The 144,179-nt window shown below is 41.6% G+C and overlaps 4 protein-coding genes across 13 annotated transcripts; 3 read left to right on the top strand and 1 right to left on the bottom strand.

The window, feature by feature from the left end:
- On the top strand, nt 4,751-8,706 carry LOC109717063 (crooked neck-like protein 1). 2 transcript variants are annotated; one of them, XM_020242727.1, is made up of 7 exons: nt 4,751-5,965; nt 6,093-6,237; nt 6,331-6,552; nt 7,629-7,851; nt 7,944-8,142; nt 8,235-8,344; nt 8,411-8,706. In XM_020242727.1, exons 1-7 carry the CDS (start codon nt 4,812-4,814, stop codon nt 8,419-8,421), a joined length of 2,064 nt encoding a protein of 687 aa, XP_020098316.1. In that variant the 5' UTR covers nt 4,751-4,811; the 3' UTR covers nt 8,422-8,706. The 2 variants fall into 2 exon arrangements, with proteins under 2 accessions (XP_020098316.1, XP_020098315.1); XM_020242726.1 differs by having other exon boundaries at nt 8,235-8,706.
- Nucleotides 32,704-65,915, bottom strand: LOC109717711 (trithorax group protein osa-like). 2 transcript variants are annotated; one of them, XM_020243589.1, is made up of 8 exons: nt 65,244-65,915; nt 44,312-44,374; nt 44,161-44,232; nt 37,271-37,333; nt 37,087-37,179; nt 36,051-36,137; nt 35,774-35,952; nt 32,704-33,118 (listed from the first exon to the last, which is right to left on the bottom strand). In XM_020243589.1, exons 1-7 carry the CDS (start codon nt 65,840-65,842, stop codon nt 35,811-35,813), a joined length of 1,119 nt encoding a protein of 372 aa, XP_020099178.1. In that variant the 5' UTR covers nt 65,843-65,915; the 3' UTR covers nt 32,704-33,118; nt 35,774-35,810. The 2 variants fall into 2 exon arrangements, with proteins under 2 accessions (XP_020099178.1, XP_020099179.1); XM_020243590.1 differs by having other exon boundaries at nt 35,781-35,952.
- LOC109717248 lies at nt 66,583-71,628 on the top strand. Of its 3 annotated transcripts, none has more exons than XR_002218133.1 (6): nt 66,583-66,698; nt 67,179-67,619; nt 67,696-67,821; nt 67,900-70,085; nt 70,189-70,275; nt 70,361-70,451. XR_002218133.1 is itself a non-coding variant. In XM_020242919.1 (6 exons), exons 1-6 carry the CDS (start codon nt 66,607-66,609, stop codon nt 71,552-71,554), a joined length of 2,874 nt encoding a protein of 957 aa, XP_020098508.1. In that variant the 5' UTR covers nt 66,583-66,606; the 3' UTR covers nt 71,555-71,628. The 3 variants fall into 3 exon arrangements, 1 of the variants encoding a protein (XP_020098508.1); XM_020242919.1 differs by lacking the exons at nt 70,189-70,275; nt 70,361-70,451 and adding exons at nt 71,289-71,379; nt 71,461-71,628 and having other exon boundaries at nt 67,900-69,929; XR_002218134.1 differs by lacking the exon at nt 67,179-67,619.
- On the top strand, nt 94,106-120,659 carry LOC109717545. Of its 6 annotated transcripts, XR_002218207.1 has the most exons (10): nt 94,106-94,256; nt 95,614-95,671; nt 95,770-95,906; nt 96,001-96,112; nt 97,357-97,439; nt 98,408-98,471; nt 98,568-98,685; nt 112,204-112,358; nt 119,920-120,058; nt 120,209-120,276. XR_002218207.1 is itself a non-coding variant. In XM_020243391.1 (9 exons), exons 3-9 carry the CDS (start codon nt 95,797-95,799, stop codon nt 119,935-119,937), a joined length of 660 nt encoding a protein of 219 aa, XP_020098980.1. In that variant the 5' UTR covers nt 94,106-94,256; nt 95,614-95,671; nt 95,770-95,796; the 3' UTR covers nt 119,938-120,659. The 6 variants fall into 6 exon arrangements, 5 of the variants coding, with proteins under 5 accessions (XP_020098980.1, XP_020098981.1, XP_020098978.1 ...); XM_020243391.1 differs by having other exon boundaries at nt 119,920-120,659; XM_020243389.1 differs by lacking the exon at nt 119,920-120,058 and having other exon boundaries at nt 94,107-94,256; nt 120,209-120,646.

Raw genomic sequence — 144,179 nt, 5'->3', positions numbered from 1 at the left:
GCTGCAGGCTATCCGAGGGCTGGACCAAAAATTCCAATTTTGGGATCTGGTGCCAAGACTCAAACCAACACCCTTCGGGTGGTGCGTGCCAGGGGTCGGAAAACTATCAAGACCCTCCAAAAACTGTGGAAAGGCTCCACACACAGATCAAACACTCGAATCTTGCAATTTGCTAAGATCCAGTGTATTAACAAACTCCGCTGAAAACACATCCGGGTACTCACACGCTACTCGAATATCCCCCAACTCTGGGTACTCCTTCGAGCATCTCACCATGTTTGCCAAATAGGCCTTACACCCTCCTTTGATCATTTTTCTTCGCCCCTCACAGACGATATAGTCGCCCGCGAAGCGCCTACTTTTGCACGCTTGGTAGACCAACTCTTCTTGGTTAGGCTCACGAAAAGTTGATCACCTTGCTTTCACAAGCTATCACCACATAGTACTTGGAGAGCCAGTGGTCCCCAATATAACGTCGAATCCCCACATCTGATCTAGCCACCAGCAGATCAATTGGCATAATCCAATCGCCTATTTGCACTGGACACGCCAAAACATTCATTATGGACACTGAGACGAATGTTCTGGGCGCGTTCACCCACCAATAATCCTCATTGTTATCCATCTCTATGGCCATGTCGTCTTGCAAATGATTGCTAATGAATGAATGAGATGCGCCCTGTATCAAAACACTGCTCTAGCTCTAGCTGGCCTTAATCACAATTAACCTGCCACGACGTCGTCGGGTGCTGCCCAGGTCTGCCTCCTCCACCTGAGCGGCAAAAGACTTCAGCGCCTAGGCGCGCTCTCGGATCCCCTCCGGGCTCGGATGTGAGGGCGTGGACAACCCGGAGGGTAGCGCGAAGATTCATAGGAGGTTAAGAGAGGTTGAGTCCGTGGAGTCGGTAATCACCTTGTAATCTTTTCGCTTAGTGGATTGTTTTTTCACGTGTTGGTCCCGTGGGTTTTTCTCCAAGTTGGAGTTTTCCTACGTAAATCTCGGTGTGCTTTTTATTTTCCGCATTTATTTTTATTGCATCGAAATTTGTGGTTTTTGACCGTTCACCTATTCACCCCCCCTCTAGGTGATAGATACAATCTAGATAGATCCTTGGGCTCCTCAAAACTTTCAGCATAATCATGTTAGATATATTTATTATGAATTTTAGAATGCTTAACATGCATATGTTATATATAGTAAATTTTTGGACCTCCATGTGGTAGGGTGCATTCATGTGGGATATAGCATTCTAGTTGAGACTTGGAATTATGATTCCTATTATAAAAATGAACATTACTTTCATGCATTTAATCTTCATGCCCAATTGTGACACTAGGGACTTTGGAAGCCTAGAGAGGCTTGGGGACTTAGACTATTTGAGAAATTGGGCCAATGTCATAAAGAGGCATTACGTCCGGGCTATAGTGAACATTGGCATTAATGTCTTAATTGGAACATAGAATATGATTTAGGCTTGATTAGTTGTAGTTCTTTCCTTTTGCTATTTTTCTTGCTTTTACTTCTGCTCTATTCTAGACGCCTTATATGTGTAGACATATGGCGGGTCTGGGCGCGCTACCGGGAGGGCCTCCGCCGGTCCCGAGGCGTGACAATGATGACTACCTCTTGAATGCCATAAGAATCACTGCTTCGATACATTGTTATTTTACTAATATTACTTGGTTTCGTTTATTCCTTGCTGTTTCTTTCTAATTTTCTTGCTCTTCTTTAAGGGTATGATGATAAGTAGAGGGAATTGTCGAAAATATTGCCTTCGAACGAGCGGAGTTTTGAACGGAGTGGAAGTTTGGGTCGCCTACTCATAGGCAACCGCTTCCTACGGTTGTTGCTCTTAGTGATTGCACACGTTTCCCTTCAATGGTAATCTACTACTCAGCAACCATTTCCTACCATTCTTACCCTTTGTTGTTGTGCGCTTTGCCTTTCTATAGTACCCTGCTGTTCCTACTGCTGCCCTGTGCTTATGAGCAGTGTTGCCCGCCCTCCTTAACTGAGTCTTATGCTTTTTGCCATTGTTTTAAAGATTGTTTGAATTGTTCTCTTCTTTCCCCAACCCCTCTTACCTCATTTTTCATGAATCATTATATTATAATTTATACTATTGTTTGGTATGATTCTTGCTTATTGACTCTTTAAATAAAAAATCCCTTTAACGAAGTAGCCGATGGACGGATTTACTTGGTTGTGCTTAAGTTTACTATTCCTATCTTTGTTTCAGTTTAAGAGTGGTACCTTTTTGATGGTCTCCACTGCTTCGATACATTGTTATTTTACTAATATTACTTGGTTTCATTTACTCCTTGTCGTTTCTTTCGAATTTTCTTGCTCTTATTTAAGGCTATGATGATAAGTAGAGGCAAGTGTGGAAAATACTGTCTTCGAACGAGTGGAAGTTTGGACGGCCTACTCATAGGCAACCGCTTCCTACTACCGTTATTCTTAGTGATTGCGCACATTTCGCTCCAATGATAATCTACTGCTCAGCAACCATTTCCTACCGTTCTTATCCTTTGTCATTGCGCACTTTTTCTTTCCACGGTGATCTGTTTGTTCTGTTTTCTATTTGTTCTTTGTTGAATTCAAATTGAAGCCGAATTTCGTATAAATTGGAGCTACATTTTGCGTGCTTTTGCCGAAACTTCTGGGTCGTATTAGCATGTTTCTGGATGCCGCCAGCAGCAACAAGGGTTGCTGCAAACAACAGCAAAGGCCGCTGCAATGACAGCGTGCAGTACGAGGGGCTGCTGCCGCTGCAACAAGCGGCAGCAGGGGCTGCTGTTACTACTGCTGCTATTGCGACCAGCAGCAGCAGAGGCTGCTGCTGCTATTGCGGCCAACAACAGCAGAGTCTGCTGCTGGGGCTGCTGCCTCAGATAGTGACAGCAGCAGGCGCCGCAGCAACAGGAGTGGGCATATTGTTCGACGAGTGGTTCTGCTGAAATCACAGCAGTAGTGGCTCAAATTTGGGCTCCAATCGCGCCCAAATTCACCTCATTTTCAAATAGAAGTTGATCCAAGAATGAGGATGACAATGAGCTTCAAGTTGCACTTTGTTCCAGTTGAAATTAAGATGAATTGGTAGGCAAGTGAGCTAATTATTGAAGAGAGTCGAAAATTCAAATTTTGATGGATATTTTCTAACGATGAATTGGTAGGCAAGAGAGTTAACTATTGAAGAAAGTGTGAAATTCAGATTTTGATGGATATTTTCTAACGTCTTCATCTATTTTTTTCCTAATTGAGTTGTAGGCATAAAATTGATTTCATGTTGGTGCTCAACTGAGGAAGAGAAGCCTGTGGACTGTTTGCAGCTGCATTGGTTCTATTTTTTTGTATCAAAATCTTTCGAATGCGTATATTATCACTGCTGATTTATAAATTTGTTTGCTTTTTCCTAGCAGTTTTTTTTTTGGTGTGAGTACCTCAAAAAGGTGCAGGTTTATCTATGCTTTTATGCAATTTTCATCTTCAGGTTTCTGATCTTTTCTTATTTTGTCATGTTTCTATGAGATAAAGTAAGACCCATTTTTAAATCCAACTTTCTACCTAATCTTACATGTCGTGCTACGATTGGTAAACGATGTATTATAAAAAGACCTTGAATTTATTTCCTGTAGTGTTAAGTTTGATCCTATTTCCTGCACCAGTTTCTTTTTTGCATGTCTTATTGAGTTTTGTATGTGTTTTTTATGAATTCTTAATTTGTTTCCCTTATTTTTTTTCCTCTCTTAATCTTTTTCCTGAGGTTTTGATTAATTTAGTCCAGTTGGGGATTTGGGTGCTCTACTCATTACTTGCTTTGGTTCAGCATGTACCAATGGAGGGTAAAAAACATGTGTTTTCAGCTGGATTGGTCTTTTTTTTGTGTAGTTGAATCTTCCGAACATGCAGATTATTTATAGATTTGTTTTCCTTTTTAAATGCACATTTTCTTGATGTAAGTACCTAAAAAATTTGCAGGCTTATATACACTTTTATATACACTTTTGTTCAATTTTTATTTCCAGGTTTCTGCATTTTCTTATTTTGCTATGTCTCTATGAGATGAACTGAAACTCATTTTGGAATCCAACTTTCCTCCTAGCCTTACATGCTGTTCTAGGATTAGTAATGTATTAAAGAAAGGACTTGAATTTTACTAATATTACTTGGTTTTATTTGTTCCTTGCTGTTTTCCTCGATTTTCCTGTTCTTCTTTAGGGCTATGATGATCAAAAGCACATGAGGATTTTAAATTTTCCTATTCTACTATATAATTTTAAGTGTGCACATGTGGTGCCTTCCTGCTGATTCAGAATTTGCCAGCATGTTTCTTTGTACATTCTTTATTTTCATGAGGTATGGATTGTGGGATTTGATCGCTTGATATTTAATTGGTGGCCAAATATGACCCTCGAGCATTTTATTTCTGTTGAGTGTTTGGTTGTATTGAAGTTTTACTTTTCAAAATTCAAACAAAAGGAGATGGAAATTTAAATTTTAAATAAATTATATAAATTTTCTACTGCGAAGCGCGGGCCTACACTAGTTATAGATTATTTGCTAGTATTTGTATAAAGTTGGTTCATATTAATCTTAATCTTAACCAAATACTAATTCAACTCTAATTGATTTAAATAATTTAATTTCAAGATAAATCCGAATGTGATTCCCAATTCCAACAAATGTACCGCGATTAGTATTCGATTAGAATTAGAATTCTAGTACTACTCGGATTCCTAGCAAATGCGCGCCCGAAGATAAATATGGTGATTGCCCCTTCCTCGCTCCGTCGCCTTCCCTCGTTGCGATGGCGAGACGCGTGAAGAACAAGGCGTCCGCCCAGATCCAGATTACGGCGGAGCAAATACTTCGCGAGTCCCGCGAGCGTCAGGACCCAGATATCCGGCGTCCCAAGCAGAAGATCGTCGACCCCGACGAGCTCTCTGAGCACCGCCTCCGCAAGCGCAAGGAGTTCGAGGACCTCATCCGCCGCGCCCGCCGGAACCCCTCCGCCTGGGTCAGATACGCCCTCTGGGAGGAGTCCCAGGGCGACTTCAACCGCGCCCGCTCCGTCTGGGAGCGCGCCCTCGACGTCGACTACCGTAACCACGCCCTCTGGCTCAAGTACGCCGAGTTCGAGATGCGTAATCGTTTCGTCGACCACGCCCGCAACGTCTGGGACCGCGCCGTCTCCCTCCTCCCCCGCGTCGACCAGCTCTGGTGGAAATACATTCACATGGAGGAGATCCTCCGGAACGTCGCCGCCGCCCGCCAGGTGTTCGAGCGCTGGATGCAGTGGCAGCCCGACGTCCAGGGCTGGCTTTCCTACATCAAGTTCGAGCTCCGCTACAGCGAGACCGATCGCGCCCGCGCTGTCTACGAGCGCTTCGTCGCGTGCCACCCGAGGCCCGACGCGTTCATCCGATACGCCGAGTTCGAGATCAAGTGCGGCAACGTCGCCCGCACTCGCGCCATCTACGAGGGCGCCGCCGACCTCCTCTCCGAGGACGACGAGGAAGCCGAGAAGCTCTTCGTCGCGTTCGCCGAGTTCGAGGAGCGGTGCAAGGAGGTCGAGCGCGCGAGATGCATCTACAAATACGGTCTGGACCGCATACCAACGGGAAGGGCTGAGGACCTGTACAGCAAGTTTGTTTCCTTCGAGAACCGGCACGGCAATCATGGGGAGATTGAGGATGCAATTGTCCGGAAGCGGAGGTGTCAGTATGTGGAGGAGGTGCGGAAGAACCCCTTGAATTACGATTTGTGGTTCGATTACATTAGATTGGAGGAGAGCGTCGGGAACAAGGACGTGATCAGGAAGCTCTATGAGCGCGCAATCGGTAACGTGCCTCCCGCTGAGGAGAAGCGGTATTGGCGGCGATACATTTATCTTTGGATCAACTACCTGCTGTACGAAGAGCTTGATGCTCAGGACATGGCCCGGACGAAAGAGATTTACAGGTAAGCACTTTGATTTCCTTCTTTATCAAGAAAAAAGTTCTCTTCTTACAGGTTTATCTCTTATTTCTCTTGTTTAATTCTGATTCATGCTTATACACTGATCTAATATATCTTTTTCTTGATACAGAAAATGTCTAAAGTTGATTTCTTGTAAGAAGGTTTCGTTTGCAAAAATTTGGCTCATGGCAGCGCAATTTGAGATAAGGCAAATGAATCTTAAGGCTGCAAGACAGATTTTAGGAAATGCAATTGGAATGGCTTCAAAGGATAAAGTAAGAATTTAAGATTTTTGCTCATTTTTAGGGAAAAATTACTTATGAGGTTATATGAGTTTGTTTCTCTTATACCATTCTTATTAATGGCAGATTTTCAAGAAATACATTGAGATTGAACTTCAGCTAGGCAATATCGATCGCTGTAGAATTCTCTACGAGAAGTATTTTGAGTGGGCCCCTGCGAATTGCTATGCCTGGATCAAGTATGCCGAGTTGGAGAAAAAATCTCTTTTCGAAACAGAGCGTGCTCGAGCAGTATTTGAACTTGCAATTGCTCAACCTACCCTAGACATGCCGGAATTGCTTTGGAAGGTATTCTGTTTTTCCCGTTATACTTTGTCTTGCTTGTTTGTTATGCATATTATTCAGGTTTATTCAAATAGATTCTGGGGAGAGACTTAGAATAGCTATGCATTACTAGCTTCGAAGTCTTTTACGTCTCAAATTGTCTAAGAGTTCTTCCTCTTCAGCAGATATTTAAGCCCTAAGAATTTAAGCTATAAAAACCTAATTGTAGGTCATTTCTTTTTGATGTGTCATTAATGTTGTTCCTGATATCTTATATTTATATTAGAAACTGACATCTGTTTTTGTCGCTTTTACCCCTTTCTTTATTTCTATAAATAATAGCAATACTTGAGTTGGGTTTTGTGCTGCCCTGTAAATTCATGCAAATTAGATACTATATTTTCATATGCATTTTCTGGCAAATATTGTTTTTATACTAATAATATGTCAAACGTTTGCTCATTATTGTTTTTTTTGCTCATTAATCAAAAGCATTTATGTATGCTATGCTATGTATCCTTTTAGCATCAATCTTGCTATTGCAAGACATGATGGAAAATTGATATTGAATCCATTTGATGATTTAGACTCGTTAAAGTGACAAAAGTTTAAAAAAACCTTAGTAGTTTACCTAACCTACCACTCGCTAAAAATTTCTATAGGTCAATTCAACTGTTTGAACATATGCTATGATTTGCTGGATGATTTTGAAGCACCCAAAATAGGTGGACTTCATTTCACATGCAAATTTAGAGTCACACTTCAAGCTTTTGTACTTCAAAAAAACAAGTGATCGCTTTGGAGATGAGACATGTTTCCTTACTAATTTTGACATAGCTAACTACGAGCTCTATGTGCAACATCTTTTTTTTTTTTTGCCTAATTATGCATGGTTAAGAGCCCCCAGAGAACTAGAACTAAATACCATGGAGTAAGATCAGTGGAAAACTACCTAGGGCTTGCGGCTGAAATGGTAAATACCGAGTAGTTAGCTAAATAGCTATATTGATAGAGAAATCTTTTTTTCTTCTGAATTTGTTATATTTTCTTATATATGGCATGAACATAGCTTACCGTTACTTATTCATGTCCTACCTCAGGCATACATCGACTTTGAGATATCAGAGCGTGAATATGAGAGAACGAGGCAACTCTATGAAAGGCTACTTGATCGGACTAGGCACCTCAAAGTATGGGTAAGCTATGCAAAGTTTGAAGCTTCATTTGGTTTGGAGGTTGAAGAGGCAGACAGCAAGGAAAAGTCCGAGAACAACAACGACTCTTCTCATGGGCAGCAAATGGAACGCATTCAGCGATGTCGAGGTAATTTAAGCAAACTCTTATCTTCCTTTTTGCTTTGTTGTTATTATTGAGAAGTAAAGATACAAATCCTAACCCTGCTTTCTTGTTATCAGCTATTTTTGAAAGGGCATCTGATTATTTTAGAGCCAATGCGCCTGAACTGAAGGAGGAAAGAGCGATGTTATTGGAGGAGTGGCTCAATATGGAGAGCAGTTTCGGTAGTCTTGGCCGTGTTGATACGGTGCAGAAGAAGTTACCAAGAAAAATTAAGAGGAAGAGGGCTATAACGACAGAAGATGGCATTCCTGTTGGGTATTCCCTCTCTCCCTCTCTCTTTATCTCTTTCTCTCTCTTCCTCTCGAAATTACGAACTCTTTTTCTGACATATTGTTGGTTTGATGTAGCTTCGAGGAATACTATGACTACATATTCCCCGACGAAGTTGCCATGATACCAAATTTGAAGATTTTGGAAGCAGCCTACAAGTGGAAGAGGCAGAAGTTGGACAATGATGGTGACCCAAATTTGAAGATTTTGGAAGCAGCCTACAAGTGGAAGAGGCAGAAGTTGGACAATGATGGTGACCGATAGCAAAGAAACTGTCTGATTCCATCTTTATTAATTATAGTTAGCTATTAAATGTCAGTTTCTTCGGGCGGAATGGTTTGCGTGTCTATATATGTTAGCTTTTCCCAAGCGGTCGTCCCTGTGGAAGAGACGGTTTGTCTTTCACTTGGGTTTTAACGGTTCATCAGGAACAACATCAGCAGGATAAAAAGTTTTTATATACATATACTAATCTCTTTCTTTCTCTTCTGGTTTTTTGCTGATAGTGTTAGCTAACCACTTTACTATCATTCAATTTTTCTTATACATTAATTGTACTAGTTCTTTCTGTGTGAGCAAGCCTCATAGTTTTATCTTGTAGCAAGTCATAATTTTACAGTCTCTCACTCGAACTTCTTCAAGAGATCTATTGCTTATGTTTATTGTGCTTTGTTATCTACTCATACCTAATTGATTATCTTTAAATTATTAAGTGATGAGAGTCAATAGAATGATGACTTTGAGTTAATTGAACGATAGGTTTTTTAAAAGTTATTTTATTTTATTTTTTTATAAATTTATTTGTATGCCCCTAACTCAAGAAATCTCGTGTCTATTCTTATTGAAGGCTAATCAATTCCAAACAGTGTGCTTTTGCCTGCCTTCCCAGTGTGTGATCTGCGGTGGTCCTTATTATCCGCCGTAGTGTCCACAGCGGGCGGGCAGGTGCTTCCAGTGTGGCCAGGAGGGCCACTGTCACGCCCCAATCCCCGCCAATTTGGTCGGGTTCGGGTCACGTCAACAGACGCCGAACGAACAGAGCCTCCCCTGTCCGCCCCAAGCTCTAATACATGTATAGTAAAGCAATTAAACAATGAGATTAGCATTTATACAAGGCTTGCGCGAGGGCAAGCAACAACGGAAGCGAAAGCTCTGTATTACCATATCCAACATACATAATATTTGATTTCATTTGAACCAAATAAAAGTAAACTACAACTATTACATTCCTTTTCCATTAAACATAATTCTTTACATTTTAGTCATCCACCAAAAATATATGATTGTTTACAACTTTACATCTCTAAATCAACAAAAGAAGTTGATACATGTAAATAAAGGAATGACTACAAAATGCATATGTCCCGGTGGCCACTAGCTATGGCGCTAAACCCTTGCCTCGGTCCTCCGCCGCCCCGCCCGTGTTAGGACCTGTGGGGTTAGTGGTGTGAGAACTATAACGAAGTTCCCAGTGGGTTCGGCAACCGACCTCGCCGACTTACCCACTAGGTCTATTTCAGGCATAAGTATTTTAATGGAAAGGAAATAGTAGCCAAACTAATGCTAATACTATGCCTGCAAGAAAGATGTCAACGAATATAGAGATGAAAGCAATAAATATGCATGCATGCTTAATCGATACTTTTCTTTGGCTTTTACCCAATCTTACCGGTTAACTTTGTTAACCCCAATGACTCACAACCCAAAATTCCTTTTTGATCGAGGAGGCTTCGAGCACTTCCACTCGAGGGACCGTCCTTCGGGGCCACTATCCCCGTGGTGACCTACTCCGTAGCGCACCGCTTGAGGGGGAGCTACCGCCCTCAAGCCAAGACTTATCGTGAGTATTGATCCGATTCCTAACTTGGGAATGTATAGCCACTAGTCACAATGCCACTATCTTAATAGGTTTTCTACCTATTTATTTATGCCACTTTTGATTAAACTATGTTTAACAATCACTATCTCAATGCCAATCTTGTCTCTATAGTCAATGTCATCCTTGTTTACTAAGATCAAGGTTCAAGTCTCCTATTCATACATCTCTAGGGTTCTAGCATACATGTCCATTATGGTTCTGTCATTCTTTATGTCCAACTACATTGTAAGTACATAAATAAAGTTACACCAAAGTTCACATGTAAGCAACCCTAATAGGCATGAACGACTATATACAATATGCTCAAATGAAAAGTGACATAGATATAGAAGGGAATCCAATGATTCCGGAATGCACCCCCCACCTCGCGTGGTCGTGTAGGTGTAGAATGTGACGACTCCCGAACTTTACGAAAGCCGATTTTGCGCCCTATAACCAAAATAGTGCCAAATTAGGCCCCTTTATATATGAACTATTCTTAAATATTTTCGTAATGTTAAACGGAGTTGTCCAACGCGTCGAGGGCACCCCCAATTAGGTTTCTACGAGGTCAATTCGTCCCCGAAAAATCCTAGGGCAAAAGCCCCAAATTTGAGCCCTAACAATGCCCTAATGAGATAGCTCCTAGATTGATCTCATCCCTAAGCAAATAATAGCTTAGAATCATCTAAGAGGCACTCTACTAAGGTTTCTAGGCCCTTGGAACCATCCCTAGGGCATCTACCATGAGCCCTAGTGATCCACCATGAGAGCTCCTCAAGAAAACCATGGTTTTCATGGTTTCATGGTCAATAGAGGGTTTCTAGGTTAATTAGAGGATTAAAACTCTAAATCCCAAGGTTTAAAACCAAACCCTAAAGTTCTACATGCTAGAAACTCACCTTAGCCCAAGTTCCACCAAGCTCCTCCTTGTTGGAGAGCTCCAAGACCCTTCAAAGCCACCAACAATCCCTCCTCAAGCTTCTTCTTCTTCTTCTCCAAGCTCTAGAGCTAGGGTTCTAGAGAAAGAGGGAAATGAGAAGAGGGTGAAAAAGGCTGTGGGAGAGAGAGCTAGGGCCATATAAGGTGTTGCAATATTTGCACTTAGGCCCCTCCACTTCAAAATTCTGTTTCAGCCCTTACTGGCAATTTTCGCAGTCGGATACCGGTCTCCCCGACCAGGGACCGGTTCCCGAACGTTGGGTTTGCAGGACATAGCCATGGGATACCACAAATTAAAGATCAAACCCGAGGATGTAACGAAGACGGCTTTCAGAACACGGTATGGACACTATGAGTTCACAGTTATGCCATTCGGGCTTACTAATATCCCGGCAGCTTTTATGGATCAATGAACCATATTTTTAAGCCTTATCTAGATAGGTTCGTCGTAGTATTTATCGACGACGTTTTGGTTTATTCCCAAAGTGATGCAGATCACGAGGAACATTTGAGGCTTGTACTTCAAATACTTCGGGAAAAGGAGCTTTATGCCAAGCTGAAAAAGTGTGAATTTTGGCTTCGATAGGTAGCTTTCCTTGGACATTTGATTTCGAGATCGGGTATAGCCGTGGACCCTAAGAAGATTGAAGCAATCAAGGATTGGCCAAGATCGACGAGCGTCACGGAGATATGGAGCTTCCTTGGATTGGCCGGTTACTACCGGAGATTTGTCGAGGGGTTTGCTAAGCTGTCTACTCCCCTCACGAGGCTCACGCATAAAGGTGTCAAGTTTATTTGGAATGATGCGTGCGAGAGAAGCTTCCAAGAGTTGAAGCAAAGATTGACGACCGCCCCGATCCTAACTCTGCCTGTGGCTGGATGTAACACACTGGACCGTTACAAATTGCGAGGTTCGAGTGTTTGATCTGTGTGACGAGCTTTTTCAGACTTTCTGGAAGGTCGTTGACAGTGTTCCGACCTATGGTTCGAGTCCCGAGAATTGTGGTTTAAAGCTGGCACCAAAAGCCCAAAAGGATGGGACCTTAGTCAGCTCTCGGGTAGCTTGCAGCAGAGCTTGTACCGGAACAAGGTTGGTCTTGTACTGGTACAAGGTTGATGGTTGTTCGGTACAGCCATCGGGCTTGTACCGGTACAGAGCCGCAGACCCCGCAACCCGAGCCTTGGGTTTGCATTTTCGTGGGCCTTGTACCGGTACAAGGGCCCGTGTACCGGTACAAGGAGGCAGTTTTCGTGCAGAATGAAACTGCAGGAGGTTTTTCGCGTTTGTAGCCTTCTATTAGTAACCCCACGCCCCTAGGGCATCCCCTGAGCTTGGAACCTGCAGGGAGAAAGGTGAGGAAGCCCTCCACACCTTCCTTTGTGATTTCTTTGATTTTGGTTGGAGTTTTAAGAGATTAAACTCTCTTTTTGCTTGGCTAGAGACTTCTCCCCCATTGTTGGAGCTAGGAGCTTGGGTTTGAGGCTTGATTGAGGAGAGCTCTTTGGACTTAGAGCATTTAGAGCTTGGTTTGAAGCTTCTAAGAGGTAAGCATCTTGTTATCTCCCTCTAGATTAGATTTTTGTTGGCTTCTTTGTGTTGAAACCCTAGAATGAGGTTTTTAGGGTTTAATTTGGGCATTTTGAATCCAGTGCTTTTGGAGCTAGATTGAGTGGATTAGAACCTTCCTTTGGCTTGGATTGGAAGGATTCTAGCTCTCTTTTGGAACTTTAGAGGAGATCTTTGCTTTGGAGGTGAGTTTTCCTCACCTATGCTTGAATAGCTTATTGATTGATCTTAGCGTCGTTCGTTTCGACTAGGTGACACATATTTTCATACCTTTAGGGTACTAGGAGTGTGGTGGACACCCTCGTTGGAGCAAACGAAGAGTTTCGTTGTCATCGGTGGGTTTGACTTGATGAAAATGGGGCAAAATGGCCCCTATGCCTTCTAAACTTTTCGTAAAGTATTTTTGAATGCAAATTCATGCTAAATATGAATTATGTGAATTTTAGAACACTTAACATGCATGCCTCATATATCGTAAAATTTGTACTCCATATAGTAGAGTCATATGTGTAGATTGCATGCATTGTGGATAGTGCTTGGTTTTGCAAGTTGAGAACATGTCTCCATGCTAGAATTGAATAAATTATGCATCATGAACATATTAATGCCATGCTTGAAACTCGTTGAACAAAAGTGTCATAAAGGGGCACTTGGAATTAGTAAACTATGAAAATGCAACTTAGAGACATGATGATAGGCCATTGTACATCTGCTATATCCCATGTTAGAGATATGATGACATAGAGATAGGCCATTGAGATACTTGGTATATTCCATGTTTTTAGACATGAGGACTTGGTACTTCAGCCGGATCATTGCTTGCTTGCCATTGTGCTTATTCACACATGCTTGTGAGGGTCGCTCCCTACAAGCCGGCACTCCGGAGATAGCCATCGCGACATATGCTCGCCCGTGCGGGATTGGGCGCCGAAGTGGATTGCCGTGGGGGAGGCTCATTCCTAGAGTGGGGATGTTGACTACCACGGGGCCATTAGGCACAGCGCAGGCCAGACAGCCTTCGGGTGGGTCTTATATGTTAAGGATTTTATAGGTTGGCGAATTTCGTAAAGTTGTTTGGAGTCTTGAAGAGTTGATCACAGAAGTTTTGGAGAAGAGATTCAAATTGGAGGACGAAAACTCATTCGGAAAGCTCGACACCTAAGGTATAAATAAAAGATCATTTGTGGTGATAATACCTAATTAGAATAAGTTCAGAAGGCTTGGATTGTTTTAAAACAACTTTTCTGAACTTTCATGTGTTCTGGGACCGGTCCTTGAGATGGAGAGACCGGTTCCCCTAAGGTTCTCACTGCGTAAACCGTGATGCAACCGGTCCCCTGTGATGAGAGACCGGTTCCCGAACCATGGTGCTTCTGTCGCGCAGCGAGGGACCGGTCTCAAGTTTGAGAGACCGGTTCCCGAACGTTGGGTTTTTGGTCACGCAGAGAGGGACCGGTTCCTCACTTGAGAGATCGGTCTCTCACAGACCGGTCTCCTCGAGAGGACCGGTCTCTGAGGACGACACAGTTTTTTAAAAAAGACTTTTTGCAATCCTAGTCTACTTCTAAGTCTTCTAAACATATAAATAAGCTATGTGGGTCATCTAAAATTAAGGCTTTGAATATTTTACCAATTCCAAACCCTAGAAACTTGTTTTCTTCCCGTTTCAATGCTTCGATTTACATGATGAGTTTCTAGCAATCAACATCGGCTTGATTCTTCGTTTTTACTCGATACTTCTTACGAGAATCAAGTAGATGATTGATTAAAGGTGAACCCTCATAGCTTATGGTTTTCAAAAGTTAAAATCACCACAAATCTTCAATACTACAAGCTCCGGAAGGAGGTTCGGCGCGTGGATCTCGCGTGAAGCCGAGGATTCGGTGGACGCTTCGAGGAGTTGAGGCGTTGACGCTGCGAGGAGTTGCAGCAAGGTCGATTGGTGGATTCCTATCGATCGAGGACCGGCAAAGATCACCGTCAACGAGAAATCGGTAAATTGAGTCGTGTGTTTTTGTCGAAATCACTTGTACTCAAGTTTTCTTAGTGGATTTTCTTTGCGTGATCGGTCCCGTGGGATTTTCACTCCGAATTGGAGTTTTCCCACGTTAAATTCTCAGTGTGCTGTTTTAATTTCCGCTATTTTGTTTTGTTTGCATCGAGATTTTTCGAGTTTGCCGGATTTACACCTATTCACCCCCCTCTAGGTGTTACTTACCTTTTAGATCTTCGGGATCCATATCTCACATTATATGATTGGGACTTAGTGACAGAACGTGCTATGTGAACTTTAAAACTATTAAAGTGGACTTGGACTAGAATAGTAAACAATGACACATTTGCTATTTCTGCATTGAGGACATCAGATTGGTTGCATCTCTATGCTTATGCATGTCATATACATCCATGTACATTCATGATATTGTTGCTTTAGTACATATGCAAATCATGCTAAGTAGAGACTGTATGTTATAGTAAGTTACATGTTACTTACTTTTCGCTTTACTTATTGTTTGTCACTGACATCTTTTGTAGCTTTTGGGCCTTGTGGCGCAGTTTACTGAAGTCAGTAATTGCCCACTGGGAACTATTTTTTAATAGTTCTCACGCCCCTGTTTTCTAGTTTCCTTTCAGAGCCTTCTGCACCGGCGGAGGCACGGGATCGTGGCAGGGGATCGCATAGCTAGCTAGCGAGGAGCGGTTCTTTGCCTAGGTGGTTTACTCTTTCTTTTTGTATTTGAGAGAGAGTGAGTGATTTTGTATCCATGTATAGAGACCACCTATGTACCTACTTTTAGCACTTGTATTTGGAATTTCCTTTGTATTGCTTTATGCTTTTATTAGTGGATTCCAGCTTTATGTTTCTTGCCCTATCGTAAATCTTAGATTTATATCATGCTCTGATACTCCTAGATGTCCTTTATTATTGCTTTAATTATCGTTGTTTTAGACGCCTTATATGTTTTAGACGTATGACGGGTCTGGCCACTTGCCGGGCGGGCTTCCGCGGGGTCCCGGGGCGTGACACTGGAGCAGGGTATGTAGTTTACAGTGATGCTTTACTTAACGGATTAGATTGTGTGTTGAAGCAGGATGGCAAGGTGATGGCGTATGTATCACGCCCCGAGCCCGCCTATTTGGTCGGTTTCGGGCATGCCAACAGACCGCCGAATAGACAGGGTTTTTCCTATATCGCAGACAGAGTCTCCCCTTGTACGTCCAAGGCGTCGCAATCAATACAATGTACGAAGTTCCAATCAGGAACACATTTCAACCAAAGATTGCATAAGAAAGTATCAAAAACATAATCTACTTGTTATTATAAGCATTCACAATTACATATTACATTTAACTTCCAAATGCAATCATGCTTTTAATTACAAATTATTGCAATCTTATTCCTTTCATATTCTTACATCCCTAAGTAGCCGACTCAGGGTATCGCTATCTCTGGTCTCGGTGGTAGGGCGCTAACTACAGAGCTACGCCCTCGCCTCGCGCCGCAGCGCCTTTCACGTGTGAACCTGTAACACCCCAAAACAACGTGGGGTGAGAACCAACTCCATGATTCCCAGTGGGTACGGCCACCCAAGGGAAAAGCTCAACCAATAGGTCTAATGAGGCACTGCAACAGGTTAGTCTAATAACATATAACAGATATTTATACATTTATTAGATATAGAACTACATGTCATGACTCGCGATATGCAATATGAAACCATGCAACTATACAAGTAAAATAAATAATTTTACTTTCTATCATGCTATCCATAGCTTTTCCATAATTTATATGTCTTGTCACTTTACATCATTGGTTATTTGCTCCTAAGATTAAGCCTTCTAGTCTATCTTCACTTCCTTCTAGAGAAGTGTTACCGTTAACCCAATCACTCGCTTTCGCGTAAACCAAGTTCACGTTAAACGTTTTCCTAAGTCCCTATGGTCTCCAACCCTATGGTTCCTAGGTCAGTCCTAGACTTTTGCTTTCCACTTCGCTCTGATACCATTATATCTGTCACACCCCAATCCCCGCCAATTTGGTCGGGTTCGGGTCACGTCAACAGACGCTGAACAGGCAGAAACTTCCCTACCCGCCCAAGGCTCTAAAGCATGTATAATAAGGCAATCAAACAATGAGATTAGCATTTATACAAGGCTTGCGCGAGGGCAAGCAACAACAGAAGCGAAAGCTCTATACTGCCATATCCAACATGCATAATACTTGATTGCATTTGAATCAAATAAAAGTAAATTGCAACTATTAAACTCTTTTTGCATTAGACATAATTCTTTACAATTTAGTCATTCACCAAATTACATAATTGTTATCAACTTTACAATTTCTAAATCAACAAAAGAAGTTGATGCATGTAAACCAAAAGGGAAATGACTACAAAATGTAAAATAACCCCGATGGCCGCTACCTACGGCGCTAAACCCTTGCCTCGGTCCTCCGCTGCCCCGCTCGTGCTAGGACCTGTAGGGTTAGTGGTGTGAGAACTACAACGAATTTCCCAGTGGGCTCGGCAACCGACCTCGCCGACTTACCCACTAGGTCTATCCAGGTATAAGTATTTCAACGGAAAGAAGGTAACCAATACTAATGTATCTAATACTATGCCTGCAGGAAAACCGTCAGTGGATACATATAATCAATTAATGAATGCTCATGCATGCATGTTCGTTTCGTATCTTTACTTTGGCATTTTACCCAATCTCCTCGGTTAACCTTGTTAACCCCAACAATTCACGACTCGAAATCCCATAACAACGGGGGACTCGAACCACACTAGGGACCGTCCTCTGGGGGGACTTTACCACGCCCAGTGGTGACCAACTCCGGAGCGCACCGCTCGAGGGGCAGCGACCTCCCTCAAGCCAAGACTCATCGTGAGTATCGATCCAACCCTCAACTTGGGGTTCATAGCCACTAGCCATAATGCCATTGTCTTAATAGGTTGCTACCTATTTGTTCATGCTACTTTCCAAGTCATACTAGTTACAATGTCAATATGGTTAAACCATGTTTAACAACCAAATTCTCGAGGCCAAACATGTCTCTATTGTCGATGTCACCTTTATTTACTATTGTCCAAGTCCAAATCTCACATTCATACATCTTTAAGGTTCTACCAACATGTCCATTATGGTTCTCGTTCAATCACTATGTTCATCTACGTTAGAAGCATAATATTGAAATTCTAACCAAGGCTCACATGTAATTTAACCCTACCATGTATGAATGACTATATAACCATATGCTCAATAAAAGGAGAAATAGACATAAAGGGGAATCCAACGATTCCGGCGTGGACCCCCCACTTTGTGAGGTAGTAGAAGACGAACGCGATAATCTCCCGAACCTTACGAACGACGATCTGCGTCCTACAACCCAAAATGGTGCCAAATTAGGCCCTTTGTACATGAACTACTCTCAAACATTTTCGTAATGTTAAACGGAGTTGTCCCACGCGTCTGGGGCACCCCCAATTTGGTTTCTACGGGGTCAATTTGTCTCCGAAAAATCCTAGAGCAAAAGCCCCAAATTTGAGCCCTAACAATGTCATTTTGGCACTTCTCCTAGATTGATCTCAACCCTAAGCAATTACTAGCTTAGAATCACCTAGGAAGCATTCTAATAAAGTTCCCAAGCCTTTGGGACCAACCCTAGGGCTTCTATGGTGAACCCTAACCATCCACCATGAGAGCACTTGAGTTCTCATGGGTTCCATGGAGTTCAAGTCCTATAGAAGGCTTTCAAGGCTAAAAACAACCCAAAACTTCAAATCTTAGGGATCAAAACCAAACCCTAGACTCATTTATACCAAAAACTCACCTTAGCCCAAAGCTCCTCCAAGTCCTTCTTGTAGGAGAGCTCCTAGACCCACCAAAGCCTCCAAATCCACCTTCTCCTTGCTTCTTCTTCTTCTTCTCCAAGCCCTAGAGCTAGGGTTCTAGAGAGAGAAAGAGAGGGAAATGAGAAAGAGGTGAGAAATGGCTGTGGGAGAGAGGGGATGGGTCATATAAGGTGTTGTGACAATTGCACTTAGGCCCCTCCACTTCCTATGTTGTGCACAGCCCAGACTGGGCAATTTTCGCAGTCGGGGGCCGGTCTCCCCGACCAGGGGCCGGTTCCCGAACGTTAGGTTTCCAGGACTTAGCCAAATTTCCAGGTTTTTGGCTGGCTGCGCAGCAAGGGACCGGTCTCTCCTTCAGGGATCGGTCTCCCGAGGACCAGTCTCATTGCCAGGGACCGGTTGCCTCAGGATTCCTGGCAGGCTACGCGTACGGGGACCGGTCTCTCCTTCAGGGACCGGTCCCCGAGAGCACAAAATCTGGGACTTAGCCAGATTTTGGGAATTTCACTCTTTCGGGTCCCTTTGCACTATATATAGGCTCCTATGCACTTAGGGCCTATACCCACTCGTTCCACTCCGCGCTCCGCTCGTTTCGACGGAACTCGGCACGATTTACGAGGGATGTGGTATGTTACATAGGAACTGTGACCAACTGCCCTGAAAATCAATCACACAGGCCCGCAACATATCTTCAAGGGTCTAAATGGTACGCTCGGACTGCCCGTCACTCTTGGGATGGAAAGCAGTACTAAAATCCAATCGGGTACCCAGAGCCTCCTGTAAACTCCTCTAAAAATGTGATACGAATCGGGAGTCGCGATCTGACACGATAGAAGCAGGTACTCCGTGTAATCGCACAATTTCATCAAGGTACAATTGTGCGAGTCTCTCTCCTGACCAAGTTGTATGAATTGGAATTAAGTGGGCAGATTTAGTCAAATTGTCCACAATGACCCAAATCGCGTCATGACCCGCTTCTGAGCGAGGTAATCCAACAATGAAATCTATAGTAATCCTCTCCCACTTCCACACGAGTATGGGTAAATTCTGAAACTTTCCTGTAGGGAGCCGATGTTCAGCTTTAACCTGCTGATAGGTTAAACATTTAGCTACAAAATTGGCAACTTCCTTTTTCATTCCAGGCCACCAATAAGTCGACTTCAAGTCTTTATACATTTTCGTACTTCCAGGATGTAAAGTATATGGTGCCCGGTGTGCTTCTTTTAAAATTTTCTCTGTAATATCTTAGTCGGCTGGCACACAAAATCTATCACAGAATTTTAACAACTCCTGGTCATCCACTCGAAAATCACCAACATGATCAACAGTGATCTTTGCTCGAATCCTTTGCAAAAATTCATCTTGAACTTGTTTTTCCTTAATTTGATCGATCAGGATAGGTTGCACAACCAATGACATTAGTCGCCAAGGCGTGCTAGGAGCTACAACTTCCAAATTCAACTGCTCCATTTCCTTTACCAATAGTGGCTGCATGGTTATCGACATCGCCAAGTTTTCCGTCGATTTTCGACTTAAAGCATCTGCTACAACATTAGCCTTTCCTGGGTGATAAAGGATAGTCAAATCATAATCCTTGAGCAACTCCGGCCATCTACGTTGTTTCAAGTTTAATTCCTTTTGAGTAAACAGATACTTTAAGCTTTTATGATCTGTGTAAACCTCACAATGCTCGCCTTAGAGGTAGTAACGCCAAAGCTTTAAGGCAAAGACAACAGCAGCCAGCTCTAGATCGTGGGTAGGGTAGTTCTTTTCATAATCCTTTAATTGGCGAGATGCATAAACAATCACTCTGCCATTCTGCATTAGAACACACCCCAATCCATTCAGCGACGCATCGCTGTAAATCACATAATCCACCCCAGGAACAGGTAGTGCTAAAATCAGGGCGGTGGTCAGTCGTTCTTTCAGCTCTTGAAAGCTTCTTTCATAGGCTTCATTCCACTGAAATTTAGCTCCTTTATGTGTGAGTCGGGTGAGAGGAGTCGACATCTTTGCAAACCCTTCAACAAATCTTCGGTAGTATCCCGCAAAACCAAGGAAACTCCGAATCTCTGTAACATTGGTCGGCCGGGGCCAATCTTTAATCGCTTCAATCTTCTTTGGATCCACGGCTATCCCAGCCTTTGAAAATACATGTCCTAGAAATGTCACTTCTCGAAGCCAAAATTCACATTTCTTTAACTTTGCAAATAGTTTCTTTTCTCGAAGTACCTGCAACACCAATCTTAAATGGTTTTCGTGCTCCTCATTGCTTCGAGAATAGATCAAGATATCATCGATGAACACGACCACGAACCTTTCCAAATAGGGCTTGAAGACACGGTTCATTAAATCCATAAAGACTGCCGGGGCATTTGTCAGTCCAAATGGCATAACTATAAATTCATAATGCCCATATCGTGTCCTGAAAGCAGTCTTTGAAACATCTTCAGGCTTGATCTTAAGCTGGTGATAACCTGATTGTAAATCAATCTTGGAATACACTTTCGATCCTTGCAACTTATCGAATAAATCATCGATTCTGGGTAACGGGTATTTATTCTTGATTGTGACTTTGTTGATTTCTCAGTAATCCACACACAATCGCAGAGATCCATCTTTCTTTTTAACAAACAATAACGGTGCTCCCCAGGGTGAAACACTCGCTCGTATAAAGCCTTTATCCAAAAGATCTTGCAATTGTGCCTTCAGCTCTTTCAACTCAGCAGGTGCCATCCTGTAGGGTGCTTTTGAGATTGGGGTAGTCTCAGGGACAAGATCTATCACAAACTCAACTTCCTTATCAGGCGGCATACCCGGCAACTCAGCTAGAAACACATCCCCGAACTCCCGCACCACTGGGATGTCATCGATCTTGGGAAGTTCTCTACTTTCCACAGAGACACTAGTTAAGAAAGCGACACAACCTCTTCGTATCAACTGTCGCGCTCGCGAAGAGCTAATTGTTATTGCGAACAATGAACTCTGACACCCCTTGTAAACAAATTCCGGCTGCCCTGGTTCACGAAAGGTCACCGTTCTGTTGGGGCAATCAATAGTGGCGTAATACTGTGTCAACCAGTCCATACCCAACACTACATCGAACTCACCTAATTTGTGTAGTGCGAACAAATCCACTGGCATAATCCAGTCGCCTACCCTAACTGGGCAGCGAGGGCAAAACTCACGGATATCTAGGGTATGGTCGGGCACGATCACTCGTCCCGGATGCAAGGTAGGTACTAACTGAATGCTATACAACTCGGCAAACTGCCGATCAATAGAAGAATGTGAAGCACCAGTATCAAATAATGCACGGACACGAACATTATAAATCGTAATAATACCTACTACAACCTCCTCTGCTGCTGCGGCCTCCTCAGTCTAGGCGGCATAAATACGCCCACTCGAACCCTGCCTAGAACTCACAGACTATCACTGTCCCAGTGGTCGTCTGTACGAGTACGGTGCTGACGGGGTCCCCTGACTCGGAGCTGAAGATGCAGGTGCATATGCTGATGCCGACGACGGTGCAGGCGGGGGACCTCTCGGGCACTCAGAATGAAAATGGCCATCCTGACCGCAGATAAAACACCTGCCCCCACGTTGTGGACACCATGGTGGAAAGTGAGGCACACCATAGATGATACAACGCGGCTGTCGACGACGCTCAGGCGCTCCACGGGGTACTGAAGAACCTTGACCCCTCGACTGGCTCAACTGGCCTCTCGGATACTTCGGCGGTCTCCTGAAGGATTGCTGACCACTGCTCTCAGCCGTTGGTCTCTTTCCTTTACTTCGATCCATAATTTCTCTTTCCTTCATAATTTCTGCCCCTTTCTCCACAATTAATGCCCGATTCACCGCCTCCCTATAAGTAGAAAGGTTTGACACCTTGACCAATCTGAAGATCGCGGATCGCAACCCTGTCTCAAAAATACGGGCCCTATCCTCATCATCTCGAACTACAAATGGAATATAGTTGAGTAGTCGGGAGAACTCTCGCTCATACTCAGCCACTGTCCTATCCCCCTGCCTCAAATTACGTAGATCCCTTTCTATTTGCCTATTCACATTCTGCGGAAAATATGTTGTCAGCAATAATTCCTTGAACCTCTTCCACGTGATTGCTCACAAATCCACACCAGGGTCTTCACGAATATCCAACCACCACTTGTAAGCCTCGCCATCCAAATGGTGTGTCGCAAACCAAACCCGGTATCATAGAATAACTTCTCCATGTGCATTAGCCATTTCTCGACCACCCAATGATCTACTTTTTCACCGTCAAAGGTACGAGGGTTGCAATGACGAAATTCATTGAACCTTTCCATCATCCGCTCTCTCTCCTCAACCCCCACCACCTCTGGCAATACTGTGCCTGTCGCAGCCTCGTGTACTGGTGGTGGTGTCACTGCCTCCTGTCGGGGCTCTACCCTCGGAGCTACTGGAGGGGTGTGTGGTACAGGTGACGGTGCTCTCACAGTCGTGTCCCTCTCTGGTACTAGCGGCGTAGGATCTGGAATCTCTCTATCAGTCCTCTGCTGGAGTAATAAATCCTCTAACCGCTTCATCCTTTCTTCCTGTCGGCGCGCAGCATCCATCTGTTGTCGCGCTGCCGATGCCTGCTGGGTCACGAGCTCAGTCAACACTGTGAGCTGTTCTTGCAACTCCCTGACCTCACTGGATCCGGAGGTAACGGAGGTCTCCACTTCCTCCGCATCAGCCGCCTCAGCTGCCCCGGCAATCCTAGAACGAGTCGCAGGCATCTTAAGCTGCAACAAAGATAAACATGGATTAATAAAACTTACACTATGGGACCTCCACTTCTTATATAAACCACCTGATCAAGCGAAAGTAATGAAATGTAACACGTACTAACTTCCGATGTCACGTTGTCGGCCGCCAACGTGAACCTCTACAAAGTTAGTAGTTATACATTTCAATCAACCCCAACCATTTGGAGTTTAGAAGACACCCAATCAAAATACTTTCGCTAAAACTTAACTAGACTTCGTCTCTCACGAGCCTATCCTTATAGTCCAACCAACCTAAGGTTTGCTAGGTCCACTAGACTCAACCCTAAGCTCTGATACCACTATAATCTATCACGCCGGGGTACCAGCGGAAGCATAACCGGTACGTGCACAGACCCGCCATATACCTGCAGTATATAAGGCATCTACAAAGAACACATGTCGAGGGAAGGAAAAGTATAGACGAGTCCTAACCAGATATCAGAGCAAAGTATAAGCCAACAATACTATGATCAGAAAACAGTGAGTATAAGTCCAAAATCTCATCATCGCAAGAAATATCAAAACTAGAATCCCCAAATCAAACCACTTATATACATCACAGGGTTACTCAAAATAATTCAAAATACATGTATAGTGGTAGTCTCTCTATATACACAGGGACATCACCCTCGGCCGTGGCACGAGTAACAAGGTGATCAACTAACAAAACCATCAAGCTAAGTCTAGCTAGACGCGACTCTTTTGCCGCAATCCCTAGCCTCTCCTGTAGGTGGCCCTGTAAAAACAATAATAAAAAGGGCATGAGAACTATTAGACAATAGTTCCCAGTGGGTAAGCCGCCAGCCTCGGCGAATACACCACTAGGTTCATGATGTACTATATGAAAAATAGAAATAGTGATTGCATGATATATTTCTACAACGTTAACAGGCAATGAACAAGTAAATAACTATAGATGTATCAACTGAATGAAACAAGCATAGCAATTACTATAAGCATGAATATCAGCATGAATTACTATAAGCATGAATATCGACATGAATGTGTAAGTAGGTACTGTATATTATAACTGGTAATCATTTTTTTTTTGTCATCTGTTATCTGAACTTTACTTTCATTCATAACGACCTACCCAAGGTAGTCCAGCTTGCGCCGCGCCTAATGGCCCCGTGGTAGTGTACACTCCCTACGGCAATCCACTTCGGCACTCAATCCCGCACAGGCGAGCAACTGTCGTGTAGGCCAACTCCGGAGTGCCGGCTTGTAGGGAGCGACCCTCACAAGCATGTGCGAATGAGCACAATGGCAAGCAAGCATAATCATAGTCCAGCCTGTCTCAATCGTCATGTTTTAACTTGCAATATTCTCGCTCTCGATCTTTTGATAGGAATTTCAATATAATGAATAATGACAATAGCAGTAAAGACAATAGCAAGTGTCCACAAAATTAGTAAGCACATGAAAGTAATGCTAATTTACATATGGCATTAGAAACTTTCCACTATCAAAGTACTATCAAAATAGTCACAACGATTGTCATTGTTCTCTACTTTATAGGAGCATAACAGATTGTCCATTAGTTATTCAACTGAACTAAACATAAACATAAATACTTTTATGCATAAGTTTTCTCTACTTCATAGATATTTCATTTCAATTGTGTATCAAACATTGTAGTGACATGTTCCAAGTCCTTAAGTAATCACATAATCATGAAAGTGCACCTATATACCAATTCTATAGTAACATTAGAACATATGAGAGCTTCACTTGCTCTGGTTAGGTCAAACCCACCAATCGCTATGCTCAACCCAACCCAAAGAAGTCATGAAACTCAGCTTAACTGGTTCGCAAACCTGTCGAAAACTAGATATCAAAATCGCATCGAAACGATTACTTAAAAGTCCAATTCCGGCAAAATTCTCACTTAATACACATAGTAACTTAAATCCCTGTTTTGGCTCAGTTTAATACCTCAAGTTAAGCCTCCAAAAGCTCTCACAGATCAGCTGAAAATGATCCAAGGGTCGATCGCAACCTTGCTGCGAACAAACACTAAACGGCGTCAAAACGCTCGTATACTAGTTAATATAGCCGAAACCTTGCGAATTCAGTTTTCTAACTGAAATTTCAGCTTACCTCTGGTTGAAACACATTTTAAAGCAGCCCCCAAGGTCACTAATTTAACGTAAAATGAATCGAAAACCTGCTGCGAAGAAATAATTTCAAACTGCATCAAGTCGCTTGATTAAACTGCGTATAGTTCCGAAATAGCTTCATAAATAACCGATTACCTTTATCAAGCTTCAAAGCAGCTTGTCTTAGGTCTAAAGTGGATAAATCACAGCTAATTAACTCATACTTAGCTGCTGGAATCCTCCTCCAACTCAGCTGGGAGCAACGAAATCAAAACGACTCAGAATCCGACACTATTACACAAACTAGGAAGAAATTAAGTTAAATACCTTTCTAAAGCTGAGATTCAGCTTTTCCTGGTGATAAAATCACAGAAAACTCAGTAAAAGTCCTCCTCCCCACATTCCAAAAGCTTCCCTTGAGTCTTCAAACCAGCGACTACCAAACGAAGTGCGAAATCGGCTTGAATCGGCGATTTTCACTCCTAGAGAGAGAAACCCTAGAGAGAGAAAGTAGAGAAGGTGAAAAAACCTTTCTCTGAACTCTAGCAACCTCCACCAAGCTCCAGGAGTCGTGCTCGGATCAAGTAGATAAGGACAAGAGGTGAAATTACCAAATTAGCCTTGCTGCCACGTTTCTGCCACTGTGTACCGGTACACGGTGATGGCTGTATCGGTACACAATGCAGAAAATGCTGATTTTTGTCAAATCAATGCACTTTCTTGCTTTTAGCTTTTCAATCACCTTCTAACTTGCCCAAAAACTTGTCTAAACTCTTTAGGATATGTAGGGTAGTTCCAAATATCTTTCCCCACTCTCAAACTTCGCTATTTGCTAAAGTGCAGTGTATTACAAACCGGGTTAATTACACCAGTAGCCCCTAACCTTTCAACCAATTTTCACTTGCATCCCCAACCTTTTTTTTTGCAATTGAGTCCCTAATCTCTTGATTTCATTTCAATTAAGTCCCAGCCGTTAAATAGGTGTTAAAATTGAAGGAAAATACCACATGTCAGCACCATGTCAGCGCCACAGGAGCGCCATGTCAACGCCACGGTGGCGTTGTGTCGGCGGATTGCAAAAAAAAGGTTGGTGACCCCACGGTGGCGTCATGTCAGCGCCGTTCAATTTGGTCCCCAACTTTTTTTTTTTTTTGCAATCCGCTAAAATAACGCCATCGTGGCGCTGACATGGCGCCTCCATGGCGTTGACACGGCGCCTCCATGGCGCTGACATGTGGTATTTTTCGTCAATTTTAACACTTATTTAACAGCTGGGACTTAATTGAAATGAAATCAAAAGGTTAGGGGCTCAATTGCAAAAAAAAAAGATTGGAGACCTAAGTGAAAATTGGTGAAAAGGTTAGGGGCTACTAGTGTAATTAACCCATTACAAACCATTATCGAGCGGTTCGAGTGGACAGTCAAGTCCTAGGCGACACCCGAAGTCGTCCTCTACTCAATCCTCCCCAGGTTGTGTGATTTATGGTGGTTGCCACCAGGTGCGGCGATGTGCGCTGCGTGATGAAAGATGTATTCATTATGGACAGCCATGCCATATGCGGGATGAGTGTCCGCAAAGTGATAGCTGGGCCTTGACATTGGCGACAGCCTTTTCCTCTCTGGGGCAGCCCACGGTGTGCCACCTGCGGCACAGTCGAGAGAGCGAGTGATGACGGTGATGCAACCGAGGGGTTCGCGGTGGGCACCAAGTGGCCTTGGACACGCGACCCAGATTGAGGAACCTGCTGCTGACGATGTCGTGGCAGGTAAGATTTAATTGATGCAAGCATGTGTTATTGCATGATATAAAACTGGTATATTGCATGCAATTATCATATGGTCAATTACTACTGTGTATGCATTAACATAGTAGGAACCAAGTGGACGAGTAAGTGTAAATACCCGGGCATGATTGCGTTGTGAAGGCGGAGCACCTGCTGGAGCAGGTAGAGGCTAGATGGCACTAGCGAGTGGCTAGTGGTGACCTATGGGCAAAGTCCATACGATATTCCAATAATGTTGGAAGGGTTAAATTTGAGTTCCGAAAGCGTTAGAAGGGTTTCAGCATTGCTCGCCACGAAGTGGAGTCGAAGCACTGCTAAACTGTAGCCTGGGGCACTGCCTACCGGTGACACCCCTGGTGCGTACCGGTACCAGGCAGCAACTCGAGAACAAGTTGCTCTCGGGTTTGGTCTCTGCACAACGGCGTAGCGATGACACCCCTGATGCCTACCGGTACCCAGTGCTGCGAACAGCAGAGTTGGTCTGCTGCAAGTAAAAGAAATTGTGCAAGTAAAAGAAATTGGAGCGCTATAGAGGCGTGTGACACTCTAGTATAGTTACTCGTGGAGTGCGGATTTAGTTCCGCTGAGTGAGTGTTGGCAGTAGCACTTGAGCATTGCTAGGTGTGAAGCGTGCCTGGATCACTCGTTGGGCTGGTGACACGCACTAGGTGCATAGGAGCCGGTAGTGATACGTGTGCTCGATAGAGCATGTCGTGCGATCGGTAGTATACCGAGAGTTCGGTTGTAAACCAACCCGAGGATTTGTAACAGTTTGGCATTTGATTGCTTCTAGTTGGAGTGTGTACGAATTTCTAAGAGAGAATTTCGCCCAGTGATGATTGGGTAGCATTTGCGAGCGAGAGATGCTGTGCGTATGTGGGAATTTCTGTAGAAAACGAGGTTGGTATTTTAGTAGAAAATTTACAGTATGAGAAAATGATGAAAACTGGAGAATATGTCAGAATTATTTTTATAAGGCTAGATTTAGAGTTTCATGCCATTCTGACACCCAAAAAGTGAAAAATAAAATTCGACTGCTATCTGCTAGAGATTTAAGTTCGATAGAGCTTTCGGTGACCAAAAATGGTCCAAACTGAAAAGTTAAGATATATTTCTTTCTATTAAGTAAAATCGAGGCTGACTGTCGAATTTGAGCGCATGACGAACATTCAGAATGGCTCCGAAAAAAAGTATCAGATTCTGAGCTGCTAAATTGAATGTAAATTGTATTATGTTGGGGCGGCTATATGTGTAACAAATGGTTTCTTCCGCATTCATGCACTTCAACTCGAGAGCAAGATAGAGGAAGCAAGTCTCTCTCTTTCTCTCTTGTTCCTAGCTCACACCTCACATCTCTCTCTCCCCTAGCTCTCTCTCTTTCTCTAGCAAGATCTCCATTAAAGAGAAGATGTTTTAGGATATGATGTTGATGAAGCTTGATGGTGAAGCAAGCTCTCTAATGGTGGATTTAGCTTGAAAAGCTATGTAGTCAAGGTGAGATTTCATGTTTTGAGCTAAGGTTTGTGTTAAATCCTTCATGAATAGCATTCTAATGATCCCTAGGCTATTAAATACATGTTTTTTCATTTAATTTTGGGCTGTTTGGAGAATAAGCTCATGCTAGGGCTTGGAATGGGGGTTTGGGTTTGTTGGGGTTTTGATCTATTTTAACCCCATATTTCTCTAATTGGAGGACCCATGGTGACTCTAAGTTGAGGATCGACAAGTGTTCGATGATCGTTTGCGCGTATGAGCCGAACCGTATCGCGTGTGCTGCGGGAGCCCAATTGCAAGTGACTACAAGCAATCGGAGAGCGCTATTAGGTGGGTTGTGCTCTACGAAAGCGATTAGGTCGATTCCATGCCAAAGTGAAGTGTGTTTCATTTTGATGCATGAAGTAGTAGTAAAATTGCCAAGTGAATGATGTATGCTAAATGAATGCATGAGTTAAATGCTAAATGAATGCATGAGCTAGATGCTAATTGTAAATACATCACTATGCTAAGTGGATGAAGGAGCTAGATGCTAAAGAATGCATGTGATAGGTGCTAAAGAATGCATGTGAGAGATGTTAAAGAATGCACGTGATATATGAGTTAGATTCTAATATTAAATGCATAAGATATATGCTAAGTGATTGAATAAGGTAGATACTAATTGTAAATGTATAGGATGTATACTAATTGAATGTTAAAGATGCATGTTAGTAATGAATGCATATGATAGATGTAAATGAATGCATAGAGTATATGCTAAGTGAATGCATGAATTAAATGCTAGATGCATGTATAAGATGTATGCCAAAAAAATACATAAGCTAGATGAACGAATTAGATGTTATGTAAATGCATGATTTAGATATGAATGCATGATTGAGATGCTAATAACGAACGCATAAGAGCTAAATGCTAAATAAGTGTATAAGATTAAGACATTAATTATGAATGCATAGGCACGTGCATGAAATACTAAAGAATATATGCATGATTCATATTGCAAGATTATGCTAGAATGGTATGAAGGTTGAACTTCAGTCAATGAACTCTATGTATAGTAAAGAACTCAACAAGTGTGGCATGTCAAGTATGATTCCTAGGTATGGACAACTAGGAAAACAAGAATACGAGTGGCATTAAACCTAGTGTCATGGAACCTAATGTTAATGAACCTAGGCTATGAACATAGTGACATTGAACCTAGTGTATTAACTTAGGTTGAGTAAAGGCTTGGACCTAGATAGGTCGATAATATAGGGTGAGACCAACCCTAGAGTTATGAAAGTGGATTCCGGAGTCCCGGCTGCGAGTGCAGCGGCTGCTAGTACAGCATATGAGCTCGATAGTTCTTGGCCGCGGGTGCATGTGGCATGTTCCTCTCCCACCAGAAGAACTTCGAGGATTGTGATTGAGCAAGATTCTTGGCCACAGGTGCATGTGGCATATTCCTCTCCCACCGGAAGAATCTTGAGCGCTAGGGTGTATATGGTATGTTCCTCTCCTTATCAGGGATCTTGGCTGCCGGTGTATACAGCATGTTCCTCTCCCACCAGGAGATCCCTGACCACGGGTGTACGCAGCTCTAGGCGACCCGTTGGGCGATGTGGTTTGTGGATTGAAGGCTGAGGTGCATGTGAGAGTTCCTTCACCTCGAGCCGGATAGAGTGCGGATTATTCGCAGATGATTGACTCAAGACCGAGTTAAGTGGCATAGTTGGCTAAGGTAAAGTAACCTTAGGAAAGTATGATAAAGAATAAAGAACAGCTAATGCTAAAGAACTGTAGGTAATAAAGAATGGCTAAGAGTCAAAAATGTTAAGGATAAAGAATGGCTAGCGTTAAAGAACAGTTAGTGTTAAAGAATGGCTAATAACAATGAATGGTATAGAGAGTAGAGTCATTTAATCTACTTGCATAGTTACATGATTTGTATAGTTGCATATTATGAGGCATGAATATGATAATTGTTAGTTGCATAAATTATATAACTGTGGATATTTTGTTGGACTAACATGTTGCAGTGCCTCTTTTGGACCTGATAGGTTGAGCTTTTTTCTTGGGTGGCCGTACTTTTTGAAAACTATGGACAATAGTTTTCACCCCCGTGTTGTTTTTGAGGGTACAGGTTCACACGTGAGTGGCGCAGCGGCGCGAGGAAAGGGCGTAGCTCCGTAGTTAGCACCCTACCACCGAGACCAGAGATAGCAGTACCCTGAGTCTGCTACTTAGGGATGTGAAAAATGAAAAGAACCAAGTTGTAATAAAATTGTAAGAATTGGATTGTATTTGGAAGTAAGAATCTAGTTAATGTAAATGTAATATGTGATGTAAAGGTTGAATGCTTGTAATAGCATAGTGATTATGTTTTTGATATCTTCCTTATGCAATCTTTGTTTGTATGCTGTTCCCGGTTGGAACCTCGCGCATTGTATGGATTGTGACGTCTTGGACGTATAGAGGAGACTCTGTCCGTGGTACACGAGAAACCCTATCCGTTCGGCGATTTGTTGGCGTGCTCGAAACCAACCAAATAAGCGGGCTCGAGGCGTGACAGTAATACCGGTGTACCCACATGCCATTGTAGGCCCACCATGGTTTGTTCATTTCGTGTTTTTAATTGCCCAATTCGGGCAATATTTTCGTTTGAAGCCGTGATCGCAGCTAAAATTGCATCTAATCGAGCGATTCTCCTGTGACTATTTTGGTCTAAGACTTGTAAGACTCGTGTCATCTGTTCGAATGACTGAGCCAGACTTGGCTCTTCCTGGTCTAATTGACCGCTAGTCTCCCCCTCGACTAGTAAGACTGCATGACGCTCGTTCGCATTCTCGGTATTACTGGCTTGGTCGTTCCCGAAATTTCGTGGAACGACTCTATTGCGAAGATTCGTGGCATTATAATCAGTCATAGTTTGTAAGAAATGAAATACAAATTTACCTAAATAGGCGTCCCACTGGGAGTGCCAAAAATTGCTGCGAGCCGAATTCCGTAATCTTTGACCCGGTCAAAGATCTTCCCAGAGAAGCGCGTAGGGATGCGAAACGGCTACGCGTAGTAACCCTCGAAGTTTGCACCCTTCGATAGATCAAGCAATTCGGCTGATGAAGGATCCGATCAGCCCAGTTCGTACCTTCTATTACAAAATTAGTTCGGCCGAATTTTGGGTCGGCTGAAAAGCCGAATGCTTTTATATATTAACTTGAAACTTGAAACACGCACAAAAGAATGCCAGTATGGCTTACAGAAAACCTTACTTAAAACTACTCCTAAGAAAGATAGTAAATAGGGGAAAGATATAAAAGATTACAAGTAAACTGCTCCTAGAAAGCGAGGAAAATGCGTAGAACTGAAAATGGTCTTCTGTTCACAGGGAAAAGACCTCTCTTCCGGACGTTATCTATTATATACATACATATACATGATCGGCCACTTCCCTAATTTCGTGGGCCACTACAAGCCGATCTCAACCGCATGAAATAGCCTGCGATTTGTTACAAATCATCCTTTGCTCTCGATGCACCAAATGTCATTTATCTCTAGCTTGGCTGTAATGTGCACCGATTCACCACATGGTGCTACATTGTTGGCACCAACAAGTATAATATTTTTTAATTTTAATAAAAATTTAAAAAAAAAAAAACATGCTTTGCCAGTTTCTTTTTTTTATTAATTTTCTAAAATTTTGTTAAGCGAGAGCGCGGGAGTTCACGACCATGCCACCGCAAAGGTGGCGGGCATTGGAAGGTATGGGTGACGCGGGGACGCTCCGCGGCATATAGGGTAAAGAAGCAAGGAGTGTACAAAGAGGATACGGCCATTATTGGGGTGGTGGAGGTAGGGTTTGAGGAGGGTGAGGACGGATGCAGCGTAGCAACAATGGTCAACGGAAGGAGATGACGGGGCTGTCATGCCCCGAGCTTCCTTTTTGATTAAAAAACCCAGCAGAAGCTCACCTTAAAACCATAAGGTGCGATCCGAGGCGGAAGTAGACCTGCCACACAAACAAAGTCTCTCTCGTTCGCGCACGGTGTCGGAAGACAAACGAATACAGTGATCATGATAAACGAATGGAAATCTACTGCAATAAATCCAAAGTCAAACACATTTTAGCATTTTCCTCAATATGAAATCATATTCCACAAAGGCAATCAATTAAAAAACCCAATGAGCATTCAGAATCCACTCGCTATCTAACTAAACCAAAAACACAAAAAATATACCACAAGAAAATCTGATATGAAAACCAATATGACGTATACAAAACATCTAACTATCCATCGTCCATAACCGCCAAATATCAGGAACTGCAAAAAAAAAATCAACGACATGCTACCCAAAAGCTACACCAGTCTCCAACTACAAAATTAGCTAAACTCCTCACTACAAAATTAGCTGAACTCCCCATTTAACGTGATCACAACAAAGGAAAGGTGAAATGTAATAGCAGGTGTTCCGAATTTCATTCATCTAATCATCATTTAATTGTCCAAGATCTGTGCTGGTTTTCCATCTAATGCGAGCCTCACAATGCGCCCCGAACCTGATCGCCCATCTAACCTGAAAAACAAGGGGTTAGAAACACATAATATGTTTTCCAGTTGCCAGTACAGCAAGCCGCAACTGTTGGTCAACAAAATAAGTAAAGAACAAACAGTAGTGTAGAAGCAGAAATATAGTACTCAAGAACGAAAGATCTCAATCAAGAAACGAATCCAGCAAGAAAGTACTCAAGTACGCAAACAATGATCTTAGTCATAGATAATGAGGGAACCGAGTTACTCAACGGGTAAGAAACATCAAGATTGTTGAGGGTAGCGATCCCTCCCCAAACTGTGCATGCAAGTAATAACAATATTGATGTCTGAATTGTAACATCCATCTATAACCGGTTAATACGAGTCCTCAACTTGTTCGAAGTCCATGACATGATCCTCTAGGTGTCACCTGGACCTGAGAATACATGGGTCAAGATCAGTCCCTACGAGGCAACAACGCAAACCGACACATCTTGAACCACATCAGAACGCACTACGACGCAATTGGAACATCTATTTTGTAAACTGACTACCGAAACTCAACCGACCACGTATCAACCCAAATTGCTTCACCACGACCTGCCCATTGTCCAAAATGCACCATTTTAGGTGCTGGGACAGCCGCACATCAAGTGCTTGGCTGTGACAAGTGCAGTTACCAAACTAGTCCGTAACGGGCTCCAAAATCGCACCGTTTTTGGTGCTAGAACCAATTGCATGTTCCACACTCATTCGCTAACTAGTTTTGACCTACAAAGACCCTCTGGGGCTCTCATCCCACGAGTTTTGAAAACCAAATTCACAATCAGTGCACCACGAGAACCGAATTCGGCCACAAAAGTTCCAGAAACTGCATTTTTTTGTTTTTGGGATAGCTACATGTATCACGTTCGGGCCCAAGGTCTATTTTTTCATGAAGGCCCAAACAGCAACAAGCATGGCTACTAGTTCCCAACTACTCGTCTTGGCCAAACAGCCTCGCTTACAGAGTTTCGGGCAACATTTCAGCATCGGGACCGTTCACACTTGTTGCGCACAACCCAATCATGTGCCACGACACTACTTAGTGCATCCAAAGCGCTAAAGATGGCTAAGAATACATAACTACTAGCTTTGACTCAACCAGGTCGCTCCACGAGAAGCTACGAGTCTTTCAGAACGTCAATTCTGCTAAGAAACTACTAAATCGACTCCGAGCTAGCTCGATGCTTCGAATGTCACTTCAGCCCCTAAACACTCCCCATAAATAGTCCCAGAACACACTGTTTTCGGTATCGGGACAGTGGCATGTAAGGTGCCTCATAACAAGGGTCATCACCACAAAATTTGGCCTCAAACGGGTTCCGAAAATACTTATTTCAGTATCAGAACTACCGATACATGTCGCAAACAATTACTACCGATTTCAAATGGCAACAAGCTTCTAGATCTCAACGTTAACGACGTTGGAGACAATCCCCTATCACCTCAGTCCCACAATTTCCAGTAAAAAACGTTCCAGACCACCAATTTTGGTGTAGGAACTGCGCACGAGCATTGCCCGTGTTCAGACATCACGGGCTCAGCCAGAAAAAGGGGACTTCCGAAGCATTTTTGGCGTTAGAACCAAAATTATGCAAATCATGCACGATCTCCCAATAAGCTTGGCCAAAAAGAGTGATAGCAGGGGAGATCGGAACCAGCCGGCTAGCTCTGACAGAATTGACCCAAGTTCAACATTCCAATGAGCAACAAGACATGACAACACAATCAAAACGGACCCTCTCAATCTCACATACGATGATAACCATAAACGAAGGGTTAGAGATCATTTACCGAGCTTCTCTCTGATTCCTGCCGAGGAAACACAAGGAAAGCACTAGGAGAAGATTCAGCCCCACGCTCCTGTTGGGCACTGACCAGTAGCTGCAGGCTATGGGGGAGGGAGGAGGTGGCCAAAAAGGGCGAGAGAGTTGAGCTCGGCTCAGGGTTGGAGTTCGGTCCACGGGAATTAAGGTCGACTCCACTAACAACTCTTAGAAAACATTGTAAAATGCTCCAAACAGTGCTCACGACAGACAAAAGGGAAAAAATAAAAAAAGCCTAGTATAAGTTACCCATCAAAAAAAATTTGGCACGACCCCGTGCCATGGCATTTAAATCCTTGGTCAAAACTTCCCAAAAACAGTACTCATCAAAAATTCCCAAGAAACAGTGCTCACGACAGACAAAAGGGGAAAAATAAAAAAGAAAAAAATGGGAGTACTTGATATTACTCCTAATCAATCGAGGCTAGCAAGCAAGGTTACAAAGAGACCATTGTTTGCATTCCTACAAGTTTAAATTACTAATAAAGATCCAAAAAGATCCTGTTAGACAAAGGAATAGAGATACAACTCTAATTTGCTTCACTCAATAACTCATTCCTCCATTTTCAAACATAAAAAGGAAAAGAAATACTAATTATACCACTAGTCAGGTTGAAAAAAAGGGAGCAAGAAAACCAATGTGCTCACATAGCACAAATAGCAGCCTCTACAGGAATACATGAGAGAGAGGGGCAGAGGGTAGGCACCACAACAACCTCCACAGGAATAAGCACAAAGTTGAACAGCATATAATAGAAATTGCATACAACAAAACAACATAATCATAGAAAAACATTTCTTGTTAACAGCATTAAGATTCAAAAACTTACTGCTTACTTAGTCCTTCCATGAACAAAAGGATGGAGGCTAACCCCTTGGTGAAGGTGGTGGCGAAGCTGGCGACGGCGAAGCTGGCGATGGGGAAGCAGGTGACGGCGAAGGCGAATGTGAAGGTGAATTCAGTGGCCGAAGCATAGGCAAAGGATTGCGGCTCAATAAGTATCCCACTCTATTCAACAAAAAAAATAGTAAGTATAACCTCTATTTTGACTAAAAAAAATTGCTAGTTCAATCCAAGTATTAGGTAATTCTGACGCAAACACATACGGATGCCGAGGTCGCGAAGGTTGCGGAGGAAGGCCATCTGGATGTCTTGGAGGAGGAAGGGAAAGGGAAAACGATGGCCTGGATGGCCTATGCTCGCACCGAGCGGCATGAAAGAGATAGCATGAATTTTAATTAGTAGAATATTTCATAAAGAATTCTTTAAGTAACAAAACCAAGATCTGCAATCTAAATATTTCAGGATAATTGCCTATATGCCCCTCGAAACTTCGAAAATATCTCATTTACCTCTACTTTTTTTTTTCTTTTCAATATGCCTCTCATATGTTCCTCCGTTATTCAAAAATACTCCTATAGTTACCACCCGTTAAGTTAACTTGAGTTAAACATAAGTTAAATATCTAGAAGAGTTAAAAATAAAATAAAATGCCTCTTTTGCCCTTAAAGGCAAATAAAAAATGTTGGTGATGGTAGAAAGGTATAGTTGAAAAGAACAAAAGTTAAAATACTTCTTGTGCCCCTAACTTAACGGCAAATAAGAAAACTCGGTGATGGCAGAAGGTATATTTGAAAGGGCAAAATAGTAATTTCATAGAGAAAACCACAATTGCTAATAGTTCATTAACAGAATTTAACTCTAGGGATATATTTGAAATAGGTTGGAACGTAAAAAATGTATTTTAATATTAGCCTTCTAAGGAGGGTAAATCAAAAAGTAAGAAACTTTTCAGAGTTATATAAGAAATTGCCCCTTAAATTTAACCATTAAATTACTTAGTTTTATGAGGTTGTTTAATTTTGACCATTTTTATGGCTACTTGTAAGAAGGGCAATAGAGCATACCCTAGTGAGTTGTATTGATGCAAATATATAATACAAGACATATGTCAAATATAGCAACAAAGCCTAGTATAATAAGAATACAAACGAGATTAGATATCATATAATCCTACTCTGTATATAATAGTAATATACAGTTTCCTAATATAGAGAATAACGCTAAATATGTCGTAACACCACTTGATGAAAAAAGAACATGATTTCAAAAAGAATGAAGGTTGTTTACTATCAAGGATACCTCAAAGGTGGACGGCGAGATGATAGCATGGGTAGTCCCCCGTCATGCAAGCGGAACGAAGAACTTGGGCTAGATTCCCGTCCCAAAAGGATGCTATTGTCCAATATATTTAGAACAAAATTGAAATCAATTGAAATTGCAAATATAAGGAACCAAAATTTAATCAATATGAGATAATACATACATCTCAGTAAAGCACGACTGGAATTGAGGAGGCGGTAATCTGCTGAACATCCCCTGGAGGTCACTGCAATTTAGTAAGCACATCAATATCAATGTATGTGTTTTCTCATTTGACGGCATAAAACAATCATAATTAGCTTTTTCATTTAGAATTTTTTAACCATCAAAATCAAGATCAATAAACTGACATTAAGTTTAAGAATTCTACCCTTTAATTTTAAATGGTTCATTTTGTAGCTACTTGAATTTCAGAATAATTTTCCGAAGTTACGAATTTGGATTCTAGCAAGGATTACCTATGCCAACCAACAGATGCACTGCATCAAGTCCTTGTTTTGCTTAGTCGTCGAGTCGTCATTTTGGCTTTTATCTGTGCTTATTTATGGTTGTTTGATTCAATCCATGCATAGTTTGTTAGACGAAGGTTGGATAGGTTGACCAAATCCTAATCTAACCCAATAGACTTACATCTGAATCTAGGATCCAATAAAACCAGCCCATAACAAACCCAAATAGACCCAAGCCCCAATCTAACTCAAATATTCTTTAATCTGAACCCCGTGAAACAATGATCTCTAGTAATGTTCTCCACTGGAAAAACTGGTGCCAACGAAGTCTGGTGTGATGCAGCGCCATGGACGTGTGTTACTACCCTGGCAGTTTGATCATAAGCACCATACATGACGGGAAGGGGAACGCCCACATAGCCATTAAGGATAACACAAAGGTTAGGGTGTTACGCCTATATAGCCATTAAGGACAACGAAAAGGTTTGGGTGTTACACTAAACAATACATCCACGCTGAAACGGAAGTCAGATTTTTCCCTGTTGGCAGTCGGTAAAACCGAATTGGCTGCGCTCATGATCGAGCACGATCCGACATTTATTATGCTGTCTAGTTTGACTAGATTTGATCTCGCTTTTAATTTCGAAAACTAATTAGAGATATCTTCTAGTCATATTAGGATAACAATCACAAACCGATTCGGCCTAATCATCTACTTATCTTTAAGGGTGTTTTTAATCCTTAAAAATAAATGGGTGATTCTCTCATAATTATATGAACAAGAAATGTAGAGAAAAATACCCAAAAAATCGTGACAAATTCGTGTGCCATCTTGTGAGAGAGAAAAACCACATCCTCCATTAAGCTATTCCTTTTAGAGGGTCTTGAACAGTGGATCATAGATCTAGCTCATGCACGGTCTACCACAGTTTTGGATCACTAGAAGACCTTCATGGACAATCTGAGGACACGTAGATCAACCTCTTCAACCCGGTGGGTTTTGCCATAAAGTTTGGAAAACCCTAGGTTAAAAAAGGGGTTTCTTGGTGGAGGGTTTTAAAAATATTTTAACCCTTTGGAACCCTAATTGAGGGTTAGAAAATCATGTGTGGTCACTTGATTTCAAAAGCAAAGATTGTTTAGTGGTTCGAAAATGGTACCGAAGGGTTTCTTGTATAGGGTAAGAAATGCTTGGGAAAAAGCTTGGAAGTCCAAGTAGTTGGCCCGATTGCAAGTGACTACAAGCAATCAGAGAGCGTTGCGAGGTGGGTTGTGCTTCACCGAAGTGATTAGATCACTTCCAAGCCAAAGTGAAGTGGTTTGTCATTGACGCATATAGTGGTAGTTAATTACATAAATGAATGCATAGGTGGATGCCATGTAATTGCATGAAATGTTATGTATTGACTACCTTGAATGACAAGTATATGTATGTTGACATTATGAGAATATGCTAGATAGTATATGAATGTTGACATTGTGAGGATATACTAGATGAAATGTACATATTGACATTATGAAGAATATGCAAGTTGACATAGCATAGCAGTCATGCATTTTAGAGTAGTTGTTGGTTATTTCAAATCTTGCATTCTCTTATGGTATATGTGGAAGCATGAAAAGATACCTAGTGGCTAAAAGTATGAGAATTCGGTTGTGAACAAGGAAACTCTATATTGACATGAAATGGAAACTTGTGACATTGTGTCATTAGTTAGAAACATTGTGACATTGTGGCATTAGCTAGAGACATTGTGGCATTGTGGCATTAGCTAGGGACAATGTGATTACTCAGTATATGAGGATTGGGATTGGTGTTTATCCTGGCTTTATTACTACTAGTTGGTAGGATATCCTCAGGTTAGAGGATTGGATCATGCTCACATACGTCTGTTTCGCTTGGCGGTGGTCGCTCCACCGAAGCAGTGGTCTTCGGAGTACTTCACGGCAGGGACTAACGTAGCTGTCCCGCAGACGATCTAGGGTGAGTGTAGTCGATGCTCCTCACGTTGCGAGATTGGCTTGTGAGTCAGGGCTCAACCTTCAGGCTAGCCGGAATGATTGGGTTACAAAAAGGTAAATGATTGGGCTGTGGATGCAACAGAGTGCGCGGTATTCCGCATAGGATTGACTCGAGGCCGAGTCGGGTGGTTAGCTTGGTTATGGTAGAAAAAACCTTAAGAGCAAGTGATAAATGACATGAATCAAGGTAGAGGAAACCTTAGAAGTTAGTTGGACATGAGTTTGATAGCGAGATACAAAGTAGTATTGGATGATCTACTTAGTTGGTTGCATGAGTTGCATAATTTGCATGTTGCATATTGTGAGGCATACACATGTATTTAATATTTGCAAAAAATATATCTGTAGATATCTGTTGGGCTAACATGTTTGCAGTGTCTCCTTTGGACCTGGTGGGTTGAGCTTCTCCCTTGGGTGGCCATACCCACTGGGAACTATGGATATAGTAATCACCCCACGTTGTTTTGGGGGATTTCAAGTTCACACGCGAGCGGCGCGGCGGCGCGAGGAAAGATCGTAGCTCCGTAGATAGCGCCCTACCACCGAGACTAGAGATAGTGGTACCCCAAGTCGGTTTCAATAGGGGTATAGAAAAGAAAGATCAAAGTTATAATAATTTGTAATAACATGATTGTATTTGGAAGTTAAAATGTGAATCAAGATGTAAAATGTAATCTAAGTTTGAGATGAATGCATGTAATAGCTTAGTTGTGTTTACGTTTTTGATACTGCCTTATGCAATCTATGCTTGAATACTGTTCCTGGTTGGAACCTCGTGTATTGTATTGATCGCGACGCCTTGAACGTACAGGGGAGACTCTGTCAGTTCGGCGGTCTGTTCGCGCGCCCAAATCGGACCAAATAAGCGGAGCTCGGGGCGTGACACTAGAATCCAATAAAACCAGCCCATAACAAACCCAAATAGACCCAAGCCCCAATCTAACTCAAATATTCTTTAATCTGAACCTCGTGAAACAATGATTTCTAGTAATGTACTCCACTGGAAAAACTTGTACCAACGAAGTCTGGTGTGATGCAGCGCCATAGACGTGTGTTACTACCCTGGCAGTTTGATCATAAGCACCATACATGACGGGAAGGAGAACGCCCACATAGCCATTGAGGATAACACAAAGGTTAGGGTGTTACGCCTATATAGCCATTAAGGACAACGAAAAGGTTTGGGTGTTACGCCTATATAGCCATTAAGGACAACGAAAAGGTTTGGGTGTTCCACTAAACAATACATCCACGCTGAAACCGTAAGTTAGATTTTTCCCTGTTGGCAGTCGGTTAAACCGAATCGACTACGCTCATGATCGAGCTCGATCAGACATTTATTATGCTGTCTAGTTTGACTAGATTTGATCTCGCTTTTAATTTCGAAAACTAATTAGAGATATCTTCTAGTCATATTAGGATAACAATCGCAAACCGATTCGGCCTAATCTTCTACTTATCTTTTAGGGTGTTTTAATCAAGGATTTAAGTGTCGTGGCACGGGGTCGTGCCGGAAACTTGCTGGCACGGTACAGCACGGTGCGTGCCAAGCCGTACCGATGCGTGCCGGTCAAAAAAATTCTTGTATGCCGACACATAATAGCATGAAATATTAATTTTCATTAGCAACAAAATATTCTAACTATTTATCATGTCTTTTTATCACATCTTTGGAACTTTATTGAGGAAATTATTTACTAATTTAAAGAATAGAGGGTTTTGAGTTGTGCCATCGGTACGGGATCTGTATCGTGCCGGTATTTTGTTGGCACGGTACGGCACGGTTTATACGGCCCGTGCCGACGGGCACTTAAAACCTTGGTTTTAATCCTTATAAATAAATGGGCGATTCTCTCATAATTATATGAACAAGAAATGTAGAGAAAAATACCCAAAAATCGTGACAAATTCGTGTTCCATCTTGTGAGAGAGAAAAACGACATCCTCCATTAAGCTATTCCTTTTAGAGGGTCTTGAACAATGGATCATAGATCTAGCTCATGCACGGTCTACCACAATTTTGGATCACTAGAAGACCTTCATGGACAATCCGAGGACACGTAGATCAACCTCTACGACCCGGCGGGGATTGCGCTCAAAGTTAATGTAGCGCAAATTGCTTCCGCAAAAAGGACAATCGGTTACTTCCGCAGCATTCTACATCGGTATCGGAGCCTTATTAAGTTGATTTCCTGCCCTAGATGTGTCTTATAACCTGTTACATGCATAAGTCTAAAGTTGCCTTTGTTTTGAACTTTTCTTGCATGCTTTTTGGGTGTTAATGGCTGATTTTTCTACGGTGGATAAAATTGCATGATATTTGCACATCTTATGGCCCTTAGGTGGTAGATTAAATCTGCAAAGTTTGACTTGATTTGGCTTTGTTGCTGGCTTTGTTGCTCGTAAGATAAATGAAATCCTAAACTGAAAGTTTGTGGGTTGTTTGCTTGGTCTGTAGTGCATATCCCATTATAAAGCTTTAGATGATTTGCAAGAGCTCCTCACAAATTTTCAATTGATATATTACATGCTTGAACTGACACCTGGATCAAAAGATATAAATATTCCGACTTTCTAAGTTTTTTCTCGTTAAAAAAAATTTTGGTCATCGAGAGGCTTATCCAACGTGGCGGGGCTGACATTGGCAGCATGCGCGTCAGGCTGCACGGTTTCTGCCCATGCGAGGAACACGCGCAAGGCCTGTGACGCAAAGTACGTATAATAAAAGAAAATTGGAAAATTTTGGATAAATTTTTAGGGACCATATTTTGTAATCAAATAAGCGTAATCAAGTACACCTTAGTGATATGTGCTGCATGCATTTAAATATTTTGATGATATTTATTATGCCTTTATGATGTCTCGATGGTATTTTTAGCATAGTATAAATTTTATGCATGCTTAGTCCATTAGGAGCTTGTTCTATGGTAGAGTAAATTGTATATATTTTACTCCCTAAGCCTATAATTTTGCACGACTTAATTAAATAACAGATTATAGACATAAGGTGTGTACTATGATTATGAGCACAATGAAATTTTCCTTTATACACCTTTGATCTAATTCCTCAATTTGTTTAATTAAAGCTATGAAAATATTTAATATATGTATAGTGCGCGAATTTTAAAATATCTTCTTCTGCACACTACGTGAACCTAGAAAATATGGATTGAAAACAAGTTGTTGATGTAATCAAGGGCCAAAATTGGACGGTGACAATTATAATATTTAGTATCGTAAAATTTAATATATTCTCAATGAGGAAGAGGTTCTGGAAAACTTGAGTCATAGAATGTACCAACTCACAAAGAGCAATAGTGCTCAAGCTCGCCCAAAGATCGAAGCCCCTAATAATTGGCTTACAAAGGATCGCATTACTTACATCATGTTGCTGAGCAGTATGTAGAATAATCTATTGTGCGAATATTATTATCCAACTGCTTATGACATGTGGGAGGCTCTCAAAACTAAGTTTGGTGCGACTTCGGTCGTAAGGTGAGGCAATGTTGAGGAAGTTGTTACAATCACATCGATCCCATCATGTGCGAGTAAGAGACGTTGGCTTTAGTTAAACCGAGTCAGGTGCGCCTATAATCTGACTTGATCCAACCATTTATTATGATACCTAGTTGGACTAGATTTTATCTTGCTTTTAATTTGAAAAGCTAATTAGAGATATCTAGTCATATGAGGATAATAATCACAAACTGATTCAACCTACTCTTCTACTTACATTTTTGAGTGTTGGAAATCCTTATAAATATATGGGCAATTCTCCTATAATTATAGAACAAGAAATATAGAGAAAAATGCCCAAAAATTCGTGACAATTCATGTAGCAGCATGTGAGAGAGAAAAATCACATCCTCTAGTAACCTATTGCTTCTAGAAAGTCTTGAATAGTGGATCATAAATCTAGCTCGTTCGTAGCTTGGTCTACCGTGAGTTTGGAGACAAAGTTTAAAAGTATCGCCTTGTGCTGCGTGCCAAGACCCCACTTAAGGGGCACGATACGAGGGCTCTCTCTTGGTCCCCTGTGCTGCGATACCCCTTAGGTATCATGCTATCTCGCACGATACACTTTGGGTATCACAGTATAGTGTCGCTACATGCCTATAACGGCAGGCAACATTTTAAATTTTAACCCTTTTTTTGCTTTGGGCCTACTTCTTAATTTTTTGTGCCCCCCCCCCCCTCAACAACATTCTTGTGACTCTAACTTAAGTTCAAATAAGAAGGATATATTTGAAAAGAAGAAAAATTAAAATACTTCTTGTGCCCCTAACTTAAGGGCAAGTAAGAAAACTCGGTGATTGTAGAAGGTATATTTGAAGGGACAAAATAGCAATTTCATAGAAAAACAGCTATTGCTAACAGTTCAATAACAGAATTTAACTCTAGGGTATATTTGAAATAGGTTGGAACGTAAAAAGGGTATTTTTAATATTAGCCTTCGAAGAGTGGTAAATCAAAAAGTCAAAAACTTTTCAGGGGTACATAAGCAATTGCCCCTTAAATTTAACCATTAAATTACTTAGTTTTCAGAGGTTGTTTAATTCTGACCATTAGTTTATGGCCATACCCGTCATGCAGGCGGAATGAAGAACTTGAGCCAGATCCCCGTCCCAAAAGGTTGCATCGCACCCTGTCCAATCTATTTAGAACAAAATTGAAATCAATTGAAATTGCAAATAGAAGGAACCAAAATTTAATCAATATGAGATAATACATACGTCTCAGTAGAGTACGACCGGAATTGAGGAGGTGGCAACCTGCTGAACATCTGCTGGAGGTCACTGCAATTTAGTAAGCACATCAATATCAATGTAAGTGTTTTCTCACTTGACGGCATAAAACAATCATAATTAGCTTTTTCATTTAGAATTTTTCAGCCATCAAAATCAAGATCAATAAACTGATACTAAATTTAAGAATTCTACCCTTTAATTTTAACTGGTTCCTTTTGTAGCTACTTGAATTTCAGAATAATTTTCCGAAGTTGCGAATTTGGATTCTAGCAAGGATTACCTATGCCAACCAACAGATGCATTGCATCGAGTCCTTGTTTTGCTTAGTCGTCGAGTCGTCATTTTGGCTTTTATCTGTGCTTATTTATGGTTGTTTGATTCAATCCATGCATAGTTTGTTAGACGAAGGTTGGATAAGTTGACCAAATCCTAATATAACCAAATAGACTTACATCTGAATCTAGAATCCAATAAAACCAGCCCATAAAAAACCCAAATAGACCCAAGCCCCAATCTAACTCAAATATGCTTTAATCTGAACCCCGTGACACAATGATCTCTAGTAATGTTCTCCACTAGAAAAACATGTACCAACGAAGTCTGGTGTGATGCAGCGCCATGGATGTGTGTTACTACCTTGGCAGTTTGATCATAAGCACTATACATGACGGAAAGGAGAACGCCCAAATAGCCATTAAGGATAACACAAAGGTTAGAGTGTTACGCCTATATAGCCATTAAGGACAACGAAAAGGCTTGGGTGTTCCACTAAACAATACATCCACGCTGAAACCGAAGTCAGATTTTTCCCTGTTAGCAGTCGGTTAAACCGGATCGGCTGCGCTCATGATCGAGCTCGATCCGACATTTATTATGCTGCCTAGTTTGACTAGATTTGATCTCGCTTTTAATTTCGAAAACTAATTAGAGATATCTTCTAGTCATATTAGGATAACAATCACAAACCGATTCGGCCTAATCTTCTACTTATCTTTTAGGGTGTTTTTAATCCTTATAAATAAATGGGCGATTCTCTCATAATTATATGAATAAGAAATGTAGAGAAAAATATCCAAAAAATCGTGACAAATTTGTGTGCCATCTTGTGACAGAGAAAAACGACATCCTCCATTAAGCTATTCCTTTTAGAGGGTCATGAACAGTGGATCATAGATCTAGCTCATGCACGGTCTACCATAGTTTTGGATCACTAGAAAACCTTCATGGACAATCCGAGGGCACGTAGATCAACCTCTAAGACCCGGCGCGGATTGCGTTCGAAGTAAATATAGCGCAAATTGCTTCCACAAGAAGGGACAATCGATTACTTCCACAACGTTCTACATTGGTATCTGAGCCCTATTAAGTTGATTTCCTGCCCTAGATATGTCTTTTAACCAGTTACATGCATAAGTCTAAAGTTGCCATGTTTTGAACTTTTCTTGCATGTTTTTTGGGCGTTAACGGCAGATTTTTCTACGGTGGATAAAATTGCATGATATTTGCACATCTTATGGCCCTTGGGTGGTAGATTAAATCTGCAAAGTTTGACTTGATTAGGCTTTGTTGTTCGCAAGATAAACGAAATCCTAAATTGAAACTCTGTGGGGTAGTGCATATCCCATTATAAAGCTTGGATGATTTGCAAGAGCTCCTCACAAACTTTCAATTGATATATTACATGCTTGAACGGACGCTTGGATCAAAAGATATAAATGTTCCAACTTTCTTTTTTCGTTAAAAAAAATTTTGGAGATCGAGAGGCTTATCCAACGTGGCTGGGCTGACATTGGCTGCATGCGCGTCGGGCTGCACAGTTTCTGCCATTGCGAGGCACGCGCACAAGGCTCGTGACGCAAAGTAAATATAATAAAAGAAAATTGGAAAATTTTGGATTAATTTGTAGAGACCATATTTTGTAATCAAATATGCGCAATCAAATACGCCTTAGTGATATATGCTGCACGCATTTAAATATTTTGATGATATTTATTATGCCTTTATGATCTATCGACGGTATTTGATTGCGCAATCAAAACCGATTTTAACCAGATCGAGATCGGACTATTGGAAGGCAGTCAAAAGGATACTTTGCGACCATTAGAGGAACTTTGAATTATGTGTTATGATATCAAGGTTCTGATTTACATATCGTCTGTTATAGAGATGCGAATTGGATAGGTGACCTTGACAAGCGTCTTGTTTAATAATGCGCCATATCTTGGAGTAAGAAGAAGCAATCCTATGTGGTTCTATGTACACTAGAGGCAGAGTTCACGGCCTGCTCTGTAGCAGCTCAGGAGGCTATTTGGTTGGAAGGTTCCTTTAAGATCTTGGAGTTCTCACTTGTGCTTCAAATCTTGTGATGATCCATTGCGACGGTATGGCAAACATTGCATACTCAAACGACCCCAAATATTAGCAACACTAAGCATATTGACTTGATGTATCAATTTTTCATGAGGCAGTGGCGCAGAAAGAAATAATCCTAGAACATTTCTACAAGTTGCATGGTTGTTGATCCTCTGACTAAGCCCATCATTAGAGACTTATTTTTGGTTCATGTTAGAGCTGTTGAACTCCTTAGGATTTGACCGTGTAGACAGTTGATTATTTTACTAAGTCATTTTATAATATTCTGTGGTTATTTAACTTCAAATTAATCTTTTGGCATAATATTCATTAAGATTAGCACACATCCATATATATATAAGTGATAGTAGGGTTATTTATTATTATTATATATATATAATATATATTATATATATATTATATATGTGATTGTTGTGTGTGTGTGTGTGGTGTGTGTGGTATTGTGTGTGTGTGGTGTGGTGTGTCTATATGTGTATATATATATATGTGTATATATATCACACACACATATATATATTGTGTGTGTGTGTATAAATATATATATATGAGTTCGGCTACTATACTATCGATAGTACCGAGCCCTTGGTACTATTGAGTTTTCTACCGTTAGATCTACCTTTGATCATTTCCATCCGTTAGATCATACTATTAAACAACCACCACTCAATCCTAGGGGATCACTATCATCCTAACCGCCACATCCTTCCATCCAACCGAGGAAACTCAATATAACTATTGATAGTAGCATAATTCTATATATATATATATATATTAAATATATATAGAGCAGAGGCTGCTGTGCTCTCAGGAGCACGGAGGCCTCCGTGCTCCTGAGCCATTTTCGATGATGGAGTTTCCGAATCGACGATCGGCTCCGTTAAACTTGATCTAGCGTATTTGAAGTTTCTAGAAAATAATTTTTGCTATTTTTCGATATCATTTACCTAGCTGGCCAAAATTCGAAAGGATTCAAAATCAATAATTTTTAACGGCTGAAAATAAAAATCCTATAAAAAGTGGTGATATAGCACTAAAATTTTCGATCAGAAATATTGATCTTGTTGTAGATAGTATAAAGAATTTTGTATCAAAAATTCATCTGATTTGAATACTTCTACACCGTTAAACTTGAAAACGGCAGATATCAACCATTAAAATTTATGAATTTTGAATCCTTTCGATCACTAGGTAAATGATATCAAAAAATCGCAAAAATTATTTTCTAGAAACTTCAAATGCGCTAGATCAAGTCTAACGGAGCCAATCGTCGATTCGAAAATTCCATCATCGAAAACGGCTCAGGAGCACGGAGGCTTCCGTGCTCCTGAGAGCACAGCAGCCCTGCTCTATATATATATATATATATGCCCTGCTCTATATATATATATATCCTATCTTGTTGAAAAAAAGATTGATAGTATGTCGTAGGCTGATTGGCCCACACACACGGGCAATCATTAGTTTCAGCGTTGTAGAGAGCGAGCAAAACATGAGGCATCAAAGAACCGCCTTGGTTGGTATCATTATGAGGTCATAATCGAGACTACATATGGATAGTACCATGGCCTGTATATTTAAAGCTAGATGCCTAGCGCTTGAGATAGCGAGCAAATGGCAAACACAGGTTAGACACTCGGAGTTACTGAACTAAGATCCATATGGCATTGAGAAAGACAAGCAAATTGAAATTTCCTGTCATAGCATATATTTCATACTACATTTACTTGGGCAACCACATGAAAGAGATGCGTGAATTGATTCTTGCTTCCTCATTGTGTATGTCCTTATGGACTTTTTTTTTGAGGTTATGTTCTATACTTCTATATATGTTCGATGCCCTTAGTAATTTTTGACTACTTCGTAAAGTGAAAGAATTGATAGTGCTACTTCGGCATGTCTCTTACAACTATGTGTGAATGCCGCTTTACTAGGCATTGGTGGAAAAGTAGTTAGTTCTCAATTTTGTGGCATGAGAGCTAAAGGAAGACTATTTGATTATATTGAGACAATTTAACTCATTGTCGACAAATTGTGTCGCTTTAGAATAGTGTTACAATATATTTAGTATGCTAGGATATATTTAGTGTTGTATATTGCTACGAAATATAGTGTAGGTCTATATGATATTTCTGGTTGTATTATAACTATAATAGTTTGGCATGTATACATATCCTGTGCTATATATTCCATCAATACAACCCTAGAGGGTCGAACTCTTTTGCCTATCTTTCATGGAATCAAAGCAGGAACCCTAATTAGGGAATATTGATCCATAGCCACTAGTTACCAAATCCTCTCCTTTTTCCCTAAGTGATCTCTTCTCTAGTATCGCACGAATTTCTTTGCTGACCTGTGCTCTCTATGATCTCTCTTTTCTCTCGTTTTGCACAACCACAGTTTCCTTGGTGCCGCTTAGCTCGCTCGGTACCAAAATCAGCCTCTACTATTGCTGCCTAGACTCTGTGGTGCTGCTCGTGGCACAGCTTGTGCCCTCTGTTATCTCTCATTGCTTGTCTAGTGTCCTTGGCCTATTTTGTTGCCGCTGGTCTTCTATGTTGTGCCGCTCGTGCTACTGGTGTTCTTTGAGTGTTGCTTGGTTGTTCTGGTAGTGCTTGGTCCTTCTCTCTCTCATAAGGAACTCTCAGTTGGTAATCTCCAATCCTTTTTTTCCTTCTCCTTTTGTGGTGGAATCTTTTTCTCGGTGGCGAACATGTCTTCTCTATCTCGATTTTACTAATTATTAACATCAAAACTCTCTTACCATTAGAACTCATTGAAACCACATATCTAGTGTGGAAACAAGTTTTTCTCAATAATTTAGAGAGTTTTGGTGTTACTTCGCATGTGAATAGAACTGATATTATTCCTCTTCAGATCATTGATACTACTAATAAGAAGATAATTGTCAATGTGAGGATTTAAATTGGAAAAAGGAAGACATCACCCTACTTCCTTAGATTAATGCCACTCTGTCTCTTAGAATACTACAGATGGTTATATCTAGTTCACACAACACAGCCATCATCCATGGAAAATCATTGAGGCATACTTTCTTGAAAGAACTGCTTCTACTAGTTCTCTAAAGTTTGAATTACGAAGTATTAAGAAAGGATCAATGCGCATGAGTGAATACATGCAAAGATTAATTAGATCGACGATGCTCTTCAGGCCATTGGTGAAACCGAGTCACGTCATAATTTGCTCATGACTAGTCTTCTGGAGCTACCAAAAAAATATGGAGGTTTTGTCAATGCTCTAAGCATTCAGGAGAAAACCTAATTTCGAACAACTTCATCCACTTTTAATACAAGAAGAAATAAAAGTTCAACATCGTGCTAGCTTGATGACACCACCTGCTGCTCCCACTATTGAAGAAGCACTTTATGCAAACCCTGGACGAGGTACTCATGGAGGCCATAGGGGTAGATATCGTAGAGGCAAAGGATAGCTCGGTAGACACAATTCATACCCTAGTTGTGAATCTCATGGAACCTACCTGCATCCTTAACCGAGTAATATTCAACCTAACCAACAATCTTATATTCGACGGTCTGACACACTATCAGATTTGTGAAAAATTTAAATATTTTGTTCTTTAGTGTAGGCAACACTTTAATCATACCTTTATTGCAATGACATTCCTCAGACTTTTGCTACTATGAGCCTTCACGATCCTGGTAAGGAAGTGTAATATACAGATACTGGAGCATAATCATATGACCGCTAATTCTGGCATTCTCTCATCTTCTAAACATTATACTGGGCAAGAAAATATTCTTGTTGGTAATGAAATTTATTTAATATTACTCAGATGAAACATAATTGAATATGTCCTGCAACTCCTTCACTCTAAAAAATATTTTTATTGTTTCTATTAAAATAAATTTTTCTATTCGTCAATTCTGCCATGATAATAATTATTTTTTCGAACTTTACTCATTCTGGTTTTTCCGTGAAGGACAAGAAAAGAGTGACGGAGTGTGACATCCCAACTTCCCAGGGGGTCACACATCCTAGGACTAAGCATTTTGGGTGGTGGCAAGGCCCAAGAGGTTAAAAGAGTTAAGCGTACTAGGACGGGAGGGTTAAGCATTTTAGGTGGTGGCAAGGCCCAAGAGGTTAAAAGAGTTAAGCGTACTAGGACGGGAGTAGTCCTAGGATGGGTGACCCCCTGGGAAGTTGGGGGGTCACAGATGGTATCAGAGCCAATTACCAGCTGGAAGTTTGAGATGAGTCTCGGCTGAGCCAGGGTCTGGATAACAGGCTAGCGAGATGAGTCTCACATCGCCTGGTACTTGTGAGTCTGAGCCTGACGAGGACGTCAGGGCTTAACAGAAGGGAGATTGTGAGACCCCAGATAGTCCTATATATTAGATATAATAGGGTTAAACTCTTAACCCGGCTTAAGCATTTTGGATGGTGGCAAGACCCAAGAGGTTAAGAGAGTTAAGCGTACTAGGACGGGAGTAGTCCTAGGATGGGTGACCCCCTGGGAAGTTGGGGCGTCACAGTTAGGTCATACTACTGTATCCTTGAGTGAAAAGGAGACAAGCAACAAAGTCTGGTTGATAAAACATGACCTCAGAGCCAGAGCGTGATTGAAGGCTGAGATTTCATCATGACTCTCCTGCTGTAGAGGATCGTTTCTGGCCGGCGTGAGCCGGTTGGGTTGGCTCTGAGGTTGTCTGACAGACCCAATCCAATATTTTTATCTGTGACGCCCCAACTTCCCAGGGGGTCACCCATCCGAGGACTACTCCCGTCCTAGCACGCTTAACTCTCTTAACCTCTTGGGCCTTGCCACCACCCAAAATGCTTAAACCGGGTTAAGAGTTTAGCCCTATTATATCTCATATATAGGACTATCTGGGGTCTCACACGGAGCTTCTCAGATACTGTACTTTGGGAAAATCACTCTATTTCTAAAGTTGCAACTATAGGGAATAAACAATAGTTAGCCTTGTTGCATCTAAATTTAATGGAGATATTTGCAGTAGATGGTTAGGTCATCCTAGTTTTCTTGTTCTTTCTTAATATATTAAAGATGATAAAATTGCTTCGGATAATAATTTCGCTATAAAATTATCTGTCTATAATGCTTGTAGAATAGGCAAACATGTTAAACTTTCTTTTCATAATTCAGAATCTCAGTCTACTTTTTTTTTTCTCAAATTCTGATGTATGGCAATCACTGTTCATTCGGTTTCTGGCTATAAATATTACGTAATTTCATCGATGATTTCTCTAGATATTCTTAGCTTTGATCTTTTAAAATTTAAGCATGAGATTTTTTAGAACTTTCTACTACAATAGTTGAAAACATGTTTCCTAGCACAATTAAAATAATCTAACAATGGTACGGAGTATATAAATGAAAATTTTCCTGCTCTTTGTACACAAAATGGGATTATTCACAAATTTTCTTGTCCACACACACAACAACAAAAAAGCATAGCTGAGAGGAAGCATAGGAATGTTGTTAGAAGTATGCATTTTCAAGCTTGCCTTCTCATTTCTGAGCTTATGCCATTCAAACTATTGTTTCCTCTTGTAAATCATACTCTTACTGTTTGGAAGGAAAAATCGCCATACGATGTTTTACATGGTTGTCCCTTCTGACTTGCAACTTGTCAAAGTTTTTGGGATGTTTGTGCTGTCCCAATCTAAAGATATTGCCGATCATAAGCTTTCTCCGCGATCATTTCCTTGCATTTTCTTGGAACTCTTGGATAAGCATAAAGAGTTTCTTTGCCTCTATCCAAGCACAAGTAAATTTTTCATTTCAAGCCATGTTACCTTCGTTGAAACGGTCTTTCCCTATTCCTGTCTTTCAAAATTTTTTTACCTCTTCCGTACCTATCTCTAGTATTTCAAAAATCTACATGTTTCAAATCTTTTTCTAATTCTCGTTTATTAGGTGAGAGTCCTTCTACCATTGATGCAATCTCTGGTTTCTATTTCACACGCCACTCTACTGCTGCTAACTCTAGTACTTCCTCTACCAATGTACATACTCGGTCTGTTTCACTGTCTAAGCCATTATCTCAATTTTCGACCACCATGAATCATGATGCCACACAAGTTAAAAGAGATAAGAATGATACCTCTACTGCTGGTCAACTAGAAATCCGGGTCTATACGAAGCAAACACTTTCAGGACTATTGCACCCACTCTTCTAACTGATCCGGCAACTCCACCATCCAACCCTCTACCTTCCACTCAACCTGTCGCAGCCCTACCAATAGCATCCTCTGCTTTGCCTACTTTACCTATTGAACCTCTTTACCTTTCCATACACTATGATCACCCGATCCATGACACGATTTGCCTGAGTCCACCACCTTCCTAACTTCAAAGAGTTCTATTCTTTCTAGCGAGTTTAACTCTTTCGCTGAGGCTTTTCAGGATGCAGGTTGGCATGTAGCCACAACTAAAGAATTTGATGCCTTACTGGCTACTCTACTTGCGACCTTGTTCATCCATCATCTATCAATCTCATTGGTTGTAAGTGCGTATACACGGTCAAACAGGCAGATGATTCTCTTAAGCGTCTCAAAGCTCAGTTTGTGGCTCAAGACTACAAACAGCAACAGGATATTGACTTTGATGAGACATTTTATCCGGTCGTCAAGCTGACTACTACTTGTATTGTTCTTTATGCTGCATTCTCATATGGTGGCCACTTCGGCAATTGATGTAATGAACGCATATCTTCATGACGCTCTCTCTGAGAAGGTTTATAAGACACCACGACCTAGCTTTGTGCACCATTCTCTTCCATATCATGTTTGTCATCTACTCAAAGCAATCAATAGACTCAAGCAGGTGCCTCGGGCTTGGTTTCAACATTTTACTTTGTTTCTTTTTGAAATTGGTTCCATTGGAAGCACCGATGATCTCTCAATGGTCATTTGTCATTCTTTTTCTAGCAATCTTGTTCTTTTTTCTACGTCGATGATATTATTGTCATCAGAAGCTCCTTCTCTTTAGAGACTGTTATAGGCACTTTACAATGGGAATTTGCGAAAGAAGGACATGGCCGCTACATTACATTTTGGGTATTGAAGTTAATTGCTCACTCTCTGGTCTTTGTCTGGCTCAACAAAAATATATGCATTAACTACTTGAGCGCCATGGCTTTCTTGGTAGTTAGCCTATTTCCACTCCTCTCTATCCGACACTCATCTCTCGTCTTATGAGGAGCGTCTCCTTGAGAACCCCTACACATATCGTCAAATGGTTGGTGCTCTGCAATACCTTACATTCAAACAGTCACATATCTCGTATACTTTCAATTTTGTTGCTCAATATATGCACCTCGTGAGCCACATATGCAAGCAGTTAAACATCTTCTCTACTATATTCGAGGGACGATCCCATGGCATTCCTATCTTCCACTGCGTCAATCCTTCATTCGTGGCTATTTCAAATGCTGATTGGGCCGGTTGCCCAGATACACGCCGGTCTTCTTCGGGACATTGCATTTTTTTGGCCTAATATTATTTCATGGGTGGCTAAGATACAATCTACTATTTCTTCTTCTAGTTTTGAAGCAGAGTATTGCTCTGTGGCTTCCACGCTTGCCGAGACAGTTTGGACCCGTTGTTTGCTTCGTAACCTTGGTGATTTCTTATGGCAGTCTATTTGCATTTATTGTGATAATCTTAGCACAACATATCTTGCTGCTAATCCTATGCTACATACTAGTGCGAAGCATATTGAACTTGATCATCATTTTTTGCGGAGAAAAGTCCAATTCAGTGACTTGGACTTTAGTCCATATCTCTTATGATAAGCAACTTGCTGACATCTTCACCAAACGCTTGTCCACTTCTTGATTCCCCGTGTTGCGGACCAATCTTCACATCCGTCCAATGAAGGCTTAGCATACAAGGGGATATTACGATATAGTATGTTAGAATATCTAGTATTATATATTGCTGCTACATATGGTGTAGGTCTATATGGTATTTCTGACTATATTATTATTATAATAGATTGGCCTGTATACATATCTTGTACTGTATATTTTCATTAATACAACCCTAAAGGGTCAAGCTCTTTTGCTATCTTTTAGGTAGCAACATAGTCACGAGCATAATGTTATGATGTGTAAAACAGAGGCTAGCATGGCTATTTTGAGGCATTGGAGATGGTGAACCTAATATAATCTAACAGTCTAGACCATCACGAGCCTTAAATTTTTGAGGATTGATGTCTCTATGCGGTTTCTAGTGTAGAGCCCCAAAATGCCAGTTGACTCAATGGTCACACTATTCATTTTTCTATATAAATGGAATCAATGGTGAGGTAATGTTGAGGAAGTTGTTACAATCACATCGATCCCATCATGTGCGAGTAAGAGACGTTGGCTTTAGTTAAACCGAATCAAGTGCGCCTATGATCTGACTCAATCCAACAATTATTATGATATCTTGTTGGACTAGATTTTATCTTGCTTTTAATTTGAAAAGCAAATTAGAGATATATTCTAGTCATATTAGGATAACAATCACAAACTGATTCAACCTACTCTTCTACTTACCTTTTAGAGTGTTGGAAATCCTTATAAATATATGGGCAATTCTCTTATAATTATATGAACAAGAAATATAGAGAAAAATGCCCAAAAATTCGTGACAATTCATGTACCAACTTGTGAGAGAGAACAATCACATCCTCTAGTAACCAATTGCTTCTAGAAAGTCTTGAATAGTGGATCATAAATCTAGCTCGTTCGTAGCTTGGTCTACCGTGAGTTTGGAGCCAACGTTTAAAGTATCGCCTTGTGCTGCGTACCAAGCCCCCACTTAAGGGGCACGATATGAGAGCTCTCTCTTGGTTCTCCATGCTGTGATACCCTTTAGGTATCATGCTATCTCACGCGATACACTTTGGGTATCACGGTATCGCGTTGCTACATGCCTATAACGACAAGCAACATTTTAAAATTTAACCCTTTTTTTTGCTTTGGGCCTACTTTTCGATTTTTTGTGCCCCACACACATTCTTCTCTTGTTCTTTGTTTACCTTTTCCTCCCTTAACTCACTCTTTCAGTCTTTCCTTTTCTTCTCACTATCCCTTCTTCTCTTTTATCTATTTTTAGTTTTTTCCCCCTTTATTATAATTTTATTTTCTAATTCCTTCTTTCAATCCCTTCTATGTCAACTTTGATCACTTTGATCTTAAGAGAGACAAGAAAATAGCAAATCCAAGATGTACTAATTAGGTAATTTAAAAAAAAATTACAATTTTAAATTTCTTTTTATACATTTTGAATACTTGTAAAGTTTCTGTTTCGAGAAAATTTGAAATTATGCAAATTTTTATTTATAGTTTACAAAAAAAAAATTAAAAATATATCTATTTGAGTAAATTACTATATACTCCGATTTTTAATTATTTTGGAAAAATCTAGCAATAGGTATGAAATTTCCAGCAAATAGATCTAGAGTAAATTATTATATAGTCCAATTTTAATTATTTTGGATAAATCTAGCAATGGGTATGAAATTTCCAGCAAGTAACTTCGAAAATTCTATTTCCGGATTTAAAAGATGGAAAATAGTCAAATACTGATAAAAGAAAAAAACTAACTACAACAATTAAAATTTAAATTTGCTTAATTATTCATCATATGATTTATTCTTAAATTTTTATGGATAGATTTCATAATTTTCAAAAAAACTTTAATAAAAAATAGTTTTTTGAAAAAAAATTAGTAAATATTTTTAAAAGACTCAAGATTAAAAGAAATTATTGAAGCAATTATAATTCTATTATAGTTAATCTAGCCATCATGTGGTCTCTCGTTGAATCAATACGGTTGAATCTTGCAAATTTCATAAAAATTTTAAGAAAAAATAATTTTTTTTTCTAATTTTGCATTTTATGATTTTTTAAGTTCTAAAAAAAGGTAAAATAAAAAAAAATCAAATTTAATCGATTTTTAATTTTTATTCTCTATGTTCTATAGTCATATTTTAGATATATAAAAAATCTACCACTATATTAATTGCTCAGTGTGGTAAGCTATACATACCCAATATTTATAATTATTTTTCTAAATATTTCAAAATAACATAATAAGAGTTTATTAAGAACAAAAAAAACTAAAAAAAACGTACCAAAACATGCCATCAGGAGGTCATGCATATCCCTAGGCACGAAGCATGCCTAGTGTCGGCACAGGGCGTGCCAACGTTTATCGTGCCAGGTGACAATTGGCACGCCCTTGTACCACCTCACTTTAATCCTTGTCTGGAGCATTGAAGACTTTCGTGGATGATTCAAGAACACGTGAATCAACCTCTGTGATCTGGGGCCGACTGCGTCGAAGTAAAGCTAGCGCAAATTATTTCACAAAATGTACGATCAATTTCTTCCGCTACGCTCTACAATCCCAAAAGTCATCATCTACTAAGGGGCAGTCCGTGACGTTCTTGAATAAAACACAATTTGCGAAATCTCTAGTAGGATTCCTTGTGGTTTATGCCTTAGTGCTAAAAGAAACAATTGAAACACATGAAGGTCCTTGGCATGTTGAACCACTATTAGAAGAGTTTTCTGACATTATGCCAGAGGAACTAATTAGCTCACCCTCTATGAGAGATATTCGACATTGCACTGACCTAATCCTGGGGACCAGCCATCTATGCTTAGGCTATTATAGAATGAGCTCAACAGAATAGGAAGAACTACATCAACAGGTCACTAACTTACTAAAAAAGGGCACATTAGGGAGAGCATTAGCCCCGTATTGTCATGCTGTCAACAAGGTCACGGCAAAATATAGATTTCCTATACCTAGGCTCGATGACATGCTTGACATGTTAAAGGTGCGAAGATATTCTCAAATGTTGAACTGAAGAGCGACTATCACCAAATCATTATGCAACTTGGAGATGCAAAGAAAACAGCACTAAAAACCAAGGAAATGCCTTATGAATCGCTGGTTATGCCCTTTGGGCTATCCAATGCCCTAAGCACTTTCATGCACACCATGAATCAGGCGTTGCGGTCGTTCATAGGAAAGTTCGTTGTGGTAAACTTCGACGACATGCTGATCTACAACATGAGCCCTAAACACCATTTAAGCTATTTGCAACAAGTGCTTCAGACCTTGAGAAAGAATCAAATGTATCTAAATCACAAGTGTACCTTTTCCATTGACAACCTTATCTTCCTATGCTATATTGTATCTGCCGAATAGGATCAAGGTAGACCCACCTAAAATAGAGATGATTCAGAACTGGCCAACCTCAAAAACCATAACTGAGATTCCAAGCTTTCATGGGCTTGCGTTATTCAACTGGAGCATCATTCAAAATTTCAATTCCTTGATTGCCTCAATAACTAACTGTTTGAAAGAGGAAAACTTTGTTGGTCTCTGAGGCTGAACAAAGTTTCAAAATGGTTAATGACAAATTTATAAGCACACCTATACTTGACCTACTGACTCGAATAAGGTGTTAGAAGTTGATTGTGATCCCTCACATAGTCACATGTGGGAATAAAGGTTGTGTTGATCTAAGAGAAGTGTACTATAATCTTTAGTAAGAAACTGGAAGATACTTGATAGGCTTGTTCTATGTATGATCTCGAGTTCTATGCAATTATGCAACCTTTGAAGCATTAGCGGCCTATTTGATTCATACACAAGTTCATCCATAACTCATACCATGAATCCTTGCACTCTTTGAATTCCCAAAAGAACCATAACAAAAGGCATGCCAAGTGAGCCGCAATTACGCAAGAGTATACTTTCCACTTGAGACATAAACAGGATGCAGTCAATGGAGTTGCTCACGCTCTTAGTCATAGGTCCCATCTCCTCGTCACTCTCTCTTTACAGATTGTGAGGCTTGAGAGTTGAAACTATTGAGGACCTGTACAAAGACGACCCTACCTTCAGAGCTGTCATGGAAAATTTGTCTTATGACGCTAGTTTGCCCTCTGATTTCTGCATTGAGTTTGGGTACCTTGATAGACAATCCAAGTTATGCATCTCAGAGGTTTCATTGGGAGTCCTTGATTCAAAACCTTCACAGAAGCGGTTTAAGAGGATATTTCGGGTAAGATAAAACTTCTGAGGATAGTTCAAGAGTGATATTATTGGCCAAGCATGCATTGGGCCATGAAATGATTTTTTCAATGTTGTATGACTTGTCAAACCTTCAAGGCACAAAAGCTGAACTCGGGTCTATACACTCCTCTCCCCATTCCCTCTACTCCTTGGGAAAATGTCTCTATAGACTTTGCTCTTAGCCTACCCAAATACTGGACAATATGTTGATTCCATTTTTGTTACTGTTGATCATTTTACTAAAATGGCCAAGTTTATTCCTTGCAAAAAGACTTCTAATGCATCAAATATCACATAATTGTTTTTTAGTGAAATTGAGCCTTTGCAAAGCATTCTTAGGTCAATTGCATCTGATAGGGGCACCAAATCAATAAACTCGTGAGTCTTTTTCAAAAAACCTCTCATTTCAAAGCGGGAAGTAAACTTTATTTCGGCAGTCCATACCACCAGCAAACTAATGAGCAAACAAACGTAGTAAATCAATATTTGGGCAACCTTTTACAATGTTTGGCTCGTAGAAGACCAAAACAAGAGACTTCTTACCACAAGCTGAGGTTGCTTATAATAGATTCATTAATAGAACCATAGGAAATCCCATTCGAAACCCTTTTTACCTGTCTTATATCCTAGTTCCTTGATCGGGCACGCATATCCTGATAGAGTCAGTGTAGATGCCGAATCTTATTTAGAACAAGTTCAGAAGGTGCAACAGCAACACTAGTAGTGGGATTCCACTGCCGACTACAAGACAGAAACAGATTGACACCACAAATATATGGGTTTCAATGAATGGGATAGTGTTTTGGTTTTATTTCATGAAGGACAAGTTTCTAGCCGAGAGCTATAACAAGCCAAACAAAAAGAAGTTTGGACATTCAATATCCACCTGAAGCTGGGAGGAAATACCTATTATTATTGAATTACCTCCATGGGTGCCTACTCCAATTTTCAATGTGAGAGATGTGTTCGAGTACCATAGAGAGACGTCTACTGCTAACCATGTCAACGCCCTATCATTCCCTGTAGGTGCAATGGTGGCATCAAAGGGAGTACAGTACATGCTGGACGAACACGAGACTGAAACATGTCGAGGTGCATACGACAGTTCTCCGCGTGCTGGAGGGCATGTTCATTGACCAATAGCAGCTGAATTCAGAGACAGAGCTACGCTGACTTTGAGAAGATTTATGCTAAGACTATCATGAAGTTATCTTGATGGTGTCGAAACTTCTCCCACCTGCAAAGAACTTATGTAGTGCATCAAGTCATTCTTTTGCTTAGTCGTCGAGTCGTCATTTTGGCTTTTACATATGCTTATTTTTCAGTTGGTTCATTCTATCCAAGCATAGTTTGCTAGAGGAAGGTTGGATAGGTTGACCTAAACCTTAATCTAACCCAAAGAGGCTTACATCTAAATATATAATCCAACAATTAAAAGCAGCCTAAACAAACCAAAATAGACCCAACATTTTGAATCTAACTCAAATATGCCTAAATTTGAACCTAAAACCCAATAAAACCAGCCTATAACAAGCTAAATCTGAACAGATGACCCGACAAAATAAGTTCGAAACTAACCCAAACCTAATCTATTCATTGTCAACCAATGGAACAGCCAAACAAGATTTACAGGGCCTACAATCTTCTCCAACTAATCGATTCTTATTTATGACTATGAAAGTCGCCGCGTGGCGAAGGGCGGAGAGGTAGGAAGGCCAAAAGTCACCAATGCCTCTTTTGTCATCGATTCTTATTCATGACTATGAAAGTCGCCACATGGCGAAGGGCCGAGAGGTAGGAAGGCCAAAAGTCACCAATGCCTCTTTTTTCATGGGTGGCTCCTAGGCAGCCGCATGCAATACATTTTCCTAGGCATGAAAAAGGAAAAGGTAAAAAAGGAAATTATAAATATGTGCTCTTGAATATTCACCATCTAGTATTTTCATCCCCAAGGAATCAAAACTACCCCACTACCATCTCTAACTTACCATTTTATTAGAATCAATCCTTTTACCATTTTGATAAAACTATTATATGTACTTGTTTGTGGTTCATTAATCTGTTTGTTGAACTTAAGCTATTAGTTCTTTGACTAAAGTTAATTGAGTTCTTAGTTCCTTCATTGCTGGAATTATATTTTTATTCCTAAATTCTTAATTGGAGTTCTCTTCTAAAGTTCTAAAATATGATTCTTTTTTAAAAAAAAGTTGAAATTACATCCAAGATCTAAAAAGTAAAATTTCAGCACCAAGCTCTAACCAATGCATGGCATGACATCCAATATGGTTGCGGTTTGTGACTGCAGTCCGATATTGATCGAGCTAGTTCGAGATAGGTACTGACCAGGACGATGGAAGAATAGTAGGGTTTCAAGCATCGAAGGAGACAAATGGGATTAGGCTTAGAAAGGAAGTGAACCAATAGAATCTAGGCTTATAAAGGGCGACAGGTTAGATCTTGTTGGAGTGGGTGGCTGAACCAACAGGCGCGGGAGAGGCTTAACCACTATGAATCCAAGTAAAGATAACCAACTAGGCCACAAGGGCTCCCTTTCACCAACAAACTAGACTTGGTGCGGCCCAATAGCTCAAGGATCGAGACCAACTGCAGCCCATTTACACAATATGTTTTCATGGCTAATTTAGCTTCTTTCCAATACTACATAATTAGAGGTGGTTAAATTCCAACTAACACGTAATTAGTGGCACTATATTAGCCATGGAATGTACTAGAGATGCATAGAAGATTAACACAATTTACTTCTGTGCCAAAACATTCTCTCTCTCTCTCTCTCTCTCTCTCTCTCTCTCTCTCTCATGCTCCCTTCCCTATCCCTACTGAACCCTATCACTCCCATTCTCACTGCAAGTCTTAGCTGAATTCCTAAACCTAACCAATCCATCATCCTCCCCGCCTTCCGAACTCAAAGCAATGCCGACGATTTGCGAATCATATGGCTATAACATTTTGGTACTAGAGCGAGTAGATCCAGCGGACAAGTGTAGTGTAGTCGCAGGTTGATTCCGATTCTTAGAATCGTTGAAGTAGCATCACAATGAAGCTTTTGAACTGCAAGAACCAATTCAGTTGGATCTAGATGAAGGAACCACTACTAGGGCCACATCGGACCTAGAGCCATAGGCTAGTAGGATTGAGCAATCAGCTCATCGAGATTGCTAGAGCCCTAAGCTGGACCCTACAATGGTGCGAGAGAACTAACATAGAGAAGACTTAAGCAGATCCCCAGCCATCTAATGGTAGAGCAGCAGACAATTCCTATAACAGGTGGCACATAAGGTATTTCACAACAGTTGCTTCCCTTTCTTCACAGTCTAAGCCCCATCCTTCACAATTCACATATTGCCACAGATGGGAATGCACGAAAGTTAGATTACCAGGATATCTACTTTTTGTTGGTTGAAACAGCAGCTCGGGGCCTATTTGTTTCACCGAGAGTGGACTTTCTGTTGAAATGCACTTCAGGTTGAAATAGTTCAAGTGAAAACTATTTCTCCCCCGTTGTTTATTTCCATAACTATTAAAGTTTCTTCAGTTTTACTATTTCTTTGGCAAAAAGTGAATGATGTGAAAAATATAATTTATGCAGAATAATAAATAACTTGACAATAATAAATTATAATATAATAAATTAAAAATATAATTGTATCTCTATATAATTAAAAAAATAATCTAAAACAACTAAGTTGGTTAATTCATAAACAACATAATACAACAATAAAATCAAAGAGTAGGAAGAAATATAAAACTCAACTAGTCAATTTTCATCATATTTTAAATCCACAAACTAAATGCAAGAAACACTAAAACTTAACAAATCAATTTTCATCATATTTAAAAATATAAACTAAAGAAAAGAGTAATTAGTACCACAATTAAATATATTTAAATATAATCAGCATTACCTATTGTATTATTATATTATTTTTTTCCTTCATCTCTTTCACCATAACTAATTTTAGCCTAAGATGGGCCGAAGTCATTATGCTGTTTTGGGTAACTCAAGTTTCAACTGAATCTTTATTACGGCAAACCAAATAACAAAAGTGGACCGTAAACGACAGCATCTCTCTCCACTTTCACCCAAACAAACAAGTCATTGCCGCAATGAGCAACATAGGTCAACCTTGGGAGCTTGTAGCCAGAAGTGAAAAGAAATCGATCCACAAATTATACACCGAAAATCAAAAGAAAGCCAAAATAAGGGGAGAAAGGGAAATTGATTCAAATACAAAAGCAAATTTTACCAGGAAGAAGAAGAAATGGCAGAAGGAACAAGACCTAAAGATTTGAGTAAACACTAAATTCCATTGAAGAAAGATTGCAATTACTAACCTCTAAATGCAATGAGAAATTAGAAGGGAAGGTACAATAATTTGTTGCTGACTACAATAAGAAGATAAGTTCCCTGCCACAGCACTCGAATGAAAACTAATATGAAGGACAGCATAGATACGAAGCCATGCAGATTGAAGCAACAAGAAGGCATGAGCAGTTGCTGAAACTATTAAGCGCTCAGCCATCCAAACCCAAAGCTTGTAAATAAGTCACCAATATTTATCAAGGAGGAAAAGCAGACAATGAATGTCCGATGTGGAAGCAGCACACCTATGACAAAGGGATAACAACGGGAAAAGAATACTGCCCAACCCACTGTTCATGATAGATTTATGGTGATTCTAGGTCACCAAACAAACAAAGCTCTATACCATAGACCTTACCCAAAATTGGATTATCCTACTTTTGTGGTGAAGAGCGTAGGGAAAGGATCAACAAGATTAAGAAAAACTTTAAAATTTACCAAATACCTGAAGGGCACTGGATGGAAGTAGTTATCGTGAATTTTAAACGAAGAGCTCACAAGTGGAAGAAGGGATACCTTATTGATAAACTAAACATCATCTGGGAGGATTTAATGGTAAAGGCATGAAAAAGCTTGTAAGGGAGTTTAATTAGTTCAGATGGAATGATTGAGAATTACCGAGAGCAATTTAAGGATTTGAGAGCAAAAATGATATGCCTCAGTCCAACATTAAGTGAACAGCATTTTGTAGAGAGTTTCATCCGAGGATTTAAGTACCATGGCACGGGGCCGTGCCGGAAACTTGCCAGCACGGTACGACACGGTGCGTGCCGAGCCGTGCCGATGCGTGCCGGTCAAAAAAATTCTTGTGTATCGACACATAATAGCATGAAATATTTATTTTCTTTAGCAACAAAATATTCTAACTATGTATTATGTCTTTTTATCACATCTTTTGAACTTTATTGAGAAAATTACTTACTAATTTAAAAAATAGAGGGTTTTGAACTGTGTCATCGACACGGGGCCTATATCGTGCTGGTATCTTGTTGGCACGGTACGGCACGGTGGATACGGTCTGTGCCAACGGGCACTTAAAACCTTGGTTTCATCAGTGGATTTAAAAACTAATTGGTTCCTTTCGTTGACCTATCCAACCAAACATCACTAGAGGTGTATAAACAAGCCAAACTACATGAGCCGGGACTATCCATATTGTAGAGAAAGAGCTCCCGGCAATCTTGCTAGCAATAACCAAATAGAAGCATTACCTAAGGTCGAAGCGGTTTATTATACAAACATGTCACGATAGTTTCAAATACATACTAGAACATAAAATTTCAACAGCCATCCAACAAAAAGGAATATTGAAATTGATAGGGTTGAACTATGAAATCCAGTATAAGAAAGGACATGAAAATGTGGCAGCTGACTCCTAACCAACAAAAAGGTTTGAAGAAGGGACCAAAATAGGTCAAAGAAGCTATTGAGAACAACACAGGAGATAAGCAAAGCCCAACAAAGATTTCAACTGTTATAACCGACCCTCTAATTTTTTAATAAAAAAAGGATGATAATTGAAATATCAATTTTTTTAGGGACTTCGTGCAAAGAGAGAACAATTGAAGTTAGTATGGTTGGTTGGAAGTAGGAATCACATTAGGATTTATCTTCAACTTAAAATTATTTGAACCCAATTAGAGTCGAATTGCTATTTGATTAAGATTAATCTGAACCAACTTTATATAAATACTAGCAATAACCTTTGCTATGCACAGAATTAGTTTAAATATTTTAATTACTTTAATAATTTTAAATTTTTATCAAATATGAAAATTAGAACGGTCTTTTATTTCATGCATTGGTACAATATATACACAACAAACAAATTAACTGCATTCCAATATTATTGTTAATATGCTACAGCATAGTCGCATGCCATGTATTAGTGTATCTAGTGATAAAATGGTCTTATTATATTAACTTCAACGTATAGATCAGTAAGAGCTTAGCCAAAAATAAGAAATACCATTATCCTAGGGTCTATACATTAGATACCTACTAATTCAAATTAAATTATAACTAAAAACCTAAGTAACCATAAAAAGAAAATTTTAATTATGTATATTTAAGTACCTTCTCGGGCTGCAGAGAGGGGAGGCGGGGGCCGAATCCTCAGCCGTGGCGGAGGCCGCAGAATCTGCAGCCGCCGCAGCGGCGGAGTACGTACCTGCAGCCGCAGCTGAGGGGGCGGCGGCATCTGCGGTCGCCGAGGAGGCGGCAGCACAAGATGCAAAGTCGGCTGCTGCGGCACGACCAGAGCCCGCAGCAGTGGCGGCGGAGGCGGGACTGGGGGATTCGGCAGCAGATTCGTCGGCAGCGGAGATGGATTCGTCGGCGGCAGAGATGGATTCCTCGGCGGCGGCGGAGTCGGCGGCGGCGGAGCAAGAAGCGGAGGTGCTGGAGGGCTTTTCGGTGGCAGAAGAGAGGGGAGCGGCGGAGGAGCCAGAGAGGGGTTCCGGGGTGGCGTGGGAGGCGGAGGAGCCAGAGAGGGGTTCCGCGGTGGCGCCGGAATCCATGGCGGCGGAGGAACGAGAGAGGGGTTCGGCGGTGCGGGCGGGAGCCATGTTTCTTTGTTGGCTGTTGTTGTAGTAAATGAAAGAGGCGAGGCGACGAGTAAGAGCGAATAATGTATCTAAGCATCCCATATGCAAAAGGAACTGTAACAATGGCATTCTCGCCTGACATGATGCGCAGCGGAGGAGGAGAGCCAGAGGGCGGAAAGAAGAGCCGACGGTTATAGGAAGGCTACTCTTGTAGCTAAAGTTAAAATCGTTGAAAACAGAATCGTGGGATCTTTGTAAACGAATTTTTTTTATAAATAGTCTTATTGAAACTTTTATTTACAAAAATAGGTCTTCTTAAAATTTATTTGTAAAAATAGTCTCCAAATCGGCCAGGTCAGCGAGTGGGCGGAGGAATAGGCATACACGGTTAATGGATTACCGCATATATATGCGGTAAACCATTCACCGCATTTGTGTGACCATCAAATACCTCCGTCCCGTGGGCTGGGAATTAGAGAAGGCGGTAAATCATTCACCGCTTTTAAATGCGGTGAATAGTTCACCGCTTTTAAAGGCGGTGAATGGTTCACCGCTTTTAAAGGCGGTGAATGGTTCACCGCTTTTATATGCGGTGAACCATTCACCGGCTTTATGCAGTATACCCTACCGCGCCCGAGCCCCTTTCCTTTCTCTCTCACTCACCCGCGCGCGAGCTTCTCCTCTGTCCCACGCACGCTCCCTCACTCCTCTCTACCTCACTCACTCGGTTGCCGAGTCCGACGCCGCCGTCGCTGCCGCAGTTGCCGGCGCCGACTGTACCCGCGCACGAGCTCCTGTGTCTCCAGAGCTTCTCCTCTCTGTCTCCCGCACGCTCTCTCACTCCTCTCTATCTCACTCAATCCGACCCGAGTCCGAGGCCGCCTTCGCTGCGGATGCCGCCGTCGCTGTCGCCGTCGCCGGCGCCGACTGTACTGCTTCTGCCGTGCCTTCTCTCCTCAGCATTGCAACGACATTGTTCCATTAGGTTAGTGGTGAGAGGTTTGAGAAAAATCTAATTATTTTTGAAATAGAGTTGATTGTTTCTAAATAATTATGTTATTTTACAGTATTTTATCTATATTTTGTAGTATGCATAATTTTAGATCACATTTTAAGCCCTATTAGATTAGTGGTAGAGCCCAACACCGAGAATAATGTCGTAGTTGGTTTCTTTTGTGAAGGATAGTGTTTTTTGGGTCATTTAAATTGAATTCATACTGTGGCATCTATAAAACTTAGAATAGTATTTTTTGGATCATTTAAATTGAATTCATACTGTAGTTGATTTAATTCGAACTCTCATATGTAGATCGAAACCAACAAATGATGCTCCGTAAGTTATTAGTGTTTCTAGGGGAAGTGAAGTGCTTTGGGTGAGTTTAGCAGCTTATTTGCAGTATCAATTCAGCATTTTAATTTGGTATAATTATGTTTGTTTACAAATTTTATATTTTGTTTAAGTTAGGATGTCGCGTAGTAATGTGGCTATTGTTGTTCATTGGAATGGAGAAATATTTGCGCATGATAGCAATCCAAAGTACGTTGGCGGTCGTAAGAAATTAAGTGGTATTCCAGTGGATATTACATTTACAGAATTCGAGAGAAAAATATATAGATTGACCGATACTTCGAGAGATGAGTATCGCCTAATTATTAAAGTCCGATATTCGACCGGGATGAATCAATTCGATGTGGTTGAAGTTACGGACGATGACTCACTGTGTGGTGCGATGGCATTGTCGGGAAACCCTCCGTGTTTGATAATTTTCGTTGAAAAAGAGATAGTTCTTTCTCAGGGGTATTATTCTAGAATGTTAAACAGTGACTTTAATGTGGATGTATTATCCCCTGGCCCCGAAAGAGAATCTTTTCGTGCTGATATTGGAGGAGGAGCTGATGCACCTAGGTTAGTATTGCAAAATTTAACTTTTGTATACAGATTTTATTAAAATATTTATATTGCCTTCTCCCATCAATTGTAGGGAGTACAATTTTTCAAATGTAGTTGTTGGTGATCCTCCTCCCCTCCCACGTACTATTCATCATGCCACGGGTTTTAGTTCTCATGCCCCACTGGGTAGAGAGCAAGGCGTCTCATGTGAAGAAGGGTTAGAATACGCTACAATTAATTTAATCATTCACTGTTTTATTTGGTTAGAAAGTGATTAACTACGAAATAATTGCAGATTTCATACCTCTCATGATGTGCATGACTTTGGATCGTATCCATTGGGAACCGAAAATGACGGTATAGGAAATCGGGCGGAAGTGCAACAAGAAGTAGCTGAAGACCGTTACACTACTGATCATGAGGGTGTTGGACATGAATCTTCAAATTTGGCCGTAAATGAGAACATTGTGGCAGAAGTTCATCATTATGATGCAGATCATGATGGTGGACTGGGTGTTCTCGCAGATATCATATATACTGAGGGTGATGATCCAATTGTCAATAATGAATATGTTGATGATCCAGATGAAGGTGCAGAGTACATAGATCATCCAGACCAATTTGTAGAAGATGATGATTGGATTGACCAGTATGTGGCTGATAACGATGTGCATGATCGTCCGCAGATTGAACAGCCCCCTCCTACTATTGATGACTTATGGGTTGGTCGGGTATTTCCTGATAAAGCAAGTTTATTGCACACTCTGGGGGAATGGCATATTGCTCACAACGTGCAAATGAAAGTAATAAAGTCGACGACAAAGGCGTATACAGTTAAATGCATGGTAGATTCATGTCCTTGGAGATTACATGCATCGGTACCAAAGGATGTGAGTTATTTTAGAGTTAAAAAATACTCCGGGCAACATACATGTTTAGTGCCGGTGCTTAACACTGTACATCGAAACTGTACTTCATCTCTTATATGTCGACATATTCTCCCATCATTGAGGGTAAAGCTTACTTTGACACCGGCGGAAATTAAAGAAAAGGTGCGTAATGAATTGCATGTAGACATACCTTATTCGAAAGCGTGGCAGGCTAGAAGTAAAGCACTACAGATCATTTATGGTGGTTGGGAGGAGTCATACACCGATCTTGGTCGCTTCCTATCTATACTACAGCGCGTGAATCCCGGGACTCAATGGCGTCTTGATCCTAAAATCCTGCCAAATGGTGTTAGGCAGTTTGGGCGAGTATTTTGGGCCTTCGGGCCGTCAATTAATGGGTTTTCTTATTGTCGACCATTGTTGAGCATTGATGGAACCCATATGTATGGAAAGTATCAAGGGCATGCGTTGATTGCGACGGGTGTAGATGCTAATAATGGGTTATACCCATTGGCGTTTGCTATTTGTGAGGGAGAAAATGCGGCTAGTTGGCGTTGGTTTTTACGACATCTAAAGGTTTTAGTGACACGTGATCGATCTATTTGTTTAATTTCAGACCGCTTTCCTGGGTTAAAGGAGATTGTTGCGGAGGAGTTTCCGAGAAGCGAGGGACATGCTCACCGTTGGTGCCTCCGCCATATGCAGGCTAATATGAAAAAAGCCGGTTTTAAAAATGAAACTGTGCTCAATAAATTTTATACGGGCATAGGATGTGCTGCAACTGCAAAGGAATATTATGAGCATAAGGATCAGTTGAAAGAAATGGATCCAGCGGCATGGCTTTGGGTGCACGAGCTCCAAGGGGAAAGGGAATATTGGGCGAGAGCATTTGATGGTGGACGGCGTTTTGGGACAATGACGACAAATCGGTCGGAGAGTTTAAATGGAGTGCTTAAGGGTGTACGTGGTTTACCTATCACAGCATTTGTGGCCGCTACATTTTATAAGGTAAACAATTATTTTGTTAAGCGCCGTGATAAAGGTGAGACATACACTACAGTATTGACACCAAAACAGGAGGCGTTAATTAGGAGTTATATGATAATCGCAAGAGGACACCGTGTGGATCGTTACGGAGTAAACGAGTTTCAAATTACTACCGGAAATGGACAATATGAGGTGGTTCTTGACGGGAGAACCTCGACTTGTTCATGCCATGAGTTTGAGCTCACTAGGTTGCCATGCTCACATCTTCTAGCTGTATGCAGTAATGGTCAAATGAACATTGACTACTATAGTCTGTGTTCTGAATGGTATACATGTGAGAATTACCGTCGTGCTTACTTCCCGCAATTTCACCCTGTCCCAGACAAAAGAAGCTGGCCACGCCCTCAAGGACCACCGCTGGCACCACCACCAATCAGGAGAAAGAAAGGTCGTCCAAGATCAACTCGTATTCGAAATGCCATGGACGAGAGAGAAGGAATGCGAAGAACTATGTGCACTATTTGTAAACAACAGGGACATTATAGGACTACATGTCCAAATAATCAAGATAGAACAAATGAAGGCCGTAGACGTAGAGCTATAGGTTGATGATAACTTATGTTTGACTATCTACAATAATTTGATTTCTAGATTCATCTATTAATGTTCAATTTAATGGTCACTAATTTATATACTTTATTTTGCAGATGGACGATCACGAGGATCCCGGGCCAGTTGATCCATCAGTTCTATCAGACCAGGATAGGCATCGGTCGAGCTACGTGCGATCAGAGGTATGTTAAGTTATGCATTTATAAAAAAGTTTGTAATTTAAATACTTAAAAGGAGAATTTGCTAAAAAGTGAATAAACTTTACAGGGGTACGCGCCAGTTCAGTTTACGGAGCATGGCCGTAAACTGAACACATGGATAGTCGAGCATCCGGGAGTGATAGAGCACTTACGACATGCTGGCTTTTTCTACGTCTCCCGCCTTAGACGAGTACAGCTAGATCAGGCTCTGTTAGGGGCGTTGATAGAGCGATGGAGGCGCGAGACGCAGACATTCCACCTACGTCACGGAGAGATGACAGTTACGCTACGTGATGTGGCCATTATAGCTGGACTACGAGTCTCCGGGGAGCCTGTTACAGGACGTGTTTCATTTGATTTGTTGCATACATGTGAGCTCCTTCTTGGGATACAGCCAGACGATGTCGTCGCCGGCCAGATCCGCTTGGAGTGGTTGTTTCAGCATTTCCGGCATATTCCTTTGGATGCTCCGGCGGCCGTGGTTGCAGCATCTGCACGAGCATACATTTTATTTCAAATTGGATGCAGTTTGTTTCCTAACCCCACTGGATATCGCGTTCACCTCAAGTGGCTACCGCTACTTGAGGATTTTGACTTCTGCGGAGGCCTAGCTTGGGGCGCAGCTACCTTGGCCCATCTCTATCGGGCATTAGGGAATGCCTCTATGAAAGGAAAGGCCGAGTGTTGTGCTTTTGGTACACTACTACAGGTCAAATCACTATAACTTAGTTTTTTTTACTAATAACTTATAACTTATAACTTAGTTTCTTTTTACTAATTTTATAGTTAACTTTTTATTGTTCTTAGATATGGGCATGGGACCATATACATATTGGACGTCCCGATCGAGTTGGAGCTCCACCGGATCTCCATGATTGTCCATTGGGTTGTCGGTATGCTATGTATTTAAAATATAATATAATAAAATAATAAATATTGATATTGTATTGATATATTATACCGCTAATTTAATATACTATTAATCACTTCTGCAGGTGGAACATGGGATTGCGATTTCGTGGAAATGTCAGGGCGACTGACATTGAGTTTTATCGCGATGAGCTCGATCAGCAGAGAGAGTCACAAGTACGTATAGATTTCATAAATTAAATACATGCATATACATTCTAAAATTTTACATTCATTTTTTTTAATACACTTGTACAGGTTACATGGACGCCCTATATGGAGGATGTTTTGGTCGGTCTTCCTGCATTTTGTCTTGAGGGCTCTGCAATTTGGCGTTCGAGAACTAGTTTGATATGTTTTCATATTGTTGAGCTACATTTGCCTGATAGAATTCTGCGTCAGTTTGGATTGCTGCAGCATATACCGGAGGCCGTAGAAGCTATACAGAGGATCACCTCGCAGGGTAGATCAGGCGAGGACTGGACAGCGTTTCATGCTCCATATATTCAGCGTTGGGCAGATCGTCTGGAGCATATTGCGGAGCAAAGTCCGTTCGTTGATCCAGATCCGATACGAGCTACCTCTGTATACATGCAGTGGTATTGGGGGATCACACGGAGGTGGATTTCTCGTCCTGTACAGCGGCCTCCACTTACTTTTCTGCCGCGTGGGAATGTCGAGCGACGATTGGTAAGATTATTTTTATTTTATAGTTTATTTTAATATAAGGATATTCATTATATATAATCATGTATGTTTATACAGGTGTATGCTATGCGGCATGCTGTTAGCAGTATCGGTCATTTGATGGATGATCTTCCGGAGCCCACTAGATTGATGGATGCTCTAGCACGGATAAGCGTGGCACTGATTAGTTTACACGTGGAGCAATTTTCTTCTTTCATGCGAAAACTAGTGCAAAGACCCGCACGATGTAGCGGGTAAATAATAAAAATAAAATTTTAAAATTATAATAAAATTTATATTTACAGCTTATTGATATATAGGAAGCTATATTATGTTAAGCACAGTCAATTTGCATAACTAAATTCAATTGCTAAAAAGATAAAATTATAGTTAAAAGCTTATATAATTTTTTTAAAATAATCGAAACACAGTAAGAAACATACAATTTTATCGTACTATATGCCTTTTGAACATTCCGTTGTGAAAGATAAAAAAAGAGCTACTCCAGCGCAGCTGAATCAACCCAGCGGCTACTTACATAGGCCGCGGTTAGGCTTTGTGGGACGATGCTTATGGAAGGAGATAACGCTCTTCACATGCTCTTCTTCTTCTTCATCGTCCACATCATCTTCATTAACACAATGAGAGAGAGAGAGCCAGATGAGTGTAGGGTAGGAGATTAGATGATAATATTCTTTTTTGCATGAAAAATAGGAGGCCATACAAAAGAGTGGGGGGGGGATTAATGGAGTGGGGAGTAGATTGGAGTTGCAAAGTCCATTCATTGGTGGAATATGGTGCATATAATTAAATATTGTATTTTCGATTAATTAATTCTTGTAATTTCAAAGGATGGGGAGGTGAAGGGTTTGGCGTTGAAAAAATGTTGGAGGGAGAAAAAATACCAATATTGAAGAGGAAAATAAGTAACGTATAAATTAAAGAGGATATTGATTACACGTCATTGAATAGAGAGAATGGGAGGAGAAGAGTCAAGAACAAATGTGAGTTCAAAAAAAAGGCTAGTGAGATTGAAAGAAAACTTGCCATATGGCAAACAACATTGTGAATTCATATAGTTTAATAGATTAGTGCAAGTTGTATTTAACTTACGGCCAACTTTGGTTCGAGTTATCCTCAGACAATCCTACTAAGATTACTGTAGTTGATTCATCTGCTATGTAATTATATTGTTAATATAGCATTACAAATCGAGCAGAATTATGCCGAAAATATTAACTATAAAAGGTCGTGTTTCTTGTATTATTAAAAACCAGTAATATATAAAAATCACAATTTTACCACTCTAACTCCCGAAACTCTTTTAATGCATCATTTAAAAAAATTTAATTTAAAATTTTGAATTGTCAATTTTTAAATTCTAAATTTTAAATTTTAATTTTAATTTTAATTTTAAATTTTAAATTTTTAAACTTTAATTTTAAATTTTTAAACTTTAATTTTAAATTTTAACTTTTAAATTTGAATTTAAATTTTAGATTTTAAATTTCAATTTCTAAATTTTAAACTTCAATTTTAAATTTTAAATTTTAAATTTGATGTTGCAAATTTTAAATTTTAAATTTTAAATTTTAAATTTTAAACTTTAAATTTTAAATTTTAAATTTTAAATTTTAATTTTTAAATTTTAAAAATCAAATTTATATTTTAAAATCAAAATTTTATATTTAGATTTCAAATTTTAAATTTAAATTTATATTTATATTTTAGATTTTAAATTTATAAATTTCATATTTATATTTTAAATTAAAATATTAAATTTATATTTTTGTTGAATTTTAAATTTTAAATTTTAAATTTTTAAATTTTTAAATTTTAAAAATTAAACTATTTAAAATAAATTTAAAAAATTTATTTGTAAATAGTAAAAAAAAAAATTACAAACTATGACTAAGGGCAATTTTGGAATAGTCTATACTTTATTGTCTAGATTACTGAATTTTATAAATAAACCAAATATAGTAATAATATAAACACTGCAACCCAACATTACATTACTGTATTAAACCAAATGCGCTAATGCAGTATAAGTAGTAATCTCATTTAGAAATTTAAAATATCTAGATATATCAAAATACTCTGTAATATTACATAACTTGAATCAAGCGCGCCCTACAGGCGATCCTAACCGCCGAGGTGGTTGTCTGCGACCCAGAATGACGCACCTCGCACGGTTAATCTTATTTTTGATTTTTCGTGGGGTAGTATTCATGATTCAGATTAATATTTAATTATATATTGTTACCAGGTATTGTGGATTCATGGCTTTCAATAAACGCAAGCGTTTATTGTTAATTACCCCTGCAAAATGTTAGGGCACCTTCGATTAAGAGACCTCTGTAATGCTGAAATTGAATAAAAGATGAATTTTATAACATAATTCAGTATACAATTACATAGCTTAACCAGGGACATATCCCCAGTGTATAATAAAAGAGAAAATGGTTAGTTCAACGACATGAGTATAACGGTCAATTGAACTTAATCTGAATTACACCTATAATTTTAATAGGTTAGTCCAATTAGATTTAACTAAATCCTAGTTGTATGTATTAGGATTTAGTTGGGTTTGAATTGATTAGACTCTAATTGTATGTGTCAAAGTCCAATCAAATTTGAGTTCACCATAAGATGAGGGATGGCTAAATCTACATGTATTAGAATTAGCCGATTTGATTTAAATTAACTCTAATTATACATATTAGAGTCTAATTAATTTAATTGAACTCTAAGTATATATATTAGAGTCAAACTATATTTGAGTTCACTCTAAGGTGAAGGATGGCTAAATACTAAATATATGTATTAGGATTAGCCAAAATTGATTTAAATTAAACTCTAATTATACATATTAGAGTCTAACTTGGTTTCATTTATTTGAACTCTAAGTATATGTATTAGAGTTCAATCGATTTAATTTGATTAGTAAAAATCTAATTCATTATTTTTACCTTAGTCACATGTACTAAGATAAAAAGACGATTTGATCAATTCTAAGCATATATTTAGAATTTGATCGAGTTTGAATATGGTTGTGATTTGACTCTAGTTTTATATGCTAGAGAATTGGATTGAAATTGTTTGTTTCTAAGGACTTGGAGAAGCGGTTGGATTGATATAGTCCTATAGCTATGGCTTAGGACAAATGTTGATTTGAATTTGGATCAGGTTTTGCATAATTTGAATTGATTTAGATTGGGAATTTGATTTTGATTGACATGATCTAGGCTTGAGATTAGGTTTGGGGTTAGGCTTTATGTGACTCTAAGTTCAGATTTGGGTTGGAATTGGGAGCGGGCTCAACTTGGGCAGTCCGATTTAAATTCAGGTTTTAGCTGAGTTTAATCGGGTTGGGTTCAGATTTAGATACTCTTCTTCTTCTTCTTCTTTTTTCTTTTTTTTTTTTGAACTTAGACCTATATAATTCAGGTTTGAGTTGGGCTTAGGTGTGGGGTTTAGTATGAGCTATCATAGTTTAAGTTAAGATGTAGGTTGGCCATTGGATTTAGGTTTGGGCTGAAGTCAGGCCCGTATAGTTTAGGTTTATAATCAAACCTGGGTTTGATTTAAAAAGCTATATTTGGGCTTAGGCTCAATGTGAGTTAGAATAGTTAAAATTTGGATTGGTCGTGAATCTGAGTTTGGCTCATATGGTGTAGTTAATGCTTTGAATTAAGTTTACATGGTTAAAATCTAGACTTGGACTTTGGGCTCAAACTTTTTGATGCTTCAATTTTGGTGGTTTGGGGTTCATAAGGTTAAGACTAGGCCTGTACGGAATTGATTTTATTTGGATCTATATATAGTCAATCATGAGATTCAAATTGAAGACTTCAATTTATGTTTGGATGTCTTGAAATTAAATTTGAGTTTCAAACCAAAATAAAATAAAATCTCATTTTATTATTAAAAATAGCCAAAGCATGCTCTTTCTCATGTGAAATTAATAAGTCTATCCATTTAAAGAGAGTTCAAAATAATTTCAAATTTTGAACTTCTTAATTCAAAGCTTAATGAGATTAGATGAATGTAAGCTAATATTTTCTTTCTTCCACTTCCCATCATAATAATAATTTCTCGTCTCTCTGTAACGAGCAACAATATTTTGGCAAGCGACTATCAATTCGAATGGGTGATTCCTCTTTTAACACAAAAAGGCACCGGCGATCGGAAAAATTTGCGAAGTAGCATCGAAATTTTGAGGCCGATGGAGTATCGGAATTGAAGAAGCCGCAGCAAAAGCCATGATTGGACAACAAACTTGCGGCCACCTTTTCTCCATTCACCATAATTAACTTACATGTAATTAATTTACATGCATGTGAGGGATTTGTCCAACCTCATAGTCTTTCTTTCAAATATTGCATGGTGAACAAGTATAGTAAATGCCAATGATTTACTATTGTTGCTAAATACGTATTTAAAGATGATTGCCATTCTTTGTTTACGAAACTCCATCTCTATTGTCGGTGGAGGCCGTGCTTATTTTCCGCCGGTGGCTAAGCACCAAGCAAAAAAAATTATTGACTTCTATATCTTCTGTCGTGGTCGCCAGTGCGCCGTTACCTCCGCCGACGGCTAAGCGCTGGCGGATGAAGCTCCGCCATGGCTGTTCTTCTCTTCCATCAACGGCTAAGCGCCAAACGGAAGATCGCCGGCTTCACATCATCTCCGCCATGGTTGCCGATGTCACCTCCGTCGTGGTCGTCGATGCGTCGTTACTTCAGCCGACGTTGCTAATGTAGGGATGAATGGAGACCGTTCTTCTCTTTCGTCGACGGCTAAGCGCCAAACGGAAGATCGCCGACTTCACATCATCTCCGCCGTGGTTGCCGATGTCACCTCCGTCGTGGTCGCCGATGCGCCGTTACTTCCGCCGACGGCTAAGCGCAAGCGGATGAAGCTCCGCCATAGCTGTTCTTCTCTTCCGTCGACGGCTAAGCGCCAAACGAAAGATCGCCAGCTTCACATCATCTCTGCCGTGGTTGCCGATGTCACCTCCGTCGTGGTCGTCGATGCGCCGTTACTTCTGCCGACATTGCTAATGTAGGGATGAATGGAGGCTATTCTTCTCTTCCGTCGACGGCTAAGGGCCAAACGGAAGATCGCCGGCTTCACATCATCTCCGCCGTGGTTTCCGATGTCACCTCCATCGTGGTCGTTGATGCGTCGTTACTTCCACCGACGGCTAAGCGCCGGCGGATGAAGCTCCGCCGCGGTTGTCGATGTCACCTCCGTCGTGGTGCCGATGCGCCGTTACTTCCGCCGACAGCTAAGCGCCATTGATGTAGATAAAAGAGGACCAGAGTATTATTATTATTATTTTTTTTGTGAGAAGTGGAAGAAAGAAAATATATTTCGTATATATTTTTTTGAATAGATATGTCTATCTTTTTTTTGAACGGACCTTCTTTCTCTCTCCCTTTTTTTTTTTTGCCTAAACAGTTGATCTCTAACAACCTCTAAAAAAATCCTCCCTTTTTCATCGTATCTTTCTCTCTTTTATATGTTTTCTAGTTAGTTAGTAGATGGGAGGTTTTTTTTTAGTGGGTTAGTGGGTTAATTGGAGAGATTTTAGTAGGTTAGTGGGAAGGTGGGAAAACTTTTTTATTTATTTATTTATTTTTTTTTTGACATGGGGGTGAATGGGGGTGAATGGGAAGTTAGGATTTTTTTTGTTGTGTGGCCCACACACAAGATATATGATTATCATAAGAGAGATGGTGGGACCCACATCTCTTATGAATCTCAACTAACCACCCTTTTTTTCTCTTCTTTTGTTGTGCTCCAACTTCCTGGCGCACCTTTCTTTACTCTTTTTTTTTTTTTAACATATGAGGGGGAGGAGAATAATAATAATAATAATAATAATAATAATAATAATAATAATAATGGGGATAAATTTGGGGTGGAGTTATATTCGGGCTTGGGTTTGGATTCAAACTGGACTTGAATTGAATTCGACTTAGCCACATTTAAATTTCAAAATTTAAATCTATCACGTCCTCCTCTTTTCTTATTATTACACAAACAGTGGTCCTTTTATGACAGTAGCGCATGTCATCAATTTCTCAACTAATCAAATTTCTTTCTATCAAAAAAAAATATATTAATTTTTTTTTTCAAATAATTATAATACGACGGGTAAATTTCAATAGCATCTATCTATCTATTTATATAAACTACTAATTGGGAACTCTTGAGCATTCTCCGCAACCCACGGCTGGTGGGTCCTGCTTTCGATCGCGTTCTCCACAACCCACGGCTGGTGGGTCCTGCTTCCGATCATCGTATATATGGGCCCTGCAGATATTCTGGGTGGGTTACGCCATTAGGCCCTTCATTGTTCCTGTTTTCTCTCCACCATTTTTTTTCTCCCTCTTGCTTGCGACCTCCTCCATGGCGGTCCGCCGTTACCCAAGTCTTTGCTAGGACGGGCATGGCCATCCTCGCCGAGCCAGGAGAGGAGCGGTTCTGTCATCGTCTCCGCCATGGCCTGGTAGAGTTGTTGGTATGGCCTTGGCTTCTAAGATTTTTTGCAGATCTTTTTGCTGCCTCGAAAGGCAGGCCGTGCTCCCTTGTGACATGCCCTTCTGTAACTCGCCAAGGCACCGTGGGAGTCAGTTGCCGATGTAGATGGCTCGAAGGATACGGCAGGTACAAACGGAGTATGGTTCGCGTCCGGGTGTGTCTCCCGCCCCTTCTATGATAAATTGATCGGTCTTTTGCTTAGAAAGATGGCTTATAAATACCAGATTATTTGCAGTTTGTTTTTCTTTTCCTGTTGTTTACTTCTCTTTGGTTTCCTTTGATTTTTTTTGGTGTTTTTCATCCCTACCGCCATCAGTTCCGCCCGAATTTCTCACTGTTGGTGTAGGTCGGTTCCAATTTTTTATGCTGCATATTCTTTTTTATGTATGGGGTTGGAAATTTATTGAATTTTTTTTTCACCTTTGTTCTTGCTGGCTGTGTTGCCTATGTTTGTTTGGTGGCTACCACGATTATGGTGCTTTGCGACCTCTTCCCGATTTTAATTATTGTGTTGCATCTGCTCGTTGATTGTCACGCCCGGGACCCAGCGGAAGCCCGCCTGGTACATGTCCAGACCCACCATATGCCTACAACATATAAGGCGTCTACAATAATACGATGAATAAACGAAAAGATAATGACATCTAGTATGATATCAGAGCATAAATACATCTAATCTCTAGAGACAAGTAGGAAAATAAAACTGAACAACTATGATAATGCATAAGGTAAATACATCACAAGATCCACATGAATAAAACTATATACAAAAGTGGTGGTCTCTATACATCAGGTATAAACATCTCTCTCTCCAACTAAAACAAAAGGAGAGATGACCACCTAGTAAAATACTCCAAGCTACGATTAACTAGATGTGACCCCCTTGCCGCGATCCCTAGCCTCTCCCACGTGGATGGCTCTGTAAACAAAAACAGTAACAAAATGGGAATGAGAACTATTAGTCACTAGTTTCCAGTGGGTAAGTCGCCAACATTAGTGAAATACACCACTAGGTCATGAAGGCATAAGTAGTACGTAAGCATGTAATTGAAATAAACAAATGGATAATAAGCAAGTAATAAGATTTACTAAACTACTATGCCTTTACTTAGCATAATGCGATTCTATCATGAATGAGCATGTCCAATGAGTCCACTAATATGCACTACATGGTGATGATTGTCACATTATTCACTTAGGGCGTGTTTGGTTCGCTTATTTTTCACCCTGGAATCGGAATGGGAATGGGCGAATCCATTTGCGGGTGTTTGGTACGCGGGAGTCCCATTCTGATTTCAATTCCCGAGTGGAATGGGAATCCCCCAATCACCCCTTTTTTCAATCTGGCCTCTTAGACCGGATTGGAAGTTAAATCCGGACAGAATGAATATTTATTCGGATTAAATTTATTTTTTCAACTTTTTTAATTAAAATATGAGTTAAAATTTAAAAAATAAATATATAATTTTAAATTTTAATTTGAACTTAAATTAAAAATTAAAATTTAATCAAGTATTTCGAATCTAACTTATGAATTTGAATTTAAATTAAATTTTAATTTATATAAAGTTTTATTCAATTTTATTTCAAACTTAAATTAAATTTATGGATTCAAATTAAAATTTAAATTGTAATTTTAAGTTTGAATTTGAATAAATTAAAATTTAGTTTCATATTTTAAATTATCCACTCAACTTAAAAGTTTAATTTTTTTAAAAAAAAATAGATTTAAAATTTTGACATTATTTCAAAATTTTGATGTAAATTTTTAATATTTAATATTTAATTTGAATTTAAATTAATATATTATAAAGACAATGTTAGTATATTAATTTGATTACATTTTTTATATCCACCTGAACCAAACACCGACAATGGAAATGATTTATTCCGATTCCGATTTAGGTGATAAACCAAACAGAATTAGGTAATGAGTCATTCCGATTCTGATTCCAGCTTATTTTGATTCCGATTCCGATTCCGACTCCGACTTCGAACCAAACACGCCCTTAATGTCATTTTTCCAATTCCAAATCGGGACACGCACAAGTGTAGTCCGGCTTGCACCGCCTAATGGCTCGTGGTAGTCCAACATTCCCCAGTTAGAAATGAGCATGTCCCAACCCGACCCAGTAGGCACCCAATCCCGCACGGGCGAGCTTATGTCGAGTAGGCCAACTTCGCAGTACCGGCTTATAGGAAGCGACCCTCACAAGCATGTGCAAATGAGCACAATGGCAAGCAAGTATGATCATCCATCTCAATATCCACGGTAGGCATGTCTGGAACATGGTACAAGTACTAGCAACCGAAAGGTCTATCTCTATATCATAGTGTAAAGGTTTAACCGTTTACTAAGTCAAATGTCGCTTTATGACAGTAATGTTCTCAATGTCTAGCATGTCACGCCACGGGCTGCAGCGAAAGCCCGCCGGGCACGTGCCATGACCCGCCGTGCATACCAAAAATCACAGTGTGCACAAGGCGTCTACAACAGTCAAAGAGAGCAATAGAAAAATCTATCCTAATCATGGTAATCAGAGCGAGAGTATAGATAGCTAGATACAAAAATTTGGAACTAAAACCTCAAGATTACAACAATTCTAATCAAAGGTACAATATGAAAACATAGGATCTCACATAAAGTACAATTACATCACAACATTAAGCCACTAAATAAATTTGTGGTTTCAACTATCATACATCGTGAGGCTCTAACTAGTCGTTGCCTCCCTTGCCACGATCCCTAGTCTTTCCCGCTACGTAAGGCTCTGAAACAAAAACAACTAACCAATGAGGGTGAGAACTATTAAATAATAGTTCCCAGTAGGTAAGCCGCCGAGAGTGGCGAGATACACCACTAAGTCAACTGATGCATAGATATGATATAGGAAGTATGAAATGTAAATGCAACAGATATTAGAATAATTTCAACTATATCATGCCTCTTTGAGCCTGAAATCAAACGAAAAGAAGACCTCTCTACCACCACTTCGGCTGAGACTCGGTAGAAATTGGATGAGTGCTTAAGACTATATAGTAGTGGTCTTCCTAGTTTGGCTCGAAATATGGAACAATTTGATCAGCTTGGGGCACTTCTTCTTGACCTCATAGATCAGCCAAATCTTTCTCTCGCAGGTAAATATTTTGCGAAAACTTTGTCAATTCACCTCTCTTCTTTTTTGACTCGGCAGCAGACTCTTTCTGTCGAGTTTTTATCTTTAGATCATCATTTCAACCGTGTCGATCATTTCAAAACGAATGTTCCTGAAGTGGCAACTCCTATTACCGACCTGAGCCAAGAAGATACCTCTTTGGAATTGTCATGCCCCGGGGTCCCTTTAGGTTAAAAACACAGCATAATTTTTTTTTTTGAAAACCTAACCCCTAAGGTGTGCCAGATCCACCATAAATACCGGGAGTCCACTGTTCATACGGACAGAGTCTCCCTGTATTTGCACGGCGTCGCACAAGTACAAAAGTACAAACAGGATACAACCACTACCACTGAACATACAAATATCCATACATTCATACATCCATACACCATTCACCACAGGTTCATAAACAGAGTTTTGAACATAAATCTACAACTATCAGTTGAAATGTTTCCTACCCGAAAATTTGTTTTGAAATACTAGATCAAGAAAAACATGAGAAAATCTTTTAAAACTGTTTCCCACATGGAAACCCTTTTACTTTAAAATACGCTACTACGAGGGGTAGAAAACCGTTTCCAATCCTTTACATGAAAACTAGGAGTGTTTTACTTAACTTCATAAAACCATGTGTATAAATATGCAAGTAAATAAAAAAAAATTGAACCATATGTCTAAGAGATATCAACAGAAGTAAGCAAGGTAGTAACTAAACCAATAACCTGGGTCGAAAGCTTTATCGACCGCTACGAACGTATCTCACGTCTCGTTTCAACCCTCACTGCCAGCAATACCTGAAAAATGGTGGGGGAGGTGAGAACATGTAAACATGTCTCCCTTCCCAGTGGGTACCGCAAGCCGACGAAGGCGAGGAGTACTCACCGGATCAGGAAGAAATAACAATAATATGAGCAGATATACTAAATACAGTAGTAACAATATACATGAATAGGATGTATAAGAACAACTACCGCTACTATAAGGAAAAACTGAATGCATGCATGGATATCAACTATAGTAGCAAAACAACTATAAAGGAAGAACTGTAAGTATGCATGCAACAACCGCTACTATAATCATATGCGTCAATCAGACGACAAGTCCCAAAAATACCCAATCTGGAAACTGCCGATCGGTCCGTAGACCTCAGGCGTGAGCGACAACTGCTCTACCTGTACATGACCCTCGCATAAAGCACCAGGGTCTGAAAGGCAAATGACCCTAACATAAAGCTCCTGGGTCTACAAGCATATAGGGTGTAAACGAGCCGAACACGAGTGAGCTGAGGTTGGCTCGTGTTCGGCTCATTTATTAAACGAGCCGAACACGAGCTAGCTCGTTAAGGTATCGAGTCGAAAAATTTAGCTCGTGTTCGGCTCGTTTATTAACGAGCCGAACACGAGCTGGCTCACGAGCTGGCCAACGAACAATAAATTAAAAAAAATTAGATTAAATATATATATATATATATATATATACTATATATATATTATTATATATATATTATAATATATAATTATAAGATTTTAAACATTAGACTTTAAACTAATAGCTGAACTTTACATATAAATGAGTCTTTTTATAATTAAGCTCGCATTTATATTTTTATTTTGCTAAAACTAAATAACAAAAATATATATTGTATATAATTAATTATTTATATATAAAATATAAATTAAATAAATTATATAAATATTTTTAAAGAAAACATCACTCTATTAACTCAAAGTTATCATTCTATAGACTCTCATCACATAATAATTTAAAGATAATCAATTACTTTTTATATCCTAAATTTCACAAAAAAATAAAGAAAAGTTTTGTATGAATAGATAACAAAGCACGAAAACAAAAGCGGTGGTCCTGTTGAAGAAGTTCGAGTGAGAGACTGCAAAATTGCACTAGAAAAAATAGTAAATTGACTTGTTATAAGATAGGCTTGCTCACACAAAAAGAACTAGTACAAGTAATATACAAGAAAAATTGACCAGAAAATTAGTAAAGTGGTTAGCTAACACTATTAGCAAAAGATAAGAACGGGGAGAGAGAGAGATTAGTAAACAAGAACTAGTACAATTGATTGGAAAATCTGTTTATCCTTCTGATAATGTGCCTGATAAATGGTTAGAAAACTAATTGGAAGACAAACCGCCTCTTCCACAGGGAAGACGGCATAGGAAAAGCTAACATATACAGAGACACAAACCATCCAAGCAAACTAAAGGTGATTGATTTTTCCGAAGAAACTGATATTCAGTAGCTAACTAATTAATAACAATGAAAATATGTGATCAGATTGTTTCTTTGCTATCGATTGTCGTCATTGTCCGCTTTCTGCCTCTTCCACTTGTAGGCTGCTTCAAAAATCTTCAAATTCGGTATCATGGCAATTTCGTTAGGGAATATGTAGTCATAGTATTCCTCAAAGCTATATCAAACCAACAATACATTAGGAAAAGAGTTCATAATTTTAAGAGGGAGAGAGAGAAAGTACTACAACAAAATAGATATTTAGTGGCAATTTAATAGTGACAATTATCAAATGGTTGTTATTATTTATTATCAACTTATATTTTAGCGGTAATTATTTTAAAACTATATTTTTTACGTACCAAACGCAGCGTTTGGGAATAAAGGGCAACAAGGGCTATAACCTGAGTCAAGCAAATTTTAAAAGTTGCATGTAATAAACCATCCAAAATCTTTTGTGTGGAAACTAAGAATCAGCTTAACTACCATCTAGAACCAGGTGGCAACCGGGCTATTGCTGTCACTCTCCGATTCTACAACAGAAGCCCACTAGGATGTCACGCCCCGGGGCCGATTTTAAAAGACTTTTTAAAATTCATTACCATTTAGAAACCGAGTAGCGGAAGACGTGCCAATTTTTTTTTTTTTTTTTTTAACCTGGCCCACGCGCGCGTAACCGAGACCCGCCACAAATACAAAGCTCCTCTGTCCATGCGACAGAGTCTCCTTTGTATTTGCACGGCGTACAGCACTAACAACAGGATCTCAACCACAACATATATTAACCAATCGACAATCAATTCATGACATGCATTCCCATACAGCTAACGACCTTATAATGATGCATGCCTCTAAGCACTCCTTAGGCGCTGGATGATGCAATGCACAATACAACAAACATCTTATTTAAAAGTGCTCCCCACACGGAAGCTTTTATTTTTGGAATCTATTTCATTCACAAAACATTCGAAAATATCTTTTAAAACTGTTTCCCACTCGGAAACTCTATTTTGAAAACCGACTACCTCGAGGGTAGAAACCACGATTTGTAAATCCATAAAAACCAATCCATTGAGCATTCAACGTCAAGTTGATACTCTAATTGAACCATGTAATACCACTATTAATAACAAAAGTAAACAGGATAAGAGTAGATCGACAAACTGGGTCGAAGCTCTAGCGACCACTACGAACGTGTTTCACTTCGCCTCAACTCTCACGCCGACGATACCTAAAATGGTGAGGGAGGTGAGAACATGTAAACATGTGTCTCCCCCCAGTGGTTACGCAAGCCGATGAAGGCGAGGAGTACTGACGCGGATCAGGAAGAGTTAACAACAGTATGGATCAGTAGAAAATAACGAAGCAATAATAATGAATGAAAGAAACATGTATATGAAAGAAAGTACAACTACCGGTCTCGTAATGAACAACTGAATGTATACATGTAAAAAGACTATAGTAGCAAGACAATGTAACGAAAGAACTGAAGATATACAAGCGACAACTGCTACTATAGTATATGCGTCACCACAGACGATAAGTCCAAATATACCCAATCTGATGCTGCTATATTGGTCCGCAACCTCAAGCGTTGCCTGTCACAAAGCACACTGAGAGCTTATTCATTTGTCATCGACGAACTATCTGGATACGTACACCTCTTGTTGGTGGCTAAACCAACCTGGTGTCTAGAATACACAGTGCTGTGACTAAATCATGCTGATATGCTCAAAAAATCCGGCTAAAGCCGGTGCTAGGCCGAAGCCAGAAACAAGACGTACAACGCCAAACCGATCAACCAAAATCGAAACACATGACAAGAGAGTCGATGTGTTTGCTTGGACCCAAGGTCCACAGAGTCCAACTGACCAACAAGGTCCCTGATACGAAGTACGAGAAATCGACCAATTTAGGTCAACAGATACGGAATGCACACAAACAACTAATCAACAGATACTGAATGCAACAACAGACCAACTAGGTCAACAATACGGAATGCAACAACCGACCAACTAGTGTCAACAGATACTGAATTGCAACTACATACCAACTAGGTCAACAGATACGCTATGTAGATAGAACTACTCGTACTCCTTACTCAGGATACTAAGCATGTAAACAACGAGTAGAGTATAACAAATAAACAAGGGTGCAAGGCTCAATATACTATGCGAATAGTAACACAGAAGAGTAAGGGTAAGAACCCGTCACCAAGCGTGCACCACTGTACCGACGTCGGATGAAGTAACCCACCTGAAGGATGTCGCGTCTGTCTCCTGACTGCAAAAGAATGTCGACAGGACCTATAGAGGGTCCACCGGGTTAGTATCTAACCCACAACTAATAACAACAGTAACTACAACCCCACAAATAATTTCACGAAGATCGGTTTCCCAAAACCGATTACCGTAGCTCGCCAGAAGTCCCGAAAACCACACCGGGACGCCGTCAGGACCCACTAAGTGTCCCGAAACTCACCGACTCGGGTCACGAGTCACCTGCTACCCCAAAACACTCCAATTTGGATGTTTTGGCAGCAAACATAAGATAACACCACTACACAATTATCGCCGGATAATTGTACGAATTCGGGTTCCCGAAAGTGTCTATTTCGACACCGGAACCCACCGTTGCTCACCCATCATCACCGAACCCACAAAATGATGATGGTGACCAGCCAACAAGGCTCAGCAATAATTTACAGGATAACCAAACCACGTCGGAAGAAATCCGAACCGAAACCGCGTTCTTTCGGCTAATTTCGCCGAAAAACGCGCCGGAATCGACTCCTCAATTTTCGCGAAGGCTATCGGATCATGGACAATCAGTCCAGAGGTCACCACACACACACATGCACTGCCCACAGTAGCCACAAAGTGCACAATTGCACTAAGGCCCCTCAATTTACATAAAATTCTATCATTTTATGTAATTTGAGCGATCAAGCGACTCGTTCACGCAAACCGAGAACTTCTAAGGTCCGCCGAGACATGTACAGATTGGTCTCGACGTACCGGAGGCCGTGCTCATGATTCAGAGCACAACGGCTCACTGTGGGAAGCGCGGGAGCAACCCGAAGTTCTGCGAACAGCGCGCAGTCGGGGAAGATCGTGCCAAACAGGGCTAACCGGACACTGTTGATCCAAAGTGAGGTGAGCACTGTGATCAGCACTGACCATCGATCACCGTGCTCACCTCCGGAGGCATCGGAATAGCCTCGGATCGCCGGAACAACACACGCAATCCAGAAACAGCAGCCAAAAAGGCTCCACGGGGTCGACACTGCCAAAACAGCGGAACGGAGTCTCCCGACAGAATATAAGGTGAGCACGATGATCAGCAATTTGCCACGATCATCATGCTCCCTTCCGTAGAGATCGGGGAGGCTCGGGTCGCTCAGAACAACAAACAACCCACAAACAGCCCTATTTTGGGCTGGGCCGGAGCAAGCTTGCTCCGGCCGGCTTCCGGCAACACGCCGGGGCGCACGGGGGCCAGGGATGGGTGTGGGGGAGGTGAGGAGTACCGTGCTCACCTCGGTTGGCGGCGAAGAGCGGCGGCGGCGATGGCGGAGAGACTTGAGCCCGCAAGAGCTAAAGCTCGGGTTCCAGCGAAGCTACGGCCACGGCGGCGGCCAGGGCTCCTCGGGGACGACGACGGCAGGTCCTCAGAGGCCGGAGGAGGAGGAGGAAGGTGGCACCGGTGGCCCCAGGGCGGCGGCTACGCGCGGGGCGGAAGCAGGCCAAGCTCGGCCCGAGCAGGCCTGGGGCGGCCAAAGGCTGGCCGAGACGGCGACGGCGGCTCGCTGGGGCGGCGGCGACCGGCGAGGAGGCTCGCCGAGGGTACGGGGACGCCGGCGGGAGCGGTTTCAGGCGGTGGCTACGCGCGGGGAGGCCGTGAGTCAACCTCGGCCTAGGCTCGGGCTGGGGTGGCCGCAGGCTGCAGAACAAGCAGCGGCGGCGCAGGCGACGGCGACCGGCCGGAGGAAGCTCCGATGGGGTCAGGGCGATGCTGGGGTAGAGCCTGGAGGCAACCCAGCCTCGGGCCTCCTCTCAACCCGAGAGAAAGAGGGAGAGGGATGGAAAGAGAGATGGATGGTGGCTTGGCGGCGGCCGGGGCTCAGCCAACGGCGACCGAGGGTGCGCGGCTAGGGCGAGCCAGCAAGGNCGGCCGGGGCTCAGCCGGCAGCGGCCGGGGGTGCGCGGCTAGGGTGGGCGAGCAAGGTGAAGGTGGCAGGGGCGACTAGCGTAGCTAGGGGCTGGCTAGGGTTAGGGTTAGGGGATCAAAACACTAAATATATATGATGCAAATTGCGGAAAAGCCCCTCAAACTTCAGTATTTGATACTGAGTCCCTCACAACACGTGTAAAACGCAAGAATACCCCTCCACGTGCGATCTCAAGCAAAACGGTACATAAAATGTCGCAACTTTTGCGAAAATACCGTTTTCCCAACACTGACCTCTCCTTGATCAACGTGTGATCTCTGCAGATCCGTCCGTCAGATTTGCGAACGGATTGCACCAGTACGATCAGCACCTCGGAAACAACAAAGCTACGATCTCGTTTCATCTCGATCGACCACAGATTCACGACAAAATCCAACCTTTCATTCCAACAGAATGAATAACACAAAAATACATATAAAACATGTATTTTTGGATTTTCTCGAAATCCGTGCGTCAAACTCAAAATCCGTTAGCGCCATTAGTTCCAGAACAACTGAACCGGTCGAAACGAGCTATTGGACCGCTAAGAACGGAGTCTGATACGAGCCTGAAGCCAACTTCACACCGTGGCTTCTCCGGAAAAATCGAGTTACTATTCACTTTAAGTGAAACTTGGAAATCCCGTAGAATTTCCGTTTTAACTCGTTTTCGCCCGAAACTTGACGAGTGCTTTTGTAATTAAATTACACACAAAAACATTGTCAACTGAGAGTTTAGCTACACTGCAAAAATCTCAGTCCTTACATAGGACGTCAAAGGACCCGTCGAATGGACATAATTTTTTCTGTCTGGACGAAGCGTCAACAAATTAGATAATGGCAAAACAAGTCTAGTCACAGAATCGGTGCAAAAATCATTTCTATAGTCTACCACTAGCATCCAACATGTATCAAAGCACTACAAATAAATAGTAAAACTATTATACATCATTGTACAGGACACCACAATTCCAAGATATATATATATATTCAACTACATGCATATACATAATTCCAAGATATACATATCCAAATACAACATTCTGGCCTCGCCAATTCTAGTGTACTCATAATAAAAAACTATCTAGCTAGATGCATCTCTATAGCTCATAGACATGGGTAGGAGTCGCTATCTATGGCGTGATCCTCTTACCTCAAACAACCACCAGCTCAAAAAGACCCTATAAAGGAAATCACAAGAAAGAGTGAGCACCAGCTCAAAAGACCCTATAAAAGAAATCATAAGAGGGAGTGAGAACTACTAACTAGTAGTTCCCAGTGTGTATGATCGGCGATAATCACGACCTTCCCACTAGGTCTACTAGAGACAAGAATAGAGAAAACTATAATGAAAGGCGAGTAATAAAGTATAATATGAAATAACCTGAATCAATATTGTGCTATCATGCCTCTATAAAAGTAAAGTGTCGTACTGAAGATGTCTAACATATGCATTAACTCTAAAAACAGTACACCATAGAAAGTAATTAACTCTGTGATGCGTCAACTAGATTACTAATAAAAAATGCAAGGTATTACTTACTCATATGCCTATAGCCCAATAAACACACTGTGACCCAAGCATAAACTGACTGACTTTTAGGTCCCATATGTAATGAGCAAGAGACAAAGTAACTAAACTATGCATCAATGCTAATACTCATAAATAAATATAGGGATAGTACCCAATCGCAACAACCGACTTATAAGTCCAGTCAAGCATGCGCCAGCCTAGTGCCCGGATCGCAGTCCCGCAGGTGCAGCGCCAACACATAGGCTTTGCCCCCATCCCAAACACCACTGTCGCCTTCCCAATGGCATATATCTCTGCTATAACTGGTCAGCGTCCGGATCGGCACTGGAAGGGGAGCAACCCCTACCGAGTCTAATAGCAAGTATCTCTGTCAAACGCAATATGGCTTCGCAGGCTATGATCTATATAGTGATCAAAAGGATCACAAGAAACCAATCTAATGCCCTTGGCACAATCAAAGAGTGTCCACTAATGCATATATCACAATAGCACAATCATATACTTCTCAATGTCTAAAAACTCTCCACTACCGCCGCGCTAACCCGCGACATCCATCACATGTATCATGGTCTGAACAATGCAATAATCAGTGTATGTCGTGTAATTCTATCCTCGTAATGTCCAAAAAACCTATTGCAATATATGCAATGTAAATAGTAATAAGAACCAAACGCGACGCAATTTATTACTCATATAATCTAGTATAGACTCATCCAACATAATCTACATGTTGATAAAGTTATCTCTATAACAAAAATTATTTATACTAACACCTATATATGTTTCTACCAGCACAATAATCTACCGCTTAATATCCAAAATTGATCTACTGCCACCACGTTAAATCACGACCTTTATCACATAAATCATTTCATGTAGAGTGCAAATGGATAATAAATGACTCATCACATACATGCTATTAAATGGCCCCTCTCGGCCTCATGAGCATATACAAAATAACCCACTAATAACAATTTTACATATTATGACTAATGAATTTGTGGTTCATGCCATACAGTATAGATTAGAATCCACACATATAGGATATAAAAGTTATCTTTTTACTCAATTCCATAGTATGATTGCCCTCTAACATCATATATAATATCCACGTGAAAACAACAAAAATTCATACTCTACTCAATTTTATGCTAATATCAACTCTACCAACATATATGGTCCTTGTATATACGTATGTCACGCTTGTTGGACGAACGATTCACACAATATAATAATATATGAATACTTATATACAACCATATTAAAATTCTAATTCTTATATTCAATTTTATACTATCAACTTCCTCTATCAACATATACATTATATACATATCCATATGCCTACAAATAGACGTAGAAGGAACTTCACCGTTTTCGGCAACTCAAAACCCACCTAGCGTGAGGTAACAATATGATAAAAGGTCCCCAACCATTCAAGTTTCTCACTTTAGTCCAATTCTGATCTGATACGTCTAATTAGGGCTCTTCTGAATATCTGTTTGTGCTCAAATTTAATAGGCAAACTGAAATAAAATTAAACATAAGGATTTAATCTTATTTTTTCAGTTTTGAATCATTTTAGGCCACCGAAAGTTCTATCGACCAAAATATTTAATAGATTACAGTCGGGCTCCATCCAGATGACATGAAATTTTAAATCCAACCTCAAAAAAATAGTTTCGACAAATTTCTAAATTTTTTAAATTTTTCGCCACTGTCAATTTTTCAGTTGTAGTATAAGCCCCATTCCGATAAAAAAAATTCCAAATTTTTTTTTTCAAATTTCACCATAAATCATTTCAAAATTCTCTTTTACTCCTCTAAGTTCAATAACAATAGTATTTCATACTATTTTTATTTTCACTTACTTCTGAATTAAAAATCCGGTATACTACAGCATCACAAAGAATATGCACGAGGTTTCTTGAGTTAGGAGCATACAAACAAGTTCATAAAAAAAAAAAGCTATAAAAAAAATATTTTAAAGAAAACATCACTCTATTAACTCAAAGTCATCATTCGATAGACTCTCATCACTTAATAATTTAAAGATAATCAATTACTTTTTATCTCATAAATTTGAGAAAAAAATAAAGGAAAGTTCGGTATGAATAGATAACAAAGCACGAAAACAAAAACAGTGGTTCTGTTGAAAAAGTTTGAATGAGAGACGGCAAAATTGCACTAGAAAAAACAGTAAAATGACTTGTTATAAGATATGCTTGCGCATATAAAGAGAACTAATACAATTAATATACAAAAAAATTGACCAGAAAATTAGTAAAGTGGTTAGCTAATACTATCAGCAAAAGACAGGGGGGGAGAGAGATTAGTACACAAGAACTAGTACAATTGATTGGAAAATCTATTTATCCTGTTGATAGTGTGCCTGATGAATCGTCAAAAAACTGAGTGAAATACAAACCACCTCTTCCACAAGGACGACCGCATGAGAAAGGCTAACATATTCAGAGACACAAACCATCCAAGCAAACTTCGATATTCAGTAGCTAACTAATTAATAACGATGGAAATACATGAATATACAGTTTCTTTGCTATCAGTCATCCTCATTGTCTGCCTTCTTCTTGTAGGTTGCTTCCAAAATCTTCAAATTTGATATCATGGCAACTTCGTCAGGAAATATGTAGCGCCGAGAAGCACTTTCTCTTCGTCGCGGGCGGCGGTGGCACGGACGGTAGGTTTGTTTGGTGGGTAGAAAATTTGCTGCATTGGAGGTGGAGGGCAAAGGCGGAGGAAGAGGACGTGGTACCGTTCTCGCTAATGTCGCGGAGGACCGCGGAGGCGGTGGAGGAGGGTTGGAGAAAAAAAAAAAGAAGGTTGCAGTGCAGCCTCTGCAGGGTCGGAGGCAAGGAGGGCGGGGGGTGCACGGGCAAGGGCGAGGGTATGAGGGGCAGAGGCGATGCGGCCGTTTCCGCCTCCGCCTCCGCCGCCTTATTTGGAGAAAAAAAAAAAAAGAATACAAGAAAAAAAATGAGAGAGAAAAAGGTCTAAGGGTATTTTGGTCAATTGGCTGAAAATCCGAACTGAATCTGCAAAATTGAAAAGAAAGGGCCCAGTTTTGCAAAAAACTCAAAACTTGTGGATTTTTTATACAAATTAGCCTAAATATTTCAACGAATCATAGATAATTCTAACAATCATTCTAACAATCTAAATATCCTAACAACCTATTTATATAATTTTAACCATCAAATAAAAGTCTAATAATTTCTATATAATATTAACAATCTTACAAAAATCCTTACAATTTTATAAAAAAATTATAAGAATGTCAAAACGGCGAATCATTCACCACTTTTCTTAAACAATATTGAGTTGGTGGAAGGGGAGTTAATTGATCAATAATATTTTGGAAGAGTTGTTTGGCACATTAAAATTTTTTACATGATTTTTGTTAAAACTACTTAAGTGTACATGCAAATGCACGTAATAAATATTTTAATTTAGTTTAAATCAAAGTAAGTTTATACATTATATTTATTTAAAAATTTACAATAAAATTATAATTTATAAATTTATATGTTATATCTTATTAGAAAATATATGCAATATTTTATATTATTCTTTTTTTATACACATTAAATATTTTTATATATTTTTAATTTATGATAAATCTAAAATTTAAATATCTATTTTAAACTAAAATATCAAAATTTAATTGATATTTATTTCAATATTTAAAATTTAATTTTGATCCATTATATAATTAAAAACTTTTAATTGTTAAGTCAAATATGATATCAAAAAATAAATTTAATTTACGATTTAAACTCAAATTTAAATTTTAATATAAAATAAATGAAAAAGAATGAAAATTTTTAACTGATTGATCAAAATCACTCATTTTTATTTGAAATATTTTTAACAAATTGATCAAAATAATTAATAGAAATAAATTTATAAATGGATATGAATGCTTTTTTAAAATAGATTAATTATAACCATTCATTGTTATTTGAAATTTTTTTAATAAATTATTTATAATCGTTTATAAAAAGTATTTTTTAATTTTTTTCTTTTGCTTTCGTCTATTATTTCTATGCATTTTTAGATATATTGATAAAGTTCTCGTTGTGTGTCAAGCCATCTTCCCCTAGGAAAAATTCTAGAATGCAACGGGTATATTAGTGACGTGGCGTAACAAACCAATCAAATTAATTCTTTTAAGAATATATGTCCCATCATGATTGTAAAAAAATATTTTTATTGTACTTTTGTTTAAAAAGAATGAATGTGATTGGCTTGTTATTGATGACGTGGTGCAAGTGTGACAGTGTAGAATTCCTCCTTCCCCTAGATGTTGTTGTTCTGTAGTGTAGACCTGGTCCAGTAGACCGAAACAGTAAAAACAGTACACGTGTACAGGACCTTCCCGCCACGGTACCCAAAAGCCGCGCGCGTCAACGCCGAGGCGACGTGTGGAGAAGGGCAATACCGTCATTCTCCCGCCAAACCTTTCCGGCGAACGCACAAGAAAAAAGAAAAAAAAAAAAAAGAAAAACAAAGAAAAAAAGAAAAAGAAAAACGAACGAAAAGCGGAGCACTCAAACCAAATTCATTTTCTTCGTCTCATCATTACCAACCTGAACCAGAGTAAAATAGTTGAAGCTGCGACTTCGCGAAAGAAACCCTAGATCAAGGTAGGAGCCCCCTCTCTGTTTAAAATTTCTTCCCCATTTTTTATTTATTTTCATGATAATAAACCCCAGCAGCATCGTTTTCCATCTATTTCGTCTTCTTACTCTCTACGAATTGTTGCTTTTGCTTTTTCTTTTTTCTTTTTTTTGGGTAAGTTATGTTTTGATCTTTGAAAATTTTCGAATCTTATTTAGTTTTCTATTCGCTAGAATATGGGTTTTTAGTTGATTCATCGAAGTGAAAGTTTGGTAGTCTTGTGATCAAATATATCTATATTTTGGTTCTTGGTTGTAATTACCTCGGAGAATTGGTGCATGTAATTTTCGTAAAGTTGGGTGCACAGACTGATAAGATTTCCTTGCCAACAATAGACGATGAAAAGTTAGAGATCATGGTTATAGTTCTTCTTAGCTTGGCGGAGAAGTGGTGTTTGTGAGTTGTGTTTGTGTGCTGAAAATCGAAATAGGGAGAAAAGTGTAGGATTTTCTCCTCTTGATTTTGAAATCAAGATGGACAACAAGACAGGAGAAAATTTGTTGGAGTGCCTATCTCACAGGCCAGACTGTGAAAGTAGAAACTTTGGGTTCTATTGGAAAACCTACTTAAAATTGCAAATCTAGAAGTATAGAGGCATCAAACAATGGTTTAGAAACTAATTGGTTTCTTTAATTCCTTTTAAGATGGCACAAGGTGCGTACTTAGGCCCTGTTTGGATGCATGAACATCTTATTCATTATATTCCTTCGATTTACTCAAGAAGCATATAACATTCACTATTCGATAAATGAGAAGTGTGATCAAATGGCTTGAATGGGTGTGATATTTGTTTTTCAAGTCATTTTTTTGAAGGTAAGATAATCACCTTGTAGGTAAAATATGCTCTGCTACCAAATTATGGATGTGAAGATCTTTCTAGGAGCAAAAACCAAACTGATAGTCTCCAAGCGCACAAGAAAATCTTCTACGGAATAAGTTATCATTGGATATCTTATTCCACCACCCAAACAGGGCCTTAAGGCACAATCGATGGGCTTAAGTTGATATCTCTATCATGATACTCCATATTGTGACGAAAGGACTTGGGAGGTGCAGGAAAAAATGATACTAAATCCTCTTATTAAGAACTTGTTAAGTCTAGCGCCTTTTTGTGCAACTACGTAAATAATATACTGTATAGTCTGTTATTTTGGTACTTGTCTTTTGGCATGAGATGTTATCTTGATAACATTCTATAACTTCAATTATCGTTGTTCTTCATTTATTCATTTAGAATTTTACTTTGAAAAATCTAATTGTTCATAAAGTATAAATTAACTATTTCTTTTCCATTTTCCCTTCTATATTCTGAATGAACGGTAGGTGAAGAACATATACTACACGTGCTTTCAGATTTTGTGATGATTGGCATCAGAGACAAGTGAGTAAAAATTTTCTCTTGTATAACCAATATTCTTCCTGCAGCTGTAACCAAGGTAATTTGCTCTTGTTGACATAATCTGTGATGTTTAAACACAGGAAGGCATTTGTAAAGGTGATTGATTAATGGATGATGTATATGGAAAAGTGGAGGTTTTTCCAGAACACTTCCAGCCATTAGATCAATCTAATGACTGTCTTAATGCAAGTAATTCAAGAACTAGTCATTCGCTAAGGTCATAAAATCATATCCAGATGTGTGAGATGATAATTTTGATTAACTTTCCTAATTTGTTTCTATGTCACCTAAATACTTTTTCTTTAGCACAGATCCCGTAGCCATTCCTGGTCTATAAGAGGAGTAATGGGTGCTGCATCTCTTATGAACTTGCTAACTTTACCACGCCTTCGATGGTCTTCTAGCACGGAGGAGGATGACAAGGTTAATATGTCTAGCTCGTGATTGGAATGAGAATAGAAAATAGAATAGAATTGGATTGCATTGGAATGGAAATGGAATGACGAATCATCGACAAATGTTTGGTTTATTATTGGCATGAAAATCGAAATGAACAATTGGGAACACCTAGGACTTTGAGCGAAAGTTTTGGTTGGAGGGAGAGGAGGGGAAGGTGCTTGTGAGAGGTTTTGATTGAATTTTTTTTTATAATAGACTTAAAAATTATTATAATTGTAAAAATAGTCCTTTAAAAAATTTATTTACAAAATTGGGACTATGCGGTGAATGAATCACCGCTTTTTAAATGTGACAAATCGTTCACCGCTTACTTTAAAGCATTAAGGGCTTGTTCGGTTCACCTTTTTAAGACAATGGAATCGGAATGAGATTCATTGATTCCGATAGTTGTTGTTTGTGCTACAAGAATCTGATTCTGATTTCCATTCAACTTTGGAATGGGAATGGCTCAATCCATTTATCGTCCAATCGGGCTTTGAATCCGGGATTGACCAATTCTAAAGTAAATTACTCAAAGTCCTCTCTCAGAAACACCTCCCCCCCTCCCTTCATCACTCTCATCTCTCTTAACCAAAACTCTCTTTCAAAATTCTAGATGTCTACTCCGATTTCTATTCCAATAATAAACCAAACATTTTTGGATGATTCGTCATTACGTTTCCCATTCCAATGTAATCCAATTTCATTTCCCATTATTATTTCAATCATGAACCGAACATGCCCTAAAATTATTTTTAGTGTTTAATGTTATACATCATTTAAGAGTTTGGATATAGAAAATATATAAGTTAGGTGAAAGCGGTGAATGATTTACTTCTTTTAGAAAGTGGTGAATACCGCTTTTTAAAAGCGGTAAATCATTCGCTGCTTTGGGCCTAATTTTACAAATAAAAATTTTGGATGCCTATTCTTACAATTAAAAGTTTTGTAGCCCAAAAATCCCGTTTTGAGTAGTTTAATCTGAAATAGACCAATCTAGGATTCAAAGTTGGATTGGACTATAAATAGTTTGCACCATTCTCATACCAGAGCGGAATGGGAATTGAAATACAATTCCTGCAAAACAAATAACAACTATTAGAATCATTGAATCTCATTCTGATTCCAGAGTCTCTAAAATAGGTGAACCAAACAAGCCTTAAAAGTTATTTTCATTGTTTTGTATAATGACTTTTAACTTTATAAATTGACTTTATTGGACTTGGCAGATAGTATTAACTAAGGCGGAGGTGGAAGCTCTCCAATGTGAAATTGCAGATGCAGAAGAAAGAGAAACTCATTTAAAAGCCCAGTAAGATAAACTACTTAGTCTACTTTAGTTCCTATCCATCATATGAAGCGTTCAGTCTCCTCTATTTCCTTGCTGCACGTGTTTGCTGTTAAATTCTAAATCTTAAGTTCTTGTTTTGATGTGTTATATTTGATATCTTTATCTTTTTTGTGATTTTATCAAATAAAAAGTATGATAATGTTTAACAATTTAGATTGCATGTGGATTGCTGAAATGGATGGTGAAGTTTGGGCTTTTTCTTTCGACATATTCATTCTAAGCACCTGTGCTTAAGTCTAGAAATCTTTACCAGAAGCAATCAGAGAGAATTAAAAGGTTAATGTTGGAAAATAAAGATCTATCACATACTGTAAATTTTTATACTCATAGTGATCCTTTTTTTCTGAAGAATTAGAAAATGGAGTCACAAAAATGATGCGAGCAAGAAAAATATGTGTTTGTTTTATTTATCAAAATGTATATTTGGAATTACACATGGTTGAAAATGAAGTGCTTAGTTGAAAGACTATGGTTGAAGATGGAGTATCTTCTTTTTCTTGTTTTAAAGGAAAAGAAAGAACTTTATTTTCTTTAATTCTGTAGCTAAAAATTATGACATCTATGTTTTATTTATTTGGATCTAAGAATGTTAATTATCCTTGGTGATGTTGAGGTGACACTTCTTCCACCTTGCATGTATCTTTGGGACATTGATGATTGGGCATGTTTCTCTTCATTTACCTTGAGTTGTAGAACAAGGTTGTTATAAACCAACATACATATTGTTGGCAATGGCAGACATGATATCTTGATTGTCCTTCTTGTTGAATCTCCACCCTGCTAAAGAAATAGAGCATCTTTTTTTTTCTTTTTGTCAAGACAACCATTTCCCTTGCTGAACAACTTTTTCCTCTTCTGCAACCATGTATATTTTTGCTTAATTATTCTTTTTCAATCTTGTGACATTCATAATTATTTGCAATATCCAGGTTGGAGAATCTTGATGAAGTTTTGAGGTCTGCTTGGCTTTCTGGATATCTCTACATTCGAACTGTAAATCAGCCTCTCATTAAATTTTCTTTCTTTTTCCATTGTTTTTGTTTGATCTTTGATAGTAAATAGAAATTAATTCTTTTGAAATATATGTAGAGATGGACTGCCCTTCCTGGAGAACCACCCATCATAGATGATGAGGAGGTTGATGATTGGCTTCCTCGCTTTGTTGTTCTTCAAGGGTCATATATGTATTATTATATCAAATCTACAGGTAATGCTTGTTCATTATCAAACGTCAAAGAAAAGAAGAAAATTTACATGAGACTTTCAAACATGTTAAGTTCTTCTGATAGTTAGCTTTATATAAATAAGCGAACAAGAAGACGACATTTAGGACTTTATATAGTTCGATATATATTTTTTTTGTTGAATATAAAAATGAATATAAAAATGCATATCTGAAGAATATGGCTAGATTACCAATTGTCCCTAGTGCAAGTGGCAAAGAGCTTGATGGTTGGTACCCAAGGTCCCAAGTTTGAAGCCTAGTTGCTTCACATCTCTAGCTAAGTTTATTTTTTTTAAAAAAAATAGTGAAGCGAGTAGCATACTACATTTCTCTCTCTTTGTCTCTCGCAAAAAAAAAAAGAAGAAAAGAATTTGCTCAAATTCAATAGCTCTCTGAGCATAGGAAATATTTTGTAAATCATGAAATCGTTGTTGAGTCATTACTTTCTCAGTGATCATTTGGAAGTGAATGCCTGATGATGATCTGAACTTGTGCTTTAGAAAAGAACCAGATCACTAAGAGTACAAACAAGAAGAATGAATAATTTTATGTATCCAATATTGCCTTTAATGATTATCAATTTATAAGGTTAATTGGTTATTCCTAATTAATAATTCTCTTTTTCTTCTCATAACCAGTTCTTTCTCTTTGGAATAGGGAGATTCCTCTCGTCCTTCTTTGTCTACTTCTGTCTTTGTGGACTATTTGAGTAGTTGAACTCTTTTACAATCTGCTATTTCAACTTAAAAATCTTCATACTGCTCAATTCACTTATTGGATTTGGTTTATTCTAGAGGTGAACCACTTATAATCATTTGACTGAGTCTTCTCAAATGTTAAACATTGTTCGTCCTCTTGGCAACCAACTTCTCAGACTTTTTGGTACCCTATTGCACGAGTGTAAACATTGTGCATTACAATAATCGTAGTAACAACAAGGGCCCGTTTGGCAAGCCAGTAATCGTAAGAAATTTCTAAAAACTATAAAAAGTTTATAATATAAGGTAACTTTTTCTAAGATGCTTTTTGGACGCATCAAAATACAGTATAGAGTGCATTGTAGTATTTAAGTAAGATGGTGTAATAGTGGGGTTAAAAAAGAAAAAAAAAATCTAGTCAATCTCACTTTTTTTTTTTTTTGTTTAGTTCAGGTTATGGAGAACGTTGGGCACAACCACGCGTCTCTCCTTTTTTTGCTTTCTCCTTTTCTTTCACTTTTCCCTATATTTGGCCTCACCCCTCTCGAGCTAGAAGTGGCTGCCATCCTTGGTGGCCCGCTATGCCCAACTGCTCATCATAAAGTTGATCTACAAAAGCTGGGGCTTTGGTCCAATGGGATGATCTTAAGGAGAAGCGTTTGAACAATTTATATGCAAGAGTAACTGTAAAAGATACAATAATATTGTGTTAAGAAATTGTTAAGAGTTTATGTGTGAACCAAGGATTGCCGTATCACCGGCATGACTCGGCACAGCAGCATGTGTCTCTCTTTTGTTTTTTTTTGTTTAGTTCAAGTTATGGAGAATGTTGGGCACCACCACGTGTCTCTCCTTTTGTGCTTTCTCCTTTTCTTTCACTTTTCCCTATATTTGGCCTCAACCCTCTTGATCTAGAAGCAACGGTGGCTTCTTCCTACCTTATAGTGGCTGCCATCATCGGTGGCCCCGCTATGCCTAGCTGTCTCATCATAAAGTTGATCTACAGAAGCTGGGGCTTTTGGTCCAATGAGATGATCTTAGGGAGAAGCGTTTGAACAATTTATATGCAAGAGTAACTGTAAAAGATAGAAGAATATTGTGTTAAGAAATTGTTAAGAGTTTATGTGTGAACCATGGATTGCCGTGTCACCGGCACGACTAGACATAGCAGCACGTTGTCACGGGTCAATCGTTAGGACTCGACCGTGACGCTCTTTGGGGCCAAATTTGGTAGTCATTGAGTTGACGAAGCTATGGAGTTGCGGAGTTGAAGCGTTCCGTCAGGTTGGAGCCGCTGTCAAGTCTACGGAGGCAATTCTCTAGCAATGGCCTATGCCATGGCAAGGATTTTGGTACCGCATGCGGGGTTTCAAAACGTACCCCTCGGTGGGCACCTTTGTACCCCCGGGGTGCCAAAGGGCTGGATGTCTTGCATGGTATATAGGAGGAGGGGTGGACACCGCTGGAGTGGCCCCGACTCCCCCGCCGACTCATAGGACATGGGTCGTCCCTTGGCTAGCGGAGTAGCCAAGCCTAGTGTTTCGTGTGACAGTGCAATGGATGGTCGAAGGGTCACGNGTCACATTATTTATGTTGATGTTGTATCAATACGTCAGATGATACAGATTAGTACCGTACTTACGTTAGGTGAATACGATAAGTACAATGTTGGGTTAGCTAATCCGGTTGAACGGATTCTAGAGTTTAGAGTTTCCAGGATTTGTTTCTCGATGGGGCGAGGAACGGGCTGAGTTAGAGCGAGATGATTCATGCTCGACGATGTATCATTACCTTATATGTGTACGATGATACGGAGACATTAGTACCTTACGTACTTGTATCGTTACTATAAGATGATTAGTACTATGATACGAAGTTGTTGTTATCTTTACTCGATGATGTATCACTACATAGATGTTGTACGATGATACAGAGTTACAGTTGAGTTCCATACTTACATTTAGACGATACGGTAAGTATAAGAAATGGGTTAGACGAACCTTTACTCGATGATGTATCACTACATAGACGTGTACGATGATACGGAGTTATTAGGCTTACTTGCTCGATGATGTATCACGCAGCACGTTGATACGGAGCTATCATAGGTTAGAGTACCGATTGGACTTCCAACGGTGGGGCCCCAGTTGGGGCTGAGTGAGAGTTAGAGTATCCACTCCTCTTAGACGCGAGCGTGTGGCTCTGGCAGACGCCCTGTTGATGCAGACGGGGATCACTTCATGAGGCCTCTGAGCACGAAGCCACCTCGCTGGTGGCTGTTCGTTTTTGTCTGATCACTCATACTAGGTTAGGAGTGTTCTCCTATGGGATAGATGGTCCCAGTTACACGGAGACGACGTGTTATGGTTTACGTATTAGTTACGGAGTTTACGTGATTACGGTTTACGTATTACAGATGTTGTACTGTTAGCCCTTTTAGATGATAGGGATCCAAGTTTACGGTATCACAAAGTAATGTGATCTAAACTACGGTGAGCAAATACAGTACTACAATATACACAGAATTATGTGATTTAGCTGTACGGTGAGCAGTTATAATATCACAGAACAATGTGATCAGGTTTACGGTGAGCAGATCCGGTTAATGTACAGGTTCAAGTAGTAGTAAGAACAGTGATATCCTAAGAACAGTGTTCTGGGTTAGGAGTACGTTGGATTCTAGTTCACAGTTCGGGTGTTACGATGTGTTGGATCCATTGTACGTTCCTTACCTTTACATTAGTAGATGATTAGGATATTACGTGTTATATAGTTGTATATCCTTATACTAGTTGTATATCTTGAATCTGTATTTTCCTTCGAGTCAACGAAGCCCTACTGTGGGGGGTGGAAAATAGCGTAAGGCTAACGAACAGCTGTGAACGTTAGCCGGAGGCGCCGTGGGCCATGGGCCAAACCGGGCTAGAGAGCGCGCTGGTGGGCTTGCCGGAGGTTAAGTGCTAGGCTTTTAATTTCCAGAAGCCAATACACGGTGCTACGAAGTTTAGGCAAAAGTACTCATATGCTACAGCGGAGCCGGGAGGTCCGCCTTTGCTTCGGATTTGCTGGCAAAGAAATTATTGAAATGTTGCCGAGCTGCTTAGCGGCTTGGTTGAAGCGGTTGCGTAAGCGAATGGATCGTTAATCCAAATGCTTCCCAGTTTAATCTAGTTTGGGGTGGATTAAACATTTGGGGGTAAAAGTGTGGAATCGGAGTTGTATACGAGGTTTGTTAGGTTTATAATTCCTAAATTGTTCGATTGAAGTGTAATCTCCGATAATCTTGTGAATTTGAATTCCTAATTTGAAGCATACTAGCATGATAGTAGGTTATTGCTAGATGATGTTCCATGCATTCTTTGCATTTGATGGCATGGTAGATATAGTAGCAATGTATTTCTATCTACCTTTCTATCTATCTATCTGTGCCAGCTTAGACCTAGTGGGAAAACCGGCGGCGTCGGCGGCCGAACCCACTGGGAACTATATTTATATAGTTCTCACCCCGTGTGGTTTTGGGGTACAGGTACACACGAGAGCGTACCGGCAGAGGACCGTGGTAAGGGCACAGCGTCCTAGTAGCTAGTAGCTTTCCTTATGCATTAGAGTACCCTCGTGTACATAGAGATGTAAATGTATTTGGAAGTTACTTATGTATTTGGAGAGCCATTTTGTATTATGAGAAGAATATATATTTATTTGGGAAGATGAAAATGTAAACCAATATGTAAAGGTTAAATGAGATGTAATAGCTAGATGTATCTCTCTTTATTTCACTTGTATGTTACTTGTGATTCTTGCTCTTAGATGTAGTGCACTTGTGTGCTTCGTTATCGATTGTGTATGTATTCAAGTTATTTTCCTGGAAACTTGTTGTACACAATCTCGTTGTTAGCCTTGGGCGGACAGAGGAGGTGCTGTCCGTCTGGCGTCTGTTCGACGCGCCCGGGCCGAGCCAAATTGGTAGCGGTCACGGGGCGTGACAGCAAGGCTCGCGAAGGCAAGTGTGCTGAGCGGGGATTCGCAGGGCGCGGTGCCTGCGAAGGCTTAAGTGATGGATCTCTATAGGATCGCCAAAAAGGAGGCACGTCGAAGGAGACTCGCGAGGCGCGTAGGTCTTGGAGACTCGAGAGGGGCGAAACCCAGTGAGGCAAACAGCATCGGTATCCGTATGGTGAACCTTGAGGGATCGGACCATTGGTGTGCGACCAGATGTGGTCGAGCCATGGAGGGGTCAGATGGGTTGCGACGCGGAGCGAGGCTTGCTCGTTTGTATGGGGCCTTATGTGGCGAAACTATGGGACATCGAGGGCGCGGAGCGCCATGGCAATGCGAGGTCGTGTGGACAGTCGAAGAGCACGGTGTGGGCTTGTTGGCTTCCTTGCCAGGAGCGTTGAGGACACGTGTGCCGTACGGGTCGTATGCGAAGCACGAATGTGCGGAGCATGGGCGTGCGGGGTGTCGCGTTGTCGCTGGCGCTGGAAGACAGACGAGCTTGTGGCGCACACTTGGGTGGCTGCTTTGACGTGTGTCAGTGGACCGAGCGAGCAGGCCGCGAGTGGGCGGTATGGCCGTGGATGCTGTCGGGCGCATGAGGCACAATGGTGGAGAAGTGACCTTACTTGGTGGCCAGCCTCAGTATTGGGGTTGCTCGTTGGGAACTCGTGGAGTCCGACGAGGGGTTCGATTGCAGGCGATTGGTTGAGCTGTCAGTCTCGCGCAGGAGCAAGCTTGGCAAATGCTTGGATTGGTATTCCGCTGTTAAGTTTGGAAGGCTTGTCCGTATTTGGACTTGGGGAAGGCTTGCCCATCTTCGAGCAGGAAGGGGGCGCCGCACGGGCTTTTACGAAGAAAAAGTTTTGTCCGTGACAACGTGCCATGCCAATGTCGGCATGGCTCTTTGTGCTAGTGGCGTATTGGTAGCGTTTGGCACAATTTTTTTTTAATTTTTTTCACGTAATGTTAGCTTTTTACGATATTTTACGATGGTAATGTATATAAATTTGATCCAAATTGTCTCTCGTTTAGTCCAAGTCACAATAATCATATACAACTCATGAAAGTATATGAATAATAATATATGATCAATAATTAATAGCAAGTAATATTGAAGATATATTCAATATACCCAAATTATAACTCTAAAGTCTATTGCTAGTAGTATATTGAGTGCCTAGGTGGATCATACTGGTAATTGTCATTATCAGTTACTAGATTGATCCCTCAACTATATGAACATTGTTGAACTGGTGAAAGCTCATTTTGTGCTTGTCCAGCTTGTAATAATTGCAAATATGTAGCGAATTCTATCGTAATGTACGTGTACTACTATGATCGACACTGGCATAGGAATAGCAGTGACACCATCAAAAGATCTCTTTTGAATTAAAATAAAAAAAGAGTAAATAGATTTGTGCCAAATCGTGCAGGCTTGGCACAAATGAGCACGAGGCAGCACGTCGCGATACGGGACAATACGAGGGCGACATGCCACGATACAGGGTAGCACACCCATACTTTCTGTGTCCTAGGTGCCAGGACCCGTGCCATGTGTAGGTATGCCACCGGCACTGTATTGCATGGGCCTATGCCACTGGCGTAGGTGATCCTTGTTGTGAATAGTCTATAACGGATAATTAATAAGAGAGTAAAGGGTTAATTAGTATATTGTTTGAATGGGTGCCACTAGATATCTCACATCCTTGGGCTCTTGTGGGCCTGGACTAGGTCTATAACTTTCTAACAAGTGGTATTAGAATCGATGGTTTGACGATATTGGCTACCCATCTAAGTGTCGAGTTAGTGGCTTTTATGAATATGACGGATTCATCGAGAGGAGCCACGATAATGCGATATGATGGTTTGGTGCAATCAAAAGAGTTGGGTCTGAGAGGCGCAGGTTACGTCGGTTAGTAATGTGATACTCGCCATGATACCAGATTTTGAGAATCCGCAACCTGCTCTGATATCGTCAGTTGTTGATTGGTACCGATTGTTGGGTTCCGCAACGGAAGCGTCGAATCGGGTTTTTACGTAAACCCGTCTCCCCAGCAAAAGCTGATACAATCAAAAAGAGAGAAAAAGCCAAACAGAAAATATGCGGGTGAAATAAGATTCATTAAATAAGAGAAGATTACGCTTGACTCTTCTTCTGTATAGAGTAGCCATAACGCGAGCCCTCCTTTTGAATTGCTCCCACGGTCCTACTCTTCTCTCCTCTTCTATAAACCCACAAAAGAAGACTTCTCTTTTTTCTCTCTATGCACCCATACACTAGATGCACTCAAGGCACATAGCTTTCTCTCTCTTGATACGACACCACCCAAGGTATCTCTCAGCCGTACCCTCTATGGATGCATTATTTCAACTTTGGATACATAAAGCCATATATATAATGATCAACTTAAAACGTACTCCGATCCTAATATAATTAGGATTCCTATTCTTATAAATATCTAAATTCACATTAATTTATCTCTAATGGATTTAAATATTTATCCTAATCCAACAAGGTTCAAAACACCAAATCTAACCAAATCCTAACAATCTCCACCTTGGTTTGATTTGTAGTCTTTAACCGCTACGTCGAGCTCACCATGCAAAGCTCCATCTTGAGCTTGTCTCCTCCGCTCGATGTCACCGTATTCGCCGCTTCATCTCGAGCGACTGCACCTTCGCGAACTTTTGGAATCCAAATTGACTTCGCTTATGTTTTGACTGTGCTCCCATTTAGAACATATAAGTTTCCACGTTTGTTCGCCTCGCATACAACCCGATCTCACTTTCGGACCCTCATAGCTCTACTTGAAGCCGAAAAATCTCAACCCTTCGAGTTCAATGCACCTAACAAGATCAATTTTCACCTCAAACAAGGAACGTGTCGCACACCTGTCATGTCGCACACCTGTCAACGTCTTCACGACTATATCGTGCATTCGGATCTTTACCGTGCTGACTCCTAAAACTTTGCATGCCGTCCCGCTCCCCATTAGAGCCTTTCCACCCTTGATTGCCTTACAAGTGGTAAAAGACTCTTTCTAGGTAGACGTGAAAGGAACATGCCGAATTGAGCACCTACGTATCATCCAAAATTTTAGCACCTCTGGTCACTACATACAGCACATCAGAATCAATCATCTCCGACTCTGTTGCCTGCGCTATTGCTGTTGTCGTCTCGTCCTGATTCACGATAGTTTTCTCCTTTTGCCGCTTCATCTCCTTCAGATCATTCTGAAGTTCCCAACAGTTGCGCTTAATGTGCCTTTTTTTGTGACAGTAGAAGCACTCCATCTCGAATCGCTACTTTTTCTGTCGATCTTCGGTTGCCAATGCTGTCGCTTCTTTCTTCGCTCTCACCACTAGCCTTGCATCCTGGCTCTGCATGCTGGACTTCTGAGTCATCTTTCGCATCTCGTTCAAGAGAAATGTCACTGTGACCGCCTCCATGCTTATGGTCTCTTTGTCATAAAGCAACGTGGTCACCAGATACTCATATGCTGTCAATAGAGAAGATAGTAAAATCGGCGCCAAGGTTTTAAGTGCCGTGACACGGGGGCGTGCCGTTCTATCCCTGGCACGGTACGGCACAGGCACTCTTGTGTACCGACCATAGTTAGTTAATTCGAATTCGACAAAAATTCGGGACGGATATAATACGCATAAAATTCGTTTTCTAATTTTTAAATTCGTTGAAAAATTCGGCTTAAAAAACGGATTCGGTATAAAATATAAAATATAAGATATAAAATATAAGATGATCTATATTTAAATATAAAAATTATATTTTTTTTATTCATATTTTCAATAATTCGGGAATAATTCGCGAATAATTCGGCGAGCCCAAAAATTCGCGAATAATTCTCTATCTTTGGAAAAAATTCGTAAACGGACCGTTTAATTCGGATTTTCAATAATTCGCGAATAATTTGCAAATAATTCGCAAATCAACTAACATAGGTACCGACACATGGCACGCTTGCGTGCCAATAGATATGCATGATCTCCTACTGGCACGTTTTGGCACGGACTTTTTTCAGTATTTTTGGCTCCAATAAACCCTTATAATATTATTTTGAAAAATTTATATAAATAATTATGAATATTTACTATGTATACCTTACTATACTCATCAATTAACATGCATGTAAGCTTTTTGAAAGTAAAGTACAACTATACCTAATGTAGAATATAAATTAAAATACAATAATAAAATTCACAAGTACAATAATTATTTAAATTTACATCTTTGCATAGACTGCTTAATTCCATATAGGTCGTCACGTTTGATTATATGGCATATTATCATCTGCAGATACAAGATTTATTTGACAATGTTGATATAAATATTGCTGGTATTATGAGAAAGTCATATATTCTCGATATATCTCATTGTATTGTCGGAGATAATCTGCATATGCAACTGGATCGTGGATGTAATAGACAATAGTCATCTATGGCATATGGATTGAAACATCATAAAGATATGGATTGTACGGAATAGAAGAACCATAATGTGGATATGCATACGTATCAGTGGACGTAGAAAATTTTATTTTGTTTTTATTTTTTTTACAATTAAAAAAATTATAACAGATAAAATAATATAAAATTTTATTTTTTCTAAAAACTTTTCAAGATCTATATATTGATTCGATTAGGAAGTATATAATGACTAGAATAACCAGAATAGGACCGTAATTACATCCATTTTTTTTTCTCATTTATTCTTTCTAAAAATATTTGATCAAAATTTGTTTAGGAGATCGATTTTTGTTCCCCTGATTCACCGAAAGTTTCGCGGTGCGACAAATTTTGACAAAATATTTTGTGAAGAAAAAATGAATGTCTGTGGTAGAAGCAAAGGGCTTGGGCCAACAGGCCTGAGCCCGCAGCCCACCACTAACATCCGAGGGGGGTATGGATCGGATATGTCAATTAAAAATTTGCTCCTATATTGATGAATAAGAAGAAGTTAGATTATACATTTTTTTGACTTACCTAACAAGTAAATCTACGATTTGCGATATTTTGCCTCTTTTTTAAGTGACGAAAAAAAGAAGAGGGATGAGAAGTAGCAGGCACGGGAGAAAGGGGGGATGAATGAAATATAAAGAGAAGAGAAAGGAAGGTGAGGCGTATCTACGCGAGAGGAAGAGCGATTGCGGGGGGGCAGGAAGTCAAGGAAAAAAAAGGTGACAAGACAAAAGCAAAAGAAAAAAGTGTACAAAAAATTCAAAAAACAAGAAAAAAAAAGAATCATCCAAAAAGCAAAAAAGAAGTTGAAAAAAAGACAACAAAGTGAAAAAAGGGACAATATACTGGAGGGAGGGGGACTCGGTACCCCAGAGAACAAAGGTACCCCAGAGAACAAAAGAAAAAAAGAAAAAGCCAAAAGAAAAAGCCAAAAAGCAAAAAAGGGAAAAAAAAAAAAGTGTGGCGGCACGCTGGTACGTGCCCGCGGCACGCACCAGCGTGCCGCTTTGTCTCGAGCGGCATGCACAAGAGTGTCGCGAGACTCGGGGGTGTGCGATACCCCCCTATATCGTGCCCCCTTCTTGGGGGCACGGTACTGCACGCCCCGTGCGGTATGGCATTTTTTTCTTTGATCAGCGCCTTATCCTCATCATCTAGATTGACTCCGATACTAGTCAACTGGGCCACCATTTTGTTGAACTCGTTTAGATGCTCGTGTAGGCTCGCTGTTTCTTTCATCTGTAGAGTGAATTATCGCTGCTTCAAATACAACCAACTTGTTCGTCAGGGATTTGGTCATGTACAAATCTTTCAATTTCTTCCACAACTTCGCTGGTGTCGTCTTGCTGGCTACGTACTAAAGAACCTCATATGCAAACAATAAATGAAGCGTACTCGGCGCCTTTCGTTCCATCTTCTCCAATGACGAATTCGTGACCTCCGCCGGTTTCGCCTCCTTTCTGTTCAACGTCTCGTCCAACTCTTGTTGTACGAGGATTGCCTGTACTTTAATTTGCCACAAGCTGAAATTGTTCTTCCCATCGAACTTCTCGATTTCGAATTTTGTGGCCATCTTCGTCAATCTCACCTAATGATCGGTAACCTTAAGTTCTAATACCAATTATTGGGAATCTGGTACTCGCCCTGATACTAGATTTTAAAAATCCGCAATCCACTTTGATACCGACTGTTGTTGATCCGGTACCAATTGTTGGGATTTCGCAATGAAAGCATCAAATCGGGTTTTTACCATAAACCCCTCTCAGCAAAAGCTGATGCAATCAAAAAGAGAGAAAAAACCAAACAGAAAATATACGGGTGCAATAAGATTCGTTAAATAAGAGAATATTACACCCGACTCTTTTTCTGCATAGAGTAGCTACAACCTGAGCCCTCTTTCTGAATCTTTCCCACCTTCTCTTGTCTTCTATAAACCCACGAAAGAAGACTCCTCTCTTTTCTCTCTATGAACCCACACACTAGATGCACTCAAAGCACATAGCTTTCTCTCTCCTGGTACGACACCACCCAAGGGATCTCTCAACCGTACCCTCTATGGATGCATTATTTCAACTTTGGATCATAAAGCCATATAAATAATGCTCAACTTAAAATGTATCTAATCCTAATATAATTAGGATTCCTATTCTAATAAATATCTAAATTCACATTAATTTATCTCTAATAGATTTAAATATTTATCCTAATCCAACTAGGTTCAAAACTACAAATGTAACCAAATACTAACAAAGTGGATGGGCAGGCATAGGTTGTGCTAATGGGATCAGATAGTTGGTGTTTTCAGGCGCATGTGTACAGATTAATTCCCAAGTAGTGCAGGTTAAAGTGCAAAATAGTCGGGCTTGAGCGACATAGGGCAGGTGTATGGACTCGGATGAATTCCTGAGTGGTGTGCGGGTTAAAGCGCATGGACTCGGATTAGTGGGTTTGTAGTGACTCACAAAAGAACTTGTTGAAGGGCATGACTTGCAGAAGGGCCAAAACAGTGACTCGGTGCAACACTTTAGAGATTAAAAGATTGAGTTCAAGGGGGAGTTGATTGGTTTACATGTGAAAGGGGTGATTTGTTAAGAGATTGTTATGAGTTTACGTGTAAATAGTCTCACATTGGATAATTGATAAGAGAGTAAAGGGTTGATATGTACTAGCAGGCTTAAACCTTATAATATAGGCTTAAGATGTTAGGTTGAATGGGTTCCATTAGATATGTCACATCCTTAGGCTCATTTGGCCTGAGTTGAGCCCAGAAATTCCTAACAAATTGAGGGAAGGTGGACGGTCGAAGGTAGTTTATCTATAAGCTTTTTAACCATGTGGAGAAGGAGACTTGCCTCTTGCTAATTTTCTTGAGATTTTAGTAAGGCAGTCCAAACACTACATTACTCGCGTAAAGTTCCCTATAGTATCCCTGATGTTAATCATGCCTATTCCGTAGTTTATTTCATGTTCTGTAATATTTTAATAGGCAGCCAAACAGGCCCTAAGCCTTCAAAGAAAGAAGTTCCTGAGAGTAATGATTTGATTTCGCAAATACAGAGCTCCATTGAAGTTGTCCTATGAATATGAAAGAATACGGATGTCAGATTGCTGAATATGAACAGTTTTATTATTAAAGTTAGTTAAAACTATTCAAGTATGCATCCAATTGAAATGGGCTTTTTTTGCAAATAGCCCCTTGACAAATTTTTTTTTTAAAATTGGCCCTGTCAAAATTTTATTTGCAAAAATGGACCTGACCCCGCCACGCAAGCGCCACGTCAGCGCCACGCGGGCGGGGCTGGGCCATGTGTTTAAGTTGAACACGGTGAACCATTCACCGTGTTCAATACAAGGTTTTTGTATTGGACACGGTGAATCATTCACCGTGTCCAATACAAATACCTCCAACTTAACCAAAAATGACTAAGTTGTGAGTGTTTGTATTGGACACGGTGAATCATTCACCGTGTTCAATTATTTGTATTGGACACGGTGAATGATTCACCGTGTCCAATACAAACACTTTGCACTTAACCATTTTGTATTGGACACGGTGAACCATTCACCGTGTCCAATACAAAAACCTTGTATTGAACACGGTGAATGGTTCACCGTGTTCAACTTAAACACATGGCCCAGCCCCGCCCGCGTGGCGCTGACGTGGCGCTGACGTGGTGGGACCAGGGCCATTTTTGCAAATAAATTTTTGATAGGGCCAATTTTAAAAAAAAAATTAGTCAGGGGGCTATTTGCAAAAAAAGCCCAATTGAAATTCTATGCAAAAAAAGGGTCCTATTTTGGTTGTGTGTCCTGTTTGGTTGGGTCTACATGTAGTATACATGTAGCTCGGGTCTACATATAGTATACATGCAGCTCGATCTAATTTTCAGTGACTGGAACCTCTGTTGGCTATTCTGGTTTATTAACTGGTGACAACTATAGTTGAGTTTTGTTTCAATTAGGACTTTTGAAAAGTTCTCAATAGTTTTTTGTAATTAAAATCTCCTTATACATTTTCACTAGAGACAATAAGAAACTTCAAATTTGAAGCTTCTGCTTTTAATGTAAAGCTGAATATCATGCTTGATATGTTTTCTCAAAAGAATGCATGATACTTTGCTTCCCATCCCTGCTGTGTATATAAATTGGTTTTCTTGGTTTTGTTGGCCAAAAATTTACTAGCTGTCTGGCTAAGATATCATCTTGATTATTATATTTTTAAGGGATTCAACTACCTTATAGTCTCTGAATTTATCTCTGTTAGATATGCCAATTACTCACCAATTATTCAGCTTAATCGATAGGTGGATGGATTTATCATGTTTTGCAGATTTGAGCCCTCATGACACCACATTGCTATCTGACATTGTTGAAGTTGGGTCGCTTCCAAGCTTCTTGCAAGGAGATCAAAAGACAAGATATGCCTTTTACATTTTGACCTATCATGGATTGCGTTTTGAATGCTCAAGTATCTCTAAAATACAGGTAAGCCTTTTAGTGTTTAGTTCATAAATGTTTGTTTTTACTTTCACATAAGAGTGATTCACACTAATAACATTTTTCTTTGAGCATAGTAACAGAGCTTCATTCTAGGACGATAATACTATTTTTTCGATATGAATTTTGTTACCATGGTTTATAATTATCAGCTCAAATACTTCTTTGTACTTGGATTAGCCCTTTTAGGACAGTATCTGGTGGAACTTTTTAGACTTGTCATTGTATTTTATCTGACATATAGACCTTGAGAAATGTTATCTTTTTATGTATGATCATCTTACTTTGTCACTTATCCAAACCTGTTTCTTTTTTTTGAGAATAGGTAGTACGCTACCTGCTTCATTCATTGAATGGATGAATTTGGCTACAGAGGTGAGGCAACGAAGGCCTCAAGAAAAAAACAACATTAGAAAGGGTAAAAACCCTCAAAGCAGATCTTTCCACGAAGATATCAGGATCTTGAGCCGACGGACGACTAAAATAGGGTCGAGTTGTTGCTGTCGAAAGATAAGATTGTTCCTGGCCTTCCAAATTATCCACCAGCATGCAATCAAATCGAAAAGTCCATTACTCGTACCGCGCACCACAGTCTTTCCCATCCACTTATCCCAAACTACCAGTACATCGTCTCCCAGTTCCTCAGCGAGGACATCCTCGAGTCCCATCACCATGATGTACCTGAGAAAGACGCATTGAGTGAATAAATGGTCCACAGTCTCGTCGTGGGCCTTGCACAACACACAAACTGTATCCCCAGTCCACCCTCTCTTAACAAGGTTATCGGTTGTAAGCGGTCTTTTCTTAATGACGAGCCAGCAGAACACCTTGACCTTGAGTGGAATACGGAGCGTCCAGATCATACTAGTACGTCCATCCCTCGTTCCTCCGTCGTTCAACATCCTATAGGCCGATTTGACTGAGAATTTACCGCTGCTACACCATCTCCACCCTATCACGTCCATCTGTTGGCCTACCTTAAAACTGCTAACCCTATCTTTGAGCGCTGAAATGTTGGGTCCTAACCCAGTCAAAAGGGTCGCATCATCTCCCAGGATCCTAGTCCAGTTCCAGTCGTCATTTCCAAAACAATCCTTGACCAAAACTGGATAACTGTCCAAAACCAAGAAAATCTCCGGGAAGGCCATTCTAAGTGTGGTATCCCCACACCACCTATCCGACCAAAAGTCAATAGAACTACCATTACCCAGCTTGTACTTGGTCCCCCATTTGAAAATATCATTGGTGGTTAATACTCCTCTCCACCAATGTGAGTAGGGCCTGAAGCTACTACCCTCCCACAGAGGTCTTCTTCTATGGTAATATAATTCACGGATAATCTTGATCCACTGTAAATGATGTGCTGTATGGAACCTCCACCACCATTTGACCAGAAGTGCCCGATTCATGCTAGCGACGTCCAAAATGCCTAGCCCGCCTGCCTTCTTGCTCGAGCAGACATTTTTCCATGCAACTAAACATCCTTTGCCTGCGGGATCGCTCGAGCCTCTCCAGAAAAAATCTCTACGAAGGGCTTCGATGCGCTTGATCACCCAACAGGGTGCCTTGAAGACAGACAGAAAGTATAGGGGAAGGTTGGTTAGCACCGCGTTGACCAGTATAAGTCTACCCCCTCTTGACAGGAATTTAGCTTGCCATTCATCGATTCTGAGTTGCAATTTCTGAATAACCCCTCTCCATGTATCCTTCGTGGGGGGTTTTGGGGAAAGAGGGAACCCAAGGTAGGAGGTGGGGAAGTTGCCGACTTTGCAGTCAAGCAAGGTCGCTAGTCTTGCCGCTTTACCTTCAGTCTTACCAAGGTAATATAACTCCGACTTCTCTCTGTTGATCTTCAACCCGGAAGCCCACTCAAATAGGTGCCACATCAATCTTAGGTTTTTCATATAACTGTCCCTAGCCACTGAGAAGAAGAAAGTATCGTCTGCAAACTGTGTGAGGGTCGTTGTACTGTCGTCAGATGGGCCAATTCCCTTGAAGAGATTATTGGAAGTGGCCTCGTTAGTTAATCTGGCGAGACACTCCGCGACCAGCAAGAACAGGAATGGTGAAAGCGGATCCCCTTGGCGTACTCCTCTTTTCGTTTTGATCCAATTGGTCGGCACTCCATTCACTAATATAGCCACTTTAGCGTTGCACATACATTGTTCAATCCAGCCACGCCACTTCTCGTCGAAACCCCACCATCGAAGAATACTGAAAAGGAAGGGCCAATGGATTCTATCGTACGCCTTTTCAAAGTCCACTTTTATGCCGACCCCCTCAGTACCCTTCTTACAGCTCCGTCCAATTAGCTCTGATACCGTGACATACGCATCCGTGATGTTCCTTCCTTTCAGAAAAGCTGATTGGGAGGGCGAAATTAAGTCGTTCATCACTGCTGCAATTCGATTTGCCAGTACCTTTGAGATGATCTTCTGGATACCGTTAATAAGACTGATAGGTCGAAAGTCATTAGCTGCCGTCGCCCCTTCCTTCTTGGGTACTAGGCAGACAAAGGAGTAGTCGAAGGGGGCAGTGGACAGCCTACCCTCGTATAATTCCTGGAACACGTTGAGTAGATCATCCTTGATAGTTTTCCAGAAAGTTTGGTAAAACCTTAGTGGGAAGCCGTCAGGACCCGGCGCTTTATCACTACCCAGGTTGAATACTGCTTCCTTTATCTCATCTACGGTAAAACCCTCCGTAAGCCGCCTTAGCATAGAAGTCGAGAGCCGTTTCGTGGTAAAGAGCCCACTCCAATCTCCGAAGGAGGGTGGTGCTGTAGCATCAGCTGAGAAGATCTCTTTAAACTTGCGGAAGAAATAACCCTTCTTATCCTCCTCAGAGTTGTAAACTTGACCGTTTTCAGTAACTACACCAATCCCATTGGCCCTTCTTCTCCCATTAGCTATACTATGGAAGTACTTAGTGTTACTGTCGCCCTCACGTAACCAGTGTTGATTAGCCCTGGTTCTCCACATAGAAGCTTCGTCATTTAGAACTTTCATTAATTTAACTTTTATATCCTCTCTTTTCTCGACTCCCTCTTCCGACAATTCACCCTGATCCTCCAAAATATCAAACTGGTGGATTTCCCCCAGTAATTGATCCTTTAGCCTGCGGATGCTGTAGAACTCGCTATTGCACCATTCTTTAATTCTCTGTCGACAATGTCTTAGCTTCGCAGTAAACGTGAGCACCGCTGATCTTTTTGCTGTTCCCTCCATCCACCATCCAGGCACTTTGGTACGAAATCCCTCGTGATTGAGCCACGCTTGCTCAAACCTGAATGTATTCTTCCTCCCCTTGGTATTTCTTTCCGCAGTGAGCAAAATGGGACAGTGATCTGACGTGGCTAGGGGAAGGGCTACCACCTTGGAGAATGGAAAGTCTTGATCCCATTCCGTCGAGAGTAGAAAGCGATCAAGTCTCGCAAGAGTCGGAGTCTGTTGCATGTTGGACCACGTGAACGACTGATTTGCCATAGGTGGGTCTAACATCGCTAGATCGCTAATAAGGTCGTTAAACATTGCCATAGCTTTAGTACTCCAAATCTTGCCGCTTCGCTCCTCTTGCCTTCTAATACAGTTGAAATCGCCACAAATTATCCACCTACCCTCACAATGCACTTTGTGCCACTTCCGAGAAGAACTCCTCCTTCCCGTCCCACGACGGTGGTCCGTACACATTTGTAACGTAGAACTTAGTCCCGAACTTGATGTGAGTCAAAAGAACGGTAATCGAGTATTTGCGCACAAGGACGTCAGAGCCGCAGTAGAAGCGAGAATTCCAGCACGTGATTACACCCCCAGAAGACCCATCCGATTCGAGATAAACACATTTGTTAAAGAAAGAACCACCTATACTACGCAGAAAAGTGCGAGAAACAGACTGCACTTTGGACTCTTGGAAACACAAAACCACATAAGACAGCTTAGAAACGACAGCCCTAACAACATTACGCTTAGAGAGGCTATTAAGCCCCCTAACATTCCAACTAACAACACCTAACATAAAAGAGACACAAACAACACAAAACACTAGTCAAAGACACCCAGCAATCCCCAAAACGGTGTCTACAATCCAGCTCCCTCGCCCCCCTACGCACGCTCAGCAAGGAACCCCTCGAAGTCCATCGCCTCCGCCTCTCCCAGTCTAACGCCGCAAAGACGACTCTTGCGAATAAGCAGCTTGATATTACGGTCGACCCCAATCGCCTTCCCGCCCTCACATTGCCTGGCCTTCCTCGCCATTGCCCGGATCAGAATGGGTGTCTTATCCCCCTTCGCGAGTCGCTCACTGGTTCGTATTCCAGCGGGGTTCGACACTGTCTTCCTTTTTGCCACTGCATTTGACACTTGGCACGAAGGCAACAAGTCATCGACCCTTCCCAAGTGGCGTCCTCCCACATTCGTGGCTGTCTCGATAATCGTCAATGGCAAAATCATAGAGCTCCTGTCCTAAAGTACTCCATTCTCCTCCACGTCGCAACCTCCCGTCTCTGCTTCCAGTCCGGCACCCATGTCCCCTCCTTCTTGACTGTGGGCCCCCCATTCAGTCAACCCAGCAGATGAGACCGTGAACACACGCCGGCCACCTTTCGCTGCCTCGTCCACGTGCTGAAAAAAATCCAAATTTGGGGCCGGTGCAAAGAGCCAGACCCACCTCCCCACAAAATTACTCCTGCTGCCACGTCCACTCGGACCCACGAGATCCACCCCTAGTGTTAACCCGAAAATTGAAATTTTGAGTAAAAACCCCGCTTGAGTTCCCAAGGTTATCAAGGGGTCAAATGCCACCTTGGGCCCCACAACCTTGGAATTCGAACCTGCCCCCTCCTTAGCTCCCAAATCAAGCAAGAGAGAGGAGACCCAGCTAGAGCACCACCCGAAAACCCAATCCTTCCTCATGCAATCCCTGAGCTCTCCCCTTTTCACCATCCTCGAACCTCCCGCTTCCCATCCCTCGGGACCTGCATCGGCGCGAACTGTTGCGCAGGTCCGAACCCCAACGCACCCCGGCGGCCCTCCTGTGATCCCTCTGCGGATCCAATCCTCGCCGTGCACCGTTGGCTGTCCGGCGAACCCCGCCTTCCAGCTCGGGCCCGATCCAGCTAGAACAGTCGACCTCGCCGCCCCGTTGATTCCCTTCACGACCTGACGGGCGACCCGCTCCCAACGGAGTCTCCCAGCGAGCTTCGCCGGCCCTCCCCCTTACCCGGTCTTCGAGAGTGAGGCCGAGGGGGCCCGCACACCCCGTGGCGTCGCCGCCCCTCCCTTCACCCTCTTCACCTGTTCGGGCACCCCCCCGACCAAGATCTTCGAAAGTGGGGCCCGGGGTGGTCGCACAATCGGTCGCGCCGTCCCCCCTCTCCCCCGCTCCAGCGCCTTGCGCCCATTTCCCACTTCCCCTACCACGATCCGACTAAGATGGGTTTCCGATGCCACCGAACTTCCCCACCGCACCTCATTCAGGCGTGCCGACGTCGCTTGTCGCGCGCCGCCGACGGGCACCCTACACAACTGCTGCGGCGCTTCCCCTTCTTCCACTGCTCCCTCTCCCGAGTCCATCCCATCCCCCGCAGACGCCCGATCATCATCGCCATCAGCCTGATGGTCGATCCCAGCTTCGCCCTCCTCCATCTCCCCTTGTACCGGCTCGCCCTGAGGCGGTACCGGCGGATCTCCACCCCCTCCTTCCTCTATCCTCTCCCAACTCTCTAAGTGTACCATGACAGGGTGGCTTTCCTCGTCCACGACGATCGACATATTTTGCGGCACGTCGAGCAGAGAATCGAGAACGATCTGGCATCGGAAGGCTCGTAAATCCGTCATCGCTAGAGTGCCCCGGTCCGCCTTCACGAATCTCCCGAACCCGCTCACAATCGACGCCACGCGTGGCACCGTCCAGATCTCGAAGGGAAGGTTTAACAGCCGAATCCAAGCTCGATATCTCGACCTGTGGGGGCGGGCGTCCCTGTATTGCCCCCAAGTATAGCAGCGAATCCAGAAGGTGTCTAGTGTGAGTACCTCCCTCCTAATTAGCATCTCTGCAGGAACCCACTCCGGCAAAAAAATTGCAAAGTCCCTCTCCCTGTGTCGAGCCACCGCGAAATCATCATTGTAGCCCCCAAACCTTCTGGCCAGCGCTTGTTTGATAGTGCTGACTGGATCAAGGCCCAAGTTTGTAGGACGGAGCACATCAGCCAGCACGGCGTTGCGCCGCAGATTCCGTCGTCGAAGATACTCCGTATACGGGACGAACACCTTCGTCACCGGCTCACGTCCCCGTCGATGGTAAGGCCTATTCATATTAACGTTCATCTTAATGCCTCTATTCGCCTTACAATGTTGCGCACGATGGCCGTAGCTTAGACACTTGATGCACCTCACAGGATCCCGGCACGCCGAGGCTTTGTGGTCCTTGGCGAGGCACCTAAAGCATCTATTAGCGAGGTATCTGCTTGGAAGCTGCTTCGGCCTGTGATTACTGTAAAACTTAACGGAAGGTAAGACAGGATGTGGCGACTTGTAATCCTTGATCAGGGCCTCCTTATAAGTCACTCCTCTGATGCGATGGGAGTTACTACTCCCACCCATTCCACAGCACTTCCCCCTCTCCTCAGCTGATCCATTGGGCAAACCCTTCTTTCCCTCCCGTTGATCGGTAATAACTCCGTTCTTAAGCTTAGAAGAAGGAGCCTTACCGGAAGCATGCAAGGTCAGCTCGTCACCTTCCCAGCAGTTATGATCCTTCGATGCAATATCGCCTATCTCGTTCGACACGCCAAATCGAATGAGCTGCTCACCTCTTAAATGCCCATCAAGACTCTCTCTGATATCCTCACGATCTGCTCCCTGCCCTGGACTAAACTCCTTCTTTCCCTTTTCGATAATGCTTCCTTTCATGAGTTCTTCATTGCCTCCTAGGCTAGATTGTAGCCCCTCCTCCCCATCAATGCTCTCACACACCCTCTGTAAAGACTTACGACCCTTGTCCACACCTAACAGATCGTCATGGGCAGACTTTCCTTTCTCCTTAGCTGGATCAAAGCTTAGTTTTCTATCCTTAAGCTTTGTTGACCAGCCCCCTCTCCATGGAGCTCCTCTCCGCTCCTTTCTTCTCCCCATTCCAAACCTGTTTCTTGATTGTGTTTTTATGCATGCCAATGCATGTGCCCACATTATACCTTTTCGGATTATTAAGATACTGTTTCGTACCGATTATCCGTTATATGATGGATCGTTAGTTGCTTTTACTCATTTTCTTGCTCTACGTCGCATGTAGTTCTGTTTCTGTCCTGCTTGCCAGTGTATTACTAATTTACTCTAAAAGAATTTGTCTTTTCTGATGCTTTTTGTATGCGTCTGTGTCTGTGTCTGAGTGTTTGAACCATTTTTTGAATCACAGTCAGTCCTCTAACAGAAGTACTCATTTGAGTTGATAATTAATACCAGACAATAAGGGCTTCTTTGTGTTTCTGTTTTATTTTTCATGAAACAAAGATTTTATGTGTTTGATGTGCTGATGGATGGACTTTGCTGCTCAGTCACTGTTGGCTAGCTAGCTTGCCAATCCAGCCAGATGCCAAAGTGTGGTGTCTTCCTCAAAACTAGAGAGAGGGAGGGAGGGAGAGCCAAGAAAACGGCAAAAATAACAAATGAGGCTTTGGCTGCCAGACAAATCTGGTGGATTTCAAGCACTCCATCCACTCCACACTTCATTTCAGAAAAACAAAAGAACAGCACCTATACCAAACAGGCCTGATATTGTTGTTGTGAAAGCCAAATTAGCGCTAATATGCGCATCTGTGATTGTCAAATATTTCCTGGTTTCAGGTAGATTCATGGCTGAGAGCACTAAGAACTGATTGTAAGCTTGAAAGTGATGGTGCAGCTCCAGACGACTCGTTGAAGTTATAGCAACCATGCGCAGTCCTATCACTTCATTGTACATAATTGGTCTCTTTTCATTGTTCAATTGATACAATCATTGTGCATTGTAGGTTTATTTCTGAAGTTGAATTAGGTATGTGCAGTAGTATTTTTGTGAATTTAGTTTGTGCAATATTATCATTGCATTCAAGGTTGAGAACATTAAGGACTGACTGCAAGTTTATGAGTTGTGTAATCCCTCCATGACTCAATAGAGTTGTACTAGGATTGCAAAGTACTTTCCTTTACATATTTATTTTGATTGTTAAACATTTATTGGTGCATTAATGTAATTAACAATTTGTATAGGATAAACTTACCAGCAAATGTAATTTTATCAAATGCTTATCAATCACTTTTTAATGTTTTATTTCGTTCTATAAATCCTGAGGCATATGCCCATACTCCTTATCAATGATTAAATGGGATTCAAAAATGTTGAAAATTTATCAGAAATTGATCTCTTGATCAAGAAAATGACTTTGATTTTCAATAAAGAGCTTTTATACGATAAAATGCTAGCTGTGTGCAGTGTTTGGATTGACCTTATATGATTTGACACTAAATTAAGTTTAGTGAGAGTAAAAATATTTATTTCAGTTTCAACCTTGGACGACGAAATTGTGAGATCTACTGTAATGCTGTTGGCTAAATTTTTAGTATCTTGTATGAAAGATGACTTCGGACAATGTTGATGGCAAATTGTTTAGCTTTTGCAAGTGGATCTTTTTGGCTAAGTAGTGATTGACGATTCTTTATAAAGTGGATTCTTTTAAAATGTGCTGGTCATAACTTCAAAATTTGAGGGCCTACACTCAACCTAAGATTTATTTATGAATAACGAATAAAAAGAGGTAGAACTTTTATTTATTCGTTTCTGAAGAAAAGGCTTTTTCACCGTTTAAAGCTATTTTGTATAATCAGCTGATTTTTTAAAATTTCTCTTTTGGTGTATATTTATGTTGACTGCTTGTAGGTGGAATGCCTCAATCGATCTGTATATAGTAAATACATTTTCGGAGATCAAAGCTTTGTAATTATAAGTGTGAAAGATAACTTGTTAATAGGTGGTTAGTATAAATAAGTTTTGACTTGTTACTATGATAACTATACGGCATGATAAATTTGCTAGATTATAAGTTTGTTTATTAATTTATTATGAAAGGTCGTGTACCTTTTGAAAGGTTTTGTCCCTTTGTAAGGTTGTGTCTCTTTGTCTAAAGTTGCCTTTTTTTGTTTAGGTTGTGTCCTTTCATTAAAGGATGCTTGTTTTCGTAAAATGTTGCATTGCTTCGTGCTCTATATATAGAGAGCATGTTACTTGTTGTGTAGTGTGGATCATGTTGTATTAATAAGTTTTTGTGAACTGTAGTTTAGTTATATTTAATAAAGTTTGTTGTTCCAGTGTTAAATACTTTTTGTAGTTTTTTTTTAAATAGCCCACCAACATTTGGTTTCAGAGTTAGAAGGAAACTCTATTGGAAAATGGCCACACAACTTCTCCAAACCCAAATCCCCAAATTACTAAAAGATAATTAAAAGAATTGGTGCATTCAAATGAAAGCATTACTTGGTTCACAAGATCTTTGGGAATTCGTTAGAACTGGGTACCAAGAATACACAGAGCACAAAGAAGGTGCATTAATTGTAGCCCGTCGAAACGATTTGAAGGAAGCAAGAATGTAATATACCGAAACCTCGGTAGACTATATCAGACTTTAGTCAAATTGACCAAAGTGCCCGAGAGAAATAGTTGGACAAAGTCCATTTAACATTCCAACAATGTTGGAAGAGTTAAAGTTGAGTTCCAAGTGAGTTAGAAAGGTATTAGCATTGCTCGACGGGAATTGGAATCGAAACAATGCGATATTGAAGTCTGGGCATTTTGTAACCGGTAATGCATTAAGGTGATACCAGTATCAGGCAGCAGGCCGAGAACAGCTGCTCTTGGGTTTGAGAGTTTTTGGCTGTTAAACCGGTGACACCCATGGTCTGTACCGATACCAAGTCTGTTACCCGAGACAGCAGTTCTCGGGTTTGGCTGTGCGAAATCGTGTAACCGGTGACAAAATAGGCTGTACCGGTACTAAGTGTCCTTCGCAGTAGACTTTGGTCTGCTGCAAATATGAAAAGATGGAGGGTCTAAATGCAAATGTAGCAGTCTATAAAAGACCCCACACCCCTCCTCTCTTGTTCACAGCCAGCAACACTCTTCTCTCTCTCATTTCTCTCCCTCTCTCTCTCTAGAAGCTCTCCCAAGGTGGATTTGGAGGAGTTAGAGAAGGATTTGGAGGAGATTGTTGGAGGATTAGAAGACCTAGAGCTCTCCTACAAGGTGGACCTTGGTGAGCTAGTGGGCTAAGGTAAGGTTTCTTGTGAGAATGAGGCTAGGGCTTGGTTTTATGCCCTAAATCTTTTGGTTTTGTGCTTCTTACAAGAGTAGAAATCTAGTAAGGGCCATGGAACACATGAAAATTCGTGTTTCTCCATAGTGCTCTCATGGTGGATTTCTAGGATTTGTTTCAAACGCCCTAAGAATGGTTTAAATGGTTCTAGATGAGTTCCTAGATGATGAACAAGCTTGCTTTTGCTTGTTTTAGAGATCAAACAAAGGTATTGGGCAAATGACATTATTATGGCACCAAAATTGGGGCTTTTGCCTTAGGTTGGTTTAAAGGCAAATTGATCTTGTAGAAACCATATTGGGGATATTTCCAACTCGTTTATAGACTCGGTTCGCCATCCGACGAGTCTACGAAAGGTTACTGAGGAAAAAGCCTTATTTGGCTTTGTTTTGCCACAGGCGAGAGAATAGGAGCCAAAAAATCACTAGATTTGAACCGTAGCACCTCTACAACTATACGAGGTGGGTGGTGCTTTCCGAAATCATTAAATTTTCTCTTATGTCTAAAGTGTCATTTTTATCTTCATGCATTGTAGGGTTGATTGAGATATATTATTTGCATACTTGTAGTATGAAGATGCATATGAGAATGTTGAACAAAGTGGAAACCCTATGTATGCATGAATGGTGACAAAGACCTAGATGAGGTAAAGAACAAAATGACATGATGACATATAGATTGTGTGGTATTAGTAAATACATAGAGTGGCATCAATGAGTTTGAATGCTAGAGTTAAACACTTAGTGTGTGTGGTATTAATGAATGCATGAGAATTGAGTACAAAGAACATGTAGTGTAAGTGGCACTAAAGAAAGTTAAAGAATGCAAGTAAAGTGAGATAGTTGATATTATGACATAACAATTTTAAAGTTAAGGGTCATATGAGCATTGCATCCTTATAGTGAAGGATTGGATTGAACTTGGTATCCTTAAAGTTAAGGATTGATCATACTCGCCTATAAGTCTTGGCTCAGAGGGTGGTAGCTCCCACTCGAGTGATGAGCTCCGGAGTGTCATCACTGGGTTAGTGTTGCCCAGAGGACGGTCCCGTCTGGAGGAAGCTTAGGGCCCGATATTAGGAATTTGGTTGGTGAGTCTATTGATCCCGTCGGGAGGAAGCTGAGGGCCCGATAGTAGGGATCGGAATTGGTAAGTTGTTGGTTGAGGCGAAACCTACGGGTTAGCCAAAAGGACCGGGAATTGGAAAGTGGATCTTGCATTCATCATGAGCATTCTATTTGAGCATAGCATTGATTATATTGTTCAGGCATATTAGCTATATTTGTTTAGTTGGTTGCTATCTATCCATTCTTCTATTATGTCTGATTTAGACCTAGTAGGAAAGTCTGCAAGGTCGACGGTCGAACCCACTGAAAACTTTTTTGTAGTTCTCATCCCCCTTTTTTCACAGAGCCGAGACCGAGTGAGCCCGCCGACGATCGCGGTAAAGGTATCGTGCCATAAACAGTGACCACCCGTGTTGGTTATATTTTGTGTAGTTGCATACCCCTTTATATATCATCTTTTGTACTTTGATGATCATAGTTGTATGAATGATGCAAATGTTTAAAAGAAAGAATGTAAAGAGTTCTATTTTGAGAATATGTGATGTAAAAAAAAATGATGCAAAAGATGTAAAAGAATACAAATGTTGAATGCATGTATGTGGTTAAAAGTTAATCATATTACTTGTATGTTGTTTAGTTAGTACTTTCACTTTGGCTATTGCTTGCCCCCGTGCAAGCCAAATTTGTATGTTTTTGCTTGTGCGAATTTCTCTACATGATTTGTACTTGTTGTTGAGCCTTGGGCGGACAGGAGAGGTGCTGTCCGTTCGGCGTCTGTTCGACGTGCCCGAACCGTCCAAATAGGACCGGTTCCGGGGCGTGACAGATATAATGGTAAGAGAGCCTAAAAGTAAAAGTATAGGAAGGACCTAGAGACCCTTAGGAATGAAAAAACCTTAAGGATCTAGGAAACGTGAGTGATATGGAATCAAGTATACCGAAAGCTTTATGATTGGGTTGATGTTAGTATGTCTCTAATGTGGTTAGGGGGTAAATTCAAGTTGATATTTGTTTTCTATTCCTTGTGTTGTGATTGGCGGCCGACGACATAATGCTTTGGAAGGAAAATAAATACACTTGTTTGTTTTCGCCGGATTGGGTATGTTCGAGTATGTTGGTTGAGTAACTAATGTGAATTGCTTCATTTCAGGAAGCAATGCCTCGTGGTCGACCCCGAACAAGGTTATGCCCGAGGAACCAAGTGCAGCTCCTGCGCAACCCGGAGCAAGTGGTGACGGGGAGCTTCGTGAGCAAATGTCCGCGCTTATCGGAGTAGTGTGGCAGCAAGTAGAGTCTGTGCAACGACAAGGGGGAGCAAATCCAAAGGCTTCAAGAAGCCTTAGAATGACAGCAGGCGGCGACGGCTCAACTGGGCATCGAGGCACTTGCATCCCCTGTAGTGGTGCCGACTACGGTGAAGGGCATGGCCGCGGCGGCTGTGCCAGTCACGGCGGTGCCGGCCGGTTCAGGAACTTCAAATCCCAAAAGTATAGCGATAGAGGTGGAGCGGGAGCATGCATTGGCGGCTTTCGTCATGTTCAAAAAGTTCAACCCACCTATCTTTGAAGGGGAAAAGGTGGAGCCGGCAATGGTGGAATCATGGATTGACTCGATGGAGACGCTCTTCGAGGAGATTTATACCTTGGAGAAGGACAAGGTGCACCTCGCCACTCATTGCCTAGAGAAGGCGGCAAAGGTGTGGTGGAAGCGGGTGAAGCGAGATCGGCCTTCTGACCTTCCGCTTATGCTATGGGAGGAGTTTAAGAGGACGATATTCGCTAATTACTTCCCCGACATGGTGAAGCGGAAGCTACAAAAAAAGTTTCGCAAGTTGAGGCAAGGAGATCGCTCGGTGGCGGATTACGAGCATGAGTTCTCCCACATCATTAATTGCATACCAGATGTTGTTCGAGATGATCGGGACTGGGCCAACTGGTTCTTGCGAGGACTCCGGCTGAGGATCTATGAGGCCGTGCAAATCCTCAAGCTTAGGACCTTTGTGGAGGTCTTTGATCGAGCTTTGTGGGCGGAGCATGGCAACGCCTACGCGCGAGAGGAGAGCGAGTCTATGGCGTAGTCAAGGGACAAAGGAAAGAAGCGGGCGGCGGGTGGTGCTAGGGGTCGGCCGAATGCAAAGAAATCCCCTCGGTACCCCCGACAGCAATGAAGGAATTGGAGGCCTTCCCGATGCGTTATTTGCGACGGTGAGCATCGACAGTCGGCTTGCCAGCAATGCGAGGGAAAGTGCTACAGGTGTGGCCAAGCGGGGCATATAGTCGGGGTGTAGTATCCATGGTTGAGTTGGTGGGGGGTATTATTGTAATTTTATTTTGATGGTTATCTATCCCACCTAACCCCCTTTATAACTTATCCACCTGAGAGAGAATGGTTCTCACAATTCTCTCTCTCTCTAGATGTGATCGTAAGCTTGGTGGAGAGCTCGAGCTCGGGAGATTTTCGTCGTCGTTTCGGAGGGCCGTTCGTGTGTGGGTGCGTTGCGGTTGCGTCGTTGGAAGTCGGACGAGCGCGTGATTTCCTCTCCTTTCATTTTCTTGTCGTAGTTGGATGAACTTTTCAAGGTAGGTTAATGTTGTGCTTACCGAATTCTACGGATTTCCTCCTAATTCTATATGTTGACAGCATGTATTTTTTTAGCTTTGTTTAGCATGTTTAGTAGCTCAATTCTGTGAAATTTGTAAGATTTTTAAATCTAAGTTGGAGCTTAGAATATTAGCTAAATTATGCATGTTGGACTTGGAATTGACTTAAGAGAAAACTACCGATTCTACATCGTCATTTGCTCAAACTACCAGATTTAGCTCTAGGAGCCGTAGTTTGTTTGTATCGCCGCAATTTGTGGGCGGTGGATACCCAGAATAGTGTAGAATACATTTACGCTCGTGCTGAGATGCTGAGTGTATTTTTACAGTAATGTTCAGACTGTTTCGGACTGTTGGGTACCGTTGTGGTTCACGGTGGACCCAGTTTGTAATTTTTGCATCAGATTGTGTCGAGGGCACGTGGATTGTCACGCCCCGGATTACACGTTCCCCGGGCAAGCCGACAAATCCGCCGTATACAAAGAAATTTTTCCTGTATACGAAGCGACAGCTGTACCTGTAAATCAAACACTACTACGAACAGTAGTAGAGAGCTGCTAGAGAAAACAGAAGCCAAATAAAACAGAGTTTCATATACATAGTTCAGATCCAAAATACAGAGCTACTCGCACTGGCGAGTTAAGTCAACTATGTACATAAACTCGAAACAAAACATCTACCTGCAGTAGGGCACCTCTAGCTCAGCACGTCGGGTAGGGCTCTAACTCGCGACGCCCTTGCCTCGATCCTGATCCACGGACGGTGCAGCAGCCGGAACCTGTGGCTCTGCAAAAACATAGGTAACAACTGGGCGTGAGAACTACTGTAAAAACAAGTAGTCCTCAGTGGGTACCGCCCAAAACAACATCGGTCACCCACTAAGTCTACAGAAGGGAGCAAGGATAGAAGGAAAGCAGGAAGCATACTCTACCGCTATCATCCACTACACTATCATGCTCTACACTAACCAACTGTAGGAAATGTCAAATCTGACCCAATCCAATCGGGACTGTAAGCATACCCGTCCCCGGGACTGTGAATACACCCGTCCCTGCCCCGTTGCGACTATCAGGCTCTATCCACACTAACTGGTCCGTGGAGAGCAAGTCCAACTGGCATGAGCGACACCAACGCAAAAGCACAAGCCTGACTCCGGAGTGGCACTCGTGGGCGCTACCCAACCGAGTATGCAGCGTATCTCTGTCGAGCTCAATCAGGCTCCAACTAGCCAAAGTCAAGTAATCGACTCAAACTGGTCTAACAACCAACAGGTAACGTGCCCTCAGCACAATTTGACGCCAAAAAGGCGATACGGGTCCACCATCAATTCTGACGGCACCCAACAATCCGGAACAACCTGAACGACCCTGTAAAAATCCACTCGGCACACCAGCACGAGCAAAAATATATTCTAAACTACCTGAAGTACTCGTCTCGAAGATACTTCGACAGTACAATTTAATATCGGCTCCTAGAGCTAAATCAGGCAGTTTAATCAAGTGACAGGTCCAAATCGCAGGTTTTCTCCTAATTCAGTTTCCAAGTCCAACATATATAATCTACTTAATTTATTACCACATGCTCCAAATTCAGATTTGCATTCTATCATATAATCCATGAATTCGAGCTAGAATAAATTATCAAAATAGAGATCTATACATGTTGACGATTATGAGCTTAGGAGTCAAAACCGATGTAACCCACCTCCAAAAAGCTAATCCCTGGCAGCGAAAGACTTCCACTGGTGTAGAGCGACCTGCTGGATCACCCGGAATCCGCCGAGTCCAAAAATCGAGCTAACTCTACGCCCTACACAACACAAGTCACCATTCAGCCCAGAAATTGCAGCAGTGAGGTACAACGGAGATTCGACCAAGCTAACCTTCACCGAATCCAGCAAGTAAGGGCTTCGTGGATTCCTCTCGAAGTCCCGAATCCAACGAACCAAGTCCCGTCGCAATCCGATGCTCCTACGTCGAGAACGAGCTGAAAAACTAACGGTCGACGATGGGAATCAGCAAACAGCACCTAGCTCGAAATGTCAATACTTGAAGCAACGCAACGGAACGCTCACCTCAACGGCTAATCGGTCAGCGACACGGCGTCGAGAACGGCAAAAATGCACCCTCGCCTAGCTTCCTCGCAGCGCTACGATCCCAACCGTATCCCTGAACGGCTTCGCGGCGTGACGTCGGTGTCGAATCCGAGCTCCAACCGAACTCCTCCACGGTCGAACCAAGCTAGAGAGGGAGAGGGGAAAAAGGAGCAGCAATAGAACTCCCTCTCAAGCTCTCTACATCTGTATAAAGAGGTAGGTGGAGTGGTGATACAAACGAGGGAGAGAATTACCTAATTACCCTGCCACCTACCCTCTTGTACCGGTACACGGGCTCCTGTACCGGTACAAGAGCCAACCCGAGAGCAGCTAAATTCGGTGCGCGCATCCTGTACCGGTATAGCAACCCCTTGTACCGGTACAACAAGCAGTCCTGCGATGGTTGTACCGGTACAGCCTGCCCTTGTACCGGTACAGCAAGCAGAAAATCCTGCTGTTTCACAGATTCTCTCGCAGAATGCTGCCCTCGCGTTGCACGGAGTCCGTTTTGCGCCTATTTGACGCCAACGTGACTCGGGCTTGTCCCGACACTCTCCAGAGCTGTCGACAAGCCTCCACAGTCAAACACTAGGGATCTCACATGGATTATGGTTCTTAGACCAGTGAGACCTTTCCACTTTGATTACAGTCTGTGAGAGCCTGATTGAGCTCGGCAGAGACACGCTTGCATACTCGGTTGGGTAGTGCCCACGAGTGCCACTCCGGAGTCGGGCTTAGTGCTTTTGCGTTGATGTCGGTTTGTCCTGTTTGGACTTGCTCTCCACTGACGACCTAGCGTGGTGGCAGTTAGTGTAACTTTGACAGGCGGGACGGATGTGTTCACAATCCCTAGTGAGATTGGATCAGGATTTATATTTTTTTTCTACAGATTATTAGTGTTCGATCATGATAGTATAGCGGCATTTAGCTGTAGATTTATTCCTGCTTTCCTTACTAACCCTGCTTACTGTTGTAGACTTAGTGAGTGAGCTGTTAAGGTCGTAGCGGTACCCACTGAGGACTACTTTTTGCAGTAGTTCTTACACCTAGTTGTTGAAACCTTTTGCAGAGCCTTCATTTTCGGCTGCTGCCGTTGCTGATTCGGATCGTAGAAAGGGCATTGCGAGCTAGACCCTCTCCATCTGCTGCAGACTAGAGATTTACCAGCTACAGGTAGTTGTAGTTTTTTGGTTCTTGTACATACTGATGATGTTCCTCGCTGGAGCGAGTGATTTTTGTATCAGGATTCTATGTATGTATGTTGAACCAGGATTATTTATATATGCTTTCTCTTTTAGCAGCTCTATACTACTGGTTGTAGTGTTGTATGATTACAGGTACAGCTATCGCTTCGTATGTAGGAAAATTTCTTTATATACGGCGGATTTGTCGGCGTGCCCGGGAAAACGAGTAATCCGGAGCGTGACACATTAAGTTGGTATCAGAGCTTACTATTAGGTTGTTCGGACCTAGGAACCCTAAGTTTGGCAAATGTTAGGAAGACAAGACGTGAGAGGCGTGATTTATCACGAAAGTCAGTGATTGAATAGTTTAACTTCTCCTATAGTGGAGTGAGTGATTGAAGGAGTGTCCGTTTCGGCTAAGAAAAATTGTGTCGGCTGCAGACGACATAATTTTGAGGAGAAACAGGGACCGCCTTCTAGACTTTTGTTCGATTGGGTCGAGAGTATTTTTGTTTTGTATTTGACCCTTCTGTCTTTTTCGTGCAGCTATGTATCGACGCCGAGGTCGACCGTCGAGCAGAGATCGTTCCGCACCATCTGAGATGCCTGAGCAGGCAGAGCCGAGTGCACGACCAGAGGCGAGCGCACCTCCTGATTTGAGGGAGCAGTTGGCTGCCCTGACTGAGGTGACGAGGCAGCAGGGGGCGTTGTTGCAGAGGATGTGCGAGGCTTTTATTTCGCCGCCGAGCGCAGCACCGAGAGCACCAGAGCAGGCAGCTCCACCCCCGACTACTCCAGCGGCTGCACCAGCCGGAGCTGTACCCCCACCAGTGGCAGTTCCCACAGCGCGAGTTGCATCTGCTGGAGAGGCATCACAGATGGCTGAGGCTGAGCAGGAGCGGATGACTGAGAGGCGTGCCTGTTTTCGCCGTTTTGATCCGCTGACTTATGATGGCAGCTGCACGGAGCCTTGGGTCGTAGAGGGCTGGGTCAGTGCGATGGAGAAGCTATTTGAGGATTTGTTTCTTCCTGAGCGGGAGCAGGTACACCTGGGAGTTCTCTGCTTGGCCAGTGATGCACAGGCTTGGTGGAGGAGGGTGAGGCGAGACCAGGGGTTAGTGGATTGCAGAGGAGATAGTATGAGTTCTGTGGAATGCTGTATGGGATGTATTTTTTCAACAGTGTGAAGCAGAAACTTGAGGAGATCTGAAGAGGCTCTAGCAGAGGGAGCGACCAGTTCAGGAGTATATCCGTGAGTTTACTCAGCTCCTGAACTGTGTTCCATTTGTAGCCAAAGACGAGGCACACAGGGTGTATTTGTTTGAGCGAGGCTTGAGACCAGAGGTCTTCAGATTTGTACAGGCGCAGAGGTTGAGGACCTTAGACGCGTCTATGGAGCAGGCTCTTTGGATACAGAGAGGTGATGCATCAATCCGGGAGCGGGCACAGGTACAGGTGCTGGGGCAGAGTCAGGATAGGAAGCGCCGGGTTCCAGATGACGGAGGACAGTCGAGAAGCAGGCTTCCGCCGAGACCTCCACAATCACACTCTTAGGGCCATGGGTCTTCGGGGCGTCAGCGTTCTGGGGGACCACGTCAGCAAAGGCAGTCGCAGGGGACTCCGCAGTGTGTGATTTGTGGGGGACCACGCTGGCCTCGACAGTACGAGCAGAGAGATGGCCGGTGCTATGGATGTAGATAGCCAGGGCAAATGAGGGCAGCTTGTCCACGAGCAGCATCACCAGCACCCTCGACAGCGTCAGCACCGCTGGCACCTCAGCAGTTTCAGGAAGCAGCATCGAGTTACCGCCAGGAGGATAGATTGTTTGTGCCGCGGCAGAGCGAGCGGCGACAGCAGGCTCTAAGTGGCGGGATTTATGCAGCCCAGATGGAGGACTCTACAGTAGCCGACCGAGTGGTGGTAGGTATAATTTTGATTTCTGGTATTTGAGCTCGTACCTTATTTGATACTGGTGTATCACATTCTTTTGTTAGTCGAGCATTTGCATTGTTGCATGGTTTAGAGACAAGGCTGTTGTTGTATGCACGAGAGGTGCAGATTTTCGATCATACTTTACAGGTGGTAGAGTGTTGTTAGTCGTGTCTAGTGCAGTTGGACTTGTGGATCATGCCTGCATACCTGTTGGTCTTAGGGCAGTTGCAGGACTTTGACATTGTACTGGGCATGGATTGGCTTGCGCGGTACTATGCTAAGATCGACTGTGGAGCGAGGACTGTGACGTTCCGCGAGCCAGACCAAGAGGAGTTCAGCTTTAGAGGCTGCAGGAGTATATTGTTTGCCACATGGATTTCGTCGGCGAGGGCTCGACAGCTGATGAGTAGAGGTTGTATCGCTTTGCTAGCGACGATTGTGGAGGTGCCTACGGCGGTGCCGGGACTCGAGAATATTCCTATAGTTCGAGAGTTTCCAGATATTTTTTCTCCAGAGTTGACGACGATGCCACCGGATAGAAAGATTGAGTTTGTGATTGATGTAGTTCTTGGAACTGCACCAATCTCGAAGGCACCCTATCGGATGGCACCGGCAGAGGTGAGAGAGCTAAAGGCGCAGCTTCAGAATCTGATGGATAAGGGGTATGTGAGTGTCACGCCCCGGGACCCGGCATAGGCCCGCCCGGTGTGAGCCCAGACCCGCCATATGCCTGCATATATAAGGCGTCTACAACAAAAGAGATATGGAAGCAAGAAGAAATAAAGTTACTAGAGATATCAGAGCTATTGTCACGCCCCGCCCCGAAACCACTACCAATTTGGCACGATTCGGCCGCGGCGANGACGGACCGCCGAACGGACAGCACCACCCCTGTCCGCCCAAGGCTCAACAACATGAATGTGTACAAGAATTTACCCAGGACTTTAAATTCTAAACATACACATTCAACGAGGGCACAAACAGTGCCAACAACAAGAAGAGCAAGTAATCCACAAGATATACGAGTGAAATAAAGAGAGTACTTTACTAACTATTACATTAGTTACATTCATTACATCATTTTTCATCCAAAATACATAGCTCTCCAACCTCACCTACAAGAATCTCTCTCAATACATAGGTGACTAATGCAAAAAGGAAAGCTACTATACTACCACGGTCTCACTGGTCGGGCGCGACGCCCTTGCCGCGGTCCTCTCTCTGCAGCCCTGAACCTACCACTGGAAATAGAGTGGGGTGAGAACTATCTTCCATAGTTCCCAGTGGGCTCGGCCGCCGACTCTGCCGATCTCCCCACTAGGTCCAAGTGGGCACAAGTAACAACAGATAGATAGATAGATATGTATCTGAAAGCTGTAAATGCAGTAGTAGGAAAACTATGCTACTATGCCCATAATCATGAATATGAATGCATGCATCATATAATAAAGGTTTGCTACCATGCTAACAAATTCGATCCATGTTCGAATAGTAATGTTCAATGACATTTATAAACCTTTAACCTTTTTCATTTACCCAATCTGTGGCGAGGCCCTAGGGCTCGCCCATGACTCACCTTCAAATCCCAAAGTGGGGAGGGAGCTCCAAGTGCACCCAAGCCCGGGACCGTCTGCGGACCTCCATGTGGTCCGGACCTCCAAGTGGTCCTAGTCGCGCGACACTCCGGAGTACTCGACGACAATCCCCTCCATGTGGGGATTGGATGGCTATGCCACCCTAAACGCAGACTGTGAGCTAGATCTATCCTCTCCATGTGAGGATACACTGTAACTAGGGTCAACACCCAATCCAATCCTCTCCAAGTGAGGAGGCTCTACAACTAGAGTCAATAACCCAATCGAATCCTCTCCAAGTGAGGACGCCCTACACTAGGGTCAACGACTATCGCGGAATCATCGGTTCCCGACATTCATGCAATGCTATTTAGTTTTCTAAATTCATTGTTCACAAGGCATTTTCTAAGGGATCCACCTATCCCTAGGTCCATCGACCTCTAGTGTTATTTACACTACATTAATGCCACTCGTTATCATTCAATGTTTGGATGCCACTCGTTTGTTCTTTAACAATAACACTACTTTCTATGTCATCAATACCCCCATCGGGTTCATCTCTTTTCTTTCGCACCATAGGATTCACGTCTCGACCCAATCCTCACCTATCTAAGTTACCAAGCGTTCCAAGTACACTAGGTTATCAATTAGAAAGCATAAGGAATGGAGCTACTATGCAATCCTACAATGCAACATGAAGAGATGAGATTAAATGCAATCTAAGACATAGAAAGGAGTTCGAAAGTTTCGGATGACACCCCCCACCTTTAATCGATGTAGAGGTTTCGGAAATCTCTCTCGGCGAGCTTTACGAAAAGGCTTTAGCCTTCCTCGCCCGAATCAACACTAGCCCGGCCCGATTTTGCCGAGAACTTCACGTCGGTTCGCCGAATGCCAAAATCGACTTCGCCCCCGCGTTTTGGGACCTATCAATAGGGTTTCCAAGGCTTCAAATGAGATCAATCTCATACTTTTACAAAAACCCCATTTTGGAGCCCTAGATTTGCACCTATAGCAAACCACCCCATAAATCCCTAGATTCTTGGGATTGATCTATTTAGAAGCTTGCTTAGGGTCCATTTGACCCATTCCAAGGCATAAAACCCAAAAACCCTAAGTTCTAGAAGCTAGGGTTTAGTAGCTTACCTCAAGAGCTACTCCAATGGGAAGAGGAGAGGGAGATGGAGGTGCTCAAAGCCTTCCTCTTGATCTCCTTCTTCTTCTCCTTCCTTATCTTCCTCTTCTTTTCCTTCCTCTCCTTCTTGTTCTTCTTCTCCTTCTTTCCTTTCTAGAGAGAGAGAGAGCAAGAGAGAAATGAGAGTGAGAGAGAGTGAAATGAGAGAGTGTGAGGGAGAGAGAGGGCTCAGCCCACTCAAATAAAGGCCATTTTGCATAAAAGCCCCTCAACTTTCACCCCTGTGCACTGCCCTCACTGGGCAGTTTTCGCGCGGAGGGACCGGTCTCCCCGACTTGGGACCGGTCCCCGAGAGCTTCCCTCGGGCGCACGCGTTCGGGAACCGGTCTCTCCCCGGGAGACCGGTCCTCGGGAGACCGGTCCTCACCTGAGAGACCGGTCCCCGAGAGCTTGATTTTCAGGACTTAGCCAAATTTTTGGCATCTCTCGCTGGGACCACGTTCGGGAACCGGTCCCTCCCTGCCAGGGACCGGTTGCATCACGCAACCCCGCTACAACCAGCCAGGGGAACCGGTCTCTCACCTGCAGAGACCGGTCCCCGAGAGCAACTTCTGCCCAATGATGCCATTTGCCTTATTTGCTCTCGCGGACTCAACTCCAAGGCACTTTTTGTGCTTTGGACATTCTCAACTCCCACAAAGGGTATACTTTCGACAATTAGTCGATCCTGGATGAAGTACAATCCTCGTATTTCGAGAATTCACTTCCTTACAGCTATTAACAGTTAACAACTAACAACAAGGAGAGAAAGGGGAAAGTAAACTACTAAACAAAAAGACAAAGTTAGTACAAGAGTCATCACAACAGTACTACAAAAAGGGTGGTCTCTATACAAGGTACAACTCTCATCCTCTCCTAAAAGAAAGCAAAGAAGAGGTGGACCACCTATCGAATGTCCCTCGCTCACAAGCTAGCTCGTGGCGATTCCCTTTTCTCGGTCCCTAGCCTCGCCCGGAGTGGAAGGCTCTGAAATAAAACAAGAAACAGAGGGCGTGAGAACTATAATTTATAGTTCCCAGTAGGCAATTACTGACCTTAGCTCAATGCACCACTAGGCACCAAAAGAAAAGGATAAGTCCAAAAAGCAACAATAATAATAAATGGATTGCATTTATGAAAGCATAAATGAAATGCTAAGCTACTATGTCGCAAATAAACATGATGTCAATGTGTTGTACATTTACATTATCACAACGGAGTATGTCCAAGCATGACTAATATGTCCCAACATAACGAGCAAGTAGGTATCATGATCCAATATATCAGCATATGTTGAATATGCTCTATCATGGTAGCCAAATATACTATGATGTAACAAATAAGACTATCATGAATACTACATGTCCCAGCACTATGCTATAAGTATGTCAAAGAGATCAAACTACTAAGCCTGTCTAGTAGTGATTGTCATTTTTCGGTTTAATGTCATTATTTAATCATGTTCTAGGACCTACATAAGTGTAGTCCAGCTTGTACCACCTGAGTGTCAGTGGTAGCTCCAGCATTTTCATTCTAGGAATGAGTTTATCCCTCCCGACCGCGTAGGTTTCTCGATACCGGACGAGCGAGTATAAGTTGCGTAGGCCAACTCCGGAGTGCGGCTTGTAGGGAGCGACCCTCACAAGCATGTGCGAATGAGCACAAATGGCAAGCAAGCGTAGTCAACGTCTCAAAATTCCAATCATCATGTCTCTAACATGGTAGAGGTCACTAGCATCTCAAAGATCTAGTTCAATATCTCAAAGTGATGTTCCAACACTCACTATGCTTAGTGCCTCTTTATGACACTTAAGCTTGTTATAAGTTAAACACATTTCATAATCTATGTTTCATTCATGACATTAGTACTAGGTTCTCATTTAACCCGAACTCAATGCCCCCTTTATGACATTAGCCCAATCACTCTTAAGTAGTACAAGTTCCCAAGCCTCTTAAGGCTTTCGCATGATTTTGGGTATTATCTGCTTGAGCGGGGATACGATAGCGTGGGTTACTAACTTACGCTTTTATGATGTTGTAGTGAGATGCCGATCACTCGCTCCCAATCTGCCGGAGCGGATAATGCGGCACATCTTGAGGAGGTCGAGACCTCCGCTACCTCCGGATCTGACGAGGTCTAGGAGTTGAGGAGCCAGCTTGCGGCCCTTACCGACCTAGTGACTAAGCAAACAGAGGTGGCCCGACAGCAGACGGAGGCGGTGCGCCGACAGGAGGCGCGGATGAAGCACCTAGAGGATCTTCTTTTACAGCAGGCGGCAGCTTCCAGGGAGACTCAGGCCCCTACACCGCAAGCACCAGTTGTGGACGTCGCGCCGAGAGCGCCGTCCCCCGCGCCCAGTTCTTCGCGAGCAGCGCACGCGACCGCACCTCAGGAGGAGGCTATTGCGGCACTACCTGTGCAGAGGCCCCCGATTGGAACTGTTTTTCCCGTGTTGGTTGAGGAAGCGGAGCGGGACTGACTGATGGAGCGCCTCAACGAGTTCAGGAGGTGCAGTCCCCAGATCTTCGACGGCGAGAAGGTCGACCACTAGATCGTGGAGAAGTGGTTGATGCATATGGAGAAGCTCTTCCGCGACACCTTAGTGGAGGAGAGAGATCGAGTTTGGCTCGCCACACACCATTTGGACTGCGAGGCCTATCGCTGGTGGTTGGATCTCCAGGAGAACCCCAGCACTGATTTGGCAGCTATCTCGTGGAAGAAGTTCAAGGAGCTTCTGTTGGCACACTACTTCCCGACCAGCGTCAAGAGGAAGATGGAGCAGGACTTGCTCAACTTATGCCAGGGAGACAGGACAGTAGCTGAGTACGAGCGGGAGTTTTCTCGGCTTCTACACTGCGTACCTTTCGTCATGTGGGACGACGAGGACAAGGCCCGCATCTTCGAGCGAGGGTTGCGACCGTCGATCTTTCGGTTTGTGCAATCCTCTAACCTCCAAACCTACAGGGAGGTGGTGGATCGCGCGCTCATTGTGGAGAGCGGCGCGGCAGACGTCCAGGAGCGGGAGAGGTTATGGACAAGGGTAAGGCCAAAAGGCCTACGGCTGAGGGTGCGAGCCAGACGCACTCTAGGAGGCCGCCGAAGCATCCTAGGAGCCAGCAGCGTGGGCGTGGCTCGGCGACTCAGCGTGGAGGTTCTGACCGACACCGACCTCCCCAGTGCGTGATCTGTGGTGGTCCCCATATTCTACCGCAGTGCCTGCAGCGGGGATAGAGGTGTTTCTAGTGTGGCCAGGAGGGCCACTTTTGGATCGAGTGCCCGAGAGGTTCTTCACTGGCACCGTCGACTGCATCGGCACCGGCTTTACCAGCCGCTAGCCACGGGACTCCGTCGACACAGTACCAGCCTGGGCGGCCACCCGTCCAACGCCAGAGCGAGGGATCTCGACAGACCCCGAGTGGGCGTTTGTATGCCGCTCAGACCGAGGAGGCGGCAGCAGTCGAGGATGTGGTTGCAGGTATCATTTTACTTGATGGCATTAGAGTTCGTGCTTTATTTGATACCGGTGTATCGCATTCATTTATAGATCGGCTGTTTGCCGAGTTGCATGGCATCCCTTTGATTTTTTTGTTGCATTCCGGACATGTTGTAGTACCCGACCACACTCTGGATATTAGAGAGTATTGCCCTAATTGTCCTGTTCGGGTAGGAGGTTGGATCATGCCCGTGGATTTGCTAGCTCTGCATAAACTAGGGGAATTCGATGTGGTCTTGGGTATGGATTGGCTAACTAAGTACTATGCCACGATTGATTGTAAGAATCGCACGGTTACTTTTAGAGAACCGGGGCAGACTGAGGTTGTATTTAGAGGATGCCGGAGTTCGCTTTTCGCGATGTCGATCAGCTCGTCTCGAGCTAGGCAGTTGATCAGCCGAGGATGTGTAGCCTACTTGGCTCTTATTGGTGTTGAAGGGCGAGGATGACACCCATAGGATTGAGGATATCCCGGTAGTACGGGAGTTCCAAGACGTGTTTCCAGCTGAGCTACCGGGTATGCCACCCTATAGGGAGATCGAGTTTGTGGTAGATCTCGTCCCTGGGACTACTCCAATCTCGAAGGCACCCTATAGGATGGCATCAGCGGAGCTGAGGGCACAGCTACAGGATCTGTTGGATAAGGGCTTCATTCGACCGAGCGTCTCACCGTGGGGAGCGCCAGTTCTGTTCGTCAAGAAGAAGGACGTATCACTTCGCCTATGCGTGGACTATCGTGAACTTAATAAAGTCACGATCAAGAATAAGTATCCGTTGCCGAGAATCGATGACTTGTTTGATCAGCTTCAAGGATCGTGTATGTATTCCAAGATCGACTTGCAGTCGGGATACCACAAATTAAAGATCAAACCCGAGGATGTATCGAAAACAGCTTTTAGAATACGGTATGGACACTATGAGTTCACAGTTATGCCGTTCGGACTTACTAATGCCCCGGCAGCTTTTATGGATCTGATGAATCGTGTTTTCAAGCCTTATTTGGATAGGTTCGTCGTGGTGCTTATCGACGATATTTTAGTTTATTTCTGAAGTGATGCAGATCACGAGGAGCATTTGAGGCTTGTACTTCAAGTACTTCGAAAAAAGGAGCTCTTTGCCAAGCTAAAAAAGTGTGAGTTTTGACTTCGAGAGGTAGCTTTTCTTGGACATTTGATATCGGGATCGGGTATAGCTATGGATCCTAAGAAGATCGAAGCAATCAGGGATTGGCCGAGACCGACGAGTGTCACGGAGATACGAAGCTTCCTTGGATTGGCCGGGTACTACCGGAGATTTGTCGAGGGGTTTGCTAAGCTATCTACTCCCCTCACGAGGCTCACGCATAAAGGTGTTAAGTTCATCTGGAATGATGCGTGTGAGAGAAGCTTCCAAGAGCTGAAGCAACGACTGACGACCGCCCCTATCCTAACCCTGCCAGTTGCTGGAGCAGGGTATGTGGTTTACAGTGATGCATCTCTTAACGGATTGGGCTGTGTTTTGATGCAGGACGGCAAGGTGATCGCGTATACTTCTCGCCAACTGAAGGAATATGAAAAGAATTACCCCACGCATGATTTAGAGTTGGCGGCCGTAGTCTTCGTATTGAAGTTATGGCGACACTACTTGTATGGTGAGATGTGTGAAGTGTACACTGATCACAAGAGTTTGAAGTACTTGTTCACTCAGAAGGAGTTGAACTTGAGATAGCGCAGATTGCTGGAGCTGCTCAAGGATTATGATTTGACGATCCTATACTACCCGGGCAAGGCTAACGTGGTGGCGGATGCGCTAAGTAGAAAATCAACGAAAAACTTAGCGATGCATGTAGTTACTCAACCGCAGTTGATTGAGCAGATAAAGCAGTTGGCGTTGGAAGTGGTGATTCCAGATACGCCTTTGAAATTGATGACCTTGGTGGTGCAACCTACATTTTTGGATAGAATTAAAGAAAAGCAAGTTCCCGATTTGGAATTGCAAAAGGTTCGAGATAAAATGGTCAATGGTTGCACCGGCGATTTCCTTGTGGATGACCAAGGATTGAAGCGTTTCCGTGGACGGATTTGTGTACCGGCGGATTCGGAAATTAAAGAGGATATTTTTTAAGAAGCACACCGGGCACCGTATGCTATACATCCGGGTGGCACCAAGATGTACAAGGACTTAAAGTTGCTCTATTGGTGGCCCGGGATGAAAAAGGACGTAGGCGAGTTTGTAGCTCGATGTCTAACTTGCCAACAAGTGAAAGCTGAGCACCGATTACCGGCGGGAAAGCTTCAGAGTTTGCCTATTCCCGTATGGAAGTGGGAGAAGATCACCATGGATTTCGTGACTGGATTGCCCCGCTCTCAGGCCGGGCATGATGCTATTCGGATGATCGTGGATAGGTTGACGAAGTTGGCGCACTTCATACCTGTTCATACTACTTGGACCGGAGAGAAGCTCGCACAAGTGTACCTTGATGAGATTGTGCGACTTCATGGAGTGCCTACATCGATAGTATCGGATCGAGACACTCGGTTTGTGTCTCACTTTTGGAGGAGTCTGCAGGACGCCTTGGGCACTCGTTTGGACTTTAGCACTGCTTTCCACCCTCAGAGTGATGGGCAGTCGGAGCGCATCATTCAGACTTTAGAGGATATGCTCCGGGCATGTGTGATAGACTTTCAGAGAGGATGGTCGCAGCATCTACCTATGGCGGAGTTTGGTTATAACAACAGTTATCAAGCAAGCATCAAGATGGCGCCCTTCGAAGCACTTTATGGACGGAAGTGTAGATCGCCACTTCATTGGAGTGAAGTTGGCGAGAGATTGGCTTTAGGCCCTGATGTGCTCCAAGAAGCTGAGGACAAGATTCGAATTGTTCGGGAGCGACTTTTGACGGCACAGAGTAGACAGAGGAGCTACGCCGATCGACGGCGGCGAGACTTGGAGTTCCAAGTTGGAGACCATGTTTTCTTGAAGGTCTCGTCGACTAGAGGGATCAAGAGATTCGGAATTCGGGGTAAGTTGAGCCCCCGTTTTATTAGACCGTATGAGGTTTTGGAGCGTGTAGGTCCGGTAGCATATCGACTTTCTCTACCACCGAACCTATCGGGCGTACACAACGTTTTTCATGTATCAGTCCTTCGGAAGTATGTCTTCGACCCGACTCATGTGTTGGATGTTACACCTATGGAGTTGTGGGACGACTTGAGCTTCGAGGAGCAATCCGTGAAGATCTTGGCTCGCGAGGTAAAGAAACTGCGGAATCAGGACATTCCGTATGTGAAGGTTCTTTGGAGCAACACGGGGAGCGGGAGGCCACGTGGGAGCTGGAGAGTGCGCTGCAGGAGCGCTATCCCTATCTTTTTCAGACGGAGTCTTGAGGTATGTTGTTTGCTTTCGAGTTTCGCGGACGAAACTCCTTTTTAGGAGGGGTGAATGTAACACACTAGACCTGTGCGAATTGCGAGGTTCGAGTGTTTGATGTGGACTCCGAATTTTTCCATACTTGGTGGAAGGTCGTAGATAGTATTCCGGCCTAAATGTTCGATTTTTGGAATTTTGGCTTAGTCCTGAGAGTTTTCACTCTCGGAGACCGGTTCCTGGTGGGAGAGACCGGTCCCCTCAGAACAGTATTGCGGTAGACTTGAGGCAACCGGTCCCTAGCAATGAGAGACTGGTTCCCGAACATTGGTTTTGCGGGACGAACCGAGAGACCGGTCCCTGGCAGGGAGAGACCGGTCCCTCTGGGCGAAAACTTTCCAGACCCGGGCTGTGTGCTGTTTGGATTGTTCAGGGACTTATCAGGATTTTGTTACATTAGAAGGCTTTTAGAGCCTTTCTCTTCTCCCTTTCCCTCATTTCTCCCCTTCACACTCACTCTAGAGAGAGAAAGAGAAAGAGAAGAAGAATAAGAAGGAGAGGAGCTTGCTTGGAGGCCTTGGAGCATCATCTTCTTCCCCTCATTTCTCACCTTTGGTGGTTTGGAGCTTGCGGTTGGAGCCTTGTGGAGGATCAAACTCCAACCCTACTTGGTTTAGAGCTTGGATTGGAGTTTCTCTTAAGGTTGGTAGCTTGTATTTCCCATTTAATACAAGTTTTCTAGATTTTACTAGATGAAACCCTAGATTTTGGGATTTAGGGTTTATTTTGGGAATTTTTGATTTGAGGGCTTTGAAACCTAATTGATGGGTTTAGGACCTTCATTTAGGTTGGATTTGAAGAACTCTAACTCCCATTTGGAGCTTGAGAGAGGATTTCTTCACCTAGGTGAGTTTTTCTCCACCTTAGCCTATGTTGCTTATTGATTGAGCTTAGGGTTGATCATAAGGTTTGTTTGACTCTTGTTCCTACATCTTTAGGGTGCTAGGAGACTAGTGGACACCTTCGTCGGAGCTTATGAAGGGTTTCGGTAACTTCGGTGGGTTTGACTTCATGAAATCGGGGCGAAATGGCCCCTAAGTATTCTATACTTATCGTAACGTCAATTTGATTGCATATTCATGTTAAATGAGATTTATGTGAATTTTAGAATACTTAAAATGCATGCCTTATGTATCATGAAAATTTCACTCTATATAGTAGGGCATTCGGGGCATTTTGCATGTATATGAGGAATGTTCGTGTTAGCGACTTGGAAACATGTCATTTATGTTAGAAATTGCTCAAATTATGCATTTGTAAATAATAAACTCATGTTTGGACTTAGTTGACAAAATGCCATAAAGAGGCACTTGACATAGTAAACTGTGAAACTGCAACATAGAGACATAGTGATAGGCCATTGAACATCTGCTATATTCCATGTTAGAGACATGATAACATAGAAATAGGCCTTTGAGACATTCGACGTATATTCCATGTTTTTAGATATGAGGACTTGGTACTTGAGACAGATCTTTCGCTTGCTTGCCATTGTGCTCATTCGCACATACTTGTGAGGGTCGCTCCCTACAAGCCGGCATTCCGGAGATAGCCATCGCGACATATGCTCGCTCGTGCGGGATTGGGCGCCGAAATGGGATGCCGTGGGGGAGGCTCATTCTTAGAGTGGGGATGTTCACTACCACGGGGCCATTAGGCACGGGGCATGCCGGACTACCCACGAGTAGGTCCTACAAGATTGGATCATTGATGACCTAGCATACCGGCTGGACATTGACTAGAATAGTAAACAAGACATTTTACTATTTAGCTTGTGAACATCATGCTAGTGACACTTTTGTACATTCATGTTAGAATAGCCTTTATTTACTTATGCAAATTCATACTAAGTAGAGATATCATGTTGTAGTAAGTTTACATGTTTACTTACATATCGATTCTATTGCTTTTATTGTTACTTACCTGTTTAGCTCTTTTGGGCCTAGTGGTGCTTTCATTGAAGTCAGTAATTGCCCACTGGGAACTATTATTTAATAGTTTTCATGCCCCTGTTTATATGTTTCCTTTTCAGAGCTCTCTGCACCGGCGGAGGCATGGGATCGCGGCAAGGGTGTCGCCTAGCTAGATAGAAAGGAACTACTATTGAGCTTAGGTGGTTTACTCTTTCTTTTATTGTATTAGAGAGTGAGAGAGAGATTTTGAGTACCTTGTATAGATACCACCTATGTATTTACTTATAGCACTTGTTTCGGGATTCTTCTTGTACTACTTTATGTTTTCATCTAGTGGATTTTAGTTTTATGGTTCTTTTTCTCTATTGTAGCATCTAGATATACTTGCTCTGANTCTTGTACTACTTTATGTTTTCATCTAGTGGATTTTAGTTTTATGGTTCTTTTTCTCTATTGTAGCATCTAGATATACTTGCTCTGATACTCCTAGATATTCTCTTTTTACTGCTTCATTTATCATTTTATTTTAGACGCTTTATATGTTTCAGACATATGGCGGGTCTGGACACGCGCCAGGCGGGCTTCCGCTGGGTCCCGGGGCGTGACACTATATCAACTCTTTAACGAGATCGCATGCTTAGATTCAAATCTATCATTGTTTAGATTTTTTCTTGCATGTATGTGAGCGTTAATGGCGGATTTTTCAAAAGTGGATATCTTTGCTTGATTTCTCACAACTTAAAGCACCTATGTTGTAGATTAAATCTACAAAGTTTGATTTAATATGGTTTTGTATTTTGAGAGAAAAACGAAACCCTAAATCGAAACTTTGGGGTGGTTTGTTTGATGTGTGATATATATCCCATTGCGAAACTTGCATGATTTGGAAGAGCTCCTCACAAGCTTTCTATTGATATATTTCTTATAAGATTCGGAGTTCTAAATCATAAGTTATGATTTTTTGAAGTTTTTCTATCTATTTAAAAAAAAAATACTGTTCGATGTATACCTACAGCGCGCGGGCCGCACGGG

This window comes from Ananas comosus, linkage group 11 (assembly GCF_001540865.1).
Source record: "Ananas comosus cultivar F153 linkage group 11, ASM154086v1, whole genome shotgun sequence".
NCBI classification, from domain to species: Eukaryota; Viridiplantae; Streptophyta; class Magnoliopsida; order Poales; family Bromeliaceae; genus Ananas; species Ananas comosus.
This window is presented reverse-complemented; position numbering and strand designations above follow the sequence as displayed.

What these genes read in the sequence shown, in the direction of transcription:
- LOC109717063 (XM_020242726.1), top strand. Translation starts at nt 4,812, where the DNA reads ATGGCGAGACGCGTGAAGAACAAGGCGTCCGCCCAGATCCAGATTACG. An exon ending in TGCCGGAATTGCTTTGGAAG is followed by an intron (nt 6,553 to 7,628) that starts GTATTCTGTTTT and finishes GTCCTACCTCAG; the next exon opens with GCATACATCGACTTTGAGAT. An exon ending in ACGCATTCAGCGATGTCGAG is followed by an intron (nt 7,852 to 7,943) that starts GTAATTTAAGCA and finishes TCTTGTTATCAG; the next exon opens with CTATTTTTGAAAGGGCATCT.
- LOC109717711 (XM_020243589.1), bottom strand. Translation starts at nt 65,842, where the DNA reads ATGCCATTGTTACAGTTCCTTTTGCATATGGGATGCTTAGATACATTA. An exon ending in TCTCGCCGTCCACCTTTGAG is followed by an intron (nt 36,138 to 37,086) that starts GTATCCTTGATA and finishes GTGCGAGCATAG; the next exon opens with GCCATCCAGGCCATCGTTTT. An exon ending in CCTTCGCGACCTCGGCATCC is followed by an intron (nt 35,953 to 36,050) that starts GTATGTGTTTGC and finishes TTTGTTGAATAG; the next exon opens with AGTGGGATACTTATTGAGCC.
- LOC109717248 (XM_020242919.1), top strand. Translation starts at nt 66,607, where the DNA reads ATGCCGCCGTCGCTGTCGCCGTCGCCGGCGCCGACTGTACTGCTTCTG. An exon ending in GGCGTCTCATGTGAAGAAGG is followed by an intron (nt 67,822 to 67,899) that starts GTTAGAATACGC and finishes AAATAATTGCAG; the next exon opens with ATTTCATACCTCTCATGATG. An exon ending in ACCAATCAGGAGAAAGAAAG is followed by an intron (nt 69,930 to 71,288) that starts GTCGTCCAAGAT and finishes TCACTTCTGCAG; the next exon opens with GTGGAACATGGGATTGCGAT.
- LOC109717545 (XM_020243389.1), top strand. Translation starts at nt 95,797, where the DNA reads ATGGATGATGTATATGGAAAAGTGGAGGTTTTTCCAGAACACTTCCAG. An exon ending in AGAACTAGTCATTCGCTAAG is followed by an intron (nt 95,907 to 96,000) that starts GTCATAAAATCA and finishes TCTTTAGCACAG; the next exon opens with ATCCCGTAGCCATTCCTGGT. An exon ending in GAAACTCATTTAAAAGCCCA is followed by an intron (nt 97,440 to 98,407) that starts GTAAGATAAACT and finishes TGCAATATCCAG; the next exon opens with GTTGGAGAATCTTGATGAAG.